Source organism: Pogona vitticeps, chromosome 3, assembly GCF_051106095.1.
Source record: "Pogona vitticeps strain Pit_001003342236 chromosome 3, PviZW2.1, whole genome shotgun sequence".
Lineage (NCBI taxonomy): Eukaryota > Metazoa > Chordata > Lepidosauria > Squamata > Agamidae > Pogona > Pogona vitticeps.
The window spans coordinates 251720644-251827185 of record NC_135785.1 but is presented as its reverse complement, the minus strand read 5'-3'; the positions used below and the strand labels follow the sequence as shown (position 1 = coordinate 251827185).

Here is a 106542-nt window from a genome sequence, read left to right as displayed (position 1 = left end):
ACCTGTCTTGACTCCGTCTTACATTTTTCTGACTACATATTCCATCATCATGACACTAGTTCAGGTCTGTCAGCAAGGCTGGGAACCAGGAATAAGCCCAATCTATAATGGATAAAACACTCACCACTTCTGGATGGTGCACTGCAGGGATAAAAAGAATTGAGATGGTGATTAAGATGTCTTTTAGAAGTGATTCCCTGCCACATCTGTTCAAGATACGTGTAGGGAAGCCACCAACTCTTTAGCATCATACAGTAGGTTGAAAGGATTTCTAAAGGATAAGTTTGATGACTTGACAGTCGGCATTCTGACACTCCCAATACTTTGGTCATCTCATGAGAATAGAAGACTCCCTGGAAAAGAGCCTGATGTTGGGAAAGTGTGAGGGCAAGAGGAGGAGGGGACAGCAGAGGATGAGATGGGTGGACAGTGTCATTGAAGCTACCAACATGAATTTGACCCAACTCCGGGAGGCAGTGGAAGACAGGAGGGCCTGGTGTGCTCTGGCCATGGCGTCACGAAGAGTCGGACACAACTTAACGATTAAACAACAACAACAGCAATTCTGACACTGGGAATCAAAAGTCTCAATCTCCCACAACTAGATTACCTATATATATTCTCATCTGCCCAACGAATGAGTTACTCATCTAACATTGTTATTTGTTATTAAATGCCAGTGTGTGCAATTTGTATGAATAAATGTTGTCTCTTTGTGACAAGATTCCTGTGCCATTTATGGATCTTGACATGGAAAATAAAGTACGCATGTCTTTCCATTGCATTTCCTTTTATCCATAGTCACTTCAACAAGGCTTTAAATCTATTCATCTCGGCAAAAGGAGACTGATTGTGTCCACTAGCCATGAAATGCTGGCTGACCATTGGGGGAAAATGGAAGGGGGTAACACAGAGTACAGCATGGCCAAGTGCCTGGAACAGAGCAATTTCCCCCAGATTTGACTTCTGCAAATTTGGGTGAATCCCAGAGTTTGGAAATTTGAGTGAGGGCATCAACAGCAAAAGCGTTACTTTTGTATTAAACAGGAGAAAACAAGCACAATGCTCCATCTGGCCTTTTACAAAGCAACATTTTAACATTGCTCTTAAAATACTATTGTCAGAAGAAGAGGTGCAGTAGTTCCCTTGTCTTCCTGTTTAACGCAAAATTTGTCTTGACTAATAGTCTTTATTTTCATAAACAGGCATATAAAAATAGCTGTATCGCACTAGTTTAAAAAAGCATTAAAGGTGAATAATCCTTTTGACTCAGAAGAAGAGCAATGAAAAAGCAAAGCAAAGTGGATAAAGAAAAGCATGGACAATAGCATGTGCTTGTTTTATATACGTATGTGTTTAACGCTGCAGTCCTAGATACACTTACCTGGAAGTAATTTAGTAGACCTTACTTCCAGGTAAGTGTATCTAGGACTGCAGCGTTAAACGCATTTCAAACAACTAATTTTTAGAACATAAGAGCGAGCCCTGCTGGATCAGGCCAAGGGCCCATCTAGTCCAACTTCCTGTATCTCACAGCGGCCCCACCAGATGCCTCTGGGAGCACACCTGACAACTGGAGACCTGTGTCCTGATCCCCCTCCCCTGCATCTTGGAAAGAGGAGGCAATTAGAAAGTCATGTTGTGATGTCATTGGAGAGACACAGAACCAACTGGCCCGAATGCAAATTGTGAGGAGTGTAGAAATCGGTGGTTGTTTTAACATTTTTGACGCAAAGAAATTTTTTGTGGACAACCACTTCCTTCTTTTCGGTGGTCAAGTGACGTGTAATCATGCCCGTACGTTTATACTTTCTCCAGCATTTGGTTTTAACTTCTCTTTTTTTTTCAAAATAGAAAACAGCATGTGGAAACTATGAGTTTCAGGAGAGAAATTATCATGAGGGTGGGCGATGTTACTCCTTTCCTTCCTGCAATTTCATTGTTCAAAATAGCAATACATTATGTATTTTCATCTACATGGGTGAAAAAGTACAACCACCTTGGAGGAAAGCAGAGAGGGAGGGGCAGGATTAGGGTTACAACATGCATTCTTAGCATTTGGCGGTATGAACATTTAAGTCAAAATAGAAGCATGGTGTGACTCTAGTATATATGTTCTCACAAGTCATATTATTTTTTCATTCTTTATTATACGGTCACATAGCATAGAGGGGACTTTCACAATTCCTTGAATGTTATTCAGAATCAAACCACCCAAACTGAATCTGGCTTCCATGTTCCTTTGTGCCTTCACGCTTTGTGAGGAGTGGCTGTTTCCCATAATATACTTAACTAGCTATATTATGGTTCATTGGCTATTTAACACATCTAGCTATATGTCAAAAGTTACTGTGAGGAGGAATCTCCTCACTCTGTTTGAGGGCCAAACAGAGCTTCATTAAGCTAAACATTTGGTGGAATGGACAGAACACAAAGAGTTCTGAAGATCTAAAGGATTGTCTCGTTTTTCTTAAGCAGCAGCCTCTCATGATCCACAGAAAACCAGTCTTGATATTGGTTTCAAAAGTAATTTGAAAGATAGCTGTTTAATGAAATAAGATATTCAAAAGGCACACACAAATCCTTCCTCTGTGATGCAGTTCCTAGGATCCTGGCCAATAAACATCTTAACATATGTCCGTATTATTATACCCTCTACATAAAGGCAACTGAGATGGATAAGTGTGCTCCACTAGCAATATTTTTAAAAATAATAGAACAGGAGAATGTATTTTCAATAGTAAGTTTTATTCATACACGTAAGTCATAGTGTTGGGCTTAGTAATTGAGAACTTTTGTTAAAAGCATACAGACAATTGATACACACTGTCTGGACCCTTTTTCTTCAAGGGAAATATAAGTCTGAAATCACAACATGTAAACCATAACAAAAAGGTATTGATGCTTGCAGGCCTGTTTCTTTTAGGGACAGAAAAATGTCCATTTCTCAGGAAAGAGAAGAGATGTTTACCATTTATCCATGTCCTTACTAGAATTACCTGGCTAAGGCTTGTTGGCAAACTGATCAAGATACCAACTTTTTCCTGTTGTAGAAATTAGAAATACAGAGCAATAGCTATATATCTGCAAAAAGCTATGTCTGTGTGGTGGTAAATTTTCAGCTTCAAAACCACAATGACCCATAAAGCTAAACTATTATTGGGGGAAAAACATTTAAGGACAATTTTCCAAGAAGTTTTCACAATTTGCCCTGTTAGTCATACAACTAATTGCACAGCCTAAAGACAATGAGGGATACAGGCAGCCAGCTAAATATCTACCACAGCTTGTGCGATTTCCCTTAGGTGACCATATAATACAACATGATCTGGTCTTTATGCTTAGATGACTCCACACTAGAGGTGGATGCAAATCGCCAGTTCGGTGGTTCATACTGGCTTGTTTATCGGCTGAGCAAGTGTTTGGCACTTCCCAGCCCCACCCCCTCTGGTGGGCACCACTCAAGAGGCAGCATGCTGGCTTCCCTGCCCCGCCTCCTCTGGACGCTGCCTCTGAGTGGATGCCTGCCAGAGGAGGCAGGGCTGGGAAGCATCAAACACCTGTTTAGCCATTTAAAAAACTCCATGCTTCCTGCCAGATCTATGAGTTATCCTATGTATCCATTTATCTGTGACCTTTGATATTTCACTTCTTATCTGTAAATGCCTTGATTCTTTTTCATGTAAAGTAGGGGAACCATGTTTAGAGAAATTATAGGCTAGGACAAATACCCTCCCTCTTTTTGCTTCCAAATAGCTGTACACAGGAACACTCTAACTTGGAGGCGCAACAGATGAGGGGAATTCAACCAGTCGTGGCACTCCGAGAGATGCTTAGAATTCTAATTGTGAAAGAAATCTGGCAAACAAATTCTCAAAATAGGGACAATGAAATCCAACCTAGTTATATAAAATTAAAACTACAGTACAGTGGTGCCTCGCAAGATGAGCATTTCATTTAATGATGAAATTGCATTAACAAAATTTTTGCGATCGCAAAAGCGATCGCAAAACAATGTTTCCTATGGGGTTTTTTCGCTTTGCGATGATCGGTTACCTGCTTTGCTAACAGATTATCGCAAAACGAAGATTTTTGCACAGCTGATCGGCAGTTTCAAAATGGCCGCCGGGTAAAAAAAATGGCCGCCCACTGGTTTCTGGGACGGATTCCTCACTGCACGGGCAGCGAAAATGGCTGCGCTATGGAGGATCTTCACTGGACAGTGAGTTTCAAGCCCATAGGAACGCATTAATCGGGTTTTAATGCGTTTCTATGGGCTTTTAAAAATCGCTTTACGATGTTTTCGTTCTACAGCAATTTCGCTGGAACGAATTAACATCATAATGTGAGGCACCACTGTAGCACACCCTTGTTCATATTGCAAAGCTCAATAACCAAAGTTTATATTTTCCTTTTCTGTTTGAGACCGAAACAAAATCTGTGAGTACTCTAATAAACTGGGCCAAACATCAATGATCTTGATAAAACGGAGAAGAAGAATACCAAATTTAAGAAAACTACAATATTCAACTTCTGCATATCATACATTAACTTTCTAGGATCTCTTCTATGTTTCTCCAGGAGCTAATCTATCTATAAAAATATAATAAGATTGCTTAAAAACTCCATGTGAATATATATTGTATCACCCAAAGCATACCAAGACCAAGAAGATTCTTAAGAAGCACGTCCATAATATTGTAAATAATGCTGGATTTTACAGCAAAGTACTACTTTTTGGAGTTGATTTTTTCCCCCTCAAGCCTGTAAAATAATGCCAGAAGTCTCAGAAGACATACAAAGTCAATTGATGGTGGTGTTGAATCCTCAGTGGATCTTGGCATCTTATCCCTGTAAAACCTCATCTAATACTTTTTATCCATATCAATAAAATGCACAATGTTTCATACAATCACAGACTGTATCATATCAGCTCATCACATTCACCTATCTTTAGTAGGTTCAGCTGAACAGCTGTGTCACTACTGAACTGTAATCTTTGGAAAAAATTGCGATCATAAATCATTTTCCCTTTTGATTAAAATATAACGATAAATATATCCTGAACACAGGAACAGTTTCCATTCACTACACAGATAATTCTAATTTATTTCTCTATAACATTTGTTTGAAAAGTTATTGGCAGTAATAATCCTTTTAAATGTTTCTCAAGAACAAGGAAAACACTCTTATTTTCTTTAAAATTCTACTTTGTCTTGGGCTTTTTAAAAATAAAAAATAAAGGGGGATGGCAGTAAGGCTGTTATATTTCCACTGGATTGGACCTGGAGTTGATCTTCTGTCTGTGGACTAAACTGCAATCCAGGAGAAATTCCTGCTGAGTGAAATGGAAGTAATTTCTACAGATTTATTTCTCCCCAGCTGTTCCAAAACTGGCTTTCCAAGAGATTATTGATACAACCAGGGAAACTAGTGGAGAAAAACACATTTCCTCCTATGTTAGGAACATCTTAACAGTAGAATTCTAGATCTGGAATTTCCATGTACTTCAAGTGGTATCACACGTACAAAAAAAGTAACAATCCTCCGCCAAGGAAATAAGGAAACAAAACATTTTGAAGCTCTGTACAAGAAAAGTGAAATGATCTAGTGTGGGAGAGTGGCATACTTCATAGGTTCCTTTCTTGAATTTGAATTTTGTTTTCTTGTGTATTATCTTTCTGTACAGATACAATCTGAAATTATCGTTTGTTTTTCCTTGAAGCAAAAGTACTCTTGAATAAATCATCCTGTAAATTAACAACAAATATTTTATTACAACCTTAACAGTGCAACTTTTAAATATGCAAATAAATCCTATCTGTATATTTAAAATCCTATTTACTTATCTAAATCCATCCCCCCCCCCCTTTTTTTCATTCCTCTCCTTCCCTCCCGCTCTTTTCCTCCATCTACTCTGGGGATTAGCTGGTGCCCTCTTGGTTTCTGGGGGGTTACTGTTGCTGGTTTTTCTATTTTTATTTTTGTTTTCTATTATATGAGTTGTAACCCACCCAGAGTAGTACTGACACAAATTGAATAAATAAATCATAAATAAATAATAAATGTACAACCATTTCCACCAGGATCTGGATTTTCAAAGTAATTTGTGGCATATCCTACAGCCTAGGGATTGAAAGAATTATGCTCTATGAACTTCATGGCTTTGCTATTAGAATCAGGGAACAAGCTGCTAGAAGTCTGATCGAGTTTCAAGATGCTCTGCAAATCGTGATATATATATATAAAACCTACATGAACAGTGAATAAACTTCTGAAAGATTAACATGAAACAATGAGAACAGAGAGATCCCTAATTTATAAAATAATTTATTTATCAAAAACAACAGCACCTCTACTTCATAGCTGATTTTTAAGATTTCTGTTCTGAGGGTGTCTACTAACACTTTAAGATGCTACTATGGGTTTTGCCAACAGAGATTATTTGAATGAATCCTACCGATACTGTCGAAGGTGCAAACCAAGTGACATTCAAGCTGTGCTATTAACACATCAGCAACTATGCGCAGTTCCCTTCTGTTGCCTGCTTGCAAAACCCAAGATTAAAAATCCAGTGCACACATATAATGGCCATCTAGATGCAAGCAGGAGCACCATATATGCCTATTCTGAACCAGTAGTCATTGACTCTTCCTGGGATCAATGTAAAATACTGGTTTAGACTTTTTAAAATCCTAATTGGTAGAAACCTATGTTATCATAGGCCTGCCTATGAACTACCCAGTCCATGAGGTCATGATTTCACACCCTGCAATTCTTCTTAAAAATCAAACTCTTTCAGGGGACACCGGGACAGGGCCTTTTCTGTCACTGCACCAAGACTTCCTTTCTCTCTCCAGAGGACAATCTGGTAAACCATTTTCAACATTAGCTTGGAGTTACAGTCCAAGAAGTACAGTGGTGCCTCGCTTAATGAGCGCTTCGTTTAACTACAAATTCGCTTAGCGATGGCTTTTTCGGAGCGATCTTGCGCTCCGTTTAACAATGTTCCCTATGGGCGATTTTCGCAAAGCGATGTTTGGGACCATGCTTTGCATAGCGATGACAGTTTGGGTCCCCCTGTTTTGCTTAACGATGGTTTTGACAGCCTCCTGTTGGCTGTTTTTTATATGTTTAAAAATGTTTAAAATGCTTGAAATCATAAGTGCACTTAATAAACCCTTTGTTAAACTAATTTGACTTTGTTCCGACTCTTTTTAAATTTGTTGTAATTTTTTCCCCCATTGAGATGCACTGAATAGGTTTCAATGCATTTCAATTGGGGAACCTCGTTTCGCTTAGCGATGTTTCCTATGGCGATTTTCGCTTAAGGACGGCAATCCGTTCCCATTGGAACGGATTATCCGGTTTTCAATGCATTTCTATGGGAAACCGTGTTTCGCTTAGCGATGTTTTCCCATAGCGATGAATTTTTTGGAACCAATTAACATCGCTAAGCGAGGAACCACTGTATTAAGGGATTAATCCAAAAATGGGAATCCCCTTATCAGCCTGATCAGAGGCAAAGCGGCACAGACCACCAAGCAGCTATTATGTCAGTTTTAAAGAAAAGGTTGAGGAACAATTAAGCAAATTATTAAAACAAAAGCAAAGAGACAACACAGAACAGTAACCATAAATTTTTTTTGAATACAGATTAATGAAAGCATGAAAAAAGGAAAAATCTTATTTTTATACCTCATCTGATTCAAAGTCTACTCCTCTTGCTCCTTGACTCTGTGAGTATTTAGATGCTGGTGTGCTTGATGACCTAAGCAGATAAAAAGATATATTTTACATTCAATAAACCCCTTCATGGATTGCTGCCTTGTCATGGCAAAGGGGCTTGAGTAATTCAGAGAAGCTATGGGCTATGCTGTGGAGGGACACGTCTGATATTAAACATAATTCATCACCAAGTGCACTGGCCTCCAATTAATTTCCTATCCCAATTCAAAATGCTGCCTTTTCTCTGTACGACCCTATATAGTTTCAGAGCAAGAAAGCTGAAAAAATTGCTTCCTTCCATATGAACATGTATATGATTTATTATCATCTTTGGAAGCCGCATTTTATGCTCCGCCAAAAGAATGGGAATACTGTTTCTACTGCAGAACACCGATTAGAAATGACATTTCAACGACCACCACAATACCACATACAAAATAAATACGAGGTTTTTCTTCAATAACTACTTGTGCACACATGTACGTTGATCCCTGATTCTGACAGATGAAACCTATGCCTAAAGAAGGATCAGACTTGCATCTCCAGAAGTGGACTGCTGAGTCTGGAATAAATCTTTTAATATTATCATAATCCTTTAATTTCTGTTGCTGAAATATACAAATTAAATGAATTCCTCTTTGTCACATGACTACTTTTGAAAACCGGTCAAGCCATCTTAAAAGTGAACCTGTTATATGTTTTGGGCCTGAATTCAAACCCACCCTACACTCAAAAGAGTTTTGAATTTGAGTTTCAGCTTTTTTCATGTTTCACAGCAAACCATTTTTTGAAACTAAGAAGAGTTAGCAATTTGTGGATATAGCATTCTCAGGGAGCTGTGGGGGAAAGAGAGCAATCTGCTTCTTTCTCTCCCTCTCTCATATGCAGCAACTGGAAGCTTCTGTTTCTGGTTTAGTGGCAAACGACAGTTCACGATTAGGCAAGAATTCAACAAAGCAAGATGGGCACAAATCAGTTTTATGAGCTGGGACAAGGCAATGAACTTTGTTTTTCTACTAAACCTGAAACAGAAGTGATCGCTCACAGCACACAAGGGAAGGGGTTGAAGGAGTGAACAGGCCTCGCCTTGCTCCAAATGTAAAATGATAAATCTTACATCTCAATGCTAACACAGTACACATTTGCTTGAAACTGTCCATCTGCAAAGATTCTTATCTGATATTTCCTTTTTTTGCGGAAAAGGATGTTTTGTCTCCAAAAATCTAATGACCACAGTATTAAATATACTAACCTTTGATGTGTAGTTGAAGGAGTAAAGGACACTTCTTCCAAATCAGAATCATCATCTTCAATAACCTGAAGAGAGCGGAGGGGGGAATAATATATCATTCATGGAACTACACTTGCATCTTGCTTTTTTCCCAATTTGGGGACCCAGTGGCCAGTATCTTGTTCGCGTCGGCATGATGCAAAGTTATGCCAGTGTGAATGTAACTAAAGGATTTGCTCCATGCAATTGCACCATTGGCCACACATCCCCAGAATGATCAATTAATTACACAAAGTGCCAGCAGAAGCGTTTCAGGGATCACACTTCCACCTTGGCTGTTGTACAACTACTGCAGGTACAACACTGCAAGATAAGTGAAGAAAGAATAGGATTCTTCCCAGCTTCCATGCCCTCTCTCTGAGTGCCTACTTGCCATCCATACAAGGGAAGCCTCCTGACCTGGTCGCTGCTGCTCAAAGGTTCAATTTCTGACATCCCCCAGCAGTGTTCATCCCTCTCTCTTTGACCTTGCCCCCAGGAAATGAAAATGCCAACAGGAACTAGCTGGGTGCCAAGGTCAGAAGGTGCTTGTATCCTCTTCCTCCAACAGCCCCCACAGAACTAGCAACACTAATATCAATAAAGTAACTACTGTACTTACCTCAGAATAACTTTTGGTAGGCACATTCCGGGAAGGCTGCTGCCTTGATGATTTAAAAGCTAAGAATAACCCCAGTGAAAAGTATTACTGCAGGACACTGATATAAAGCTCTTTCGAAGAAGTTATCAAAAAACTTGCAAAAAGAAAACAGATGGAGCAGTTCACAATGCCAACAAATCTGGAAATAAGGAACTATAGAAAACAGAAACGTTTTCAAAATGTGCATTCTGCAACAAAGGTGAGGTTTCTAATGGGTACTGCAAGCCTTTTATTGATGCATGGCAACTGCAGATCAAATGAAAGAGATGCCTATGAAATGCAGAGCATGTGTGTGAAAAATTGGCCAGCAGAGATTAAGGATCAACCCAGAGGGCTGAACAAAACAATACGGAAGCCATGGGAAGCACACTTTTAAAGGAATGACAAATAAGGCTGAAATTAACAGTATGTAACTGATACTGTAAGCAAAAACAGTACAGCTGTATCAACATTATTTTGAAAATATGTTAAATACACTCTATTGTTTTATGTACAACTGCTTAAGCATGAGGAAGTTGCATGTTGACATCTGTGAACATGGTGAAGGTACATCAGGATTTGCAGCTGGCTGATTAACACTAAATACTAGTAACTGCAGCTTAATTAACTATAAGATCAAATAGGATGATACATTTATCTCTCTCTCCTTTTATTTTTTAACTCCAAGGCACTCTTTCAGGTAGCAAAAGTCTGTTTGTCATAGCCTAAGATTCTCCTCAACCTCATATCTTGCATTTAGGGTACTTTGCTTTGTGACTGGTTACTGAAAGGTAAACAGAACCTTAATATCCAAATTCAATTGCTGAGGCATATAACTTTAAAGAACACCAGTCATGGAAGGGAAAACAAGTTAACCTAGTTTGACTCTTATTCATGATTAACGTCTGGAAAACAAGGCAGAAGACAGCAAAATCAATGCTTAAATGAGTGTTGGCTGGGAAAATGACATTGTTCAACAGCCAAATTCCAATCCCTTAAGCAATGCATTTCCTGGTTATTGAAGGAGCAAGGAACATGTGGGCCTTCGGGCGTTGATTAACTACAGCTCCCATCACATATCACTAGTAAGCCAGGCTGGCTGTGTCTGATGGGATCTGGGAACCAACTACAGTGGAGTCTCGACCTACGGACTTAATCCGTATTGGAACGGTGTCCGTAGGTCAAAAAATCTGTAGGTTGAAAATGCATTCCCCATAGGAATGCACTGAAAACCCATTAATCTGTTCCAGCCCTTTCTCCCCCACTGGGCAGCTTCTCCGCTGCTGAAACCACCATCGGAGCAGCCCTTTGGGAGAAGCCAGGGGGCGGGGAAGAAAGGCAGGAGTCGATCCAGTCTTTCTTCCCCGCCACCCAGCTTCTCCCAAAGGGCTGCCCTGATGGCGATTTCAGCAGCGGAGAAGCTACCCAGTGGGGGAGAAAGGCCAGATCGGCTCCTGGACATGTCTGGGTTGCACACCTGTACTCTGAAACATACATATTTGGAAGTAAGCTGCGCAGATCTAAACACACACATCAGCTCAGGTAAATGCACTTATTTTCTCCTTTCTTCCGCTAGTATATTCCTTGTTTAATCGAAAATTAATCCTTAGAGAACAAGTATTCATCGATTTATATTAGACTGCTACCTATTCTAAACTCAATGTGAGATGCAAACCAAAGTACGTAGCATATTTTGCATTTTAAAAATATTCCTTGAGATTCAGGGTTTCCCAGTGTCAGGTCACGAATTCTGATCTCCCTAAGGGCCCTACTGAACTATATAGACCTGGGCAAAATCAGAAGCCTGAGTTTATCACAGCTGGCATTTATCACAGATAAAGAGTTAATTTCAAAATAAAACCGGACAATTATTTCACATCATCATCACAACTCTCTTGGCGGGAGAGCTGGCTAATAGTTTTGCAATGATTATAGTAAACTATTGTTCAAATCTCAATTCTAAAAGCACTTCCAATTTCAAGGCTACTTTTTCTTAATTATTTTAACACTCTACACACACACAATTTCACATCTAGACACCACTGCCCTCCATGCATCTTGTAAAGTTTTGTTGGCAAATTCAGGAGTTGTAGTCCACAAACACAAATCTGCCTCTGATTTTTATATTTTATTTTCACCTGATACTACACTTCACAGGGTTTCCCTCATACTGTGTTTGTTCATACACACACCAAGAAAGGATAATAGCCATGCATTCAATAAAATTGACTTTGGTCTGTAAATGTTTCTTCATCTATGAGGTATCACAACACTTTGTTTCTGCAGCAACAGGTTATCTCAGTTATCGATTTGGAAACATCCATTAATGACACAAATGAAATGCCTAAAACATATCAGACAATTTTCTTGAGGGCCTGTGCAAAGTATGCTTTTATATATTTATGATAGTGTAATAAGATTATTCACTTGCATTTGCAACATACCATCCAAAATAGACATATTTTTCATCGGAGAAGATAGAGGCTTGTATGTTCCACTGCTATGTATCTGACCGGTGCTTCCTGTGAAAAAAAAAAAGATATTCAGATGTTTGCTGGATAGCTCAGTGATTTAGATATCTGGCTGCAGAGCCAGAGGTTGGGAATTTGATTCTTCACTGTGCCTTGACATGATAATCCAGAGGGTCCCTTTCAGCTCCGCACTTCTAAGATGATGATGACAACAATATTTTCCCATTTACCCATCAATTAGAAAACAACTATGGTGAGGTGGCCAACCCACAACCCGCTGGCAGCTCCTCTAAGACCTTCCTGTGGCCTTGTCGCAGCATACCCCAAAACTGCTCTGATAAAATTCACTGCCTATTTGTTTGTTTGTTTAATTAGTTTAGTTAGTTGGCATACCACCCATCTAGCCGAGGCCACTCAGGGCTATTCACAACATAAACAGTAAGACAATACAATATGCAAAATAAAATCAGTGTATAAACATCATGAAATAAAAACAATGATTAAACGGGGAGATCCCATTTATTTTTTCCCCAGGTGCTGGCTAAATGCACCAGTGTGGTGGGCTGCCAAATCATGAAAGAGAGAGGTGATATAAGCTCTGTTCATTGAAAGTTCTGAGGAAAGAGTTGTAGAAATATCCTTAACTCTTTCAACAATCAATTAATAGAAAGTCTACTAGCCTCCTCTTCCTCGTCGCGATGTTCCTCGGGCTGCTGTGGTGTTCTGCCCTCTTCCACCCCTTGCTCGGCCTCTCCCTCTCCCCCTCCTAGGTGCTGAAGAACCATCAGAATCATCATCAGCTCTTTGATTGGAAGCTGCCACATCCATGAGGTCATCATCATCATCATCACTAAAGGCAGAAGCCTGATCTGTTCCCTGAGGTCTGTGAGCTTTGGCTCTGTTTATAGCCTGGGAGAAACAGAAGACATCAGGATTATTGACTGGAGCAGTCTAATCTGCCTGATGGTATCTAAACAGCTACTGGCTAGAACAAGGGTTCCCATACTGTGCGCTCCATGGGGTGCTGTGAAACCCAACCAGGGGCGTCAGGGGAAAAGGGATGGAACATAGAGCTATGAAGGCTATAGGGGAGCTGTTCGAACATATCTACAGCTCTTCTATAGCTCTCATAGCTCTACATCAAACAGGTATCAGAGGTAGAAGTCATATGCCTGCCTCGCCTTTCCCCAGTGGAAGTGTTTGCTGGGTGGCTTCATGGGTTTCCTGCATGGAAACATGGAAGGAGGTGGGCCCATGGGGATATCTGGGGGGAGGGGAGATGGGGTGGCTGGGGAGGGGTATCAAGATCCTGCCCCTGGTGGCAGGGAGATTCCTAAAGACCCCCTCTGAGCAAAGGGAGATGCAGCCAGTGGGGCAGTAAACCAAAGGAGCCCTGAGGCCAAAAGGTTTGGGAACTGCTAGACTAAAGAACAAAAGGTGGAAATTCCAGAAAGACATGTGTTACTGAAGATGCAAGATGTCAGAATATGAAAAGAGAAACAAATTAAAGCAAAATCAAAAACCCATTTCAATATTTGTTTTGGAAACAGCAGCAGCTGATTCAAATGGCTTCCATTTTGAATTTGTTTCTCCTTCTCCCTCATCCCCCCCCCAAAAAATTGCAATGGATCAAGGGAATGTGTTTCCCAGTCCAATTGACCTTAATCCAGTTTTTCTGTTTATAGAAATTACCTCACGAACTTCCTCATCTTCCTCCATAGTATTCTTTTTTCTAGACTCTCTAAACCGCTGTACCTATATTAAAAAGGCAGAAGGTAAGAATAATAATGATACATGCTTTTTTAAAAATTAATTACTTGGTACAATTTTTTTTCTGTTTGCTTCTGACTTTTTTCATACCTGCACTACTTTTCCTGCACTTTTCTGTGTTTTATAAGAAGTAGGCCTGGAGGTGAGAACCATAATCTTTTCACTATTTAACATAATACAGTGTGTGTTGTGTACCACCACCTTCTATAATGGAAGACTAGAACACAACTATTTGAATGCTAGTATAACTCAGCATACCAAATTCAATATTTTGGACTATGAACCACCAGGCATCTTCAGTTAATCAAATCAGGCTTAATAGGTCATGATATATACAAGTCTAATCAGCATCTTTGCCCACCCCCACCCCCCAATTTCTCTAAGCAGAAAAATAACTTTGGAAGACTGGTATCACTGAACCAGGAACTACATATAGTTTTCCAAACAAGTAAAGCTTCAGAAGCCAACTTTAAACCATGGCTTTCTTATCCTGGTTTGCTTAGAAGCCACTAGCCATAACTTCCTTGTTCAGACATAATGGACAACTACTGTTTATATCTTCTTACGTGTTTAGGATCTACGAACAGATGTATTAAGATCATGTATATCCCATCTTCTTAAACTGCACCTGTTTATCCAAATCAGGCCAAAGGCATGAAGAAAAGTGCATGTAATTGTTCTAAAAAATTTCTATATTCTCAAGTAACAAACTTCTTGTCTATACTAGTTACAAGAAGATCACTCTACAAACCTCTTCATCGATTTTGGTCTCTTCTGCATCTATATGTTGTTCCTTTAAAAACCGCTGTGTTTTTTCGAGCTGGAATTTCACCAGTTCTTCAATAGCATCTTTCTCCTCCTTATCCACAAACTCTTGCACTGCTTCTCCCATTCCTCTTTCAGTCAGGAGAGAAAGCTGCACTTTCTTAGAGAAACAAATGAAGGAATGTCGTATTAAATATCCTCATATGCATTTTTAAAAAGTGGCCTGGCTAGTAGCAGTATTTGGCAAAAAATAAAATAACATTCACTTTGAGCATAAGCATAAGGATACCTAAAACTTTCAACTCTGGGGGATTTTGATCTATGTGGTTCCCAACTTAGGTAACTCAGGTGTTCTTGGACGGCAATTTGCAGAAACTTTCACAACTAGTTGTGCTGGCTGGGGTTTCTGGGACTTTCAGTCTAAGAATACCTGGGTTACCCAAAGATTCAGAACCACTCTTCTATACAAAAGAAAATGCTAAAACAACAGGAACAATCTGTGTTGCTTGAAATACGACAATGCATAGTTTGTAGTGACTGTAGTTTAGACTCCTAACCATTAATGTGTTCCTTAAAGGTAAAGGTTCCCCTTGACATTTAGTCCAGTCATATCCAACTCTAGGGGGCGGTGCTCATCCCTGTTTGCAAGCCGTAGAGCCAGCATTTGTCCATAGACAGTTTCCGTGGTCACGTGGCCAGCGTGACTAGACACGGAACGCCGTTACCTTCCCATCGAGGTGGTACCTATTTAGACATTTTTACTTGTTTTCGAAATGCTAGGTTGGCAGGAGCTGGGACAAGCGACAGGAGCTCACTTCGTCATGTGGATTCAATCTTACAACTGCAGGTCTTCCGACCTTGCAGCACAGAGGCTTCTGCGGTTTAACACGCAGCACCACCACGTCCCTCGAGAATGTGTTGCTTAGGTACTGCCAAATCATGTCTTGTGCCCTTTTCAGCTTCTCCAAAGAAACTCAAATGCACTCCAAAATGATCTTTGTGCCACCTCGCATGGGTGCTTCAGGAGTAGAAGGACCTGCCTACAGGTGATGTAAAGACCCAAGAGATGCCCAAATGTGTAAATATTCTTCAGAGAGGCTCCTTCGATGTCCCCCATATTGAAGATAACATGAAAACTAGGTTTACCTTCTCTGCTGTCTGGAAATACTGCTTCACAAGATCCTCTACCCTCAATGTTGCTCCTTCTGAAGCAGGCTTGCGAACCAGCTTCCCAAAATTAATTTCGTCATCTTAAAATAAGAAGACAGCAAAGATGGTTCTCAAATGACTTTTACATAGGCAAGAAGTTATCTACAGCGTGAAAAGAATTCAGATGACTGTTTATGTTATAGTTTATGCAAACATCTAATTCTCTGCCTCTACAATTCTACTGTTGAAATATCACCTATTCTGCTAGGTGAGCATCAAGAGCAGAGAGAATGGGGAGTTGGGTTGCACAGCAGGCAGCAAAGGAAAACTAAGTAGCATTGTATTTACCAACATTCCTGGACCACTCTTCCAGAGCTTTTACAGTCCGATGTAGCCTCCTGAGCAGGCCTAGATAAATGTTTAAACCATGATCCTAGTTTACTTGCCTCAGAAAACAAAGACCAGGATTCAGAGGGGGTTGATTCTGCCTATTTATGACAATGGAACTAGAATAGAGGAATCCCAGAATTTAAAGTATGCTCCTAAACTGCTTCAGATTTCTCTGCTAAGTGCCAAAACAGTTTAGAAACATTTTCTACCATTTCCTTCTATCGTCTGCTCTCAAGATCCCATTTGAAGTGCTTACATGCAAAACAACTAATATGCAATCTATGAAGACTGCAGCAATTACCAGCATCTCTTAAATTAATTCTTTAGGGAAATGAGTCTGTAAAGGGAAGTGTATACAATGTTCCAATGATATTTCCTACTCATATTTTAAAATATCTGTGGGTATTTCTGCTTTCCCTACCAACAATTCCTGTTATTTTTAACAAAATACTGAAGAATTAACATAGGAAAATATTGAGTTCACTATTTTTCTTTTTACCATTTTTCTCTTTTTGTTCCCGATGTCTGAAAAAATGTATGATATCTTTTGGATTAGCTATCCTATCCATGAACTTTTGGCTGAAACGAACAACGCTGAATGGTTCAAAGCCTCCGCTGTAATCTACCTTCAAAGAAAATATGAAAATAACAGGTGTAGGATCTGCAACCATACATCTGAAAAAAGTTAAAATCTGCTAGTGTTATTTAATACACTTGTGAATATACCTTGGGGTTAACATTGTATTAAATGAGAAAAGATACCCATTAATTCTTCTCAGCATCAGGTTCCTGTGTTTAGCACACCATAATAATCTTATTTTCTTCTTTTGAAACAACTAAGTTGCTTTTGAATTCATTTTACTTTGCATAAGACCTTCAGCCCAAGCCCTATCCTTGCAAAACAAAGAAAATGTTCATTTATTGCCAATCTACAGAGAAGCCTGTATGCCAAATGGGAAGCATTTTGCAAAATACCTTACACCAGACCTTTAAACACTTACTATATTTAACTATGTGTTTGCTGTAAAGAAAAATAAATATTTAGTATAGGGCTTTAGATTTAAAGAGGCTGCATCTTACTCGTAACCTTATTAGAGGCTTCTCCGGTTGCCGGGTATTTCCAAGTCGCTCTCTTTCAGCGTTTTCCAGCATAGCTTCAACCTTTAAAAAAAACACACACAATGGTCTTGACGAAAAAACTGTTATACCCAATTACATTTTTTAAAAAAATTAAACGTGGCAATTTCCAAAGAAGTAGTCATGTTAATATGCATTAGCATTTTATTAAAAAATTAAGTGGAGGGGGGAGGATAAATGTGGCACATGTTGATCATGTGCCATTTATGACAGCTTCCTTCCGAATTATATTGAAAGGATTTTTTGCAGGCAGAAGTGCCAGACACCGTTAAAAATTATATTCCAGTTGTACAAAGCAAAACCAGCTTCTAACATGTCTTTTGAAACCCACCCAAAACATTAGGACTGGTTAAGCAGGTTACTCTATATTTTTTTTAAAGACTACCTTCTCCATGCAGAAAGCTTGTACAGCTTGTGTTACTTTTGGATTGTCAGGATTGAAGACACCTGGATGGTCAGCAAGTACAATGTCTTCAATGTAGAAAGGCCGCACTGTCTGAAGAGGGATCTTCTGCATATTCATTTTTTTACCTTTGACACGAAGCAAGCCAACATGCCTGGAATTAAAGATATCTTTGTAAAGCCTGGGAACATGGTGAAGTTTCAGAAAGTAACCCACAGCCTTTGGTCACTGTTACTGCCATAGAACCCAAGAAAAAAAACTATTACAGAAACATTTTGAGTCTGGATAGGCACATAAGAAAATCAAGGCTTAAGTCGAGGAATTCAAATCTGTAACCTTCGCAATGTGACTGTTATGCAAATGTGAATGGAGAAGAACAATGTATTCATTTTCTTGCGCACAGAAGCACAACACTGAAGCTAAAGAAACCACCTGCAAAGTTCAATGGAAATAACTTCACTCAGATATAATCCCAACCCTCCTGAACCTTCTTTCATCTTCCCAGTCATTTTTCACCAACATCACACAGTCACACTCTTCTTCGACTAGCGCAAGCAAAACGTCTACTACACGCTTTCAGAGAATAGGCTGTACAATGCAAAGCGCAAAAGCTAAGAACATACTTTTTGGCAGCTTCGCCTGGAGACAAAGAGGTGACCACTGAACTTCCAGGTTGTGAAACATAGAAAAGCTGTTGCTCATTCCTTGTTGGAGATATTTTACATTCATGTTCATGACCCCAAATCACAAGATCAATAAAATCATCTAGAAACTGCTCTGGAATGTAATTCGTGGCTCCGTGTTTACTCCTGTAGCAAAGCAAATGAAGACAATTTAAAGAATAAGAGACTTCATGTACTGAAATCAAACTAGAACATGCCACTTTCTTGTTTGCTTAAAGCATGCATCCCTACTTTAATTTTAGCAGCCTTACAAAAGACAAAGTAGGAACAATTTCCATAACAGAAGAAAAAGCAAATGAAAAGGTCAGGCTTCCATGTGTTTCAAACCAGGTGCAGGTTACACAGAAGATGGCAAAAGTGTTTGCTGTTGTACTGTTATGATTTAATTCTGGTATGTTTTGGTGTTGTTTAGTCATTAAGTCGTGCCCGACTCTTTGTGACCTCATGGACCAGAGCACGCCAAGCCCTCCTGTCTTCCTCTGCCTCCCAGAATTGGGTCAAATTCATATTGGTGGCTTTGATGACACTGTCTAACCATCTCATCCTCTGTCGTCCCCTTCTCCTCTTGCCTTCACACTTTCCCAACATCAGGGTCTTTTCCAGGGAATCTTCTCATAAGATGGCCACAGATTTGGAGCATTAGCTTCAGGATCTGTCCTTCCAGTGAGCACTCAGGGTTGATTTCCTTTAGAATAAATATATTTGTTCTCCTTGCAGTCCAGGGGACTCCCAAGAGTCTCCTCCAGCACCACAATTCAAAAGCATCAATTCTTCGGCAGTCAGCCTTCTTTATGGTCCAGCTCTCACTTCCATACATCGCTACTGGTCTGTTACTAAGGAGTAATGAACTTCATCAAATATGTAACATGACATTTCGTCAGGCCTTGATCAAAGTTACTGACAGGCAGCAGCTGAGGTCCAGTTCGGACACCAGAACAACGAAGTTCAAAGAATCAGAGATGGATGGCATGGTAGAGTACTGGTGGGAAGAAGTTGCTGGTTCCAGATGAGGTAAAGAAGTATGAAGAGAAAAGAGATGAAGTCACAGATGATCTGGTGGTCAGATACTGAAGCACAGAGACAAAGGAAGAATGTGGGGCAATGCTGTGGAACAGTGCAATGTGTCGCTCAGACCGAGTAACTAAGCACAGAGAAAGGGAAACAGAAACAACCAGAGCCTCACTGGTTCCTCAGGTCAGCTAGATTAACATAGCTAATTAGCTGCAGCATATTCATTGGTCTTTATAAAGGTAGTGCTACACCAAAGAAAAAGATCAACTTGGTGTAAAAGCTGTCTCAGTAACACAGAAAATAAGGCACGTAGGTTCAGCTGCCTCCCTAACTGAAGTCCCCCTCTTCTGCACAATGAAATTAAAATTCAAACATTTCTAAAAATGCAGGAAGGGCTAAAAATATGGCCTAGGTGAAAATATTACAGTTTATATTGTGAATCCTGAACTCTCCACTGCATGCTATTTTTGAAGTCAAGGCATATGAAAAACATTTTGAATTTTAAGAAAAGGCATGTGACTTTGCACATGAAAAACAATCCCTCCTCTCCCATTAGATATGAGAAAGCCCAAGGACTTACCCTTGGGTCACTATTTGGATGGCACTCAAACAAAGGTCTATCATTTATCAAACGGTGGAGAGCGACTGCCTCATGACTTAAGGAGTCCAGCAATTTGGGTCACGAGGTTTAATTCCCCTGTTCAGAAACAAAACCAGCTAGCACAAAGTTGCTATGCTCCTCCAAGAGCACTGAAACTCCTATCAGTTCGGCAGACATTCATCTCCTTCCTTTGGATTGGTCACATTAGGCTGGATTGTATCCAACACTGTGCCAGCACCAGATTTATACAAGGCAGCCCTGTTTTCCAAATGCTTGCACAAGCAGGACCAATACAACTAACAGAACAGAATCCTAATGAACTGTGTAAAATTTTGGTCATTACACAAGAGGAATTAAATTACTGCTGGTCAGATACATGCAAGGGTAAACACTGTGATTCCACAAGACAACTTCCTTATGCTAGGGGAAATGCATTACTGGATGCAAACTTTTGCACCCATTTTCCTGTCAAAACACAAGATAGCTTTCCTAGTTAACCTTAAAGGCGGCAAAGGGAACAAACACACTCTCTTAGTGTACCACTGTAGTACCTGTTCTGGTGAATTACAAATAAGTTAAACCAACTATCTCCATCTTCCTTTGGCCTCAGTAGAGTCACTTGTTTATTCACAAACATTCGGTACAGTCTCTCATCTGGGATGGATCCTGAAACAGACATAATTGTAGAATTGCCATGTGAATGGGTTTTAGGGGTCAAACATGCTGAATCCTACACAGCTTACACAGTGTACTAACTAGCATTTAAATAAAGCCTAAAGCTATCATCAGACTTTAAATAAGCCCTTGTAACCTGCCACTGGCATATCTACCTGGAAGAAATGGAGCTGTCAAGCAGCCCAGTGTAAAAAACTGCACCTTCTCATAGCGCAGTAATAAGAATCACCACATGGTGGCATTAAATTCTCACCTCAGCCCCGAACGCATAGTTATGTGTCCATTACCAAACCTGTACCTTTAACATGGAAAGTGCTTACAATCTCTGTCCTCACAGCCATGCTGTGAGCTAATTATGATTTCCACTTTATAAAAAACCATGGATGTAAATATTTGCTACTTATTCAGTGAAATCCACAAATTAATATTTGATTATTGACTGAGGCTGGTCACGTCTTTTTACTCACAACCAGTAGGACAATCATACATTTTAAAAAATAATATTCACTGTCCTCATTTAATGGAATTTTAGACCATGTTTCACTGTGCATCCTAGCCTTTCTCAGCCAGATACCCTCCACATGTGGTGGACTACAACTCCCACAATGAGATTGTAGAAGGGTAGAGTTTATATCTTCTTTTTTCCCAAAAAACCAGTCCTCTTCTACCTGCAAGATGCTTTGCTTAAAATCTACCAGAAAGTATACTCTACTGTACCTAATCCATAGAGAGCAATTTTCGAATTGCCTTTCTGAAGCAAAACAGGACTGACATCTATCTTCTCAACAGATGGTGATCGTCCAAAGTGATTCACAAGCCCTGCACAACTCAGAATGTCCAAAGCACAAAGAGCATCCACCTGTTACATACATGGAAAAATGACAATCTATGTTTATTTATCAAGGCTTTGTTTAGCCTCCTTTTAGCTTCATTCATTTCCAGAAGATGCAAAGCATTAATGAAAAAGACTGTGCACATTTTCCAGGCAAGCCAATACTTGCAAGCAAATAGTCACTAGCCTGGTTGCCTGCATAGCATAAAAACAGGCTGAAGACAATTAGAAAGGAACATCTTTGTCAAGTTTCCCCCTTCCTCTAAGTGAACAATATGTCACAAATGGAGTAAAAACAACTATGCTAAATACTTCGCACTTTAAATTACATGCCAAGGTGTTTATAAATCACATTAATACCTACAATTAATGAAGAAGCTCATTCCTGACTTCATACGTAAGTAGCACATGTGAGCTTTTGGGATAATAAATCAATGAAGAACTTGAATGCAGTTGTTTCAGATTAATACAGAAAGATGGCAAAACCACCTATCTAGATACCTAGGCTGCAAACACAAGCTGACTCTTACTTCAGAATATATATTTTTTCTGGATTCTACCTTTGTCATTGTTGGCTCTTCTGAAGATACCCAACAATTAACATAATCTATACAGGATTTGCTCTTTCTGCTATAATGTCCTTACCCCTGTTGGATCATCATGGTTGCCATGAATACTAAAAACTGGAATAGAAATGTTGAGATTTCCATCTTGGTAGTTCACCCACGGAAACCTGAACAGGACAGTAAAATTTAACAATGGAATGAAAATGATTTAGGAACAGAAATATCACTGCTTACCACAATATGTAGTATTTTCTACATTAAACTGAATGCTATAAACAAGACTATAACATTGTTCCTGTTACACTTAAGAACAGTATATGTTGAATTCACAGTTTCTCTAAATGGACAGAGGCTCACACTAGATGGAGAGCAGCAGCTTCCACCAAGTGCTCCTCCTCCCAAGAGCCTCAAAAAGTTCTATCATAGGGTTAGAGGATGTACTCCAGAGCAACATGGGAAGTAAGGTGGGGGATCTGCTACAGAAAGGAGGAACTGGCAAAAATCGTCTCCCACCCTTCTTCCACAAGAAGCCTCAGCAAAAAAATTATCTTCCTCAGATACTAATGATCTTGAGATAGCAGGGCTGTCAAGAGACAACACTGAGAGATCTCTAGGCCCCAAGTCAGCAGAGTTACTTCGAACGGCCAGGGATTTCGCAGGGCTGAATTAACCCATCTTGACTTAATATACAACTATTTTAGGCACATTCTTCCCCCAATTAGGCCAGAGTCTAAAATTACCTAACTGCAAATAGATTTGGAAACTTTACAAGAATTGAGTTTAGTAATCAAGACACTTACTTGCTAAAACCAAAGTTAACGGATTGGTCACTCAGAATTTCAAACTGCACAGGTCGGTCACCCATACAGTATTTCCTTAATAGTTCTAAGCAGGTGTGTAAAGTTCTCCTGGAGGGTTTGTTTTCATGAAACAGATCGCCTCCTAATAAAATAAAATCCACCTGTAGAAATAAAAGGAAACCTCCTTAAAATGTTTTTTTTTCACATGCAATGTTAAACATACAAATTGATCAGAAAACAGATAGATTACACAAAAACAGTTTAAAGACTTGATTCTCAGCAGTAGATAGCCTCCAGAAAGACTCTGGAAAGTACAAGGACCATATCTGCACAGGTGGGCCCCCTCCCTTGTCTATTCCTGCAGGCAGAGGTGACTAAATTAAACATGGACCTTCCATGTGTGGTTTGTGTTCATCATTGTACATGAACCTTGAACTCTGGTTTGCCTTTCACAGGAACACAGAAAACCTGCCACATATTGAGTCAGACCACTGCTCCATCCAGCCTGGCACTGCCAGCTCTTCAGGGTTTTAGGCTAGGTTCTTCCTTAGCCCCACTTGGAGATTCCTGGTATTCCTTTGTGGTCTCCCATCCTAGCACTAACCAGGCCCGAGCCTAGTTACCTTCCACATTCAGATAGGTTTACTATTTTTAGAATGATATGGCAGAACACCACATCCAGCAAGCCAGAAGTTCCAACTCACATGATAGTGCTCTTGAATTTTGCATCATGGTCCAGGGATAGGTATATGTGACCCCCAGAACTCTGGAAATTATCCATCCTATTATTCCACAGTAACTTTTTAAAGAAAATGTATACATCACTTTTGGCAGTCATAGAAAATCCACATTTTAAAAAGTGAACAAACTGTCCCAATAACATCAACACTTTTATTTAGCAACTTATGAATTTTCCCTACAGTAGTGTACTTTTCGACTCTAGTCCTCACTTATAACAGAAGCAGCTCAAAACAGCTCTGCCTACATAAACATACTTTTCCATTCCTTTCCGGTAAACAAATGAGCACTGCTGGAATTTTCGGGGGGGCACACACAGACACTGGCTTGTTGCATGTATGCGACCCAAAAATTACAGCAGTAATGGTTTGTTTAGTAAGAACGGACAGAAAGTTATGCCTGAGCATACAAACAAGACTGCAGCCACTAAACCTTAAGAAACACATAGGCTTTCAATGCTAACTTGAATAATAAAATTAATTCACCTCATGATCTTGAGCAAGTTTCAAAATTTCATCAAAGGTTACAAATGTATCATTTCCACGGACAGCATCCTTCTCCAAATATCCAAGATGAATGTCAGTAGCAACTAAGATTTTAAATGTGTCTTTTTCTTCATCGTCCCTAAAGTCAACATTGCAGAGGAAAAAAGAGATGCTACTATGTCACCTATTATTTCAGGATGGGCTACAACAATGAGGTATTCTGCACAGTCACAGGTTACATTTCTTGACCATTACAAATATATAAGTTTACTACTACTACTACTACTACTTCTACTACTACTGCTTATTCAACTTGCATGCCGCCTGCACCCTGCAAGGGTCTCCGGGTGGCTTCCAACATCCATTAAAACAGTTAAGTTGAAACAAACACAATAAAAACCAATACGGTTATATCTATACTCTACAAAAGCAAAAACATCTACAAAAACAATCTAGATCCATGAATTATTAATTACAACTAAAACCTTCAATTTAAAAACTTCCGGAACAGGAAGGTTTTAACCTGGCGCCGAAATGTCAGTCACGTCGGCGCCCGTCGGATGTCGTTTGGGAGGGCATTCCAAAGACCACGAGCAGCTGCCAAAAAGGCCCTCCACCTACAGGCCATCCCTCTCACCTCCCTGAGGGATGGCTCTTTCAGGAACCCCCCCCCCGCGAAATCTCAGTAGCCAGGTAGATTCGTATGGAAATTACCTCTTTTCAAAAGAGTATGAAACTCTAAGCAATGGAACAGGAACTAAATACAGTGGGCCCTCTACTTACGGAATTAATCTGTATTGGAATGGTGGCTGCAGGTCGAAAAGTCTGTAGGTCGAGTGTCCATTGACCTACAATGCATTGAAAACTGATTCATCTGTAACTGGCCGTTTTTTGTTCCATTTTTGTTCCATTTGTTTTTTTTCTGGTCTGTAAGTCGATTCTCCGGCTGCAAGTCGAACCTAAATTTTGCAGCCAGAGAAGTCTGTAACTCGAAAAGTCTGTAAGTCGAGCCATCTGTAAGTCGAGGGTCCACTGTATGACTTTCCACAGAAGTACAAGGATGTGCCCACAATTCACTGTATGTCAGGTTTGACAAGTGGCAGAGCAGTTGTTTATAAACAACCATGTAGAGTTTAACTATACTTCAGCAGAGGTGAAAAATAGTTATTATGTACACCTAGCAATTCAGAATATTTCTGAGTTTTCTCTATCTTGTATCCCTACCATTTTCTTTTCTGGAAAAAAAGTTTCCTCCAAGTTATGAATGAGTTTTATATAATATAAACCAAAACAAGTACAAAAAGGAGCCACTGCCACCAAGTTAAAAAAGAGATATATCTACTTAGTCTTTTCCAAGAAAGGTAAAGGTTCCCCTTGACATTTAGTCCAGTCGTGTCCAACTCTAGGGCAATTTTCCAAGAAAAGTGCCTTACAAAAGAAACCGAGTAGCACCCAGGCACAATATATGCATTAGAGAGATTACAATATTAGAAAGGAGGCTTCAAATATTTTGGAGCCATTATGGAAGATATACAAAGAGGAGGCTGTTTTAGAAAAATCAAATATAACTGGATACATAGATTTGCTCATCCCCAGCAGACTAATTTGAAGAAAGCAGTGAATTATGCAGATAGTGCAACAGTATTCTACAGTTCATATTCACCAGCAAGCAATACACAGATATATGCTGTCTTTGATTTTAGTGGGAATACACATGCTTGACAACTGGTTGCTACTGACAGCCTTATCTCGTGCAAGCAGAGGTTGCCAAAACTATAAAGAAGCAACAAATGGGAGAACTTTGAAAAAAATGAAACAGATGACTTTCCATACACAAAATAGCATGAAGTAGTGAATAAACTCACATTGAAGCGGTAGGAGTCATTTCTTCAATCACACTAGCTCCCAAATAAACGGAGTGGCTCAGAAAGAGAGCTCTGCAGTATCATCCAGGGTCCAGACACTAACGAGTCATTTTAGATTCAAAAATCTAAAAATAACAGTTCAGGAAAAGAAAAAATATATATGACAATCTTTTGATCTTTTAAAAACACAGAATGTTTTTTCATTCAACAGAACTCTCAGTTACAGTAAAAAACAACAACAATACTACAATGTATTCGCAAAGGCTTTCACGGCCGGGATCCAATGGTTGTTGTGGGTTTTTCGGGCTCTTTGGCTGTGTTCTGAAGGTTGTTCTTCCTAATGTTTCACCAGTCTCTGTGGCTGGCATCTTCAGAGGACAGGAGTCAGAACACTTGTCTGTGTTCTGATGCAGTTTGTTTGGATGGTTGAGTATTTATACCTGTGGGATCAGCTTTGTCCTTTTCAGGAAATGGGTGGTTGTGGTGATCCCACAGCTATAAATGCTCAACTATCCCACAAAACTGCACCAGAGCACAGTAATTGACCAGATAGGCGGGGTATTAATTAATTAATTAAATAGCTAGCCCGAAAAACCCACAACAACCAACAATAATACAGCTACCTAAGGCAAAAATACAGACTATGGTCTCACCTTTTACAATTACCACACATTTTTTCCAACAAGAACAAAGATACACATTTCCTCTCAGAAAATCAGAACATAAAGATCAGGGAAGGAATGGGAGATAGCCTCAAGGTAATGCTCATGCTTCTTGCATACATCCAACAGACAGATGAAAATTCACACTTCTTTCTCCCCTGCCCCATCCCAACTTTTCCACAGTGAATGCAAATTCTCCTACTCCTCTCTGGGATTCTGCAGCAGCCTGTAGCACCCTTGTCCACCTTGTACTAAAAGCAGCTTCAGAGTCACTTACATCATCTCTCCTGCACAGCAAAGGGAGTGGTGACCAAACAATCTGAACAGCACCGCAAAAGCAGTGAGCCTCCTTTACAGCATTATCTTATGGAAGTTCACATATGGAAGAGTGCAGTTCTGCTGAGATGTTGGGAGTTAAGATTATAGGTGAAAACCAAATAATAATACAAAATTAAAAAGAACAACATGGCAGCACCTTGTAGGCATCCTTCAGTCTCGAAAGACTATGGTAGCGTGCTCTGTATGGAGGACTTGGAACAGCATCTAGTGTGGCTGAGGAGGCCAATTCGAGAGTTACAATCTCTTCCACACTGGCAGCACCTTAAAGCCTAACTTTTTTTATGTGACCTTTCGTGGACTGGGACGTGGTGGCGCTGCGGTTTAAACCACAGAAGCCTCTGTGCTACAAGGTCAGAAGACCAGCCATCGTAAGATTGAATCCACATCGCTTGTCCCAGCTCCTGCCAATCTAGCAGTTTGAAAGCATGTAAAAATGTGAGTACTGTAGATAAATAGGTACCACCTTGGTGGGAAGGTAATGGCGTTCCACATGACCACGGAAACTGTCATCAGACAAACGCTGGCTCTATGGCCTGGAGACAGAGATGAGCGCTGTCCCCTAGAGTCAGACACGACTAGACCACTGGTTCTTAACCTTGGGTTACTCAGGAGTTTTGGACTGCAACTCCCAGAAGCCTTCACCACCAACTGTGCTGGCTGGGGAGAATATAACCGGGGAGTTGCAGTTCAAAAACATCCGAGTAACAAAGGTTAAGAACCACTGGACTAGACTAAATGTGAAAGGTGGACACATCCACCTCATAAGCTAGAAGAGAAGTGGACTTATCAACAAAAGCTCACACCAAAAAATACAAGTTATTCTTTCAGATGCCACCACATTTTTGTCTCATTAAAAAAAATCACCTACATATAATATTAATTCCAGCATGTCAGCAGGACTGCACACCTCCCTATGTGAACCTCCACAGGATTATGCTTTATACAGGAGGTTCACCGCTTGGCTGAATTACACCCAAGGAACGGTGAAGACAAACCTGGGAGGAAACAGGGAAGCAGAGCCAGAGCATGCTGGCAAGTGGGGAAAAAAGAAGAAAAAAGGCGAAAAGGCAAAAGCCCTGCAGCTCTTTAAAGGAGGACGGGTTTATTTCCAGGTGAGCTTTCTCGGATCAACATCCACCCCTTAATACTTTTTGCAACTCGCTGAGACAAACTAACAGGTTCACGTCTCTGGAAAAAGCCAGAGCACTAAAGCATGCAGGGACTCTGCGAGCACCCTCCTCTGGGATAGGCAGGGAGACTTTTCCTATTTTCATTCCTTTTTTTTTTCTGGCCAGAGACGTAAATTTTCGGAAACACCTATTAATAGTCTTCCCTCGTCCCCCCCCCAAAACAAAGTTAACCCTCTCCTTCCGGGGGTCGTCAGCTGGGGTGCGGCCCCTCGCCTCGAGGCCTCGCACCCGCTCCCTCCTTCACGCACCTCTGCCCCCTTCGGCGCGCCCTCGGCTTCTAAGAGCGCCGCCTGCGGACTAAGGATGAGCTACACACACCCCCTTCTCACCTGACACGAGCCAGCCGAGCGTTCTCGCGAGACTTCCCGCTCCAAATCCCGCCAAGCCTATCCGCTGCCCCAAAGGTTTTTTGGAAAAGAAAAAAAAAAAGCAAAGCAGCAAGGAATTCCCACTGCGCAGCCGCAGCTGCAGCCATCTCGTGGGAGTGGGAGGAGCAACCGAGGGGGCGTTCAAAGAAGGCCGGAAGTCTCCTCGGCCGGAGGGAAATAAAGCCTCGTGGGGAGGGGGGGAAAGGAAGGTCCTGTCGGTCATTTCTTGGCCACGCCTCCTCTCGCTAGTCCGGGAGAAGCTTGGGAGGCGGGGCGCCGGTTTTTCTTGCCCTGGGAGGAGGAGGCGGCTGAGGAGGGCTCGAGAGTCCAGTAGCCTTCCTTCCGAACTGTTTGGCCGTAGTCCCATTCGCTGCCATTCAGGCTGGGCGTGAAACGGGCCCAGGGGGATCCTCCGAAGCGGGATGCGCGTGAGTGTGGGCAGGTACGTGTCCACTATAGGTGTCGTGCACGCAGTGCAGTGTGAGTGTGTCACTATGTATGCATGCTTGCTAACAACAGCAATAATAATACCATGTAGTATTATTTTAGAAAAATTAAATAAGATAATGCTTTTTTTTTTTTTTTGCAAAAACGGGTGCAAAAGTTGCAGCATCCGCGAAGAATATAACCGGGGGGGGGGGGTCGATGGGGTTGCATGCGATGGGGAAAGGATGTGAATTCCGAGGTCGTCGAGAGGCTCCCAGGCGTTGCTTTCGGAAGGGGCAAGGCAACGACCCCAGTAGGAAGCCTTGGAGACGTTGCAGTCATTCGTCGTGTTAAGATGCACCCAAGGCTCCCTTTTTGTTTCTAAATTATCCTCTAGATATGTATTCATCGCCAAATCCTGTATGTATAGCTATTCACAGAAAAGTCCTCCTCAGTTTGGTTACTCCCACTTTAGTGCTGCACAGCCTAATTGGAATCGGGATTGGGAATAATCATCTTTCTAGGAAACAGCGGGATCCCCGTTCTTTTTAGTAGGAGTCACCCCCACGTGAGAAACTGCCTTGCAGAGAATTAGCCCATGGTCATTTCAGGGTTAGCGTTGCCCGCAGTGGCTGGGAAGTGTTTTTCTACCAGCTTTGAAGCAGGAGATTTCCTTTAGCCTTACCTGAAGATTGCAGGGATTGAATCTGGGATTTTCTGCATGCAAAGCAGGTGCTGCACAAGTGAGATGCAGCCTGAAAGGCTGCATGCAGGTGGTTGGTTGCTAGAAAATTGGTAAGAGGATCATGGATTCTGCCTTGCACAACATGAGTACACCTAACTATTATCTCTTTACATTGACTGTGCTAGATGGGAATCATTTCAAGTAGGAGTATTTCTCAGTCCAGTTGGGAGATGCTGCATTTGAACCTGGGTCTTTATGCATACATACACGGGTCTTTCTTTTCCATTGGCAGCTCCACATGGAGCATGTTACAGTAATCCAGCTGGGAAGTAACTGGGACAAGTATGACAGTGGCCAGATTAGGTATCTCCAGAAACTAATGGAGCTGGTTCACTTCTACTGTGGCTCTCTCATTATTGATAGCATTTAGTATTCTCAGTGGTCTTGCTGTTCTTTTTTTATGGCACTTCTCGTTGTTGTGGGTGGCATCTCATTTTGCTCCATTTGATCTAAACTAGACATGAGAAATATGTATATGTCTTCCAGGGGAGACAGATATGAATTTTGGCACCACAGGTATCTGGGTCGTTTGGATCCTCCCCCAGAACTGGCCAGTCCACATCACTCACCAAGCACAGCTATCTTCATTAGCGATGCACCAGCTGCAGAAATATCCCGGATGACTCTTCCCTGCACAGCTGACCACTCAGCAGCTGAGCAGGGAGGCTTGTCATCCCACGCCCTCGCTAGAGTGGTCGGCTGTGCAGGGAGGTGGGGAAGCACTGGCTACTTCCACAATTGGTATGTCACAAACTACAATGGCTTTGTGAGCTGCGCAGTGAGTGGTAAGTGGACCAGCTGGTTCTGGGGACAGGCTCCGAATGATCCAGGCACATCTGGTAGGCATATCCCATGTCTAATCTAAATTCAAAAACCCTGGAAGGTTTGCCATAAGTTGCAATTGACTTGTCGGCACACAATTATTATTATTATTTTAGTCCCCAGTTAGAAATGTGGGACTTAAGTCAACATGTACATAAATCCCATTGAGTCAGTGGGTCTAGCAGGAGGATTTTGCGCTTAGTTCTTACTCTCTCATCTTTTTAAAGTCGTGATTGTTTTTCAAGAATTTGTATTTATCAGCCTTGAACGTCTGAAGAAAAGGAATCATATTAATTATTTAGCTCTGCAACCTATTTCTGTGTTTGTTTACACTGAAGTAAGTCCCATTAAGGTTATGGATGCAGAGGTTGGAAGCTCACCTTGGGCAAGCTGCAGAGTCCCAGAGTGGCTCCAGAATAAGAGCATAGTAAATCACTTCTGAGTACTCTAGACCTACAAAACCTTGGAAAGGGTCACCATAAGTTGGAAGCAACTTGATGGCACAATATCTACACCAGGAAAGTGTATATGGGGTGATAGTTCTGTATTGCAGTGCTGTAAACGTTTATCGCACAATAAATCACAGGCAACTGAGTGGGATTGCGTTTCTATAAAAGTCATTTAGGAGGATTGCACAGTTAGACAAGGAGCTTTTTTGTGTAGCAGTAGAATTTGTGATCTAGTTATCATGCTCCCTTTCATATACACAACATAGTCTTGTTTCCTCCAGCGTGCATTCTTTTTCAGCAACCAAATCTTGAGTTGTTGTTTTTGTCAGACAAACAGAAGAAGGAAATTCTTGCTGCTCTACCACAACCCAAGTGAAAATCTGCCAGTAGATCCTGATGTATCTTCTGCCCACTATAGGAAGTTCTGTAGTAGACAATACAGAACTGTGTTGTTGACTAAATACTGCTTCCTTTTTACTGGCTCTTGTTCTGTGCTTTTACTTTTTCTCTCTTTATCCTGCCCATTCTTCCAAATTGCTTCCTGCAATCTGCAGAGTCCCCTTCATGATTGCATTTTATTTTCACAGTGACTGAATCTATATGTTCAGTGCTTATAGGACTGATGGAACTTGCATTCCAACAACATTTCGAGGAATCAAATTCCCAAACTCTGGGTCCACAAAAGGGTACCCAAACTTAATGGGACTTATTTCAGTGTACGCAAACACAGAAATAAGTTGCAGGGTTATATAATTTATTCATATGATTCCTATCCTCATTTTCTTCAGAAGTTCAAAGCTAATAATAAATACAAAGTAATGAAAAAAATAGCTTTAAAAAAGGCAAGAGAATAAGAGCTAAGAGCAAAATCCATCTCCTAGACCTACTGAATTCATGGGACTTATGCTGATTTAAGTCCCACGTTCTAACCAGGTGCTCATATAATAATTATGCGCTGTCAATTCCCGTGTATGGCAACCTTTACCAGGGTTTTTGAATTTAGCAAATGCAGCAAAATGAGATGCCACCCACAGCAGCATGGAGAAGTGCCATAAAAACAGAACACAGAACCCTTAAGAACTGTAACATTGCTGTCAATAAGGAGTGAGCAACAGCCAGAGGTAAAGACTTGGACAAGGGAAGAGGGAAAAAAGAGCTATGTATACCTAAAGACCCAGGTTCATATCTAGCATCTCCCAACTGGACTGAGAAATACTCCCACCTGAAATTATTTTGATCTGCCACAATTAACGTAAAGAGATGATACTTAGTACTAATACTGTGCAAAGCAGAATCTATGATCCTCTTACCAATTTTCTAGCAACCAACCATCCACATGCAGCTTCCAGGCTGCATCCCACTTGGGCAGCACATGCTTTGCGTGCAGAAAATCCCAGATTCAATCCCTGCAATCTTCAGGTAAGGCTAAGAAAATCTCCTGTTTCAGAGCCTGGAGAACCAGCCACTGTGGACAACACTAAGTGTGAAAGGACCATGGACTAATTCTCTGCAAGGCAGTTTCTCACTCCTACTAAAATCTGCCTAGATAATTTAATGTGATGCCATAAAATGTGTTTTTATACGGTGTTTGCGCATTTTATTTAACATTTTGAAGGGAATGTAAGGCTGTGATGAAGACCAAGCTCAAGAATAGAAGGATGGTCTATATCAGTGGTTCTTAACGTGGGCGATAATGCCCCCCAGGGGGCGATTTCATTTTTCAGGGGGGCGGTAAAACAAAAAGGGGCGGCATGGGGGCGCTGGAGCAGAAGGGGGGCGGTAGGGGGGCGCTGGAGCAAGCCAAACCTGTGAAGATGGCTGCAGCCTTTTTACAGTGTGCATGAATATATATTTTCCTCCAATCTTAATTTAGTTTCAGAGTTTTCGTCTTGAAATTTTTAGTTCCTGCATTGCAGTTTGTTTTTATGCCCTTTTTATATTTCTGTTTCCATCTTAAAATTCACTTGCAACTAAATCATTAAATGTTACTTTTTGGGGGCATTTCATTTTCTTGGAATTGAATTTTGTTTTCAGGGGTCATTGGATTTAAGTGTCTCAAATAAATAAACAAACAAACAAACAAACAAATAAATAAATAAATAAATAAGATATCAGCGTGGGAAGGGGGGCAATGATAACTTCCTCAATGGCTCAAGGGGGCGTTTCTTTCAAAAAGGTTAAGAACCACTGGTCTATATAGAACTGCTGGATAGCTCAGTGGCTTTGGTATCTGGCTGCAGAGCCGGAGTCCTGGACAGTGGCTGGACTCGACAATCCATAGAGTCCTTTCTGGCTCTATAGTTCTAAGGCTGTTATAGTCTGAGGAGCTGTATTGCTCCCATTCCTCTTTAATACACAGACCTTTTCCCCTTCTTGTTTACTAATTTCTTTCTTATTTCTTTCCCTCTAAAGATTTTCTTGATGTTGCTATTATCTGAACCATTCTTCCTCAGCTACTGTTAGCAGTCCTATGTCTTTTTGAAGTTTGCCTACCAAGAATCAGAAGTTGCAATGAGTTACAAACAGAAGTGGAAATACTACACTATATTTGGCGCTTGAGCACTCAAGCTTGCAAAATGAGTGACAGTGGCAAACCTGTCGAAAAGAACGCAGGGGAGGAGACAAAAGATTTCAAAGACTTTCCCGAGAGCTTTAATCAGCTTGAATTGTTGGAAACGCACCGGGATCTAATCCCCAGAGGAACGCAGAGCCTCTGGTCTGGAGAGTCTGATGATGAAGATCAAGAAGACAAAACAGAGGAATGGTACCAAGCTCAAGAGAGAAAATTGGAGAACAACCCAGATAAGCTTCTGCTTTGGGCAGCTGAAAAAAATAGGGTAAGTCAGTTGGGCAGGTTCATAACTTGGTCTTTTAAAATAGGCCAAACAACTCTTGCATCATTTCTAACACAGTCAGGGCAGTGGTGGAGAACCTTTGAACATCAGGGGTTGTTTGAGTATAACTCACACAGTTCTTTCCCATTGACTGTGGCAACTGGGGCTTCTGGGAACTAAAGTACTAAACATTTAGAGCAGGGGTCCCCAACCTTTTTCACCCCATGGACTGGCTGGGGAAGGAGGGGCATCCCCCGCGCCCATGTGCATACGGCGGCACGGCACTCGCACGGGCACGCTGGAGAGAGCGTGCATGTGGGGGACGGGGTGGGTGGTCTGTCTCCACGGCCCAGTCCGACTCGGGCCATGAACCGGCACCGGGCCGCAGACGGGGTTGGGGAACTTCTGATTTAGAGGACCAATATTTCCTCACTTGGGCCTTGAGAAAGATAAGAGGAGCAGTGGTATGATAAAAGGTTGTGCACACAAGGGCAGTAATACCAAGAGCAGTAACATTTTATCTTGGTGTCTTCTGTGTACCGTGATATAGAGACAATGCAATAATTAGTAAAATAGGTCTGACATAACTTCATGTTATCAATGCAAGAACTCCCGTACATGAAGCGCCAGTGTGATGTAATGTTTGTTGAAAGGGCTGCAGAATCTGCTCAGATGGTGGGTTCCAGGTTTCACCTCTGGCAATGTGGATTAGTATGCCCCAAACTTGCTAGGCAAGTAATAGTCATTAAGTGCCTCAACACACACACCCCCAACCATGCCTTAAATTGAAATCTGAAAATTGGCATCTCTGACTGGGTTCTGCAGCCTCCATTTTGGAAGTTGCTTTAAACAAGGAACCTGATCCATGCATGTGGCTGTGGTTTTGAGACTTGTATATTTTCTTTTCTCCACCACCCTGAGCTCGTCAAACCCCAGTTTGATGACGACTCATGCAGAATCAAAGGCTAGCCTTTTTGAGATTTTAGTGGTCTAACAAACATATTGGCCACCTTATCTTCAGATTATGTATAAGGACCACACCACTCTTTTTGATTAGACTAGAAAGGTAATAGTTAAGCTCTTTTCAAAGGCTGAGAAAAAAGAAACTTCAGCAATGCTCAGTAAACTTCATACATATTTAGGGCCAGGTTTTCAATACCTGAAGCTGCGGGTTAAACCGCTGAAGCCTCTATGCTTCAAGGTCAGAAGACCTGCAGTCATAAGATTGAATTCACACGATGGAGTGTGCCCCCATTGCTTTTCCCAGCTCCTGTCAACCTAGCGGTTCGAAAGCATGCAAAAACGCAAGTAGATAAATAGGTACCACCTCGGTGGGAAGGTAAACGGCCTTCCGTGTCTAGTCACACTGGCCACATAACCATGGAGGATTCTCTGTGGATAAATGCTAGCTCTATAGGTTGGAAAAGGAGATGATCACCACCGCTTAAGAGTCAGACACAACTGGACAAAATTGTCAAGGGGAACCTTTACCTTTTACCTTTCAATAGTCAAACCTTTCAATAGTCCAACTTCGTATTCTGTCAGTGGTCCAATATTTGACCTAACAGTAATGTTTTTCTCTCTCCCAGCTTGCTACAGTACAAAGGCTCCTGAATCAAAATCTGGCTTTAGTAAATGTCCAAGATGAAGACCAATATACCCCTCTCCACCGTGCTGCCTATAGTGGACACTTGGAAATTGTTCGTGAGCTGATTGCTCATGGTGCAGATATTCATGCGCTAACCGTGGATAGTTGGACCCCACTGCATAGCGCTTGCAAGTGGAACAACACAAAGGTAGCATCATTCTTGCTTCAGCACGGAGCAGATATCAATGCTCAGACCAATGGTTTACTGACACCGCTGCACCTTGCGGCAGGAAACAGGGATAGCAAGGAAACCCTGGAACTCTTGCTCATGAATCGCTATTTGAAGCCAAATCTCAGAAACAACTTGGATGAAACAGCCTTTGATATTGCTCGGAGGACTGATATCTATCACTACCTGTTTGAAACAGTTGAAAATTGCACAAATTCTGTGTCCGATTCATAAGAGGTGTAAACATTTGAATGTTGTGTATGCTGCCCATGCCTTTGTAAGAAAAGCATTTTGTAATTGCACTCAGATTTGGTGCTTTCAACTCCACCTCTCACCATAGCTTTCCTCTATGACAGTGGTTCCCACCTGGGTGGCCCAAGTCGTCTCAGACTGCAATTCCCAGGAGTGAAATGTTCTTGGACTGCAATTCCCAGAAGCTGTGCTGGCCAGAGTTTCTGGGAATTGCAGTCCAAGAGCACCTGGGTTAACCACTGCTCTAGAAGATTCTCAAATACTATATCATTTTGTTACAATGTTATTATTTTTGTAATACAAAACCATACTACCCTTATATATTTGAAACACTTCCACTTTTACTTGAAAAGCTTAGGAGACATTCTCAATATCCTAGAATTGTTTCATACACACACCATTTAATTGGATAGAAGTAGTTCTATAAGTTATTCCCAGTTCCAAAAACAGCATTGGAACAGTCAGAAGGGGACGTCACATTGTTCCAAACAGTGGCTGTTTCTTTTGTTTTAAAGCTATCTGAAAATTAATGAGATGTGATTGCTGATGGACAAGCCTGAGCAGAAGGGAGCATTGGAGACAAATTCTCAGTTTATAGCTTCTAGCCAGTGCTAAGGTTAGCATCCAGCCATCAACGGAAGATAATGACATTTTCTCTGCTGTTATAAATGTAATCAAATTTAAAACAAGATTTAAACTTTCAAAGGCATGCTCCAGTATTTGGTCTACTGGTCTACCTTCAGAACATAAAACCTTGCATTTTCAGGCTATCATTTGTAAGGGGATTGGGAATGCCTCTGAGAGAATGTTATGCAGGAGCAGTATTTTCCCAATTAATCCACATTATTAAATTCCACTGATGCCTTCAGTTTTTTCAGTGTTGAGTGGGTTCTTTGTGTAATGTTGCCATAGTAGGAATTTAGCAGTGATAGCTTTTTAAAAGATAGTTGCAGCAGCATAAAACATAAGAGCTGAAGAAATCTAAGAGCCAGATTGCAGAACTTACTCAGTAGTACCCCAGTTCATATTTATTTGCCCTCCTTTTGGAAGCCTTTGTCCATGATTCATAAACATGAGAAGCAGTCTTAAAGACATGTTGAGCTAGTTCACCTGGCATTTCAGTACATCCAAGGTTGAAGGAATTCATGTAAACACTGTTCATGGTTTCAAGAGAGCTAGACGGTTCCACCCTGTTAACATTAAAGGTTTGTACTGAGCAGAAGCAGAGTACAAAGTCATTGGTTATCATTTGCATGTATAGCATCTTTGTGTATATATGGAATGGTGTACGTGCAATGAGGTGTTGAGGCTGTGCTGATTTTGGGAACTGGAGCTGCAGAATCGAGTCTTCATCTCTGCAAGAAATATGGGCTCATGAAAATAGGACTATTGTGTACCATGCTGGAACTCATGTGTTGTGTTTTGTGTGAACCAGGCTTAAATTAAAAGTAAATCCCACTGAAATGAACTCATTTGATTTGCTGTGGTCTGATATAGGTCCATTGTTACTGATTAAGGTGAGCAATATTCAGCCCTCCAGATGTTCTAGCCAGTGGTACAGGATGTTGGGAGTTGCAGTCCAATATCTATTTGGGATTTTGCAAGTTGTAGTCCCACAGTTGCTTCTTCCAGTGGTAAATGTAGAATGTCCTCTTTCTAATTGAGGCTAGTCCTGATTAAATGGCTTGAAGGCTATAACTACTCAACCCATAAGCTAAAATCCACTTATCTTTGAAATAGGATCAGCCAAATAGTTTGTACAGCCAGAAACATTGTAATCCAAAGCCCCAATTCTGAACTATAACTTGAAAGCACAAAAAAGTCCTCAGACTATGGAACGTTCTTGAATATATGTTTGATTAGCTACGAAGTGTTGCAGTGTGCTCCATAAACTGAGTCAATTTAAGATTACTAGTACATGATGCTGTTTGCTTCTTTATAAACATGCCAGTCTTGATAAAATCAGTAAAAATACCATTTTCCTAACTATATTTATTGGAAAGTAAAACTCGTTGAGATGGATGACGTTTAACTTTTGGCTAAACTGCTGGCATAAGACTACATTCTGCTATTTTAAGCACACTTAAATGCTTCAGGAGCTGCCATCTAAGCCATTTTAAACATCAGTGTATTAACCAAAGTGGTTTGCAGATCACTGCCTTAAGGTTACACTACAAATTTAAGCTGTTTCAAAGTTTCACAACCTCTCCCTAAACAACTCTGAGAACTGTAGTTTTGTATAAGAATCCTGTGATTCCCTCAAGGGGAAAGGGGTTATCTGAATTTTGGAACTGCAATTCCCAATATGGGAGCTATGGAAAATAAGGTTTATAATTATTTCAGATGTGTAATGTAGAGATAATTACTTTGTGGCATGCCTTCAGGTAGTGAAAATCAGCAAAGATCTACTATGACTGAGAGCAGCAAAGCGCTAGTGCATTATTATGAGAGAACTGGAATATTTATTATATTAAATGACAAAGATGCAGTCAAAGTTCACTTTATATTTTTTTCTTTTGTGAAATAACTTGTTCACTTTTGAAAGCTGCATGAAAAGTGAAAGTGAATGTAACTGAATTTATGCAGGTAACATTTGAAATTATGTATACTGTAATTCTGCTGTGAGTCTTAAAAATAAAATATTTAACACAGTGAAACTTGATCAGGTCTTCTGTTCCAAGCTCAGTTGCAGCGATCTGTGGGTGGAATAAGAGCACTACCTTGGATACTAATAGAGTTCTCAGAAATGTTGGCGATAATATGCCTTTGAAGCCCTGTCTTAAGGGGAAATGCATAATAGCATTTACTTGAGAGCTTGGCTGGAAGTTACAGCACTTTGTGCAGGTCTTTTACAAAATGGTTATTCATATACACCAGCATTTTCTTTGATGATATGGAAACGGCTTCCTGGCAGTAAGTATGCTTTTATCAACAGCCTACAGAAACGAACTCTGAGAGCAGAAAACATCCCTTCTTTTCTGTGGTATCGTTTTTCTTCACCTTACTAGAATACCACCACCCTCATTCGTTTGCTATCTCAGGACATACGGCAAGCTGTTTTGAAACAATTCAGGGTGGTGCATTTTACTTAGATACACAGTGAACATTACCAGATTACATAGTCATATACCTGATGAGGGGAAGAAACTGCTTTATATTTTTGCTAGGTCTGTGTGAGCATCAAGATAACCAGCATTGTAGATATGTGTCGAAAGCAAGACTGGTACTTTGCAATACTTAACAGGTAACGTGTTAGTGTTTTGTTGGGTGTGATGTTTTTTGTGTTGATGCTTCTTCAAAAGCAAAGAGTAAGGCACAAGAAGAACCTACAGTACTACAGTATTCATCTAGAGCAGTGGTTCTTAACCTTTTTGAAAGAAACGCCCCCTTGAGCCATTGAGGAAGTTATCATTGCCCCCCTTCCCACGCTGATATCTTATTTATTTGTTTGTTTGTTTGTTTGTTTGTTTGTTTGTTTGTTTGTTTGTTTGAGACACTTAAATCCAATGACCCCTGAAAACAAAATTCAATTCCAAGAAAATGAAATGCCCCAAAAAAGTAACATTTAATGATTTAGTTGCAAGTGAATTTTAAGATGGAAACAGAAATATAAAAAGGGCATAAAAACAAACTGCAATGCAGGAACTAAAAATTTCAAGACGAAAACTCTGAAACTAAATTAAGATTGGAGGAAAATATATATTCATGCACACTGTAAAAAGGCTGCAGCCATCTTCACAGGTTTGGCTTGCTCCAGCGCCCCCCTACCGCCCCCCTTCTGCTCCAGCGCCCCCATGCCGCCCCTTTTTGTTTTACCGCCCCCCTGAAAAATGAAATCGCCCCCTGGGGGGCATTATCGCCCACGTTAAGAACCACTGATCTAGAGAACCGCTGGTTACAATCCTAGTCAAGTGTGTTATAAAGTAGCCATTTTAAAAAGAAAGCAACAATTTACAATTGTGCATAAAATTGCAGGCTAGATAAACTTAATGGTGTGTTGGATTTAGAAGGGAGAACAAAATTGTAGAAGTACTGTGGCATATTTAAGAGTTACACATTTATTTCACTGGGACCTTTTATGGATTACAGTCTTATCTCTTCAGACATATAAAATTCTGCTGCCATGGGAAGGAGCTCTTCCATGAGATTGCACTGCAGTAAGTATCTTTCTGGCCACTAGGTATGACTACCGATATATATTATTTTGCTCCAGAGATCGGTAGCTTTGCCCAAGACAACTGGCAAAGCAGGGTGGGGTGAGGGCAGGATCACATCTTCAGTGGGATGAACAGTCTGCAACTCGATAGGTTTGTCACCTTGGTCTCATGTAAAATGTAAAACTTCATTTTGTCTTTCTGGCAGTCTTTTGCTTGAAACCAAAGTTTCACACTGTCTTTGCCTGATGCGGAGCTGTGACAAGGTCAAAAGTTTGCATTGTCACTTTTTAGTGCCCCAGAACTTTGCTATCAGGAATTTAGGGGTTTGACACCAATTCCCTCCATCCTTGCATTCAGGTAGTGCCTTTTAACAAACTGCATTATATGCAAAACTGCATTAGTTATTTTTCCCCCTGACAGATGCAATGCCTTGATGGAGGAATCTTCACCTGTTGAACTACTGCCTAATTCAGCCATAAAAGGGATAGGACTGGCAACCCATGGGTGTGAAGAAGCAGCCCTGAGGTGCCTAGGAGGCGTTACACCTTGTCCATAGTAGCTTGGGATTTGAGCTGCTCTTAAAGCCTTCGGTTGTTTTGGGCTTCACTGAGGCAATCCCCAAGGCCTAAGCTCAACACTATCCCCACTGAGCTTGTAGCATAGCCCTGGTTGCCATGACAACTCCCGGAGGCCTCGGCCTTGCCTGACTCTAGGCCTGGGCGTGCAGTCCTATGATCGCCTCTTCGCCCTCGAGGAGCACCGCTCCCATTTTACCCAGTCCAAATCCCCTCCCGCCCCCAGTGGGTGAGAGAGCAGGTCCACCAGGGGCTTCGCGCTCCCCGCCCATTCTCCTCCCTCCTCCTCCTCCTCCTCCTCCTCCTCCTCGCCGCCGCTGCATCTCCAAGCCTGGGGCTCGTTCCTATGGCAACCGGCCTGCGCGTCCCGCTGGCCTGGGCGCGGCTGAAGCAGGCGGCGGCGGCAAAGACAACCACGGTGAAGGGGCGATGACAGCGTCGGCCGGCGACCAATTCGAGCCCAGGGTGGGGGATTCGGGAAGCCGGCCCTACACGGAGTACAATGAAGGGGGTCAGCCTTGTGAGTGTACGCGGGAGTGGGATGGGGTGGGGGTGAGGGTTAAGAGATGGGGCGCAGGAGTCCTACAGATGCTCCATGCTCCCCATGTTTGAGGAGGCTTTTACGGCATATTCTTCAGGAACCACGTTGCTTATTGTTCCCCACGGTGTGTGTATGTGGGGGGGGGGGAGTCGGCACTGCTGTTGCTATCCAGTAAGAACACAGTACTGTTTATTCTCCCCCACCCTGTAGTGGGACATAGCCTAGCCCTAGGGTGACCACCCACGCATAACCCAAAAGGAGGATGGAAGAGGACGCAGTTGCATAAAATTGTGTTTGTGTGTGTTTAGTCGTTTAGTCGTGTCCGACTCTTCGTGACCCCATGGACCAGAGCACGCCAGGCCCTCCTGTCTTCTACTGCCTCCCGGAGTTGTGTCAGGTTCATGTTGGTTGTTTCGCAGACACTGTCCAGCCATCTCATCCTCGGTCGTCCCCTTCTCCTCTTGCCGTCACACCTTCCTAACATCAGGGTTTTTTCAAAGGACTCTTTTCTTCTCATGAGATGGCCAAAGTACTGGAGCCTCAGCTTCAGGATCTGTCCTTCCAGTGAGCACTCAGGGTTGATTTCCTTTAGAACTGATAGGTGTGTTCTCCTTGCAGTCCAGGGGATTCTCAAGAGCCTCCTCCAGCACCAAAATTCAAAGGCATCAATTCTTCGGCGGTCTGCTTTCTTTATGGTCCAGCTCACACTTCCATACATCACGACAGGAAAAACCATAGCTTTGACTATTCGGACTTTTGTTGGCAAGGTGATGTCTCTGCTTTTCAAGATGCTGTCAAGATTTGTCATCGCTTTCCTCCCAAGAAGAAGGCGTCTTTTAATTTCGGGGCTGCTGTCTCCATCTGCAGTGATCATGGAGCCCAGGAAGATAAAATTTGACACTGCCTCCATATCTTCCCCTTCTATTTCCCAGGAGGTGATGGGACCAGTGGCCATGATCTTAGTTTTTTTGATGTTGAGTTTCAGACCGTTTTTTGCACTCTCCTCTTTCACTCTCATTACAAGGTTCTTTAATTCCTCCTCACTTTCTGCCATCAGAGTGGTATCATCTGCATACTGGCTGTCATAATAATCACAAGAATATTCCCTGTACTTGGAGAGTTTCTTGTACATGACTAAAACATCATTGTGAGATTATTATTTTTTAATATCATGGAAAGATTGCTGTCCTCAAGGGACATTCCTTTCATAGTAGTCAAGGAGATCAAAATTCAGCCAGTGACGGCACACACTGTTCACAAATTCCCATGATATTTCTCTTCCTTACATCCCAGTTATACTTCTCTTTCAAATGGAGCTTCTAAATTGTTGGAACACAGTGAAGACACATCTGCCTGTATTTTAATAATTCCTTTGTGGGCTTGGCTATAGTGGCTGATACAACAAGCAACCTGTGTTTGAAAATATATACAGTACCAAAGGGTATAACAGGGGTTTGGTTTGGTTTTGCTGTTGTGGCCCTGCAAGCCTTCCATAAACCCAGAACTGTGTGAATTCGTATGTGTCTTGTGAGGTTGTGGAGGGCAATCTTGCTATGCTTTGAGAGACTCCAGCCCCCTTTTCTTTTATTTCTTTTATTTCATTTTCATTTTTTGGCCACTGATGGGTATTAAATTTTTCCCAGTTAAAAAATGTTAAAACTATATTTTCAAGTAACATAAATTAACTGCAGTGAGCACTGTAGTGTAGCATTGAGCAGGGGGTTGGAATCAGAGGCCTTATGTGCCCTTTCCAACTCAGTTATTCTATTATTCTGTTACCTTTATACTCAGTTCAGTTAACAAAAATCCATAGCAGAGACGACAACCAGTGTACTGTATTAAAAAAAATCAGACTAGTCTCTTTAGCCCCATCCTATGAGAGTGCAGCCCTTAGCTGGGGGGAAATCTGAGAAGTGGTGAAATTGCCCACCCCAGTGAACAGGTTATCACTTTTTATGGTGACACAGATTTATACACATCCCAGAAAGGAATTTCTAGTTACTTCCCCAATTTTGTGCCCTACCGATGTAACTAAAACTCCCATCATAGCCATAACTGATGGGAACTGAGAATCTCAGGAAGGTCAGTTCTTTGACCATGTCCATGTGCTGTGCTTCACCTCCACTACTGTTGAATTGTAGTACAGTATGTGTATATGTCTGATTATGTAATTAGTTTGGTTCTACAGTTGACAGTGTATATGTAACTTTATTTGTATGCAGCACCCTCTGGTGCTCTAAAGAAGAAAATAAATTAACTGTATCTTTTTACCAAACAATTTACTGTACAACATACGTTTTTCAGCCTTCATCATAGGTTTCCATAATAGTTTTTTAGATGCTAAGGTATCTGTTTACAAAATTCTTTAATCAGTACTGGAAGATGAGGTATGCTTTTTTGTTTCTGTAGAAAAACTGGAAGCATACTTCATTGCATGCCACAAAGAGTTCACTGAGGTTAGATTCCATTTATTTGATGAAGCAAGCAGCAGTCTACAAAACCTTAAGCTAAATAAAATGTGTCCTTTTTGTGATGTCACAAGATTTTCTGTATGTTTTTATTGCAAGAGACTAATGTGGCTTATACCTATCCAGTTCCTACTTTCAGAGTACTTCTGGATGGTCCTTTGATAACTTTCAATATGTATATCCTTTCTTATTAGATTTTGGTTGAAAGATTTGTTGAAATAAAACAGATAGAGGAAGTGCTGAGAAAACATGGAGTGTGGGAAGTTACAAGTGTAAGATTATGTTATCGGGATTCCCTATAAAACTCAGCAAATGAGGCAGTTCAATCTATGAAAAAAGTCTCATCTGGAAACATATGAATCTAGAAGACATAAGACATAAGACATAAGAAATTTATTTGTCATTGCGCTCACAAGTGGGTGCAATGAAATGAAGTAAGAAGAGGAAGAGTATGTAACCTTCGGAGAAATATATCCTGATCAACCTTTAGTACTGAAGCATTAAAAAAGCCAACAATAATAGCTTCCTTTGATGAGGCATAATTTTGCTGTGTACCTGTATTTGGCATCATAGCAAAGCAAACGCTATTGACCATGACCTAGCAGAGACTAACTGAAAGAAGACGCTGCTTGAGTTGCAGAGAAAAGGGGGGAGGGCACCAAAACCTACGTATATTCATAAAAACACGAAGTGAAAAATATCTTAATAATATGGAAATCCCATTAGGGCCACTATAAGTCAGATATGACTTGATGACATAGCAAATCAACAGCCAATAACTAAACCTTAGCAGAGGCGTTCCATGCTTTCAGAACTGGGGGAAAATTCCAACAAAAGCTGGAAGTCACCAAGTGAGGCTGTCAAGGGGAAGAGTTGTGATCATGTAAGGAACCTCAGAGGACTAGAAAATTCCTGCAGGTTTGTATTCAGCCTCTGGACCTCAGGTTCCCTACCCCAGCATAAAGAATACTGATATGGAGATACCAATTGTCTGTATTTGTATACTACACCCCTTAAGTCTGTTAGTATGTTATGGAAATATAAAAGATTATGCTGTTCAATTTTTCCCCATGAGTATTGTACTTTACATCTGGGAAAAGATATGTCTAAGCTATAGAGCACCACTGGTTTCTATAAAGCACAATCATTATTTTTCTTAAATATTTTGTTTGCCTTTTTATAATATTAATTAGAATAATTTTTGTTAAGCATGACTATAATTATATAGTTTTCATAATGCCAAGGCATAGCATTCAGGAACTCTTTAGCTTATGCCTTGAAATTACGTTTCATGAAACAGGGAAGAAGTTTGTATATGTTGAACCACCCAGGAGAGTTAAGGAAGTACTTGAAGAAGAGCTTTATTTCCATAGAGATGACTGCAGAGTCAAACACCCTTCAGAAGGTAAGCTATTTTGTCTGATAGAAGTACAAAAGGGAAACAAAATTATATGGGAAAATAACCTCTGAAGGAATGTTTTATGAATAGGTTGGATTCATACTTCAAGCAGATCACATTTCTTCAATCTGGCACCATTCAGATCTGGACTATGTCCCATCATCCCCATTCAACAATCTATATGTTGCTAAGTTGTCCCTTCACAGCTTTCCATTGTTTTCCCACTATGTACCCCCCCACATAACAATCCTTAGTACAACGAAAGAAAATAGATGCATGTCCAGTACATTTCAACTGATAGCTCTAGGACACTGGTTTCGTACCTTGGGTCCCCAGATGTTATTGGACTAAAACTCCCAGAAGCCTTCACCACTAGCTCTGCTAGCCCGAATTTTGGGGAGTTGTAGATCCAGAACATATAGGGACCCAGGTTGAAAACCACTGTTCTAGGAGGTATCTATCTGGAAATTCACTCACTTCCTAATATACGTCACATGGTTGTTGTCATTGTGACGTAGCAGGCCACTCTGATGTCACCGCCAACTCAGGCCTCTCAGAATGCCCACCACACCACTTCACGCTCGCTGCCACCAGTTTTACTGTCCATTTAAGAAGGATCAAGGTTTCCTTCAAAACAAATCAGGTTTATTGAAATAACAAAATAAAATATGAAAATCACAAGTAGCTAATCACGATGTCAATCACTGTATCTTATTTAATCAATCACAGACTTCCCTCACTGACCACTTAGGCACGCAGGCCTCTAAACAAGTTCTTTCTCTCTCACACAATCCTGATCTCCCACACTCTCTTCACACCCCTTTTTCTTCCAGCTCCTCCCTCTTCATCTCCACCCTCCGTCAACCCCATTGGCTGATGATCCACTGCCCAGCCGTGACGGACAGGTGGGGTCAGGGCTGCCTGTTACAGTCATAGATATAAAAGAATAACTACATGTGTTTTACCCTGAACTTGTTAGAAAACAGGCTGCCAACAGATGACAAGTGTGACATGATCGTAAGCCTATTTTATAATTTGTCCAAACCTAGATTGCAACTTGCAAGCTGCTGTTACAAATTTCTGTTCCGGGAAATCATAGAATCATAAAGTTGGAATGGACCTATAAAGCTATTGAGTCCAGCTCCTTGCTCAATGCAGGAATACAAATCAAAGCTATCTGACAGATGGTTATCCAAATTTCTCTTGAATGCCCTCAGTGTAGGGAGGGGAATTAATGTAAACCAAGTGGGGTAGTTAATCTTAAATAAATTATTAGACAAGTGCTATGTTGAAATGCATATATATTATTTGATACTAAAATAGGGACAATCCATTCTGTGATTCATATTTCTTGTCTGGTGAGTACAATAACAGCAAATTCATTGGCTTTGCTAGAGCCTGCTCTTGTATTCATTCACTGGGACACTAGCCAAATGTGCAATTATCTATTGGGCAAGAAAGAAGCAGAAAGGGAAAATAGATTGAAAGAATATTTCAACTTCATTTAACAGCTATTTAAAGCCAAGGTTTGGCTATAGGTAGCTGAACATTGATCTTTGAAAAGACAGATTCAGAATCCCCATAAATCCCCATCTTGCCCCCTCCCCACTTAGCAAGAATAAAAGGCCAGTTGTTCTGTGCTGTTAGATCACTTCCAACCTATGGCAATTCTAATAGGGTTTTGGTGGTAAGTGAGATGTTCAAGGAGTGTTTTGCTGTGTTGCCATATACTCACACATCTTTTAAGTTTCCAGATCCAAGCAGAGATTGGAACACAGGTCTCCTGAGTCATAGTCCAACATTTTTTCACTACAGCACACTGGCTCTCAAAAGATAAGAGTATGCAAATAGCTTTATATTTTGCTGTCACTTTACACACTAATTTTCTTGCTGAAGAATCCCAAAGCATCAGCTGTTGAACTCATACACACTTTAGAGTGATTCTTCAAATACGTCTTTTATCTCTTTTGTAGCTGTTAGTGTTCAGGTCCACAATACCTATGCCATACAGTAGAACTGAGAACATGTAGCACCGTGCAAGGCCACATTGAGGTATGGCTACCTGGGCTAGAACCCAGAGCCTACTATCTGCAGGGATCTATTAGTATTAGACAAATAGGAAGCCACCTGCTATCAACCTGTACCATTGTTCCACCAGGCCCAGTATTTTCCCTGCTGCCTAGTGGTGGTTCTCTAGGAAATGGCAAGGATTGAAACCTGAGTCCTCCTACATGTAAAGTATAATCTCTAGCACTTAGCTAGGCATACCTCCAAAATGTGGTGCAGTTCCTATTGCACATTTTGTTTCTGCCATGTTAATTACTCTTCCTTCTCTGTGTTTACTGCTTGTGGGCACAAAGTGCAAAAAAAAAAAAAGGCAGAAAGGCCACACTTCCTACTAGGAGATCACTGCCCAGAAATGTGCTGTGTGGCATTCCAAGCTTGAACAATCTGTTTTAGATAAAAACTGTCTTTTTTGTTTCTAAAAAAGGTTAGGGCCACCTCCTGGTGTGCATTTCAATGTCATTGTCTTCAGTGCTTTCCTTTCTTTGGGTCGGAAACACCACAGTACAATTAATACATGTGTCAAATAGTTTGCACTCAATTACTGGAAACATCAAGAGCATTTGGGGGGGGGGGCTCTTAAATCAAATCTTCCATGCCACTTGTTGAGGGGCATAGGCTAAATGGATGTAGGTGTGAAGGTGCCTGTTCTTCTCCACATGCACAAAGAACTGTGTTGGGGCAAACCCCCACCCATTTTCTTAGTTCAGTTTGGTCCTACCAACTCCACTCTATAGCTTTTTAGGTGATTTCCATGTAAACCAGTTCTCTATGTGACTGGGACTAGACTTTTCTGGGGTTCCCTCTGTGACAAACCCAGACCTACTGGGATATGTCACACAGTTACACTAAGCTGCCACCAACCCATTCCCTATAAGAAGTCACACAGACCAGGGATGGATTTTTAAACAATAAAAAGAATAAGGTTTATTTAAATACACACAGGGAAAAATAAACAATCAGGTGAATAGGATAAAGTAACGTGGCTTATTCTCACTCATACAAGCATACAGTTTGGTTCACACAGAACCCTTAACTTGAAGCACAGACCCTGAACCTATCAGTTCTGGCTAACCAACAGACACCTGAACCTATCAGGTTGGTACTCTGACACACAGTAGTACCCTGTCTGACACACAGACTCCCACAACAGCTTCTTCTTCCCAGCTGCTGCTTCGTCACAACCCAGTGTCTCACAGTATCTCTCAGTGTGTGTCCCTTCACCACACACGCTCCACATATATATACAGTACAGCCCCTCCTCCTGATGTCCCGCCTTCCACTCCCCATAGGATGGAACTTTCCCTCCAAACCCATGACAGACAGGTACCATCAGTGCTGTATGTAACACCTCCCCTCTTTATAAGTTGTTTTGTAGGGGGAAAGCTAACGTGCTTTTCACCAAAAAACAACCTGTATAAAATACACAACAACAGTTATACATACCATATTATACTTACTGATACTTACATTCTAAGTTAACCATAGCAAATAGGCATTTAAACATTTACCATATACATTACATTAATTTACCTTTATTCATACAAACCAAATTCAAAACCAGGTACATTTAACTTTTTGGTCATCATTATATACACATAGTCCATGTTCTTTCGCCGTCTTCATTCTTCAGGTCTTCTTGATAAGGCGTCAGCAACACAGTTCACTGACCCTCTGACCACCTTCACTTCAAAGTCATAGTCCTGTAGGTTTAAAGCCCACCTCATAAGTTTGCTATTGTGTGTTTTCATTGTCTTTAACCATTGCAATGGTGAATGGTCAGTACACAGAATAAAATGTCTTCCCCAGATGTAAGGCTTGGCCTTCTGGATCGCGTAGACTATGGCCAAACACTCCTTCTCCACGGTTGCCAAATGTCTCTCACCTTTTTGAAGTTTCCTACTCAGGTAGGACACCGGATGCTGGTCACCATTCTCATCCTCCTGGCACAGAACTGCTCCTACCCCGCTGTTAGATGCGTCGGTGTAGATGATGAACTCCCGGTCGAAGTCTGGAGCACGCAGGACAGGATAGTTGATTAACGCCTCCTTCAACCTCTGGAACGCCGCCTCACAGTCGCTGGTCCACGGGATGCGGTCATCAGCCTTCTTCCTCGTCAGATCGGTCAGCGGAGCCGCAATCTCGCTAAACCTCGGGATGAACTTTCGGTAGTAGCCCACCAACCCAAGAAATGATTTGACTTTTTTCTTGGTGTTGGGTCTAGGCCAATCACGAACAGCTTCTATTTTGGCCTCCAGGGGTTTTATCACTCCTCCCCCTACCATGTGACCCAAGTATTTTATTTCTGGGCTACCCAGCTGACACTTGCTGGCCTTTACTGTTAGCCCTGCTGCACTTAACCTCTGCAGCACTAACTCCAGGTGTATCAGGTGATCTTCCCAGGTATTACTGAAGATCCCTATGTCGTCAATGTAGGCCACTGTAAAGTCACTGAGCCCTGCCAAGGTCTGGTCCATCAGCCTTTGGAATGTGGCTGGTGCATTTCTGAGACCAAAGCTCAGGACTCGAAACTCATAGAGACCAAAAGGGCTGCAAAAGGCAGTCTTTTCTTGATCCCTGGGATCAATTCTTAATTGCCAATATCCCTTTACCAGGTCCAATGATGAGATGAACCGACAATCCCCTATGGTTTCAATCAGGTTGTCTAGCCTGGGCATTGGGTAGGCATCAGGAGTGGTTACACGGTTTAATTTCCTGTAATCGACACAAAACCTAATGCTCCCATCAGGCTTGTCCACAAGGACTATCGGAGAGGACCAAGGACTAGAAGAGGGGACGATTATGTTCTCCCTCAGCATCTCGTCCAGCTCCTTCCGCACCTTGTCCCTATAGGGTCCCGTTACTCGGTATGGGGATACTGCCTGCGGGGGTGCATCCCCTGTGTGGATCCGATGCATCACTCCCTTCACTATCCCCGGCTTGTTGGAAAACACCTGTTGATATTTACTAAGCAGCATTTTTAGTTCTTGCTGCTGGTCTTGGGTGAGTGCAGGACTGATCTTTACCTCCTCTGGGTTGTATTTTACTTCCCCTCTACCCTCCCAGAAGGGTAATTCAGCTTCCTCACTCTCAGCTGCTTTTATCGCGAATAAAACCCTCTGTTCCCCTCTGTAGTAGGGTTTTAGGGCATTCACATGAACCACCCTCCTTGCCTGGTTCTCCTCCTGCTCTATTAGGTAGTTCAGGTCTGACATCTTGGAAATGACCCTATATGGTCCTGCCCATTTGAGCTGCAGTTTATTCTCTCTGCAGGGCCTAAGCCAAAGCACTTCCTCCCCTGGGTCAAAGTGCCTCTCTCTAGCTTTGTGGTCATACCATGTTTTCTGTCTGACCTTCTGAGCTTGCAGGTTTTCTGCTGCCAGCTCTAGATTTCTCCTTAGGTCATTCATCAAGGTGTCTATGTATGTCACTACGTCTTGTGGGTCATCCTGGGTGATCTGCTCCCAATCTTGCTTGATCAAATCAAGGGGCCCTTTCACCCCTAAGTGTGCAGCAAACATGTCAGAGTGACCCCTTTGTAAGATCATGGGGCGATACTTTTCAGGTACCACCCGCTGACTTCTGATCCCATCTCCCCCTTTTGAGATATTCCTCAGGGTTTCTCTATATAAAATCCCCTTTTTCTCCAGAAATCTCACTGGGGTTTCAGGTGTTAGCTGGGCGTCAGTCACCTGTTCAAAACACTTTTGGAGAGTGGCGTCTGCCTTTTGCTCCTGTCCAAATCTGCTGTCTGTGGTTAAGGTTTCCACCACAGCTTCTGAACTCCCCTCTGCTTCCGTCTCTGGCTCATCATTACCCCCCTGAACTGTCCCTGTGGTGGCTTGTGAGCGTGTAATCACTAGCACCCGTTTCACATGTTCAGCCAGGTCATTTCCCACGAGCACGGCTGCTGGCAGAGTCGATGAAATCGCTAGCCGCCAATCTCCCCTCCAGCCTTGAAAGTTGACAGGTACCTCTGCTACTGGCAGAGAGATTACCTGCCCCTCAATCCCTGCCACCTTCATGCTCTCATTTGGGATTATAAACTCCCTAGGAATAATATCTGGATGGCACAGGGTTACCTGGGAACAAGTGTCCCGCAGCCCCCTATACTGACGGTCAAGTATTCCTACGTCCACCCCAGCTGTCTCAAACAACTGAGAATCTGTTTTCACCAGCAAGCAGCGCTTTACCTCCACAAGAGGACCATTTTCCTCAGCCTGATCAGCAGAGGTAGCTGTTCCAGACTGAGTAGCCATGGCAACAGGCTCCCTCAGTGACACTGAGCCTTGCTCTTTCTGGACACAGAACACAGCTTTTGGCTTGGTCCCACTAGCATTCTGAGGCACCATTCCTTTTAGCTGCTTTAATTTCTCACACTCTGAGATTAGATGACCCTTTCCCTGACAGAAATAACATTTTCTGGTGTATTTTGATTCTCTCTCATCTTGTTTTGATTTTCCCTCCAAAATCTGAGGTCTTAGTTTCATGTCTGAGGGCTTCCCTTCACCATGGGCCCCTCCCCCTTGCTGGCTTTTCCCTGGTCCCTGAGAGTACTTGCTGTAGGTTTCTTTGGGTTTACCTACAGATTTCCCCTCACCCAAGGGCTTTCTTATTTGGGAAATAAAATCTGCGAACTCTGAGGCTTCTGCCACAGACCTCGGTTTCCTTTCCCTCACCTGGAATTTCAATTCCCCATGCAGGACTGAATAGAACTGTTCCAGTGCTATCAAGTCTTTAAGCTGCCCATAGGTCTCTGTTCCTTCCTGCGATAGCCATTTCTCAAGCAGCCTCACCAATTGGGCCCCCACTTGGGTAAAAGTCTGTTCTGGTTTTTTTGTGAGGGACCTGAATCTTTGTCTCAGCTGCTCTGCATTTATCCCATGTCTGGCAAACACCAGTTTTTTAAACTCTGCGAAATCTTTCATCAGTTCCTCAGGCATCTCGGCATAAACCTCAGCCAGGCTACCACTGATTAAAGATCGCATGATGGTCATCTTCTCAGTTTCCCTCACTGAGAAGTCCACAAACGCTCTTTCCACTAAGGAAAAGAACACCTCGGGACAATCTCCCTTGTGGTACACAGGGAATTTCTTCAGGTCAGCTTTAGACAGTTGGCCTCCCTCAGAATCCCTATTGTTATTATTGTTCTGGTTCAACAGTTCCAGTTTTCTTAATTCAAACGCCATTCTTTCTTTTTCCAGAGCAATTTTCTCTCTCTCCCTCTCTAGTTCAAATTGCCTTTGTTTCTCTCTTTCCCTTTCCTCCACTTCAAATTGCCTCATCCTCAGTTCATGCTGTTGGGCTATGAGCAATTTTCTAAGTTCTGGGTTCTGCTCTCCTGTGCTGTCACCTTGCACTGAGCCAAATTCATCCTCAGAACCTTGGTCAATCTGGGGGTCTTTCACTTCACTCATTTCGGCCATCTGGCTTCGAGTCAAGGGCATAATCCCCCCTCAGAACAGGCTGCTTTAAAAAGTCAAGCCTCAGAATAAAACGACCACTTTTTTCCTTCTTGCCTCAGAACCAGCTCTCCCTAGAGACTGCTGCTGTTCTTCCGCACTAAACTTGTAACAGTATCGAGTCAGAGCCTACCCCCTTCTGCTGGGCCTCTCAGCTGGCAAGCTAGCTCGCTGTTACTACGCAGTTTTGCCTCAGCTTTTTCCCGCCAAAACTAGGCTGCCTCAGAGCACCTTAATCTAAGTCTCCCCAGTTGGCACGTTCTTCTACTAGCGCACCTCCCCGTGAGGTACACCTAGAAGATTACCTACGCGCCTCAGACTGTCCCTGACTAGACCCCCCTTGCTCTGGGCACACTTGCCAAGGCTTTGCTGGACCACTGGACAACTGGACCAGTCGTATCCCACACGCTGGACACCAATCAATGTGACAAACCCAGACCTACTGGGATATGTCACACAGTTACACTAAGCTGCCACCAACCCATTCCCTATAAGAAGTCACACAGACCAGGGATGGATTTTTAAACAATAAAAAGAATAAGGTTTATTTAAATACACACAGGGAAAAATAAACAATCAGGTGAATAGGATAAAGTAACGTGGCTTATTCTCACTCATACAAGCATACAGTTTGGTTCACACAGAACCCTTAACTTGAAGCACAGACCCTGAACCTATCAGTTCTGGCTAACCAACAGACACCTGAACCTATCAGGTTGGTACTCTGACACACAGTAGTACCCTGTCTGACACACAGACTCCCACAACAGCTTCTTCTTCCCAGCTGCTGCTTCGTCACAACCCAGTGTCTCACAGTATCTCTCAGTGTGTGTCCCTTCACCACACACGCTCCACATATATATACAGTACAGCCCCTCCTCCTGATGTCCCGCCTTCCACTCCCCATAGGATGGAACTTTCCCTCCAAACCCATGACAGACAGGTACCATCAGTGCTGTATGTAACACCCTCCATTTTAAGAAATGAGTAGTTATTTCCACAACGTAGGTTCTGATATTCTCTTCTGCTTCTTCAAGAGTCATAGATGATCTTGGGGGGGGGGATTCATTGATTTTAGTCTGGGATGGGCAATGTGGTAGCCAAACAGTAGATGTGCATTTTATATACCGTATATGCTTTAAGTCTTTTACTGTTAGCTGCTACCTCTCTCATTATGTCACTAGGTGCAATGCCTGCTAAGTAACTGATTTTATCAATAAGGGCTGGCTTCAGGCATCCAGTAATGGTTATATGGCTTTAATTGAGTTCTATATCTACCTGCTTCACATGGGCTGAACTATAGCACACCCAGCAGGGGAACAAAGAGCCAAAGGTGTAGTTCTTAATGTTTGGGGTTGTGTGCCTCAACTGGTTCCCAATACCTTCAGAAGAATATTCTTCTTTGTAGTGACTGTTTACTTTGTATTTTAGCAGTGTTTCTTATAGAGCAACATAGATCCAAAGTAATATCTAGGTATTTGGGAGCAAAACAATGATCTAGTTGAGTGTCTTTCTAGGCAACTCGAAGTATCTGAGATGCCTGCTTGTTTCTTGGACAGAACCAGAAGGCATATATTTGAGTCTTAATAGTGTTGTATTTAAGTGAGGGGGGGCAGAAAGGGCCTCCTTGAAGAATGTGAACACATTGGTGCATCTGCTGGGCAACAGCATCACTTCTTGATTGATCCTTCTAATGTGAGGTGGTATGAACACTATTAGTATAAGGTGTCTCGGCCCCTACAGGATCCCTTCCTTACTATAAGGTGGACAGGCATAGCAGATATACTCCTATGGCTTAACCTTCAACTACAATAAACATTAAGACACCCTTGCTTATAGGAAACTCAGTTCCTCAGTTCTTTAGTTCTAGCACTAGAGGCCAATTAGTCTAAGGCTTTTCCTTCTGAGCACAAACAAAATACAATTAAACTGTCTATAAGCGAGGCTTACACTTGTCTTCCATGGAGTAGATAGCCACTGGCTGATGTTGGCTTCACACTTCACCATGGTGGCAAACCTGGTTGTCAGTGGCTCTGGCTGGTTCTTAGGCAATAGCAGACCGTGGGCTAACAAGGCTTTTTTTCTTCTGGAGACCACTTCTTATCTTATCAGCTATGCATCTAGCCTACTCTCTGTTTCCTATCGGAGAAACTTGCTTTTATCTGGGCTTCTCCATTTAATTCCACCCTTCATCCCTAATTGCCCTGTGAACTGCGGTCAGATTTTCCAAGTAGCTGCTGCCAGTACTTTCATTTTTGCTGTGTCCTGTGCTGGTAACTTCTCCAGATGAGTTCTTCTGGTTTGTCTCAAGCAGGATAGGGCCTACCTGGCTATATTCACAGAAATTCAATGTGGAGTCCTGGACAGAAACAAAGTGACAAATAGTTCATGTATGATGACATAAAAAGAAAACAATTGCACAGTTACAAGATGGGAGATACCTGACTCAGCAGAACTACGAGTGAGAAGGATCTTGGAATTGTTGGAGATCACAAGCTAAATATGAGCCAACAGTGTGATGTGGCTACAAAAAAGGCAAATTCTATTTTAGGCTGCATTAATGGATGTATAGTTTCTAAATCACACAAGGTGCTAGTCCCCCTCTATTCAGCACTGGTTAGGCCTCACCTTGAGTATTGTGTCCAGTCCTGGACACCACACTTCAAAAAGGATGCTAACAAATTAGAACAGGTTCAGAGGAAGGCAACAAGGCTGATCAGGGGGCTGGAAACCAAGCCTTATGAGGAAAGGCTGAAAGAACTGGGCATGTTTAGCCTTCAGAAAAGAAGACTGAGGGGTGATATGATAGCACTTTTCAAATATTTGAAAGGCTGTCATACAGAGGGGCAAGATCTGTTTTCGATCATCCCAGAGTGCAGGACACCCAATAATGGGCCCAAGTTGAAGGAAGCCGGATTTTGGCTGAATATCAGGAAATACTTCCTAACTGTTAGAGCAGTACGACAGTGGAACCAGTTATCTCAGGAGTTGGTGAGTGCTCCAACACTGGAGGCATTCAAGAAAAACTTAGAAAATCACCTGGCAGACCTGCTTTGATTGTATTCCTGCATTGAGCAGGGGGTTGGACTTGTTGGCCTTGTAGACCCCTTCCAACTTCCTTTCTATGATGTATTTATGCACTGAGCCTGCAAAGGGGTCTCTGCTACAAATACAAGGGTCTTCCTACATATTATGTGGCTTTGCAAACCCCTCCTTCCAGGGTCTTTGTATTGAGTGCAAGTGTTTACAGAGGGGAATTTCATGCAAGTAGATTTCACTTAAGCAAATGTCTATAATCAGTGTTTGGTCAAATTGAGACCCGGGAATATATGTGATCTTAGGCTAGCTATGTACTCAGGATGATTCCTTCATACCCTTAACACAGGAAGGTCTTCACAATATTTTGCTTCAAGGAAAGCACACTATAATGTTTCAATGGTAAGTACTAAATTTTTTTCATAATTGTTGTATCTGATTTTGATTTCCAGTTTCCTTTTGTTGTGTACATAAAGGCACATCAATGTCAAGTGTGTAAGTTCCCAGATTTAAGCTCTATGGTTGTTAATTCCTAATTGTTAACCATACTGTTTTAGCATTGAAACAATGCATGTGAAACTGGATGCTTTCATTTTAAGGTGTGCCGCAATCCTTAAAATGCCATGCGGGTTCCTTCTAGATCTGCAGTGATAGAATTGTGTTGTCTGTGAATGGGTTATAAAACTGTTTCCATGGGTACCACTGGTTACATACTATATAAAATTGGAAGTGCAGAATGAACCTTTAATTCTAATGGTGTGTTTGTGTTTTACAAACAGTGGCTCTGGAAAGAATTTGGAGTTTGAGAAGGAATTTCCCTGTGGGAGCCTTTCAGCCAGCATTGCAGAATCCAAGCAGCTTGCTTTCCCAGCTCAAATACTACTCTCGGCACACAGTAGTAAGAAGTAAGAAGTTGCTCATCCTTTCTTTCCCCCATTATAACAAAAACACATGACTTTCAGGATAAAAATATATGTCAGTGAACAGTGAAAAACTATGATATATGCTAAATCTCTCCTGAATCGCCATCACTTGCCTGTGAATCCCATTCATCCAATTTAGAACAGTCCCACAAAACGTTTATGGTTAAAATCTAAACACTAACCCAAGAGTATTCCACCCTTGCTTCAAAGAGCTACATGCAATACATGTTTATTCTGTTTTATCCTCTTAACCTAGAGGGTAGGTAAAGCTTGAGATATAGGATGATTATCTAATCATAAGCTTCATAGTTGAATTAAACTGAAGTTTGTGGAGTCCTGGCTAAACATCACACTGGATTTTTCTTTGTACCTTCAAAATACAGTGAGCAACACAGCCCTCAGATTCATTATGACCATGTTTGGATTTATGCATAGCTTATTTGTGCCCTTTCATTTTGCTCCTTCAGGTGAAGAACTGGCTTTTTATAGGTTAACACTCAAGTTCTGAAGGGATGGTACATGTATGTACTTTGCAAGGAAGGGCAGTGGTAGCACCCAAAGATACCAGTGTATTTTCCCAAAAGATTTGAGCTTGCTGTCCATAGACAGAGAACAGGTCATTATTGCAGGAGAAAGAAGTACACTCCCTAATGTCAAGCTAATAAAATGCCCACTCCCCCAGATTAGCAAAGGAACAATTGGAATGACCTCAAGTGCCAGATCTGTTAGGAAAACCTGCAGATGCAATGTCAACTCATTTGCTTCAGGATAGGCCAAATAAAAATAAATGAGTTACTATGAATCATGCATTACAACCTCTTTTGCATTTCTTGAGGCTATATTTTGTACTTATTGCATTAATATCCTTCTTTTTCTCCAATGATTTCAAAACAGTATTTAAGATCTTTTTTTTTCCAGCAGACATTTTATTTTTGCAACAACCCTGTGAAACAGGACAAGATTTAGTGATTGGCTTGAGGTGTCCCAGTGAGTTTCATGGTTCAGCAGAAACTGATACTGAACCTAGGATGCAGTTTGTTGTTGTTTAGTTGTTAAGTCGTGTCCGACTCTTTGTGATCTCATGGACCAGAGCATACCAGGCCCTCCTGTCTTCCACTGCCTCCTGGAGTTGGGTCAAATTCATGTTGGTAGCTTCAGTGACATTGTCCAACCATCTCGTCCTCTGTCGCCCCCTTCTCCTCTTGCCTTCACACTTTCCCAACATCAGGGTCTTTTCCAGGGAGTCTTCTGTTCTCATCAGATGACCAAAGTATTGGAGCCTCAACTTCAGGATCTGTCCTTCCAGTGAGCACTGAGGGTTGATTTCCTTCAGAACTGATAGGTTTGTTCTCCTTGCAGTCCAGGGAACTCTCAAGAGTCTCCTCCAGCACAATTCAAAAGCATCAATTCTTTGGCAGTCAGGCTTCTTTATGGTCCTACTCTCACTTCCATACATCGCTATTGGAAAGACCAGGATGTAGTACTTATGCACAAATAAGTTACAGTGGTGCCCCGCATAGCGACGATAATCCGTGCAGCAAAAATCGCTGCAAAGCGATTTCGTCGCTATGTGGTTTTAAAAAGCCCATAGGAATGCACTGAAACCCCTTCAATGTGTTCCTATGGGCTTAAAACTCACCTTTAAGCAAAAATCCTCCATACGGCCGCCATTTTCGCTGCCCGGTAAGCGAGGAATCCGGGCAAAAACACAGTGGGTGGCCATTTTTTTTAACCCGGTGGCCATTTTGGAACCGCCGATCAGCTGTTAGAAAATCATCGCTATGCGATAATTGGTAAGCAATCACAAAATCTTCATCGCTATGCGGATTCATCGTTAAATGGGGCTCCCGTTAAGCGAGACACCACTGTACTCAGAACTCAGCATGACTGACTTCTAATGGACATAATTGTTTGTTATGTATTTGTGCATAAGAACTACAGCTTAAGTATCACAGCTAAGGTATCAGACCAGAAGCAGGTTCACATGCTGAACAGCTTTTATTATGATTTTAAACTACTTAATCTTATTTCAAGTAACCTCACCTTGTATAAACATTAGTCATTTGCCTTGAATTTGTAAACCTACAACCTCACTTCTGTATTTACAGAAACTTTCACACACAAAAACACTGAGATGAACTGCAAACAATTTATGTCCCTAGTTCAAATAATTTATGATTGAGAGCCTGCCATCCCTAAGCTGGTTTCCCTGACATCTCTAAGTTGGTGTTTCCATCCAGCTGTTTAGGAACAGCTGCTTGATTTGTCACATTTAGGAATGAGGTCATGCTGTTTAAAAATAATCTGTGCAGTTTTTTAGCTGGAAATATCGATGTATAAAATATTCATCAGTTTGTATTTTTACTTTTCTCTCTCTGTAGGATAGCCCCTCTGGAAAATTGTGTGTCTTCTAAAGAAACTGACAGAAGCAAAGCAAACCTATGGTTGTTATTTTTATCCAAATGCAGAGTACTATATTTTAGATCTTGTACAATACCCTGTAAAATAAATGTTGACACAGTGCATCAATCTCTTGTCACTGTTTTGATTTTCTGCTGAAATCTCTTCAACCCCAGCTGGAACGTGTTCTGGACTAAACGTGCTCAAATTCTCCAAATTCATAAAAACCCATACACCTAGCAATGAGGTGCAGTCTGAAATGGACAGGAGACACACGGCCCAATCCGCCATGCCTTGCATCAGAACCTGGTTATTTGGACTGCCCTGTTTCCTTCCTATTGTCTTCTTTGCTATGAATCAAGGCCAAACTGGATGTCACAACAGGAAAGAGGGTATCAATCTTTTTCCCAAAAAAAAACTGAGGGAGAAGAAAATCCCAAGCAGTTTACTATTTTCTAATTCATCATTTTCTTGATGAAATTACCCCAAAAGCTATTTGTTCAGTCTTTAAGTAGAGGTAGAATTAAACATGAAATTGCTGAACAATGTTCCAAACAGCATCTGGATTTTCTCCCTCAACTACCAAATGTCTCGGCTGTTTCTGTCCAGTCTATCTTTGGTGGTGGTTAGTTGGTTTAAATACAGTTGCTTGAAAAGCACACTAAAAATAAGCCCGCTATCCCTTCAGGAAAATAAAGGTTGCTATTTTTAGCATCAGCAGAACATTTGTAATATTCATGGTAAGCAAACATATTTTGATCTTGAACTTTGTTACTGGAGGTTTGTTACTGAAGGTTCCATTCATGTAGCAATACTCAGTGCTTACCCTTGTTCCATCAACATGAGTGTTTAATTTAATTAGGGAGTAAAACTTTTATTTTCAGTTTTCTTGGTTTGTTTCCACCAAATATTGTTGTGCAAAATACACAGTACAAGAAACAGAGTTTATAAATACAGGAGAAACATAGCATGTAACATAGAAAAATTGTTTAGTCATTTAGTCGTGTCCATGACCCCATGGACCAGAGCACGCCAGGCCCTCCTGTCTTCCACTGCCTCCCGGAGTTGTGTCAAATTCATATTGGTTGCTTCAATGACACTGTCCAGCCATCTCATCCTCTGTCGTCCCCTTCTCCTCCTGGGTTCACATAATAACTACTGCTGCTACAGTAGTTATGTGTTATATTACTGGAGACATACTAAAACATATTAAGCCAGAGAGCTTGAGCCCATTATTATTTGTCCTGCACTCTGGGATGATCAAGAACAGGTCCTGCCCCTCCTCTATATAACTATCTTACAACTATTTGAAAAATGGTATCCTATCTCCCCACAGCCTTCTTTTCTTAAGGCTAAACATGCACTGTTCTTTCAATCTTCTCATAGGGCTTGGTTTCCTGTTCTCTCTGAACCTATTCCAGTTTGTTGGCATTCTTCTTAAAGTGCAGTACCCAATATGATGCCTTACCAGTGACAAACAGAGAGAAACTAGTACTTCCTGGGATTTGGAGACCATAGTTCTGTTAATGCAGCCTAAAATAGAATTTGACTTTTTTGCTGCCACAGTTCCAAGATTCTTCCAACTCATAATATTGTTGAACCAAGTACTAACTGCATTGTTTTCAAGGTGCTTGCAGAGTGACTGGTTTATAATCTCCAGAATTCTCGCCAAGATTGATGTCAGGCTGACTGGTCTATAATTTTCAAGTTCCTCTTTTTTGCCCTTTTTCAAGATAACATTAGTCCTCCTCCCATCATCTGGCACTTCACCTATCCTCCATAATTTCAAGAAAATAATAGTCAGTGGTTCTGAGAGTTCAGCCACTTCCTTCAATATCCTTAGATGTAGTTCATCTGGCCCTAGAACATGTTCAAAGTAACAGGATATTCCTTGATTATTTGTTTATCAATCTCAAACTGCAATCCAATTCCCTCCACTTGTATAGCAGGACCCCTATATCCATGCAGGATTGGTTCCATGATCTACCATGGATGTCTGAAACTGCAGAATCTATAAGGGAATCTTATATAAAATATATCAGAGGCAGAATGGACACAAAGGGATGCCTCCATCTGTTGTACATAGGGCTATGACAAACCACAGATAAGTCAAACCACGGATACCTATCCACAGATATGGGAGTCCTACTGTACTTTCCATTTGCCTGGAGGGTCATAGACTGTCTATTGGGAAAAGACCAAGCTAAAGTAGGAATTGAGCCCTTCTGCCTTTTCTTTGCCATCTGTTATTATTACTCCATCCCCATTGAGTAGCTGAGCTATTTCTTTTCTCTGTTTTTTGCTATGCACATTCTTGAATAATGTTTGTTGTTGGTTTTGACATCTATTGCTAACCTCAGCTCATTCTCAGCTTTTGCCTTCCTAATGACATCCCTGCAATTCTTTGCTATCTGTCACCTATGTGGCCTGGCCGTCCTTCCACTTCTAATATATGCCTTTTATTTTCAGGTCCATTTTGAGCTCTATGTGAAGCCATGTTCTTTTTTTGCTATCTTCTACCTTTTTTTTCCCTGCCTTCCACCTTTTTTTCCTGAGCCTTCATAGAAAAGAGTGAGAGAGAGCCATATAGAGAGGGAAATAGGTAGTGAAAGAGGGAAAGAAATCTAGCAGCATTTATAGGGAGGAAACTTTTTAAAAAGAAGGATTGTGAAAGGTGGTTATACAGCTATTTAAAACTAAATGGGATCTTTATATACAGCTTCACTGTACACTTCTAAATACCAGCCACATGGGACAAACAAGGCTTCATGTCCTGCTTGTTCTTAGGAGCAGTTGCCTGGTGTGGAAACAGGTTCCTGAGCTAAATGGAATGTAAGTGTTGTGATCTAATCAAGCAGTCCTTAAATTCTTTTAGGAATGCACTTTAAAACAGTGTAAGAATGCTTGTGAATCCAGACATGGAGGTAACTCCTGGCTTTTCTGAGTAGCCCTAGGGCTAAGATGAGTCTTGAATTTTGAGTCTGCCATTAGATTGTTTGTACTACCACACAGCCAAGGGTTTTTATTAATTTCAACTGTGCTGGGATCCTTTGGATTCCTCTACCCATCCCTGCCCCAAGTTTTTAAAATCTTCTACTGTTTGCCAGTTTAGTAGGTCATAGAATCATAGAATAATGCCGTTGGAAAGGGTATCAAGTCCAAACCCCTGCTCAATGCAGGAATCCAAACCAAAGTATATCTACAAATGGTTCTCTAATTTTCTCTTGAATGCCTCTGGTGTCAGAGTGCTCACTACCTCCCAAGGCAATCGGTTCCATTGTTGCACTGCTCTAATAGCAAGGAGATTTTTCCTGACATTCCACCAAAATCTGGCTTCCTGTAACTTCAGCCCAGCTTTCCTGACCTGATGCCTACATTTGCATCTCCTCAGGTCATGAGGCACAGCCGTTTGGTTGGTGCACAGGAACAAGAAATAAACAAAGGATAGAGTTCTGGGGATAAATTTCTCTTGATCTCAAACTCTTTGAAGTGAGGAACTGCAGGAACACAGGAGATGGCAGTGTGAAACAAAATGGTTCCAGGGTATAAAAGTTCACATTTTCGGACTCTGCCAGTCTACATATAAAGTCCAGAGATATTTCAATTTTTAAATGCATTCTAAGTCCTTTACGTCCGCACACCTTGTCAACTTTAATAGCAGTCCCATTAATTTTTATGATTGTAGTGCATTGCAGTAGTCTAACCAGGTAGTTACCAGGGCATGGACTACTGTGGCCAGGTTATCCCTGTCCAGGAATGGTCATAGCTGGTTGACATGTCAAAGTAGACCCCGGGCACTCCAAGCTTCTGAGTTCATATAAACCTCTAGTGACAAAGATGAATCTAGAACCACCACCCCATTAAACTCCTGCTCCTTCAGGTAGAGTGTGACTCCATCCAGAACAGATCTCCTGACCAACTCCCAGACCTGACAACTACAAACCACAAAGCCTCCATCTTGTTGGGATTCAGTTGCCGTTTACTGGCCCTCATCCAGCCCCTTACAACAACCAGACATTAGTCCAGCACCTGCACAGCCTCAGCTGACTCTGATGATGAGAGGCAGACCTGAGTGTCATCAGCAGCTTCCTACAGATATTAAACATCACGGGAGATCTAATGGAATTCTCTAGCATCCTATAGCTTAACCGCCCTATGGGGCTGAGCAGAAGTCCTCTAATGCCACTCTTTGGAACCAGTTGCAAAGATAGGAACATAATAACTGTACCTCTCATCCCCATTTCATGAAGTCTGTTCAAGTGGATACCAGAATCAATGGTAAGCTGCTGAGCATAGTGGTATTATATCTTCATTTTTTGAAAAAAGAATGACTAAAAAATACTGTAATTAGTTTTTAACAAGTAACTTCCAAATGACATAATTAGTTATTCATCCTGGGTCCTGTGATGATAAAGGTAGAAGACATACCTAGGTGTAAGTTCACAACATATTTTATGCACTTATTATGTGGATCATTCCCCTTTAAAAAAAACACCAAAGCACATAAGTCGTTCTCTCCATTCTGGCTTTTTATCCTCACAAGAAACATAAGGCTTAGAGGGAGGGAGTGCTTGTAATTAAGCAGGATTTTAACCTAGATCTCTCTTATCCCAGCCTGACATTCTAATAATGACTAAGCCACACTGGTACAGAAGGGTTAATATGGGATACGAAAAATCAAATGTGCAAGAGTGATTTCCAGATCTACAGTTCTAAGAAGATGATGAAGGTTGTTGTGGGGTTTTCGGGCTCTTTGGCCATGTTCTGAAGGTTGTTCTTCCTACCGTTTCGCCAGTCTCCGTGGCCGGCATCTTCAGAGGACTGGAGTAGCACTCTGTGCTCTGGTGCAGTTTGCTTGGGAGCTGAGTCAACAAACAGCAACAGAGCATGGCCAGAGTTCCTACTCCTGTCCTCTGAAGATTCCGGCCATAGAGACTGGTGAAATGCTAGGAGGAACAACCTTCAGAACATGGCCAAAGACCCCGAAAACCCCACAACAACCATTAGATCCCGGCTGTGAAAGCCTTCGCGAATACATGATGATGATGTTTCAGAGACAGAGTGCATCCTGTCCATTACATTACAGGATATCTGGAAGCAACTAGCATCCTCTGTCTTAGAGAAAGGTCTTGAGTGAACTTCAGCCATAGTTTAGAAAACATATACTGTATTTCAAGCAATTCTAAAATCCCATATACTTACTACAGGCAAAATAACTCAGATTATGGGTATCTGTAGTACAGTATTATATTATGCTGTCTGCAAAACAGTTAAGGTATACCGCCTCTGGAGATGCACGGAGTATATTCAGAAATTAAACCGTGGTCCCCACTCACCTTCATTCAAGTGCCTGCCTGCGCCATACCTAGCTTTGGCATTTCCCTGAGTAACAGAGCCATAAAAGCCCGGCCACTCCGGCTATGAATCACCGCTTTTCAAAAGGTCGTGCGCCACAGCTGGAGAGGCACGGCGCCCTCCTTCCTTCTCCCCATCAAACACCCGCGCGGCAGGCAGAAATCCAACCGATGAAGCTCTCACCGTATACGCTGGTACTGTACCAGAGGGAGAGCAGGCGCAGCCGGCGGAGTTCCGCCTGTCCCGCGGCTGTCAAGAAAAGGCGGAGGCTCTCCTAGGAAAGCGGAGGCGGAATTGGCGAGCTGAGCCAGGCTGAGGCGGAGAAGGGAGGGCCCGCGGGGCGAGGCGAGGCGGGCCGGAGGAAGGGCCCCTGAGGCGCCATGGCTGAGCCGGGGCGCGCCTCCGGGCCAGGGGGCAGGCCCCACCTGAGCGCGCCGGAGGCAGGGCAGGGCGCCGGGGTGGGGAGGAGGCGGTGGCCGGAGCAGCACCCAGCACCACCTCAGCAGCAGCCTCAGGAGCGGCCACGCCATGCGTCCCCGGCCCTTCATTCATCCCTGTGGCCAGCGCCGGCGCCAGCGGCGACCCTCCCCGGAGAGCGGGCGCCTCTTTCCTCGGCCGCCCCGGGCTTCGGAGAGAAGAGGCCGCGGGTCTCCGGGACGCCAAGCGAGGAGGCGCCGACGTGGCGGCGGCGACGGCCGGCCATGGAGCCCCTCGAGCCCGGGGTGTGGAAGCTGCGTGGCCGCCTCCAGGACGCCCGCTGGCTGCTTCTCCTCCGCCGCCGCCTCCCTCCCTGCAGCTGCAGCTTGCCGAGCCTGGCCAAGCGGCCGTGGCGGCGGCTGCTGGCGGCGGGGCTCACCTGCTGCGCCGTGCTGGCCTTGTGCGCCCTCAGCAACCTCCCGGATTTGCTGCCCCGGGGCGAGCGGCCCGCCGGCCGCGACGCCCAGGAGGAGCCGGTGACGGTGCTGCTTTGGTGGCAGCCCTTCGGACGCGGCCGGGGCTTCGGCGACTGCCGGACCCGTTTCAACATCAGCGCCTGCCGCCTCACCACCAACCGCAGCCGCCTGCGGGAGGCCCAGGCCGTGGTCTTCCACCACCGGGACCTCGTCCTGGAAGGTCTCGGGGAGTTGCCTGAGGCGAGGTCCCCTGCCCAGCGCTGGGTGTGGATGAACTTCGAGTCGCCTTCGCACTCCCAGGGCCTGGGGGACCTGAGCGGCCTCTTCAACTGGACCATGTCCTACAAGGTGGACTCGGACGTTTTTGTGCCCTACGGGTACCTGCGGCCCAAGCGGGCCCCTGTTTCCCAACTGGCCTTGCCCAAGAAGACCAAGCTGGTGGCCTGGGTCATCAGCAACTGGCACGAAGACCATGCACGGGTGCAATACTACCGCCAGCTGAAGGACTACGTCCCCATTGATGTCTATGGGGCCGGCAGGCTGGAGCTGAAGAACAACAGTGTGGTCAAGACGGTCTCCCAGTACAAATTTTACTTGGCTTTTGAAAATTCCCAGCATCAGGACTACATCACAGAGAAGCTCTGGAAGAATGCCTTGATGTCCTGGGCGGTGCCCATCGTTTTGGGCCCTTCCAGATCCAATTACGAGCTTTTTATTCCCTCCGATGCCTTCATTCATATCGATGACTTCTCAGGCCCCAAGCAGTTGGCCCTTTACCTGAAATTCTTAGATAGGAACAAGAGCAGGTACAGGAGGTATTTTGCCTGGAGGAAGCATTACGACGTCCACGCCACCTCCTTCTGGAGCGAGCATTGCTGCCGGGTCTGCGACGCGGTTAGGACTGCAGGACAGCAACACAAGACCATCCAGAATCTGGCCAACTGGTTTGAGCATTGACCGGATGTCGATGGCTAGGCTTCCGTGCAGGATACTTGTCTTTGAGAACATTTTGAGATTGATAAAGAGCTGAGAGGATTAGTTTCTCACAGCTGGAAAGCAAGGGGAGAATTCTTAAAATTCAGAGGTGGGCTATGCTTTTCTTTTTAGTGTGATCACTGAGAATGCCATAAAAGCCTGCAGTCTTTCGAGCCCTCCAGCACTCTTCATGAAGCTAGATGGTACGAAGAAAATAATGTACCATGCTGGGTTTTGGAGGGTGCAGGGCTTTTTAAAAACCTAAGTCCCCTCCTTTTTTTGCCTAAAGGCAAATTCACAAAACTGGATCACTTGCCTCATTCTCCATGTAGTTGGGTCTATGTTGATGGCTGACTTCCAAATACAGTATAGGTGATAGAGTCCTTGTGAGCCACTGCAGATCTGCAGGAAGCATTTGAATGCTTCCTTGTATTATCCACACATCTAGAGAGACTGTGTCTAAGAGAAAGGTTTAGTCTTGAACTCACCAATACACTGTTTTTATATGCAGGGAGTTTTTAACATGAGTGGATGTTAAAATATGGATGTATTTTTCATTCATAGCTTACAAATGCTTGAAGTGTGAAATGTGTGGCACCCCACATTGACTCTGCCAAATCATTGAACTGAACCTGCAATCCAACCATAATTTTGCAGAGAATGGTTGAAGTAGTGCCCTCTAGTAACTTCCACATATTGTTTATTATTGTGACATGACATCTGATCTCGAGAACGGCCAGACTGTGACTTACTCTCGGCTATACACACCTTTTGTGGCCTTTGATTATCATGGTGATGCATGAAAACTGTTGGTTTCATGAGACCGTAATGGCAAAACCAGCCGAAAATACTGACACAAACCCTCATAATCATAGAATTGCAGAGCTGGAAAGGACTCTATGGATCATTGAGTCTTGACCACATTATTCACCATAGGAAATAGAATTGCTTGAAAGTCAGGCCCAAAGCTTCAATTTTTCTACATTAGAAAATAATAACTGTAGACTTGCAATATTAAAATATGTAGCACTCATAGGAAGAGCTCAACAGGGTCTCAAAAACCGGAGTCTTCCCTAGCTATATCTCAGTATCCTAGGTAAAGCTTGGAAGTGCATGCTTGACTACTAAGCTATGATCTGCCCTGATGTGGCATTCAGATAAAGCATTCTAAGTACAGTACAACCTAACAATAGGCCACCACTGAGCCCTGATAGACTCAATGCAGCTTCAAAGTTCTGCTGGATAACAGCCACCTTGCCTTTTATAACTTGAATCCATAAATGCTGCACAGCTTAAATGCACTATGCATAGGAATTTCAGATGTAGTATGTAAACAGTGATAGTTATTTGATGGATTGTTGTACCTAAATGTCTAAAGCAATTTTTTCATTATGGGTTTTAGGAATTCCAAGAGCCTAAAGATTTCTTGATGGAATGGAGTCTAGGAATAGTCGAAAAGTTTGCCTAAGAAGCCCCTTATCCATCACTGTCGAACTTTTCTTACAATGTATAGCTATAGCAATGTGTCTGTATGTGTTTCAGGCATACTGTTAAGAAGAACCCAAACATAATAATGAAAGAGAAATGGTTTCTTCTAGATTTTGATCTCTATGTCAGTGAATCAGTCACCAGTTGAGCCATAAGACTTTTTGCTTAAAATATTACATACCACATCCATGTTTATATGTTCATCCTTTTCTCACTTCCCCACTCCTGTTTTCTCTCTTTTTAACCTCCCTGTTCTAAAAATGCTTCCAAATTAGTCATTGGGTTTGGAGGAGAAGGTATTGCCGTCCTGTCAACCATCCAAAAGCTCAGTTTGAGGGAGGAGAAATTACAGTTGTGTTGAGTGCGGTAAAAATGCTTTCACAGTAGATATTCTGTCTGTCTTCATCCATGGTTCATGCAGACTAATGTAAGGGTCCATCAGAACTGTAGAGTTCCCTACCTGTATGAAGAGGGAGTAGACTGTGGCTGTAGAGCACATGCCTGGGATAGGAAATGTCCCAGGATTGATCCAAAGTATTTCCATTTTGCACCTTTTCCTGAGACCCTGGAGATTTGCTGCTGGTCAGCACCAACAGTAATGAATTAGAGCGATTAACTCAATAAGGCTGCTTACAATATGTTTTCCTGTGCATAAATTGATATTGAGCTGCTGTGTTCATCAGACATGCACAAAGATGCATGCACAGAAAATCTGTGTCCTTGTTCTTTTTCCAAATGCTTCACATTTAATCCTTGCCAGTTTATGGTTCAAACTGAATCTCAACTACATGCAGTCATGGGAATACTACTATAAACAACAATAGCCTCCAAGGAGTCCATATCTATGAATCTTCCAGTAAATCCTAGCAGACATGAACTGCACAGAGTTTTTTCACAAAGTCAGCCTTGGAGGATATAAAGGGTTTCTTTCACTAAAAATAACTGTATGTATGCCTAGGGGAAAAAGAGCCATGGCAAGAAGCAGTAAAGCAAACACCTCCTTCGGCTGTGAGTTTGTATGTGTTTACAGGCAGCTTGTACCGTTTTGCCATGATGTCATAGGGAAAATTAGACATGCTTTCTAATTCCATCCAATTTATTTATGATGAATTAAGGCTGAAGTCCTATGTTCTTCTGCCTGTGAGCAGATTTCACTCATTGCAGTGGGACTTGCTTATGAATAGACATATATTGTGTGCTGATGTAATTTATTGGTTGTGTATATATTAATATTAGTAGTCTATATTGTGCGATGATCAGTCAAGAAATATGTATTAAAATACTGTGATTGGAAGGGATTTTATGTGTCAGGAAAGTTTACATAGTCAGTTTGCAAAGTTGCTGACTGCAAAGTGGGAATGTGAAAATCCCACTATAAGGGCCTTACTGTCTGGAGACTGGACAAGGAAAATAAAGCTTAGATAAAGATAACTTTAAAAGCAGGGAGAAAAAGTCCCAGTAGAAACATACCAACCCTTGACTTCAGGATTTTGTCAGAAACTGCCACATCATTTTTGTCAGTCTTTTTTTCCACCACAAACATGAGGGCTAGTAACTTGTTTATGTAAAGCTTTTGGGGTTAGCTTTATCAGAAGGTACTGTATACAGTTCTCAGTTATGTTTGACAATTTGTACCTTAGGTAATGAAAACAGGAAACTGCTGAATATTAGGATCAGACTACACTTCGATTATACTGTGTCAAAATATGAACATATTTTTTTTCCATTGGGCATAATCCAACCCCAGTAAAACACTTCAATTCTTATTGTTACTGATGGGAAGATTAAATATGTGCTTGAATCTCTTCAGAAAGACTTCATGTTGGCTGTTTTTTTTCTACCCTGTTTTCCCGAAAATAAGACCTAAACCTGAAAATAAGCCCTAGTATGATGTTTCAGGATGTTTGTAATATAAGCCCTACCCCAAAAATAAGCCCCAGTCAAGCGAAACCCCACCCTCCGTCATTGTACAGCAACCAGGAAAAGATGACATTACTGTATTTGAATAAATGTAGATTGTTGTACATGGGAAAAATAAAACATTCCCTGAAAATAAGCCCTAATGAGTTTTTCGGAGCAAAAATTAATATAAGACCCTGTCTTATTTTTGGGGAAACACAGTATAAAGGTATAATGATGGCAGTTTATGTTTACCATAATTTTATCAAGATGTTTACCTTGGTGTTTTCATAAACAATGGCAATATTTATATATCCCACTAAACTGTGTATTTTAATGACATTAACAAGCTGGTACAAGATTTGGGCTAATACTTTTGCCTCTGTCTCTCTATTCATCACAGCTGCAAGATGGTGTTTGGAAATGTTTGCTTCCAGTTTTACTGAATCATAGTTTATTGTTTCATGTTTATTGTTTTATTGTTTCCAAACATTTCCAGTGATGATCTGTTCAGATATTTCCTGGTTTTCTCCTGAGTCCTGTCTTTCCTTCAGGGAAATTATGTAAAGGACAAGTTCCAATGTATTTTCTACGTAGGAGCTCAGAAACAAACCAAATGAGGAGTTGGGTTGTTTTTTTAAAATGTGTGTCTTAATCAGTGGGAGGGCAATCTTCAAAAGAAAATAAATCAGTTTACATTTTGGTTATCTGGCTCAACTGCAACAGAAGCATTTAGGGTCCCATATTATGAATAAACTTGCTATGCAGGTAACTCAGGGAAATTTCTATTCTTAAGTATTTTGCTCCCTGTTACAACAGAGACAGAAAGAAAGGAAATACTTTCATATTTGCAATTGTATTTCTAATAAGAAGACAATAAAGTTGAGCAAAAGAATATGAATAAAGATGTGGCTTCTTTTTTGTCCTTTTCTAAATATTTATAATATGTTTTGAGGTTTTCCTTCAGGTTAAAATTACAGGTAGGTACAGATTTTTCCTTCTTATTTTCTATTAAATACAGGACACTTGTACATCGTATTCATAAAAGAAGTTTCCTTGTCATTAAAAAAATGCAGTCTCAATCAATCAATAGTTTATTTACAGTCCTTAGACCAGTCACATAAGTATAAAACCTTATAAAACCTTAAAATTTCTAACTTTCAGTATTCCATTAGAACATGTTGGCATACATACAACTGGGAACGGCAATCTAATTGGTATTTAACTTCCGCAATCGAAGAATTGCTACACAAAACCTCGCAACCCGACAGGTGATCTGGACATCAACATCTGAGAGAAGGAACTCTAGCCTATTTCCCTCTGAACGTCCTGGCAATCTATCTATTAAGGGGGTTATAGTCTCTTTTCGCACTGCTTCATACAATGGGCAGGTGAAGAACATGTGCTGTATGGTCTCGATCTCCCTCAGGTGGCAGGAGCATAACCTTTCCGCAAAAGGGGTATTTTTATACTTCCCTTCTAGTACAGCAGAGGGGAGGGCCAAACACCTTGCCAGAGTAAAGGCTCTTCTAATTCCTTTAATTTCCAAAGATGTTAGGTATTTGGCCGGTACCATACAATTTTTGATGTAAGTCCGTGCTGCCATATTTTGGATGCTAGAAAGGTCTGTTTGGTATTCATTGTCCTCTATTCTTTGTTTAACTATTTGTTTTGCCTGCTCTATTCCAGAGGATATAAGTGCCTGAGGTGAGAGGCCAATTTTCCCCAAGTAGCCCTGGACCGATTTAACCCACTTAGATTGATGGTTATCTTTAAATAATAAGGAAAATAGGCCTTCTGGATTTAACTGTCCCTTTAGCCACATATATATAGATTGAATTCTAATCCAGGCTTCTACTTTAAGGCATCCTGTTTCTAGCCTTATCCTTGCATTTGACACGCATCTTGGGACCTGGAGTATAGTTCTTAAGAATTTGGATTGGACTATTTCTTGTGGTGCGAAGTGAGAACTGGGTGGCCCCATGAATGAGCCGTACAGCAGCTGGGCTAATGCCTTTGCTCTATACAATTTGAGGGCTGCCGGTATGAAGGACCCTCCTTGGGAGAGATGGAATTTTACTATACTATTTGCCGATCTTTCTCCCTGATCAGCCACAAATTTACTATGCTGAAGCCTAGATCCTGAGGCCTGTAATACTACCCCCAGATATTTGAAGCTGTTCACCTGCTCGATACTGTGTCCATTTATTTGCCATGACCTACTCTTGGGTCTCTGTCCAAAGGCGACTATCTTGGTCTTCTGATAGTTAATCGTTAATGATTTATATTCACAGTATGAGGCAAGCTTCTTAAGTGCCCTCCTCAGCCCTATGGGGGTTCTGGATAGAATTACTGTATCATCAGCATAGAGTAAGGCTGGCACTGTTCTATCTGTAAGTTTAGGTGAATGGAGATCGGCGGTGTTAAGCCAGCTTGATAAGTCGTTTATGTAAAATATGAATAATGCTGGTGCCAGCAGGCAGCCTTGCCTAACACCTCTGTGCGTTTGCACAGATTCCGTGAGGTGTCCCTGTCTGCTGCACCTGACTCTCAGGTATGTTTCTTCATGTAGGGCCCTGATTAGATATAGAAGTCTTTTGTCTATAGATGAGTTTGATAGATTGTCCCAGAGGTGTGTTCTCGATATAGAATCGAATGCTGATTTAAAGTCCACAAAGGCAGCATAGAGTGATGTTACTCCTTTGGCTGAGTATTTCTCTATAAGATGCTGTATAATTAGGCATTGTTCTATTGTGGATCTCCCTGGCTGAAAGCCTGCTTGTTCTGCCCCAATGATATTTTCTACTTCGAGCCACTCCAGGAGTTTGTCTAGGAGGTGCCTTGCATATAGTTTGCTTATAATATTCAGCAAACTTATTGGCCTGTAGTTGGCTGGATCCTCCCTTTTCCCTTTCTTATAAAATGGGACCACTGTGGCCGTTTTCCATGATATCGGGATTTGGCCTGTGTCATTAATATGGGTGAAGAGAGGTGCTAGAAAAGAGCCCCACCATGTCTTGTTTTCTTTTAGGAGTTCTGGTGGGATGCCATCAAGGCCTGGGGCTTTTCCATTTTTTAACTGATCTATATGAGCTATTATTTCGCCTGGGGTCACCGGGGGCCATTTGGGAGTGCTTCCAAGCATTACTGGAGAAGGGGGTACAATAACATCCTCATACATACTTGTAAAGTGGGATACCCATTTATCTGGTGGAATACAAGAGGATAATGGGTGTTTGGGCTCTGATAGTCTGCCTGAGATTAGTTTCCAGAAAAGGGATGGATTTTTGGCTTTTGCTGCTTCAATCACCTTCCTCCATAGTTCTCTCGTGTATTCTCTTTTACTGTGATGTATCTGCTGTTTGTATTCTTTCTTATGTACCAGTAGTTTTAGGAGGACCTCTTTTTTTACCTGGTCTTCTGCTCTCAGGTATTCCTGGTATGTCTGATTAACTAATTGTTTTGCTGCCTTACAGCTTTGGTTGAACCAAGGTTTGGATCGGTTATATGAATTCTGAAGGTTTCTGCTATATGAGTGGACGAGATGTGGCTGTAATTGTTGTAGGAGAGTTTCATATTTATCTATGGGATTCCAGTGGACTGTCTGGCTTCCTACTGGATTAAGGGCATCAATCAAATTTTTCGAAGTTAAAAGTTGTTTTAAATTTTGTGCCAGTTTAGGTGACCATCTTACTCGGCAACCCACTCTTTCTAGTGCTGTAATTTCAGTATGATATCTTGGTTCTGTGTCTAAATCTCTGACGTTTAGGTGGAAACTTAGATGTAGGGGGAAATGATCCCCCTCCATGTAAGGAAGTACTTGGAGAGTTTTGACCATGGAAAGGAGCCCCCTGCACACCAGGATGTAGTCAATTGTACTAGCTTTAGTTGCTGCCATAAATGTATATTTTCCTGGAGTATCACCTGTGATTGTGCCATTTAAAACTGAGAGGCCCAGTCTGTAGGCAAATTTGTACAGACAGGCCCCGGCATAATTTGCATGTTGGTCCTTAGATGCCCTCTCCTGATTCAGGGTCCCCACATTATCATTTCTTATGTTGGCTATCATCTTAAATTTGGTTCCCAGATAGTCATCATCTGGTCCCATACGGGCGTTTAGATCCCCACCGGTCAGGACCAGAGCATCCGGATGTTCCATGATAAGCTCTCTTACATAGTTTTCAAGGTCTGTCCAGTTTCCTTCTGTTTCAGCTTTTCTGGATGTGGGAGGTAAGTATATGTTAATAATCAATAGGGTTTTCATACTTCCTGTAAGTACTACTGCCATGGCCAGCTGTCTCAGGGGGGGTTTCATCGTAGATTTCACTTTCAGAGCCGTTGATACCAGGATGCTCAGTCCCCCCTTCAGTCTCCCCGGTCCGCGCCCTGGGATTGCCTTTACCATGAAAGAGTTGAAACCATCTAGAGTTATATCTTTGTCAGACCAAGTTTCTTGCAAAAGAATGATGTCATATTTGCTACGAAAGAAAGGAGTATCATGGGTTTGGGAGATACATCTGGTCCAACCTGCCACATTCCATGATAAAAGTTCAATTTTAGATGCAGATGTTTGGTTGCTTTCTGGGGCACACCGTGATTCTTGAGTGTCTGGTGCCTCATTTCGCTCCTGAATGTTCAGTTGTTCTGCCTTTGGAGTCATTTCCCCTCTTGTGACAGAGAGCATTTTAATGGGGTTCCCTTCCTTGTATAACGTTAGCTTCTCCAGAGCAGGCAGGGATACATCTGATGACTGACATCCTCTGTAGGTGAGGGGAGCAACTGGTGTGGGAAAAGGATAATCTTTACGGGCCCAGTCTTTGTTGTTTTGATTTCTTTGTGTCTCTCTGCTAGAGGGATATCTTTCAGCTCTACCCAGGTAGGTAGTCGTTGTTGTGTTTGGAACTGTGGTATCTTTGTGGAGTTGGACTTTTTGTTTGTTTTCCCCCCATGCAATATTCCTGGACAAAGGCTTCTTAAGATGTTTATATTTTTTGCCTTCCAATAGTCAGTTCTGGGGATAAGCTACTAAAGGGGCATATCTATTGCCCATATGCCACTCAGAGGTGGAGTCGGAAATAGTTCCCATTGAGCAGGCTGGATGTAACTTCTCTTTGTATGGATGGTATATTCTATTTTTCCTGGAGGATGTAATACCTTTTGAAAGATGCCTTGGCCTTGAGAGCATTTTCACCTGATTACTCTGGTTTTTGATTTTGCTTGTAAGATCACGAGGCTTGTTAATTGGGATATTGTTTGGGAAGGTTGCAACATTGATCTGCGTTTCCTTTCCTCTGCCATCTGATTTGGTTTTGGAAGGTGATCTGTTGTAAATGGTGGAAGCTTCAGCCCTATCTCTGTACAGGTCATAGCTAGGTTTTTCGGCTGTTATCTTCCTTATGGAAGCGGCTGTGGGGCCATCTCTTTGTTCTGGAACCTGAATTTCTCTGGATGTATTTGTTAGTTTGTAGGTGTCCAATTTTGTGATCGGTCTTAGGTTGATATTTGAGTAAGTTGTATGTATTCCCCATTTGAAAGATACTGCTATTTTTTCAAACTTGTACGACAGGCTCCAAAAATGATGGGCCTGTTCACTATTGGCGAAGATCAAGTGCACCCTGCCTCTTAGTTGCCTGGGCTTGCTGGGATAGATGCAGTAACATTTTGTGTTCATTTGAGCATCCCAATCCTTGCCCAGAATTTCTGTTATTGTCCGCAATACTTCTGAGTTGGAGGCCCAGGTGCCATTTGGTTTTCTTAGTGGCCAGTTGTAGATGGTGATGTGGTTCACAGGCTTGAGTGATGGGCTTTCAGCAGGGGTGGACCCTTCACTGTCTGAGGTTGCTGACCATTGGGGTTTTTTAATCTGTATATTTTCCTTGCATGTTGTCACAGCAAGTGGATGCTGGGGATAGGGTTCTTCTGGGGTGTTTCCCCACCATTCGTCTATGGTTATTAGCTCTAGATTAGAGGATGTTAGGTCAGGTCCCTCTGTGTCCTCTGTGTCCTCATTTCGCTCATATGGATCAGCCCAGGCCTTTGGGGTCTTCCCAGAGATGGGCATTCGGTCCTGAGTTGCTTTTTCTGATAACTGTGGGTAACTCTGACCTTTAAAGGCTAGGGAGTTATCTTTGTGTGTTTGATCTTTTGTACCCAGCTCCTTTTTTGCCTGAAGTCCTCTCTGTTCAGTATTCTGAGGGTTTGAGGGGGGTGCTGCTTTTAAAATCCCCAACTTTATCATGTCAGCAATGCATTGTAGTATTGCTTTAGTATCAGCGATTTCTTTCTTTAGATCATGCAGATTATTGAAAATTGTCTGGTTGGATTTAGCTGAGAGGAGACACTGATCACGTAGTTGGGTGTAAATAATCCTAGTTTGTTCACTCTCGGGCCCTTGAGCATCTTGGGGGCCTACTGTTCCTTCCATATGGTTCTCCTTAGGCCCAGGTGTTGATAGATTTAAGTATTTATAGAATGATTCCATAGAGGCAGAGAGAGCCTTCTCTAGGAGTTCTGGGTCCAGAGACCAATTGCCAATTTCTCCTCCGGAGTGCGGAGTTCCGACTGCAGCCCCCTGGTATGTCTCTCCATTACTTATGCCTACATTGTCCGTAGTAAGTGGGGTACTTGATGTAAATTCCCTCAGCGGCCTTTGATTATAGGAGGGTACATGTTCACGTTGATCTGAGACCACACAGAAGTCTGCTATAGATTTCTGATTTCGCTTTTTGGGAGCCTTTTTTAACTTGCCATAGGTTTTTTTGGTCCTAGTGGTGACCATAGTTATACTCCACAAATTAAGCTTATTTAGTGTCCCCTTCTACTTCTGCAGGTGCAGACTACCACTCAAAGGGAGAAGAATGTGGGTTTCACAGTTACGGTCAGTAGTAGCTGTATAAAAACACTTCTTAGCTCCGGTAAACACTCAAACATAAACCATTAAAGGGGCAGGTTGTTCCACCCGTTCCTTGGAGGACTTTTACTCACTGTGAGTCAATTGTAGATTGACGGAGTCAGCGGATCCGCCCCTGCTGTATGCCAAACAACCCCCGAAGGCAGATGGCTTTTCTTAAACAAAGTAAATGTTTTTCTTGCAGACTTGATTCAAGCAGGTGCTTATTGTCCGCAGTAGCGGTGTTATTTTCTTCTGTTTTCTTCCCAAGGCTGCAGTTGTGTAATTCTGTCGTACAGAGGTATTTCTAATATCTCTCGGCAGCTCCAGTGGTCATTATCTCTGTGTTTACTTTTACCAAGGTTAAAATCATGCCTTCAGCCAAGAAGTAGAATAGGAACTTCAACTAAACAAAAGCTATAAAAACCATATAAAATTACATAAAATAAAGATAAAATCACCGCTGTGTAGCCATGAGCGTCTTGCCTGGCTGAGCCGGAACCGGAAGCCCCCGTCTTCAAATGCAGTCTGTTTTCTCTGCAACCAGATTTCTTCAGATCAATCATGAAGATTATTTTTCAAACATTTCTGATAGAAACTGACCTTTTCAGGCCACTGTAAGTAGAGAAGTCTGATTTCCTCTATCTTACCATAAAAAAAGCTGCTCTAAACTTTGATTGATAATATTTTGTTCCTTCTGTCTTAACTTACTCCATTCTCCCCAATTGCTATGCCTACTGGGGTGATGGGAGTTGTAATCCCACAGATTTGAAGAACACTAGGTTAAAGACAGTTACCCTGTATCAAATTTTAATGGAAATGAAGGTTATGCAATCTAGAATGAAACTGATAGCAAGAATACCTTCTGGTTGCAGAGACCCAGCTGGATAAAGGAACAGCAACAGTTAAAGAAAATGTCTGGCTTTTTAAAAGAAGGGAATTATGGATAGAGGAAGGTTGAGTTTGTCAATCCTACTGGTTTATAATCATAATAATCATGTGTCAGCTAATCAATTCTGATTTATGGCGATTCTTTTCAGGGTTTTCCAGGTAGAGATTGTACAGAAGTGGTTTACAATTCGCTTCTTCCAGGACCCAAGTAGCCATTTTCCCTCCCTGGTGTCATGAGACCTTTTGTGTCACATGAGACCTTTTGTGTCTCAGGTGTGAAGGGGGAGCAGGTGTTATCGCTCTCGCTCTCAGACTGGTCACTGGAAGTTCTACATGGCACCTCATGGTAATGAACTCTCTGAGGATCTGAAAAAACAAATTGTTGCTCTACATAAAGATGGCTACAAGAAGATTGCCAAAACCCTGAAGCTGAGCTGCAGTACGGTGGCCAAGACCACACAGCGGTTTAACAGGACAGGTTCCACTCAGAACAGGCCTTGCCGTGGTCGACCAAAGAAGTTGAGTGCCCGTGCTCAGTGCCATATCCAGAGGTTGCCTTTGGGAAATAAATGTATGAGTGCTGCCAGCATTACTTCAGAGGTTGAAGGGGTGAGGGTCAGCCTGTCAATGCTCAGACCATATGCTGCACACTGCATCAAATTGGCATCCAGGGCTGTTGTCCCAGAAGGAAGCCTCTTCTAAAGATGATGCACAAGAAAGCCTGCATACGGTTTGCTACAGACAAGCAGACTAAGGACATGGATTTTTGGAACCTTGTCCTGTGGTCTGTTGAGACCAAGATAAACTTATTTGGTTCAGATGGTGTCAAGTGTGTGTGGCGGCAACCAGGTGAGGAGTACAAAGACAAGTGTGTCGTGCCTACAGTCAGGTATGGTTGTGGGAGTGTCCTGGTCTGGGTCTGCATGAGTGCCGCACCGAGCTACAGTTCATTGAGGGAACCATGAATACCAACATGTACTGTGACATACTGAAGCAGAGCATTATCCCCTCCTTTCAGAGACTGGGCTGCAGCTTCAAATGTTGTCTTTTCATTACCTGAGCCATCTTGCGTCCTTTTTAAGGAGAAAAGAGAGGTAAATGTATTATAAATTTAATTAATTAATTAATTAATTAATTAATTAATTAATTAATTATGTGCCACTTTTTTCCTGATCTCAGGACAAAAAAGTTGGTTTTATCTCCATCAACAGAGCAAGGCTAGCACAACATTTCAGGGTTCAGGTCGTTTACTCCCTTACTCTGATCACAATTTGCCTCCGTTTGTCTTCATTGTGGCTGTGTCAGCTGCTTCCCGAAAAGGTAATCTTCATATCTTTTCCTAGAGAAGTTGATGGGGAAAGTCCATATTGCACCATACGCTTCCAGGAGCAGGGGAGCTTTGAGTACTTTTTAGAAAGGGATTTGAAATGATAAGGGCAAATTTATCTCTGTATTCAATCATTGACCCTTCTGACTAATCAAATCTGCTGTGATGGAACGGATGCCTAGGTGATAAGTGTTTCGTTATGGGAAGGCATTTCAGCTATAGAATTTCTGTTGAGGACACTCTTGTTAAAGAAGATTTAATCCAGAAAGGTCCAATATTTTCAGCTGGTACCATATGGGACAGATAGGCTGCTGACTTATGTATACTATTAAGATTGTATGACCCCAGTATTGAAAGACCTCCAGTGGTTGCCATTTGCCTACTGAGCCGAATTTGTCTTTCTTTGTTTAGATGTAGCTGTATAAGAAGTACTGCCTGTCTTGCTATGAATCTATTATGAATCCGTTCAAATGTGAAATCTTTAAGAGAGTCTGTCTTGGGAATACTGCCAGACGCTCATTTGGAGGACAACTTTCTCCTGTACGGCTCCTTCAGAGCTGCTTTCGACCCGTGTTGCTTTTAGAAAGGAAGCATCTTTTAAAACTGGGTTATGATATGACCTAATGTATTGTGATGATGATTTTAGCTGTTTGTAGATATAACTGATTTTGATGGGTTTTATGTTAGTGTTGATTTTATTTGATTTTAGTAATTCTGTGGTTGAATTGGTTTTTACCTGCTCTTTTTATTATGTTTTATTAGGATTGTAAACTACCTTGAGCACTACTACTACTACTACTACTACTACTACTACCACCACCACCACCACCACCATCAATAATAATAATAATAATAATAATAATAATAATAATAATAATAATAATAATAATAATAATAATAATGGCACTTAGCCTATTAAGTTGTCTTCTAAGAGGGATCTGTCATATCCCTATGTTTTATTCCTTCAGGCACAAGACATTCCTTTTCCCCCCAGTTTATACTCGTATTTGATCTTCCTTTTTTTCCTGCTGCCTTCACCTTTTCCTAGTATTATTGTCTTTTTCAGCGAGTCTTCTCTTCTCAAGATGCGCCCAAAATAAAGTAGCCATGGTTTCTTACTTTTTTCCTTCTAAAAAGTGCTTAGGCTTGACTTGATCAAGGAACCATTTGCCTGTCTTTCTAGTGTTGCATGGTATTTATAGAGCTCTGCTCTAGCTCCATATTCCAGTGTTTTTTTTCCTTTCAGATTTCTTTACTGGCCAGCTTTCATATCCATACATAGTAATCAGGAATAAAATAGTTTGATCTTGGCTTTAGTCTCTGGTGATACATAGTCAGACTTTATTATCTTTTCCTTCATAGCTGCTCTGTCTATTTACATTCTAGTATTTATTTCTAAATTTGCATCTGAATACTGTATAAAAACAAGCAAGTGCCAAAGTTATATAGTTTTTGTGTGCTGCATTGGTGCTTTTCAGGCAAGACTTGACCAGCGTACTTTTCACTTCCAGCTGACAGGCAGGGTGTCAGCTCTTTTGCTGCATTTGTAGTTCTCTAACGCAGTTGTTGGGCTATTGTGAATTTACTAGACTAATCTCAGTCATGGCAGCAGATGGTGACTGCTGAGATTTCAACAGATCATGTACCTGAGGATTAACTAGGAAAGAATGAAGTGAAATGGGTGGTTCTGATTCTGAATGAAGGCAACTATTCAAATATTGTTTGACTCTTTTTATTCAAATTAAAAGCACAAAGGAAGGTCTGTCATGTAAAAATCCTCCTACTCCCACAGGCTACCTATCGTGTGTCCATTCACACTGGTTGCAAGATCATTCCTGCAAGTGGTCATGCATCAGCAAGCTTGCTGGAGCGGGGGTGTGTGTGCTTACTTGGTTGCTCTTCCACTGTGCATTTAGGCAATTAAGATGTTGGCCATAATGTTTAAATGGTCTTCACTTTGGTTTTTCAACAATCTTTTCAAGAGATGCCTCTATCAAATTGTGGAGAAAACAACATGTTCAGTTATATTTTTTCAACAAGGCAGCCCATCTAGGAGAAGGAAAACTCCAATTTCAAACCTCCACTGCCTTGTGGCTATATCCACTCATGGAAAAGGCTTCAGGAGTTAACCTCGAGGCAAAATCTGGAGCTGGAGTCCCGAAGGCAGCATGTGTCGTTCTGCCAACTCCTGCGACATTGCTGGAACCAGTTGTATTGGCCCTTGCCTTTCCATTGGACCATTTCAGCAATGTGGAGAGGGGGGATCTGCTGCTTGGGTAACAGCCTATCCTCCATATTACCTTACCCGGGCTTCATGCTCTGGAGAGGACACTCCTCGATTCAGAGCATGTTACCATAGTCTCTCGAGACTGAAGGATGCCTATGCTAGATTCTGAAACACATACAACCTCTCAAAGTGCAAAGCAGAGAACAGGTTCTTAAAGGCAAATTAAAAAAAATATCAAACTTGTTTGAGCAATTAAAGTATGATTTGTCTGCTGATTATTTACAGCACTATTTTGCTATCTATTAAACTTAAAATATTTCAATCTGAAAATATAGGGACTGATAGCCTTAAAATATATGATCAAAAAGCAGAGTGCATCTCGAAAGCTCATAATTAAAAAGGACTATCTGATTGTTATCTTGCCAATCTTGCTGGCTGGCTCAACAACAGACCTGGATTTTTAAGGGGGCAATTGCCCTGGAGTCCCCTGCCAGAAGGGGGAGGAGCCCTCTATCTAAAAATAAAATAATTTTAAAAATAGTTCATTTTACTTAATTTATATCGGGAAACAATACTTTGCCTGCAATCATCTGTAAAAATGCCTGAATTAAGCATTAAGCATCTAACAGCATTTGCTAGGAGATGAATGAGAACCTATTTGCATCTATACAATGTGCTTTCCAGCTGGGAGGGACATAGGCTTTTAATATCTTGGATGTCTTGAATGATTTAACTAGTGTGGGTTGGGTAGTTCCCAGCTATCTTATCTGTAACTATGTTTTCCCTTCCATACCTTTGTTACGTTCATTGTTGCTGTGGCTAGTTCATCACCTGTAGACAATCTTCTAGTGAGGAACATTTTAGCACTTAGTTAGGCCTGTTCTTGATGCCAGATGCAAAGTCTCCCATCAGAGTCATATTGGGAACTTGACCAGGTTTTTTTTAACCCATTGATCTTGCTATCCATTGGCATGTCACTCAAGAGCCCAGGGTTACTTCCATATCGCTGTGGGACAAGACGGCGATTTTTTAGAGAACGTGCTTTAAATATATAGATTTAGAGTTTCACCAAACACATTATGTTATTTGTTAGTTAATGATATGTCTTTTTTAAGCTAGCAATCTATTCCTCTGTTGCTGACTCAGGAATATATCTTCTATGTGCTCCTTTGTTTAAATTCTTAGAGAAAATGGCCAGAAAAGGTCATAGTAAACATGACACCTAGCAAAACTCCTTGGATCTTTCTGAAATGAGGCAGTGCAAGTTTTTCAAGCTGTAAAGAGCTCTTCTGCCAAGTGAAAAATTGTGTGTCGCTTAAGAAGATTGTATTTTGGCACATTAGCATACAATGGTTTCACATGAGTCCACATTATCTATTTCATCTTTATACACGGATGAGAGTGGCCACTACCAACAGCAAATCTTTCTGCATTTATTTCTTAGGGTGCTTCTGCTGGATAGCTCAATAGTTCAGTGGTTTAAATCTCTGGCTGCAAAGCCAGAGGTTGGGAGTCCAATTCCCCACTGTGCCTCTTTGAGAGGGGCTGGACTCGAAGATCCATAACAAACTTTCACCCATACAGTACATTCTTGTTACAGGTTGTAATACTTATGAGGAAGTAAGTAGTGAAGGGTTTTTTTTAAAATGCATATCACTGAATCCTGATTTACTCAAAATCATACATTTTCAATTTTGTATTTCCCACAGAAGAGCTCCAAGTACCTTTGTGACTTAAAGAGAAACAATATGTTCCAAATGGCTTTTAACTGAAATAATATCAGCTGTAGGTCTGATGGCAATTTTTAGAATATATATTTTAATTGCATTTTAATTATTTTGCCCTTTTATTTTGCCTTTTTATTGTATTTTAAATGCTGTAAGCCACCCAGAGACCTTCGGGTAGTACGGGCGGCATATAAGTTAAATAAATAAATAAATAAATAAATAATTTAGGAACTATTAGGAGAATTTTCTTGTATGACCTAGTTGAAGGTATGATTTTTTTCAAAGAAACTACAGATCAAGGGTCAGTGTATTTTTGCAGGGCATCCCAGCCATGGATCCTCATAGATCCACATCAGTTTATAATGCCTAGAGTGGTCGCAGTGACCAGATAGGTGGGGTATAAATAGAATGAATGAATGAACAAACAAACAAACAAACCAATAAATAAATGTAAGATCATTCTCTAATCACTGGTCAACCCCACTTTGTTGATGGTCAATACTGGGGCGAGAGGTTACACTGTAACCTTCTTTAAACAGGCATGTACTCTGCAAAGGACTCTCCATGGAGTGGCTATAGCAGTGGTGATGATGATGAGCCTTGCCAAGCCTCCGAAAATGAGCTGCCCTGCCAGGAATAGCTGTGCTCCCCTGAATCTCCATGCTCAGGGAAACAAATCTCAGGGCCGGTGGGAAAAGGAAAGGAACGCGACTCGTTTATTGTTACAGGGTGGCCGTAGTGTTTGGGTTCAGAGCTCCTGCCTTCTTTGAATGGGCCTCAGGGCTCACTGGCTTCCTCTGTCTGTCGGACGTATAATATATTTCTTTAGGAGGCAAGTACTGTACAGGGGATCCACACCATGACATCACTAAGACCCACACCATAGCATTTTGCTCCAGATGTAACAAGAGGAAGAGCGAAAGGCTCCCATGAAAGCCCTTGACAGACAAGAAAACCCTTCAAAAATCATTTCTGAAAAACACTTTTATTGATTTTTGAAAAGATGCTAAATCGATATCCTGGCCGTCAGCAGAAACAGCTGGGTTTAGCTCCAGCGGGATGCCTGCATTGTGGTCCTTTGCATCACCCTGGGGAGGAGAGAGCTTCTCGCCCTGCAAAGACAAAAAGGAAAAATACACAAACTAAGGGGCGAGCTTGTCCACTGCCATCAGCCAGCTTCAACCCAGGTACATCTACTGCCCTCTGTTCAGGTGACTTCATCCCAAAGTTCTGCTTGCCAACCTTCACTGGCTTCCACCAGGAATAGCCACCCCTTCATCTCTTCCACTCTGCTTCTGAAGCCGGCCTCCTCCAGCTCCTGAATGCTTGGGTCACATACACACCGCGGTGACATCCCCGTGGAATGCCAGCCAGCCCCCATTCACTCCACCAGCCATTCACACACACACACACCCAGACCCCCATCCAGTGATATCAACCAAGCTTCCATGAGGTGGTTTCAGAAGGCTAATTTCCACCAGCTTCATCCACCAACCTCTGCCAGTTTCCATCTTGCAACATCAGCCAGCTTATGCAGGCAGACTCCACCAGCTTCCGACTGACAACGTCCACCACTCAGTCCATCAGCAACATCACCCAGTTCCAGCCATGGATCTCTATCAGCCTCAAGCTGTGAACTCTCAAGCCCACTTAGCAAGGTCGTCTTCTTTCACTAGAGAACTTGCTTGCTGAGAAATTCTGTGTCCCCAGCAGCCGCTCTCTGGCTGGACTGCTTTCTGGCCACTGCCTTTCTGTCTGGTCTCCTGCCCAGCCTCTCAAGCCCCTTCTATCTGTGAGCAGAGAGGTGGGGCCCCTGTGATGATGTCACAAAGACCCAGAAACATGTAGTGAGTTGCCAAGGCAGCAGCACCCGTACGATTGGTGAGTCCTGGAGATGATGTCAATAATCTGATTATTAGCATAAATTCCCCATTTTGGCTTTCTGATATGATTCTAGCCTAGTGCCAAAAAAAGTGACTTTTGGGGGACCCAACCCACAGAATCCCCCATCCTGCATGTACACCAGAAGGAACTGTCCTAACTCCTAAGTTCTGAGCTCAGTGTGTGGCAGAAGGAGGAAAATATAGCGGGAGAAATTGAAAATAATAAATAAATAAATAAATAAATAAATAAATAAATAAATAAATAAATAAATAAATGAATGAATGAATGAATGAATGAATGAATGAGTGAATGAGTGAATGAGTGAATGAGTGAATAATAAGGAAGGAAGGGTACAGTCACACAAATATGACTGATGGTTGCCTCTTTTTATACATTTTTTCATGCCACTGCCCTGAAAAATATAAGGAGACTAATTTAAAAATAGTTCTTTAAACATAGTATTATAACAGCATCCATGAAGTTTTCAAATATGCAGCTGTTTTTCAAATGTGCACCTGTGTTTCAAAGATGCTCCCTGACAAAGGTCAGCCTAGAAGAAAATACCTCACCAGATAAAATGTTCTCCCAAACACAGCTGACCTCCTCTTCAGGAAAAGGCATTTTGACTTAAAAGTTCAAAAGAAAATCCATTGCAGGGGAGAGGAACTAAAAATGGATTTTAAAATCTTTGGGTTTTCCCCCCTGTTTTTTATTGCTGTGTTTTTAATGGGTCAGATGGCACTATGCATTCTGCAGCAATTTTAGAAAAAGTTGCCAGATTTGCTATCAAAACACAACTTTGCAGTTCTTTTTTCAGCTACGAAATAATGGAACACCATTTTCACATCCTAGCTCAGGAATATTCTGTAACATGAAATGAGGAACTCTCTAATTGTCAGATCTCTTGTTACTTCCTTATTTTCTCTTAATGAGTTAAGGTATACCACCAAATTTTTTTCTCAAATGTGGAAAGTTCAAACAAGTCAAAAACAACTGATAAACAGGTGCAGTTACCTGCGTAAGACCCAATACGCTCTCAGATTATCTTAATCAATTTACAGCAGAAGTTTCCAAAAGAATTGTTGAAGTCCTTTTTAAATTGCAATATTCTAGACTTTAATCAAGTAAGCCATATGCACCTTTCAGATTTCCTCTTTTCTTCTTTTATTGGTCAATTTCCTTTTTTCCTATTATTTCTGAATGACACTGTGGCGATTCCCCTTTGTGCCCTTTATTTCTCTGGGCTGTTCAAAGGTAAATACTCCTTTTTCGCTGCCACCAGGTACAGTATTCTCTTAATACCAATTTAGGTCCCACACACACTGGAGCTGTTCATATAACATAGGAATCAGGTTTTCAATTAAACATTCTTTTATTAATGAACAAATAAAAAGGAAATCAATATATAACTGGATCAGGTGTTCATGTATTATAAATCAGGTGTTCAATCATTTGTATTCAGAACTCTTGTGTACTTTAAATCAGTATCTCCCATGTTTTACTTGTAAGTTCATTTCTGCCTGTTACATGTGTGTTTTAATCTTTTAGTTTCTTTTCTGAACCCCTTTTTTATCTATTCCTAAACCCTAATACTTTCTCAACATCTTGTGGTCCCTAACTCTATCTCTCCCTGATTCCAACTATCTCCCTAACTGTCTCTTCCAACTGTCTAACTGACTCTGCCCCTCCTGCTCTATCCTCTGACACTTTATCAGAGTTTAACAGGACCACACAATTAAAACTCACCTACTTAAAATTTTATACAAGATTTTGCAACGCTGCAATGTTTTGTGCCTTTAAAAAGAAGAAAAGAGAGAAGAATACAAGCATACAACTTTTTAAACAGGTACAAAAAGCATTGATACATTTCTAAATGTTGCAATACTGGCAAAACCATGCTGGTTCTGTATTTTTTCCCCTTCTGCATTCCTGGCAGTTCATGGTGGTCGAACAATCAGCCATCTTGCAGCGGTGGGCATACAGTGTACTTGACTGACTTTTCCAGTGTTAACTGAGAGAGTACATAGTTGCTACTGTATGCAATAAGTCACAAGTTTATAAAACATATACGTATATATGCTTATAAACCATGATGAGTTTTACACTGTAATTTTACATTGTAACAAATTAATCTGCCAGAATAACCCTGTTAATAAACGATGTGTTCCTTCTCTCAGTTTCTCTAAAAAACTTACTTTTAGAATCATTTTATAGCTCTCTTGCATATTACTTATGTGGTGCTAAGATGATAGCCTAATTCTTTTTTTTTTCATCAATGGCCTGCCATTCCCCTATTTGTATAAGGTTCTAATCAGTGTGGTCCTTCTAAACAACATGCCTTTAGCACTACTCCTTCCCTTGGATGGCCATATAGAGTTGAAGAAAATTATTCTGAAAATAACTTGAAATTCATAATAAAAGGCACTTCTTGGTAATCCACTGATGACCCTTCTGTACCACATTTGAGAAAATTCTTTGGAGGTATACCTTAACTCATTAAGAGAAAATAAGGAAGGATCAAGAGATCTGACAATCAGAGAGTTCCTCATTTCATGTCTCAGAACATTCCCGAGCTAGGATGTGAAAATGGTAGTACAGTATTCCATTATTTTGTAACTGAAAATACCCCCTGCAAAGTTGTAATTTGATAGCAAATCTTGCAATTTATTTTAAAATAGCTGCAGAATGCATAGTGCCATTTGACCCATTAGAAACACAGCAATAAAAAAACACATAGAATGAACAAAGATTTTAAAATTCATCTTTAGTTCCTCTCCCCTGCAATAGATTCGTTTTTGAACTTTTGAGTCAAAATGTCTTTTCCTGAAGAGGAGCTGAGGCAGGAAGTGAGCTGTGTTTGGAAGGACATTTTTTTTTTGGTCAGGTATTTTCTTCGAGGCTGACCTTTGTTCTCCCTGACCGCATGGCCTTAGGGGGTGGGGTTTTGGCTTTAAATGCGTGCGAGCAGAAGCTCTATGCCGTTTTCCTGAAGAGGAAGCTGCGGCAGAAGGTGAGCCGTGTTTGGGAGGACATTTTATTTGGTGAGGTATTTTTTTCTAGGCTCACCTTTGAAACACAGGTGCACCTTTGAAAAACAGCTGCATATTTGAAAACTTCATGGATGCTATTATAATACTATCATGTGTTTAAAGAACTTTTTTTTAAAAATTACAGTCTCCTTATAATATATTTTTCATGGCAGTGTCAAGAAAAAATGTATGAAAAGAGGCAACCATAGGTCATATTTGGGTGACTGTGTCCTTCCTTATTCATTTATTGTTTTCAGTTTTCCCCCGCTATATTTTCCTGCTTCTGCAGCACACTGAGCTCAGAGCTTAGGATTTAGGACAATTACTTCTGGTGTACATGCAAGATGGGGAATTCTGTGGGTTGAGGCCCCCAAAAGTCACTTTTTGGTGTGTGTGTTTAGTCGTTTAGTCGTGTCCGACTCTTCGTGACCCCATGGACCAGAGCACGCCAGGCCCTCCTGTCTTCTACTGCCTCCCGGAGTTGTGTCAGGTTCATGTTGGTTGCTTCGCAGACACTGTCCAGCCATCTCATCCTCGGTCGTCCCCTTCTCCTCTTGCCATCACACCTTCCTAACATCAAGGTTTTTTCCAAGGACTCTTTTCTTCTCATGAGATGGCCAAAGTACTGGAGCCTCAGCTTCAGGATCTGTCCTTCCAGTGAGCACTCAGGGTTGATTTCCTTTAGAACTGATAGGTTTGTTCTCCTTGCAGTCCAGGGGATTCTCAAGAGCCTCCTCCAGCACCACAATTCAAAGGCATCAATTCTTCGGCGGTCTGCTTTCTTTATGGTCCAGCTCTCACTTCCATACATCACGACAGGAAAAACCATAGCTTTGACTATTCGGACTTTTGTTGGCAAGGTGATGTCTCTGCTTTTCAAGATGCTGTCAAGATTTGTCATCGCTTTCCTCCCAAGAAGAAGGCGCCTTTTAATTTCAGGGCTGCTGTCTCCATCTGCAGTGATCATGGAGCCCAGGAAGATAAAATTTGACACTGCCTCCATATCTTCCCCTTCTATTTCCCAGGAGGTGATGGGACCAGTGGCCATGATCTTAGTTTTTTTGATGTTGAGTTTCAGACCGTTTTTTGCACTCTCCTCTTTCACCCTCATTACAAGGTTGTTTAATTCCTCCTCACTTTCTGCCATCAGAGTGGTATCATCTGCATATCGGAGGTTGTTGATATTTCTTCCGGCAATCTTAATTCCGGCTTGGGTTTCTTCCAGTCCAGCCTTCCGCATGATGTATTCTGCATATAAGTTAAATAAGCTGGGGGACAATATACAGCCTTGCCGTACTCCTTTCCCAATTTTGAACCAATCAGTTGTTCCATGACCAGTTCTAACTGTTGCTTCCTGTCCCACATATAGGTTTCTCAGGAGACAGATAAAGTGGTCAGGCACTCCCATTTCTTTAAGAACTTGCCATAGTTTGCTGTGGTCCACACAGTCAAAGGCTTTCGCATAGTCAATGAAGCAGAAGTAGATATTTTTCTGGAACTCTCTGGCTTTCTCCATAATCCAGCGCAAGTTAGCAATTTGGTCTCGAGTTCCTCTGCCTCTTCGGAATCCAGCTTGTACTTCTGGGAGTTCTCGGTCCACATACTGCTGAAGCCTACCTTGGAGGATTTTGAGCATAACCTTGCTAGCGTGCGAAATGAGTGCAATTGTACGGTAGTTGGAGCATTCTTTGGCACTGCCTTTCTTTGGGATTGGGATGTAGACTGATCTTTTCCAATCCTCTGGCCACTGTTGAGTTTTCCAAACTTGCTGGCATATTGAATGTAGCACCTTAACAGCATCATCTTTCAAGATTTTAAATAGTTCAACTGGAATGCCATCACCTCCACTGGCCTTGTTGTTAGCCAGGCTTTCTAAGGCCCACTTGACTTCGCTCTCCAGGATGTCTGGCTCAAGGTCAGCAACTACATTGTCTGGGTTGTCCGGGATATCCAAATCTTTCTGATATAATTCCTCTGTGTATTCTTGCCACCTCTTCTTGATGTCTTCTGCTTCTGTTAGGTCCCTTCCATTTTTGTCTTTTATCATGTTCATCTTTGCGCAAAATGTTCCTCTAATATGTCCAATTTTCCTGAACAGATCTCTGGTCTTTCCTTTTCTGTTATCTTCCTCTATTTCTTTGCATTGTTCATTTAAGAAGGCCCTCTTGTCTCTCCTTGCTATTCTTTGGAAGTCTGCATTCAAATTTCTGTAACTTTCCCTATCTCCCTTGCATTTTGCTTCCCTTCTCCTCTCTGCTATTTCTAAGGCCTCGTTGGACAGCCACTTTGCTTTCTTGCATTTCCTTTTCTTTGGGATGGTTTTCGTTGCTGCCTCCTGGACAATGTTACGAGCCTCTATCCAAAGTTCTTCAGGCACTCTGTCCACCAAATCTAGTTCCTTAAATCTGTTCTTTACTTCCACTGTGTATTCATAAGGGATTTGGTTTAGATTATACCTGAGTGGCCCAGTGGTTTTTCCTAATCTCTTCAGTCTAAGCTTGAATTTTGCTATGAGAAGCTGATGATCAGAACCGCAGTCAGCTCCAGGTCTTGTTTTTGCTGACTGTATAGAGCTTCTCCATCTTTGGCTGCAGAGAATATAATCAATCTGATTTCGATATTGCCCATCTGGTGATTTCCATGTATAGAGTCGCCTCTTGTGTTGTTGGAAAAGAGTGTTTGTGATGACCAGCTTGTTCTCTTGACAAAACTCTATTAGCCTTTGTCCTGCTTCATTCTGAACTCCAAGGCCAAACTTCCCTGTTGTTCCTTTTATCTCTTGGCTCCCTACTTTAGCATTCCAGTCCCCTAGAATGAGAAGAACATCTTTCTTTGGTGTCAGTTCTAGAAGGTGTTGTAAATCTTCATAGAATTGTTCAATTTCAGTCTCCTCAGCAATGCTGGTTGGTGCATAAACTTGGATTATTGTGATGTTGAATGGTCTGCCTTGGATTCGTATTGACATCATTCTATCATTTTTGAGATTGTATCCCATTACAGCTTTTCCCACTCTTTTGTTGACTATGAGGGCTACTCCATTCCTTCTACGGGATTCTTGTCCACAATAGTAGATATGATAATCATCTGAGCTGAATTCGCCCATTCCTGTCCATTTTAGTTCACTGATGCCCAGGATGTCGATGTTTATTCTTGCCATCTCCTGTTTGACCACCTCCAGCTTCCCAACGTTCATAGATCTTACATTCCAGGTTCCTATGCAGTATTCTTCTTTGCAGCATTGGATTTTCCTTTCACTTCCAGGCACGTCCACAGCTGAGCGTCCTTTCGGCTTTGGCCCAACCACTTCATTAGCTCTGGAGCTACTTGTACTTGTCCTCCGCTCTTCCTCAGTAGCATGTTGGACGCCTTCCGACCTGAGGGGCCCATCTTCCAGCGTCATATCTTTTAGCCTTTTGTTTCTGATCGTGGGGCGTTCTTGGCAAAGATACTGGAGTGGCTTGCCATTTCCTACTCCAGGTGGATTGCGTTTAGTCGGAACTCTCCACTATGTCCTGTCCGCCAACCACTTTTTGGTACTTGGCTAAAATCGTATCAGAAAGCCAAAATGGGGAGGTTTATGCTAACAATGAGAGAGATTGTTGACATCATCCCCAGGACTCACCAATCTGCTGCTGCCTTGGCAACTCACCACATGTTTCTATGTCTTTGTGACATAATCACAGGGGCCCCCCCTCTCTGCTCACAGATAAAAGGGGCTTGAGAGGCTGGGCAGGAGAACAGACAGGAGGCCAGTGGCCAGAGAGCAGTCCAGCAAGAGAGTGGCTGCTGGGGACACAGACTTTCTCAGGAAGCAAGATCTCTAGTGAAAGCAGATGACCTTGCTAAGTGGGCTTGCGAGTTCACAGCTTGAGACTGACAGAGATCCATGGCTGGAAGCTGGCTGATGTTGGTGATGGACTGGGGGGAAGTTGGTGGACGTTGGCAGATGGAAGCTGGTGGAGTCTGCCTGCAGAAACTGGCTGTTGTCGCAAGATGGAGACTGGTAGAGGTTGGTGGATGAAGCTGGTGGAAATTAGCCTTCTGAAACCACCTCATGGAAGCTTGGTTGATATCACTGGATGCGAACCTGGGCATGTATTTGTGTGAATGGTGGGTGGAGTGAATGGGGACTGGCTGGCATTCCATGGGGATGTTGCCAGGGTGTGTATGTGACCCAAGCATTCAGGAGCTGGAGGAGGCCGGCTTCAGAAGCAGAGTGGAAGAGATGAAGGGGTGGCTATTCCTGGTGGAAGCCAGCGGAGGTTAGCAAGCAGAACTTTGGGATGAAGTCACCTGAACAGAGGCCAGTAGATGTACCTGGGTTGAAGCTGGCTGATGGCAGTGGTCAAGCTTGCCCCTTAGTTTGTGTATTTCTCCTTTTTGTCTTTGCAGGGCAAGAAGCTCTCTCCTCCCCAGGGTGATGCAAAGGACCACAATGTAGGCATCCCGCTGGAGCTAAACCCAGCTGTTTCTGCTGACGGCCAGGATACCGATTTAGCATCTTTTCAAAAACCAATAAAAGTGTTTTTCAGAAATGATTTTTGAAGGGTTTTCTTGTCTGTCAAGGGCTGTCATGGGAGCCTTTCCCCCTTCCTCTTGTTATATCTGGAACAAAATGCAATAGTGTGGGTCTTAGTGATGTCATGATGTGGATCCCCTGTACTTGCCTCCTAAAGAAATATATTATACGTCCGACAGACACAGGAAGCCAGTGAGCCCTGATGCCCATTTGAAGAAGGCAGGAGCTCTGAACCCAAACACTATGGCCACCCTGTAACAATGAATGAGGCTCGTTCCTTTCCTTTCCCCACCGGCCCTGAGATTTGTCTCCCTGAGCATGGAGATTCAGGGGAGCACAGCTATTCCTGGCAGGGCAGCTCATTTTCTGAGGCTTGGCAAGGCGCATCATCATCACCACTATTGAAGCCACTCCATGGAGAGTTCTTTGCAGAATACATGGCTGTTTAAAGAAGCTTACAGTGTAACCTCTCACTCCAGTATCCACCATAGAGGAAATGGAGTTGGCCAGTGATTTAGGAATGATCTTACATTAAACTGATATGGATCTATGAGGATCCATGGCTGGGATACCCTGCAAAAATACTCTGACGCTAGATCTATACATTGTCCTTTTTTAAAAGGCTGGCATAATAATTATTTTTAGTTAGGCTTTTGAAGGATAGATCATGAAACTGAGTCTCCAATAGTTTGGATGTCTCGTGAGAAGAGAAGACTTCCTGGAAAAGACCCTGATGTTGGGAAAGTGTGAAGGCAAGAGGAGAAGTGGACAACAGGACGAGATGGTTGGAGAGTGTCATCAAAGCGACCAACATGAATTTGACCCAAGTCCAGGAGGCAGTGGAAAACAGGAGGGCCTGGCGTGCTCTGGCCCATGGGGTCATGAAGAGTCGGACACGATTTAACGATTAAACAACAACAAAGACTTTTGAAATGGACTGAATGGATTGCTGCACCTGCTTAGCAGGAAAGAAAAAGGTCCAGAAGCAACCATGGGGTGGGGTTGCCAATCACTGCCAGAAATAACATGGGGTGAAGAGGGATGTCATCTGAATGACAACAGGGAAAGGTTGCAAAGTAAGCCAGCTGGCAGAGAAAGGTGGGGGGAGGAGGCTCCTTTTGCCCAGGGATACCTGTGACCTGTTATCAAAACGGGGGCACTAAAGGGTACGGTTTGATAGTCTAAAGCCTGAATAACTTCTACACAGCCCTATAGACCTTTATAGGCCTTTAGGGCAAAAAAAAAAGCCAGTTTTCATATATACTTGAAAAGGGGTTAATTCCAGATCATAACAGAAGTTCATCTGGGTATCAAAGTAAAATAATTTGTTCTAGGCAACATCAGCTTATATGGACTTTGATGTCTGCCCAAGGCTACACAGGCAGTCCCTTCTTCTGGGAAGCACAGCGGGGAATTGAACTCCTGACGTCGGGTTCCACAGCCAGGTTGCTCCTACTCACTATAACTCCCATAATCTTGCATTGTTGACAGGATCTGTAGGCCAAAACCACCTGGAGGCCATGATCCCTAGGTGTTGTCACTCTTCCCTGTTTCACATCATTGCTGCCACTAGAATCTCCTCTTCCTCCTCACCATCTTTCTGATCTAGACCAGAGCAAGAAGCATACAATGATGAAGAGGAGGAACATGTTCAGGTGGTTCTTCTCAAGAGTACCCTGTTGCAGGTGCCTGACTTTGCCTACTGTTGGTGTTAGCTTTGGCATCAGTATTACTGTAAAGACTCATCTTGTTGAAAAATAAAATATTGCATAAGAAATGTGCAGTGTTTTAATTTTTTTTCAAGGGGGGGAAGCATTTATTTAATTTCCCCTTTTCTTTGTCCTCCCCATCTCCTAAGGTGTGCCTGGATCACTGTACCACACTCCTGGACCACTACCTATTATCAGTTTTATTATTTAGGAATCTGATTCCAAAAGATCTCCTGTATGGAGAATTAGTGCAGGGAAAGCGCCCCAGAAGGAGACCACAGCTGTGAAACAAAGAGATCTGCAAGCAGGATCTGAAGGCCTTAGGAATGGACCTCAACAGATGGGAAACTCTGACATCTGAGCATTCAGCCTGGAGGCAGGCGGTGAAGCATGGCCTCTCCCAATTTGAAGAGACCCTTGTCCAGCAGGACGAGGCAAAGAGGCAGTCCTGAAACCAGCAAAATCAGGGAGCTGGACAGGGGACAGACTGTATTTGTCTTCAGTGTGGAAAGGATTGTCATTCTCAAATTGGCCTTCTTAGCCACACTAGGCGCTGTTCTAAGACGGTAACGTTCAAAGCACGTTACCATAGTCTCTTGAGACTGAAGGATACCTACATCGTTTAGGAATTGATGATAGCCCAAAGACATTAGAATGCCTTATCTCTTGACATCAGCATGACCCAGTTTGTTAAACATCATGGTTTGGAATGTTGACACTCTGCAGTCTCTGGTTGTTTCTCATAGAACTGAAGGTTAAAAGAAAAATATCATTCGTTGCTCTGAGCTCTTTAGAGGGAAAGGTAAGATATGAAGAATATTTCTTTCTTTCAGTCTGATTCAAACAATTTATTATTTTATTTATTTATTATTTTATTTATTTATTTATTTATTTATTTATTTATTTATTTATTTATTTATTTATTTATTTATTTATTTATTTGATTTGATTTATACCCCGCCTATCTGGTCCGAGAGGACCACTCTAGGCGGCTAACAACCTTTATTCTTCTTCTACTACTGCTGCTGCTGCTTCTTCTTCTTCATTTTATTTATATGCCCCATTTCTCCTAACAAGGGACCCAAAGTGGCTCACAATATTAAAATTCACACAGTTTAAAAACACTATAAGTTAAATATTACACAATAAGTTAAATATTACATATTAAATACAGTATCATTGAGTTAATTGGCATCACTGATTATGTGTATTGTTGCAGACCTGGATAAAAAGTAATGGTTTCCAAATGACTGCATGGACCAAATGCAGCAAAATTTATCACCCAGTGTAACTCTGGTAAGAAAATTAGAGTCCTTTTAAATAAGACACACATTTTGAACTAGGCATGTTTACTTTTAACAAAAGAAGAATGAGGGGGTAATCATACAGAGGAGCAGATTTGTTCTTGATTATCCCAGAATGCAGGGAATATAATAATGGGCTCAAGCTACAGGAAGCCAGATTTAGCCTGAATATCAGGGGAAATGTCCTATGACTGAGCAGTATGACAATGGAACCAATTACCATGGAAGGTGGTGAGCACTCCAACACTGGAGGTATTCAAGAGAGTTGGATAGCCATCTGTCAGATCTGCTTTGATTTAACTTCCTGCATTGAGCAGGGTATCTGACTTGATTGTCTTATAGCCCTCTCCACCCCCATTATTCTATGATTCTATGAAACCATTGAATCAAAACAGTGTTTTTTTAGATCACTAGGATGTAATCTGCCATATGGGCAGTTCCTAAGAATTAAGCAATACCGCACCAGATTGACTGGATACTGAGACTTGGTACATTGGCTCCCACAGGTTTGCATGAGGAAATAGATTTTTCTCCCTCTTCTTTAGCTGTATTACTTCTTTCACATATTCCCCAGGCCTGAATTAATCAGAGTGACACTGGATAAAAGTTGTGCAAGCTAACATCCAGGAATAGGGCATCTTTCTCCCTGTGTGTCTTAACTAATGTACATACTGGAGCTGCATATAAACCAAAAAAGGAAGATTTAATATAGACCAAAAATTAGTGGTATGTATAAAAGATAATGCCTACACTTGTCAATTAAATGTAATCATATGCTGGATATAGGGAGATACGGTCCTTCAGGTAGCCTGGACCCAAGATGTATAGGGCTTTATAGGGAATGACCAGCACTTTGAATTGGGCCTGGAAACGGACTGGGGGCCAGTGCAGTTCTTGTAACTGGTGCATTATATGCCCCCTGTAGTTGGCCTCAGTCAGTAGTCTGGCTGCAGAGTTTTGCACCAGCTGAAGTTTCCAAAGTGTCTTCAAAGGCAGCCCCACATAAAACGCATTATAGTAATCCAAACAGGATGTAACTAAGGCATGTGTCACTGTAGTCAGATCCAACATCTCAAAGAAAAGGCGCAGCTGGTGCACCACTTTTAGTTATGCAAATGCACTCCTGGCCACCACTGAGTCCTGAGCATCCAAGCTTAGGGATGAATCCAGGAGTACACACAAGCTACGGACCTGAGTTTGCAGGGGGAGTGCAACCCCGTCCAGCACAGGTAGTATCCCTATTCCCTCATCTGCCTTCCAACTAACCTCATCTGCCTTCCAACTAACCTCTGTCTTGTCTGGATTACGTTTCAGTTGGTTTGCCCTCATCCAGCCCATTACTGATGCCAAGCACTGGTTTAGAGCAGTGGTCTCCAACCTTGGGCCTCCAGATGTTCTTGAACTACAACTCCCAGAAGCCTTCACCACTACCTCTGCTGGCCAGGATTTCTAGGAGTTGAAGTCCAAGAACATCTGGAGGCCCAAGGTTGGGGATCACTGGTTTAGAGTCAAGACAGCTTCCCTGGAATTAGGTGGAAACAAGAGACACATCCTGGTGACACCAAACCCCAAAACTCTGGACAACCTCTCCTAGCCATTTCATGTAGATGTTAAAAAGCACGGGTGAGAAAGCAGAACCCTGAAAATGCCACAGGCAATTACCTGGGCCTTGAGTAGGAGTCACCCAGCACCACCTTCTGAGTTCTCACCTCCAGGAAGAAATTGGAGCCACTGTAAAACAGTGCTTCCGAGTCCCATCCCAGAGAGACATCCCAGAAGGATTCCATGGTCAATGGTATCGAAAGCCACTGAGATGTCCAGTAGAATCAACAGGGACACACTCCCCCTGTACAGTTCCCGGCATAGGTCATCCACCAAGGCAACCAAAGCTGTCTCTGTCCCATAGCCAGGCCCGAAATGAGATTGAAATGGGTTTAGATAATCCGCTCCCTCCAGGAATCCCTGGAGCTGAAAAACCACCATACCCTCCAGTAGCTTGCCCAAAAATGGAATGTTTGAGACTGGCCGATAGTTATCCAGTACACTGGGATCGAGGGAGGACTTCTTCAATTAGTGGTCTTATTACTGCCTCCTTTAAGCAAGCAGGAATCCTACCCTGTTGCAAAGAGGTATTTACCACTCCCCATACCCAACTGACCATTCCTTCTCTGGATGCTTTTATGAGCCAGGAAGAGCAAGAGTCCTGCACATAAGCCGAAGCCAAAATTACATCCACTGGGTCTGTATCAATGATAGCATCCAAGCTGGAGCGGATCCGAGCAACTTTATTTGCAAAGAGTGGTCATATTGACCAGATAGGCAGGATATAAATAAATAAATAAATAAATAAATAAATAAATAAATAAATAAATAAATAAATAAATAAATAAATAAATAAATAAAGTGTCATACAAATTCCTCACAGCGGTTTGTGGAGTGGTCAATATTTTGTTCTTTTGGGGGGGCATGTACTAAGCCCCTGACCACTCGAAACAACTCCGCTGGATGACTTTGTGCAGATTCAATGGCAGCAGCAAAGAACCTTTACTTTGCTGCAGCCACTGCCACGGAACAGGCCTTCAAATGGGCTCTAGCCCATGTTTGATTGGATTCACTCTGAGTTTTCCGCCATCGTCGCTCTAGTCTCCATTCCACATTGTTTCATCACTGCCACCTCCCTGGTGAACCAGGGGGGCTTGCCTGGTTCCACTTCATGGGAGAGGACGCTGAGGTGTGATTGTATCCACCACCCTGGCCATTTCCCCATTGCAGCAATCAGCCAGAGTTTCAACAGGCAACAGAGAAACTCCCCAAGAGCCATCAGAAAACCACTTGGATCCATCAGTCTCCTGGGGTGGACCATCCTAATATGTCCTCCACCCCTGCAGAGATTAAGAGTTCCAGTAAGTCTAAACCTCACCAAGTAGTGATCTGTCCATGACAATGGAACTACAGAGGGCTCCTCCACACCCAAATCGCCATCATCCTGCCCAGCATGAAAAACAAGGCCCTGCTATATGTGTGGGGCCAGAAACCACTTGGGACAGACCCATGGTTATCATGGAGGACATTAAATCCTGATCCGCTCCTAATAAGTTGATCTCCCTTCTCTGACTGCATGCCCCTCCTCATTTAAGACAAAGACAAAACTGCCTGCCTAACGTCAGACAAATGTTGTGACTTCAGCATCCGCAAGATGGAATGCCACCCATCTTGAAGTTTCCTGCTTCATGTCACGTCCCCACACCTCGCAAGCTGCAAGATGCAAAAATGATGAATCATCTTGAAGATTCAAAGCCTCACCTTTGCTTATAGACCACGAAGCTAGCTCCCCCCCTTCCCTGTATAAACCCGGGGGGAATTTATGGCTGCCAGAAAATTACGTGGCTTAAGGAAGAAAGAAAACAAAGCCAATTGTTTTCTGAGTGTTTTTAGATTTCATCACCGACCTATAGTGTTAGAGTTAAATAGAGTCATGTATTGATTTACGACTTCATGACTCCAAGCTGTACATCAGCGTGCCTTTATTCAGCACCTCTCAGCAACAAGGCGAAAGACACCAAGTAAAATACACATGTGCATTTATACAACGCTCACCCAAGGATGCACCCAACTTCCACTAATTACCTGTAGCTGGCTGACAATCCAAACAGCACAGGCAACAACTGCTTCCACTGCTACACTCACTACACAACAGTTAGCCAGCAGGAAGTGTTGGGGGGAAGCATAAATCAGAAAAATGTCACAGAACTTCCGTAAGAGTTTAGATAACAAGATAATCCTGTTTCTAATGGCTGTGTTTCATGGAAATTCACCCAGGGGAAATCTTTTAGGATTTGACTAGCATTAGCTGGATGCCCCAGAGAACCGACTTGCATGGAAATGTTGTTATATACCCAGATGTTAAGACCGAGGCCCAAAAGATAGCCCCAACTTCCAGGGCCTACTTATTGAAAATACTTTTATGGAACATAGCCAGTTGGGCCTCCACACTAGGGTTGCCAGATACATGGGTAACAAAAGGATGACATAGAAAGAAAGAAAAAAGGGCAGAGAAGTACGTATTGAATGTTTCATTTGAATCGTTCCGGATTAAACCCTAAACTGAGAAATTAAGAAACTTAATAGCACCTAGGGAATCTACCTTGGCTTCCATCATGACAAACTACAACTCCCTGGTTTTAACAATACAATCTGTTCCAGGCTCAAAACAATCTCACACCCATAAACAACCAGGAAGGTACACTCCTAAATAGTTTGATAAGGAATGCTCCCTTAAAAAAAACAATTTAGAGAAATATACATGCAGTATAGGAAGAAGAATCTGGCAGTTCTCCCCCAGGAGTTGTTGTTGTTTAGGCATTTAGTCGTGTCTGACTCTTAGTGACTCCATGGACCAGAGCACGCCAGGCCCTCCTGGTTTCCACTGCCTCCTGGAGTTGGGTCAAATTCATGTTGGTAGCTTCAATGACACTGTCCAACCATCTCATCCTCTGTCAGCCCCTTCTCCTCTTGCCTTCACACTTTCCTAACATCAGCATCTTTTCCTGGGAGTCTTCTCTTCTCATGAGATGGCCAAAGTATTGGAGCCTCAGCTTCAGGATCTGTCCTTCCAGTGAGCACTCAGGATTGATTTCCTTCAAAATGGATAGGTTTGTTCTCCTTGCAGTCCAGGGGACTCTCAAGAGCCTCCTCCAGCACCACAATTCAAAAGCTTCAGTTCTTTGGTGGTCAGCTTTCTTTATGGTCCAGCTCTCACTTCAATACATAACTACAGGAAAAAACATAGCTTTGACTATGCAGACCTTTGTCGGCATGGTGACGTCTCTGTTTTTTAAGATGCTGTCAGGGTTTGTCATCACATTCCTCCCAAGAAGCAAGTGTCTTTTAATTTCGTGGCTACTGTCTCCATCTGCAGTGATCATAGAGCCCAAGAAAGTAAAATCTGTCACTTCCTCCGTATCTTCCCCTTCTATTTGCCAGGAGGTGATGGGACCAGTGGCCATGATCTTAGGGTTTTTTTATGTTGAGCTTCAGACCGTTTTTTGCACTCTCCTCTTTCACCCTCATTAAGAGGTTCTTTAATTCCTCCTCACTTTCTGCCATCAGAGTGGTATCATCTACATATTAGAGGTTGTTGATATTTCTTCCAGCAATCTTAATTCCAGATTGGGATTCATCCAGTCCGGCGTTTTGCATGATGTATTGTGCATATAAGTTAAATAAGCCGGGGGACAATATACAGCCTTGTCGTATTTCTTTCCCAATTTTGAACCAAACAGTTGTTTCATATCCAGTTCAAACTGTTGCTTCCTGTGCCACGTATAGGTTTCTCAGGAGATAGATAAGGTAGTCAGGCACTCCCATTTCTTTAAGGACTTGCCATAGTTTGCTGTGGTCAACACAGTCAAAAGCTTTTGCGTAGTCAATGAAGCAGAAGTAGATGTTTTTCTGGAACTCTCTGGCTTTCTCCATAATCCAATGCATTTTAGCAATTTGGTCTCTAGTTCCTCTGCCCCTTCGGAATCCAGCTTGTACTTCTGGGAGTTCTCGGTCCACATACTGCTGAAGCCTACTTTGGAGGATTTTGAGCATAACCTTGCTAGTGTGTGAAATGAGTGCAATTGTACGGTACTTGGAGCATTCTTTGGCACTGCCCTTCTTTGGGACTGGGATGTAGACTGATCTTTTCCTGTCCTCTGGCCACTGTGGAGTTTTCCAAACTTGCTGGCATATGGAGTGTAGCACCTTAAAAGCATCATCTTTTAAGATTTTAAATAGTTCAACTGGAATGCCATCACCTCCACTGGCCTTGTTGTTAGACAAGCTTTCTAAGGCCTACTTCTCCAGGATGTCTGGCTCAAGGTCAGCAACCACATTATCTGGGTTGTCCGGGATATCCAAATCATTCTGGTATAATTCCTCTATGTATTCTTGCCACCTCTTCTTGATGTTTTCTGCTTCTGTTAGGTCCCTCCCATTTTTGTGCTTTATCATGTCCATCTTCGCACAAAATATCTCTGATTTTCCTGAACAGATCTCTGGCTTTTCCTTTTCTATTCTTTTCTTCTATTTCTTTGCATTGTTCATTTAAGAAGGCCCTCTTGTCTCTCCTTGCTATTCTTTGGAAGTCTGCATTCAATTTTTTGTAACTTTCCCTATCTCCCTTGTATTTTGTTTCCCTTCTTTTCTCTGCTATTTGTAAGTCCTCGTTGGACAGCCACTTTGTTTTCTTGCATTTCTTTTTCTTTGGGATGGTTTTTGTTGCTGCCTCCTGTACAATGTTACCAGCCTCTTTCCAAAGTTCTTCAAGCACTCTGTCCACCAAATCGAGTTCCTTAAATCTGTTCTTCACTTCCACCGTGTACAGTATTCATAAGGGATTTGGTTTAGATTATACCTGACTAGCCCAGTGGTTTTTCCTACTCTCTTCAGTTTAAACTTGAATTTTGCTATGAGAAGCTGATGATCAGAGCCACAATCAGCTCCAGGTCTTGTTTTTGCTGACTGTAGAGCTTCTCCATCTTTGGCTGCAGAGAATATAGTCAATCTATTTCAGTATTGCCCATCTGGTAATGTCCATGTGTAGAGTGGCCTCTTGTGTTGTTGGAAAAGAGTGTTTGTGATGACCAGCTTGTTCTCTTGACAAAACCCTATTAGCCTTTGCCCTGCTTCATTTTGAACTCCAAGGCGAAACTTACCTGTTGTTCCTTTTATCTCTTGACTTCCTACTTTAGCATTCCAGTCCCCTATAATGAGAAGAACATCTTTCTTTGGTGTCAGTTCTAGAAGGTGTTGTAAGTCTTCATAAAATTGGTCAATTTCAGTCTCCTCAGCATTGGTAGTTGGTGCATAAACATGGATTATTGTGATGCTGAAAGGTCTGCCTTGGATTCATATTGAAATGATTCTATCATTTTTGAGATTGGTTGTTGTGGGTTTTTCAGGCTCTTTGGCCGTGTTCTGAAGGTACAGATTACCGTATTTTTCGCACCATAAGACACACTTTTTTCCCACACAACAGAGTGGTGGAAAGTCTGTGCGTCTTTTGGAGCGAAGAAAACAGATTATATTTTTCTGTTTTCTTCTCCTAAAAAATTGGTGCGTGTTATGGAAAGGTGCGTCTTATGGAGCGAAAAATACGGTAAATAAGAAATAACCTTCAGAACACAGCCAAAGAGTCTGAAAAACCCACAACAACCATTAGATCCTGGCCGTGAAAGCATTCGCAAATACATTTGTTAGATTACTGTGTATCCTATTACATTATACTGTATCCCACTCTTTTGTTTACTATGAGGGCTACTGCATTTCTTCTATGGGATTCTTGCCCACAATAGTAGATATGATAATCTTCTGAATTGAATTCGCCAATTCCCGGCCATTTTAGTTCACTGATGCCCAGGATGTCAATGTTTATTCTTGCCAACTCCTGTTTGACCACATCCAGCTTCCCAAGGTTCATAGATCCTACATTCCAGGTTCCTATGCAGTATTTTTCTTTGCAGCAACAGACCTTCCTTTAACTTCCAGGCACGTCCACAGCTGAGCGTCCTTTTGGCTTTGGCCCAACCACTTCATTAGCTCTGGAGCCACTCGTACTTGTCCTCCGCTCTTCCTCAGTAACATTTTGGACACCTTCTGACCTGTGGGGCCCATCTTCCAGTGTCATATCTTTTAGCCTTTTGTTTCTGTTCATGGGGTATTCTTGGCAAAGATACTGGACTTGCTTGCCAATTCCTACTCCAGGTGGATCGTGTTTAGTCGGAACTCTCCACTATGACCTGTCCATCTTGGGTGTCCCTGCACGGCATAGCCCATAACTTCTCTGAGTTACTCAAGCCCCTTCACCACGACAAGGCAGCAATCCATGAAGAGGAAAGTATATGCTTGTCAGAAGTGGGATTTCAACCTCGTCCATCCTGACAGCTGCTTAGTACTTCCCCAGGAGTACTATGTAGTTAAAAACCAATATAAAACCCTGATTGCCCAGAAAAATAAACAATCAATTCAAGAGCAATGGAACATCTTGATAGACTCTGTGCTAAACAAAGATTCCAAGCTATTCTGGGTCTTGGTCTCTGGGGCGCTAGGTGCCCAATCAGGATCAGCTTGCTGTAGTATCCTGGAGAATATATGGGAATGGTACTTCACTCAAATATTTGAGGAAACCAAATTCTCATAAACTGTGAACATCATATCCCTAGATCTAAACAAATTGTCAAACTGGGACCCAGTAACTGAAAATGAAATAAGGCCATTAATAGCTTGTCTAAAATCAGGGAAGGCACTGGGACCCGATCTAATACCAGAGAGTCTTTAAAGAGCAAAGTAGACTGGTGGGGGGCCCTTTTATCTCATCTATTTACATTCATTAATAACACTGGGCACATTCCATACTACTGGTTAGAGGCAATAGTGATACCAATCTATAAGAAGGGGAACAAAGACGAACCCTCAAATTATAGACAAATTAGCCTTCTATCAATAGTGGGCAAGCTTTATGGTAGATATCTTAATAATAGATTAATCACATGGATTGAGGAGGAGGATATTTTAGGGAATGAACAGGCTGGTTTTAGGAAGAACCGGTCCACCTTTGACCACTGTATAGTACTGAATCACCTTGCAGAGAAGTATATGGGTTGTCATGGCAATGGCCTGTTTGCAGCTTTTATAGGTTTAAATTCTGCCTTTGACTCCATACTCAGAAGAAATTTATGGGGAAACTCTACTCTTCCTTGATTGATAAGAGGGTATTATATCTTATCAGAAGCCTCTACCAACAGAGGCTTCTGATAAGATGTTTAGTCAATGGGAATCTATCAAACTCTATTCAGGCAGAGAGAGGGGTTCACCAAGGTTGTATTCTAGTGCCTACATTATTTAATCTGTACCTAAATGACCTTCCTAAAAGCTCAGCACCTGAATTTCATCCCCGAAATTGGCTAAAATCAATGTGCCCTTACTACTATACGCAGATGACGTGGTTATCATGTCACTATTGGAAGTTGGTCTTAAATGAATTCTACATGCATTTATGAGTTACTGCAGGAGAAACCTATTAACAATTATCTTCAAGAAAACCAAAATAATGGTTTTTCCCTAGGCATAGTAAAGTTAAATACCGTAATGGGTTATTGAGGGCCAGTGTATAGAGCAACTTAAAACATTTAAATACTTGGGAATTGTCTTCTCACGTACCCTCTCCTGTTCTCACCAAAGACAAGCAGCAGTACAGGTGGCTAATAATACAAGCAAAGTTCTTAGATGATACCACCATGTCCAGGGTGGGCAATTCATCCCTGCTGCTCTACAGATAGTTAAGTATAAAATTCTTGCACAGCTGTACGGTATTGCGATTTGGATAAATGGTTTCAATCTCTCCGTTTAAAGTGTTCTATCAAATTTGTTGCAACTCCTATTCGCTATGCAAAGATGCGTCTCTCCAGCTGCCTTGTGTTTAGAGGCTGGCCTTCAATTGTCTGATTTTACATCTCTTGTCCTGCTATTATATAGAGAATTCCCTCTGGTGACATTCGTTTTATTCTGAGAAATGTTTTAATGTCTTATTGTTTATTTGTGGTTTATTAGCATATTTTTAATTTATTATTGTAGGGAGCTCTGTGGCACAGTGGTTAAGCCACTGTACTGCAGCCAAAACTGTGTTGACGACTTGGAGTTCAGTCCCAGTTAGCCAGCTCAAGGCTGACCCAGCCTTCTATCCTTCAGAGGCTGGTAAACTGAGTAACCAGCTTTGGGGGGGGGACAACATATTGCCTGCATAATTGACTTGTAAACTGCCCAGAAAGTGCTTTAAGTGTTATGGGGCTGTATATAAATAGCATGCTTTGCTTTTTTTGCTTTTTGTTGTAAATCATCCAGAATATTGCATTGCACTAGTGGAGCAGTATATTAATCAAATTAATAAATAATAAACAATAATTGAGTCACATCTATCACACTGAAAAGGGGTTGTGTGTTGCATCTCCCACATTTAGAACTGTATGGCATCAGATATTTGACTCACGGTAACAAGAGAATGTTAGTGGATAGAGAACTTCTTTCTTGAATAAAGGGTACATTTGGTAAGGGGTTGCCAGTGTTGAGAAGTTGCCTTGCCCTCACGCTTTTCCAACAACTATAGAAATATAGCTGGCAAAATGTTTCTATCCACAGAAGTTTATGCCAAATAAAATCTCAGCCTTTAAGTGACACAAGACTGTTGTTTTGGGGAACATTAACAGAATCTTTGCAGAAGTAGGATGAGACCTCTGGGGATCTGTGTAAACTAATGTCTGTTATCTCTGGGAAGAAGCTTTATGTTCTAAATGCCATGGAATAATAATCATAGTAATCTCAGAATTTCAGAGCTAGAAGGAACTCTATGGATCATCAAGTCCAGCCCCTGTCAAGGAAGCACAGTGGGGAATTGAACTCCCAACTTCTGACTCTGCTAAACCAATGAGCTATCTAGAGATTCTATCATAGGTTGCTGTTATGTAACACCTAGTCACAACTGATCTATGGCAACCTTAATGGGCTTTCAAAGTGTGTGAGATATTTAAGAAGCAGTTTTTCCATTGCTACACCCTACTGTGAGCTTCCATGGTCAAGTGGCTATTTGAATCCAGGTCTCTGTAACTCTTCCCACTACTGTGCATAACACTGGCACACAGAATATAAAAATATGTAAATACAAGCAGTATATGGGTGAGGCAAATACTGTACAGCAGTATGCAAGCAGACAATAACAAATGCAGGCAATATGTGGGTCCAAAGCAAAGTGTGCTGCTTCTATACCACCTCATAGCACTTAAAGCACTCTCTGGACAGTTTACAATTTTAATTATGCAGGCTGCACTTTGTCAATCCATCTTCACCCCTGTTATTCAGCTTGTATATTGTATTTACTCTCCATAATCTGTGTTTATTCTTTGTTTACTTATGTGCTTATCTTACTTCCTCTATGTACAGGTGCAATTTCAATAGTGTGCTTTTTAGCACTTTTTGTGAGTATTTGTACAATAATTGCTTCTGCTTATGCTGTTTAAATGCTATGGGGCAGACCAAAAATAGCTTATTTAGGTTTAAAAATGTGCATGCGACCGTGAGTGGGTAGAGGGCAGCCATATTGGTCTGGTTCAGTAAAACAAATAACATGTTTAGCATCAATTCAAATACTAACACATTTTATTTGGCATAATATTTCCTAGTCCATGAAAGCTTCTGTCACATATAATTTGGCCCTCTTTAAGTTGCTGAAAGACTGTGGATTGTTTGTGCTTCTTTGTAAGCCTGTGTCAATGTTTTTCAAATACAATTTTTAAAAAAGTTTTTGAAATCCTCTGTGGTAAATGACTAATGACTCCACCTCACAGGTTTTTCCAAGGTGGAGTGGGGGTAAGCTCCACAGGTTGACTATCTGCCTGTTATGATTTTGCTAAAGTGGCACAACACTTTGATAGGGTTGAACAAAAATCATACAGCCTCAACTTTATTAATATTTCCAAGAGAG

The 106542-nt window shown here is 42.0% G+C and overlaps 4 protein-coding genes across 5 annotated transcripts; 3 read left to right on the top strand and 1 right to left on the bottom strand.

Moving 5' to 3' along the window:
- Positions 1 to 4254: 4254 nt before the first annotated feature.
- Positions 4255 to 28502, bottom strand: MRE11 (MRE11 double strand break repair nuclease). 2 transcript variants are annotated; one of them, XM_078390119.1, is made up of 20 exons: positions 28419 to 28502; positions 25980 to 26104; positions 24115 to 24253; positions 22892 to 23052; positions 22171 to 22258; positions 21411 to 21552; positions 20570 to 20684; positions 18347 to 18532; positions 17706 to 17877; positions 17264 to 17344; positions 16683 to 16809; positions 15791 to 15894; positions 14631 to 14804; positions 13802 to 13864; positions 12786 to 13018; positions 12083 to 12156; positions 9621 to 9679; positions 8981 to 9045; positions 7699 to 7771; positions 4255 to 5750 (listed from the first exon to the last, which is right to left on the bottom strand). In XM_078390119.1, exons 2-20 carry the CDS (start codon positions 25997 to 25999, stop codon positions 5703 to 5705), a joined length of 2124 nt encoding a protein of 707 aa, XP_078246245.1. In that variant the 5' UTR covers positions 26000 to 26104; positions 28419 to 28502; the 3' UTR covers positions 4255 to 5702. The 2 variants fall into 2 exon arrangements, with proteins under 2 accessions (XP_078246245.1, XP_078246244.1); XM_078390118.1 differs by lacking the exons at positions 4255 to 5750; positions 7699 to 7771; positions 8981 to 9045; ... (1 more) ...; positions 12083 to 12156; positions 28419 to 28502 and adding an exon at positions 28342 to 28399 and having other exon boundaries at positions 12628 to 13018.
- Positions 28503 to 28808: 306 nt separating this feature from the next.
- Positions 28809 to 37352, top strand: ANKRD49 (ankyrin repeat domain 49). Its single transcript, XM_020809378.3, has 3 exons — positions 28809 to 28980; positions 33393 to 33817; positions 35404 to 37352. The coding sequence occupies exons 2-3, from the start codon at positions 33557 to 33559 to the stop codon at positions 35863 to 35865; spliced, it is 723 nt and encodes a 240-aa protein (XP_020665037.2). The 5' UTR covers positions 28809 to 28980; positions 33393 to 33556; the 3' UTR covers positions 35866 to 37352.
- Positions 37353 to 40756: 3404 nt separating this feature from the next.
- C3H11orf97 (chromosome 3 C11orf97 homolog) lies at positions 40757 to 59037 on the top strand. Its single transcript, XM_020809350.3, has 4 exons — positions 40757 to 41135; positions 44925 to 45029; positions 56365 to 56490; positions 58890 to 59037. Exons 1-4 carry the CDS (start codon positions 40772 to 40774, stop codon positions 58892 to 58894), a joined length of 600 nt encoding a protein of 199 aa, XP_020665009.3. The 5' UTR covers positions 40757 to 40771; the 3' UTR covers positions 58895 to 59037.
- Positions 59038 to 64530: 5493 nt separating this feature from the next.
- Positions 64531 to 68462, top strand: FUT4 (fucosyltransferase 4). The gene has a single exon (XM_020809356.3). The coding sequence runs from the start codon at positions 64644 to 64646 to the stop codon at positions 66111 to 66113; it is 1470 nt and encodes a 489-aa protein (XP_020665015.3). The 5' UTR covers positions 64531 to 64643; the 3' UTR covers positions 66114 to 68462.
- The last annotated feature ends 38080 nt before the right edge of the window (positions 68463 to 106542 follow it).

What these genes read in the sequence shown, in the direction of transcription:
- MRE11 (XM_078390119.1), bottom strand. Translation starts at nt 25,999, where the DNA reads ATGACTCCTACCGCTTCAAT. An exon ending in AGCCTCTAATAAGGTTACGA is followed by an intron (nt 16,810 to 17,263) that starts GTAAGATGCAGC and finishes TTTTCTTTGAAG; the next exon opens with GTAGATTACAGCGGAGGCTT. An exon ending in CTACCAAAAGTTATTCTGAG is followed by an intron (nt 9,046 to 9,620) that starts GTAAGTACAGTA and finishes CGCTCTCTTCAG; the next exon opens with GTTATTGAAGATGATGATTC.
- ANKRD49 (XM_020809378.3), top strand. Translation starts at nt 33,557, where the DNA reads ATGAGTGACAGTGGCAAACCTGTCGAAAAGAACGCAGGGGAGGAGACA. An exon ending in GGGCAGCTGAAAAAAATAGG is followed by an intron (nt 33,818 to 35,403) that starts GTAAGTCAGTTG and finishes TCTCTCTCCCAG; the next exon opens with CTTGCTACAGTACAAAGGCT.
- FUT4 (XM_020809356.3), top strand. Translation starts at nt 64,644, where the DNA reads ATGGCTGAGCCGGGGCGCGCCTCCGGGCCAGGGGGCAGGCCCCACCTG.
- C3H11orf97 (XM_020809350.3), top strand. Translation starts at nt 40,772, where the DNA reads ATGATCGCCTCTTCGCCCTCGAGGAGCACCGCTCCCATTTTACCCAGT. An exon ending in CAATGAAGGGGGTCAGCCTT is followed by an intron (nt 41,136 to 44,924) that starts GTGAGTGTACGC and finishes TTCATGAAACAG; the next exon opens with GGAAGAAGTTTGTATATGTT. An exon ending in AGTCAAACACCCTTCAGAAG is followed by an intron (nt 45,030 to 56,364) that starts GTAAGCTATTTT and finishes TTTTACAAACAG; the next exon opens with TGGCTCTGGAAAGAATTTGG.